Below are 144,179 nucleotides of genomic sequence, written 5' to 3' on the forward strand. Positions count from 1 at the left end.
TGCGGTGGCCCCTGTGTCGGTATGGCTGGGCTGCTTCAGGTCGGCACACCCTAACACTTTATTAACACTTATTATTTTTCCTATCACTTTGTATATATTATTTTAATCACATCACTTACTTAGCACTTCTGTGCTTCTTATTAACCCCTATTAATTTTCACCTGTGTGCTGACCTGGGGTGGCCGACCTGTGCCGACATCATGGGGTCCTGCACCCCAGGCCCATACCTAGTATTAGGGACCCCCAGTGACGGAGAAGCCTTGTCGATCGGCCTGGGGGCTTAACCCTATATCTGCAGATATACGCAACTAAGATCTCCGTATAATCTGACTATTATTATGTAGTAATATTATTCACTCGGTGTGCATTAGGGAACACAGTTTTTTTTCCTACACAGAATTACCCCTCCCCTTTTAGCACCTGAGTGACATTACAATCTGATTGAGCAGCTTTCCATTTTGTGTATTGTATATAGAGAGGCATAAATGGGTCAGCATTAGGAGGGATTGCTGACTCCAGAAGTGCCATAGGGGAAGCCAGGGGTATCCCCAGGTAAGCTGGCTCTCAGATGCTGTAGGTGCCATTACCATGTGGCCTTACACTGGGAATTCAACCCAGATATATTTGTAATTATTTATGGGGTGGGTGTGGGGTGCGGTGGCCCCTGTGTCGGTATGGCTGGGCTGCTTCAGGTCGGCACACCCTAACACTTTATTAACACTTATTATTTTTCCTATCACTTTGTATAGATTATTTTAATCACATCACTTACTTAGCACTTCTGTGCTTCTTATTAACCCCTATTAATTTTCACCTGTGTGCTGACCTGGGGTGGCCGACCTGTGCCGACATCATGGGGTCCTGCACCCCAGGCCCATACCTAGTATTAGGGACCCCCAGTGACGGAGAAGCCTTGTCGATCGGCCTGGGGGCTTAACCCTATATCTGCAGATATACGCAACTAAGATCTCCGTATAATCTGACTATTATTATGTAGTAATATTATTCACTCGGTGTGCATTAGGGAACACAGTTTTTTTTCCTACACAGAATTACCCCTCCCCTTTTAGCACCTGAGTGACATTACAATCTGATTGAGCAGCTTTCCATTTTGTGTATTATATTAGCCTTTAATCAAATATGGCATTATATTTATGTGATTTGAGATGGATAAATTCAATTATTGTTTAAAATGCCTGTCATGGCAGCCCATGTTGTTTATGAAGTGTCCTTCCATTTGGGGTGGATACAAGCAATATCTCTCAGGAAAAGAAGTAAAGAACAATGGGGCAGATGTATTAAGCCTGAAGAAGTGATAAAGCAGTGATAGGTGCAAGGTGATAAAGCACCAGCCAATCAGCTCCAATATGTAAATTTCCAGTTAGGAGCTGATTGGCTGGTGCATTATCACCTTGCACTTACCACTGCTTTAGCACTGCTTTATTACTTCTCCAGCCTTAATACATCTGCCCCATTATGTGAGATTTGATTAAAAATGTGATATTTGTATTTGGCTTTTTATTTTTTACCCAGCTTTGGTTCAACCCAGGTGCAAATATTTGTCTTTCTTTTCTGTTGTTTTTCAGTTCTTTTTTTTTATTGCTTTACGGTTAAAAATCAATAAAGTAACATAATAATAATAATAATAATAATAATAATAATAATAATAAAAACACATTTTTGAGTTTCAAATAAATGTTAATTGAATATCACATCTCCTCAAAACCCACTTTACAAAATAATTTTCTAGTTGTTTTTTGACACCCACTCATTTTAAATTATATACGCAAAATAGCTATAGGTGGGAGTGACATCATTCCCTTCTCTACATCGTTCAAGTAACCAATCACCAGCAGTTATGTAGGTATGAGAACTGCACCAAAGTATGCCCCACATAGTAATGCCACTTGTTATGCCCCACACAGTAATGCCCCTTGCACTAAAGTATGCCCCACACAGTAATGCCCCTTGTTATACCCAACACAGTAATGCCCCTTGTACCACAGTATGCCCCACACAGTAATACCCCTTGTTATGCCCCACACAGTAATGCCCCTTGTACCATGCCTCACTTAGCAATAATCACAATGCACACTGTACCTGGTCCTGCTTATTGTCAGGGGTTGTTCAATGCTGCTTCTGCAGTGCTGCCAGCCAGGCCTGCTCCCTCTACTACCACCACAGCCAACACCACATTCCCGGCACTTCTGTGCTGTTGCTTGTGTCCTCCCTCTGGGCCAGAGCCGGCCATAGGTATAGGCAAACTAGGCAATTGCCTAGGGCATTTGATATGCCTAGGGGCATCAGCAGATTCTGCTGATTAAAATGATATGCGGCATGCCTATATTCTGTGTGTGGCATTTCATATGCAGATACAGCCACAGTCTCACACCACAGTATATAGGCATGCTGCATATCATTTTAATCAGCAGAAGCTGCTTGTGCATCCTACCCACATAGCAATGCAAATAAGATGCATTTTCATTAAAAAAATGTGCCGACGTTCACATTGAGGCAAGATTTATGAGGACACATCTGTGTCCAAGCAGAGGCAGAGGTCACAGTGTTAGTGGCAGTGTGAGTGCTGTGTGCATGTGAGTGGGTTGGCTGTGCAGTAGTGTTCGGAATATGTGTAAGGAGCATTATGTGTGTCATGTACAAATGTATTAATAATGTGCAACATATGTGTAAGGGGCACTATGTGTGTCATTATGTGTATAAGGGCATTAATAATGTGTGGCATATGTGTACCAGGGTACTACTGTATGTGTGATTATGTGTATAGGGGCACTAATAACGTGCAGCAAATGTGTAGGGGGCACTATGTGTGTCATTATGTGTATAAGGGCATTAATAATGTGTGGCATATGTGTAAAGGACATTATGTGTAAATGGGCATTAATAAAGGTTGTCATAATGTGTAAGGCACATTACTGTATGTTTATAAGGACATTAATAATGTGTCTCATATGTCTTAGGGGCATTACTGTGTGGCATTATGTGTTTAAAGTGCTCTACTATGTGGCGTTGCGTATAGAAAGGGCACTACTGTGTCGTCTAATGTGAATAAAGAGCAATAGGGTGTGGTGAAATGTGAATAAGGAGCAATTCAGTGTGATGTAATGTGAATAAGGGGCACTACTGTGAGGAGTAACGTTTATAAGGTAAAGTGATACTACTGTGGGATGTAATATGAATTATGGACACTATCGCATGATCAAATGTGAATAAAGTGCAGTACTGTGTGGCGTAATTGGAATTGGGGTTTCTATTGTGTGGCCATGCCCCTTGCCAGCAAAAACACACTCCTTTTTGGGCTGTGCGCCAAATGTGCGAACTGTTCCTATTTAAAATATAGGGGGTACAAACACCAAAATAAGGACTGCTATGGATGAGGGGTGATGGTGCTGGGAAAGAGGCGGAACCAGCGGTGGTGCTAGGGGGCACCAGCCAAAATCTTGCCTAGGGCATCATATTGGTTAGGGCCGGTTCTGCTCTGGGCTCCATCTATATCCCTCCCAAAATGGCTGCCACCAACTTTAGTATCCATCAAAATTGTCCTCTCTTAAACGGTGGCCATTTTGGGAGTGACATTTTCACAGCATTCTATACAGTCGGCCAGACCGCATAGAATACTGCACACAGTAGCTTCGGCCTGGTATCCCGTGCGGTTACACGGCTGGCCCAGCCCTAAAAACGGCACTGTTTAAAGTATTGGGAAGAAAAATCAAAGGTACTACCGTCCCATTTCTCAGCTACCCAGTCCCTCCAAGCTACTTGAGAGACTTGCCTACACTCGCCTTACACACTTTCTTAACTCCCACAACTTATTGGACCCACTTCAGTCAGGCTTTCATGCCCAACACTCCACAGAGACGGCACTGACCAAAGTAGTGAATGATCTAGTCACTGCTAGATCAAAAGGCCGTTACACACTACTTATTCTTCTAGATCTCTCTGCTGCTTTTGACACTGTTGACCACTCTCTTCTCATACAAACACTACAATCCCTAGGTCTTCAGGACATAGCCCTTACTTGGTTCTCATCCTACCTATCTAATCGCTCTTTCAGTGTTCACTTCTCTGATTCTACCTCCTCTTCTCTACCTCTATCAGTTGGAGTACCGCAAGGCTCAGTCTTAGGTCCTCTGCCTTTCTCAATCTATACCTCCTCTCTTGGTAAACTAATCAGCTCCTTCGGATTTCAGTATAATTTGTATGCTGATGATACTCAAATCTACCTATCCTCCCCAGATTTCTCACCATCTGTATTGGCTCGTGTCACTGGATGCCTGTCTGCCATTTCATCTTGGATGTCATCTCGCCACCTCAAACTCAACATTTCCAAAACAGAATTAATTATTTTCCCACCAGCTAAGAGTAGTTACCAACCTGATATCTCCATAACTGTTGACAATGCAACTATCCACCCTACCCCACAAGCTCGTTGCCTAGGTGTCACCCTTGACTCTGAAATGTCCTTTGTTCCACACATTCAATCTGTCTCTAAATCATGTTACATGCACCTTAAAAACATTTCCAAAATACGCCCTTATCTTACACAAGACACTGCAAAAACTATAATCCATGCACTCATCATCTCCCGCATTGATTATTGTAATAGTCCCCTTACTGGTCTTCCCAAACATAGGCTCTCACCACTTCAATACATTTTAAATGCAACTGCGAGGCTAATCTTCCTCACCAGACGTTCTTCATCTGCTGATCCACTCTGTCAGTCCCTCCATTGGTTACCGGTATTCTACCGTGTCAAATATAAAATACTTTTACTTACATACAAGGCTATTAACCAAACTGCACCATCATACATCTCCTCACTCATCTCAAAATATCTCCCTACCAGACCTCTCCGCTCTGCACAAGATCTGCATCTCTCATCCACATATATTACCTGTTCCCACTCAAAATTACAGGACTTTACCCGAGCTTCACCCACTCTGTGGAATGCACTCCCACGCACAATAAGACTCTCCTCTAGTCTCCAAACCTTTAAATGTTCCCTGAAAACTCATCTCTTCAGACAAGCCTACCAAATTTCAGACCCACACACATAACCTTCAGTGCTTCCCTATCCAGTTACATCCCCTCTGTACAGTCCACATAACCTCACATTTTGTCTTCCAACATTGCTGGGTGATCATATCATACAACCCATTAAGAACCTAGCAATCTGGGGAACCATTATGTAACAGGTAGCATCTATCCTTGTGTATCAATGCCTATTTCCCTATAGATTGTAAGCTTGCAAGCAGGGCCTTCCTACCTCTGTCTGTCTGTCTGTCTGTCTGTCTGTCTGTCTTTGTCCAGTTTTGTTCTATAACTGTTGTTCTAATTGTAAAGCGCAACGGAATGTGCTGCGCTATATAAGAAACTGCTAATAAATAAATAAATAAAATCATTTGTGTGAGTTAAGACAAATCTTGCTTAGGGTCACGGACAGCTCTTCTGGTAGTGAGTTTCAACACATGAGAAAATAAATAATGCATCTGCTCAGTTTATTCTCACAGCTTAAAGAATGGATAAAAAAAAAAAAAAAACCTGCATCGCTTAAAGGCAAAATAATCATTCAATAGGGGAAATGACTCAAATTGTACTATTCAAAATCAACTATGTTTTTTTTTTGTAAAGTTGTCAAAATAAGTTAGACAATCAATTGTGAAAATTGATGAATATCACCCACTGAGATTGTTTTAGCATCTACTTTCTAATTTTTTAACCTCACAGCTTCCAAAAGTTCCAGATCTAAATGTTCCACTGCTTGCTTTTGCCGGTAAGAAAAGAACTGCATGATCAGTGTAAATGATTTAATCACTATAGGAAATCGTTAGTGTTTGTAGAACAAAGAAAATGCTAAAACAAGATATGAGAGAAAGGAAGGAGATCTTCAAGTGATTCAGTTATTTTTTATGTTTATAAGGATCAGGTTAATAAATGGACACAGTTATGTATTATGTATCCATGTATTATATTGTATTTAGAGGAAAAGAAAAATGTCATGTCTTTTCACAGTTTTTTTTTTTTATGGCAGGTGAATTAGTGCACTGAAAAAATATTGCACTTAATATTATTATTTTTTATTATTATTATTATTTTTATTATTATTATCATCATCATCATTTTTTCCCATAGCAATCCAAAAGCTGCACAGCACTGCGCAAATGGGTAAAACATACAAAAAGTACATACGTGCAAAATGGTACAGACAAGAACATACTTTACATTTACAGTATATAGGGGGTCATTCCAACCCGTTCGCACGCAGTGGTTTTTCGCTGCTGTGCGGACGGGTGCGGAATGCGCGGGCACGGCATTGCCTGGCGACAGGGGTCGCCGGGTTACGTTGCGGCTACCGACGGGAGCAACCGCAAGGAAGATTGACAGCAAGGAGGCATGGAGGGGCGGATCCGGACCGTTGGAGAGCGTTTTCGGGGAGTGGTGAGTATAACGCAGGCGTGTCCAGGACAACGGAGGGCGGAGGAGTGACGTCAAAGCCGGGCCCATCATTGCTGGATCCATCGCACAGGGTAAGTATGTCCAGGGCTACTCTTCTTCTGCTTGAATTTATTTTAGCTTAGCAGGGCTGCACAAGCGATCGCAGCCCTGCTAAGCTAAAATACACTCCCCCCATAGGCGTGGGCTATTGATCGCAGCAGCAGCTAAAAGTTGCTGGCTGCGATCAACTCGGAATGACCACCATAGTCAGCTAGAGATGTGCGCAGACCTTCATGTTTTGGTTTTGGATCACTTGGTTTTTTTAAATAAAATTTCTAAAAATAACTAAAATAACATAATTTGGGCCTTTTTTTGTTCCTAAAGTATTATTAACGTCAATAACATTAATTTCCAGTCATTTCTAGTCAATTTCCAGTCAATTTTGATCATCTCACAGCTCACAATGTTTTCATCCAGTTCAGGCCAAAAGATTGCATGAGGTAGCTGGCTGAGTAAGCTAAGTGACAGCAGTGGGCAGCACACACATGTGGTGGACAACTTCAAGTATGACACATCTGGGAAACAGAGTGGCACTGCTGTGGCAAATAGAATGGCAATTTAATAAACTATATGACTCCATAGAAAGTAACCAAGAATGTTTTCATTAATCAAGAAATAGATCAGAGGCCTGAGGGAGGTACAGGGAAATGGAGGTAATAAAAAAAGAAGAAAAAAAAAAGATTGATTGATTAATTGATTGATTGATTGTGGTAGGCAACTGTATGGTCAATTTAGGCGCAAACTGATTTGAATAACTAAATATTCTCTGTGAGGCCTACAGGCAAAAAGACAATAAAAGAAGAATAAAAAAATGATTGATTGGTTGTAGTGGGCATTGGCAACTATAGTCCATAGTCTCTTTTAGGTGAGGCCTAGTGGCAAAAAAGACAATGGTGATCATTCCGAGTTGTTCGCTCACTGCCGTTTTTTGCAGAATAGCGATCAGGCTAAAAATGGGTGATTCTGCACATGCGTAGGGTCCGCAGGGCGCACGCATTAAGTATTTTCACACAAAACTATGCAATTTTACACAGGTCCGAGCGACGCTTTTCTGACGCTCTGCTGATCGGTGTGTGTGTTTGACAGGAAGTTTTTGTTTCTGGGCGGAAACTGACCGATTTCCGGGACTGTGCTAAAAAAACGCAGGCATGTCAGGCTAAAAAGCAGGAGTGGCTGGAGAAACGGGGGAGTGGCTGGCCGAACGCAGGGCGTGTTTGTGACGTCAAACCAGGAACTAAACGGACTGAGGTGATCGCAATCTAGGAGTAGGTCTGGAGCTACTCAGAAACTGCAGGGAAATATTTAATAGCAGAACTGCTAATCTTTCGTTCGCACTTCTGCTAAGCTAAAATACACTCCCAGAGGGCGGCGGCTTAGTGTGTGCACTGCTGCTAAAAGCAGCTAGCGAGCGATTAACTCGGAATGAGGGCCAATAAAAGAATAAGATTGTCACTAATGTCCCCAAAAAATTCAGCCTAGAATGAAAATAAAAGTGGTGCAAGATGGAATTATCTTTGGGCCCTCTCTCCCACGTATTAGTTATTAAAAAGGACATGCACAGTTTAACAAACCAAGCACTTCAGACAGCGTGTTTTTTTTGTGTGGCCCCCACAAATCAAGCTACCAATGGGTTTAAGGCAGCTAAGCTAACAGCTCTACAGTGGCATAATTTCATTGTCACCCTCATCAATGTGTACATCATCCTCACACAATAATAATTAATCCCTGCTGAAATCTGAACTTTGATGTAATTGCCAGCAAAGGTTTTTCTCATGGATTTTCCAGTTCACTTTGATTAACATCATCTTTTCCACATTTTGAAGAAGTAGAATTCTACACTGTTCACTGACAAGGTTTCTGGCTGTGCTGAAAACTCTTTCTGAGTACATACTGGAGGGTGGGCAGCTCAAGTAATGCAAAGCGAGTTTATCCTCCACCATTCTTTGGATGTTGACCATATCAGATAGAAATACGGTAGAGGTGTCACTAATTTTGGGCAATTCTTTTAGAGCCAACCAGTTATCAGAATGTTGTGTTGACTCCTCTGTATCAACACTAGGCAGCAGCAGTTGGCGGAGAAACTGAAGGAGATGTTGTGTACCACCTAAGCCACCAACTTGCTTACCACAGTACTTGTTATATGTTATGTGAACACATTGGGGTATGGCCTGCAGAGTCACAGTACTAATATTTTATGTGAAAGCAGTGGGGTACAGCACCTACACCACACATCAGTGGTACAAAAAAAGCCATTTATAGTATTTTTGATGTCTATAAAGCTCCTTGAGACCTGTTGGAAAAAGAGCATCTATATACATAACATTATTATTATTATTATTATTTATTTTTAAAAATTTTTGCAAATGCCAACTCATACTGCAAACTGGCAGCACTTCTATTTATATAAATGCAGTGGGGGGGGGGGGGGTACAGCACACACAACAAGCTGTACAAAAAATATAAAAAAAAATAACTTTTTAAAAAACTTTTTGGGATGGACACTGGAAAGATAAGTTAGCAGCACTGAAGTGTATGAACACTGGGCCGATATGATAGCAGTACTGGAGTGTATGAACACTGGGCCGATATGTCAGCAGTACTGGAGTGTATGAACACTGGACAGAAACGTCAGCAGTACTGGAATGTATGGACAAATCTGTACCAACCTATCAGCTGCTAATTGTCATTTTATAGGCTGTGTTTGAAAAATGACAGGGGCTGAATGGTTGGTACTTTATATCTCTCCACTGAGGGCCAGTGCTAGGGTGTTTGGCGCCCTCCTGCGAACTATAAAATTGAGCCCTCCCTCCCATAACTCATAAAGGGTCAGCGTGCATCACAAAAGAGGGGGATTTCAGGGAGGGTGAGGGCAGGGACCCTGACGGGAAGTTACAGGGAGGGTGAAGGCAGGGAGTTACATGGAGGGTAAAGGCAGGGGCACTGACGGCAGTGGCGTAACTACTGCCCCCGCAGCCCTCGCGGTGGCTTGGGGACGAGGGGCTGCGGGGGCGCCACTGATTTACAGCAGACTGACATGCGGACGAGCGTCCGCATGTCAGTCTGCGGTCTCCTTCCCTCCGCCGCTTGTTGGAGGGACACGGAGGGCACAGCGCGCCTCCCTGTGTCCCTCCTGCATCATCTCCGGCGGCCGCGGGTCTAATAGGGGGAAGTGCCGTCCGTGAGCTCTAATTGGCTCACGAACCGGCACTTCCCCCTATTAGACCCGCGGCCGCCGGAGATGATGCAGCAGGAGGGACCACAGGAGAGGCGAGCTGTGCCCTCCGTGTCCCTCCAAAAAGCGGCGGGGGGGGGTGAGGGGGGGAAAGAAATATCTGGCACTGGGGCATATCTGGCAGTGGGGGGAATATCTGGCACTGGATATCTGGCGCTGGGGCATATATGGCACTGGTTGGGAATATCTGGCACTGGGGGCATATATGGCACTGGGGGGGAATATCTGGCACTGGGGGCATATATGGCACTGGGGGGGAATATCTGGCACTGAGGGCATATATGGCACTGGGGGGGAATATCTGGCACTGGGGGCATATATGGCACGGGGGGAATATCTGGCACTGGGGCATATATGGCACTGGGGGGAATATCTGGCACTGGGGGCATATATGGCACTGGGGGCATATTTGGCACTGGGGGGGAATATATGGCACTGGGGGCATATCTGGCACTGGGGGCATATGTGGCACTGGGGGGGAATATCTGGCACTGGGGGCATATGTGGCACTGGGGGGTATATGTGTACCTGGCACATGGGGGGGGGGGGGCTATATTTGGCACTGGGGCATATGAGTACCTGGCACCGTGGGGGAATATCTGGCACTGGGGACATATGTGGCACTGGGAGCACAGCCCTAGCAACAAGGACTACCTCCTAGCAACGAGCATGACACCCAGTGCATGAAACACCTGGCAACGAGCATGACACCCAGTGCATAAAACACCTGGCAACGAGCATGACACCCAGTGCATGAAACCCCTGGCAACGAGCATGACACCCTGAGCATGAAAACCCCTGGCACCGTGCATGGAACCAAGAGCATGAAACCCCTGGCAACGAGCATGACACCCAGTGCATGAAACCCCTGACAACGAGCAGGTAATTGAAAAGTAATTAGAAGCCTTACTGTAGGACTTAATGTGTAATGGGCATTACGGTGTGTGGCATAATGTATCACGGACATTGCGGTGTGTGTCATAATGTGTCACAGGCATTACGGTGTATGGTATACTATATCGCGGGCATTGTGATATGTGGTATAATGTCTCAGGGTCATTGCAGTGTGTGGCATAATGTATCACGGACATTGCGGTGTGTGTCATAATGTGTCAGGCATTACGGTGTGTGGTATACTATATCACGGGCATTGTGGTATGTGGTATAATGTCTCAGGGTCATTGCAGTGTGGCATAATACATAACGGGCATTGCGGTGTGTGGCATAGGGTATAACGGGCAGGGCATTGCGGTATGTGTCACAGGCATTACGGTGTATGGTATACTATATCACGGGCATTGTGGTATAATGTCTCAAGGTCATTGCAGTGTGTGGCATAATGTGTCACAGGCATTGTATGTGCTATAATGTATCGGGCATTGCAGTGTGTGGCATAATGTATCACGGACATTGCGGTGTGTGTCATAATGTGTCACAGACATTGTATGTGCTATAATGTATCAGGGGCATTGCAGTGTGTAGCATAATGTATAATGGGCATTGCGATTCCTGTCATAATGTGTCACAGGCATTACGGTGTGTGGCATAATGTGTCACAGGCATTACGGTGTGTGGCATAATGTGTCGGGGGCATTACAGTGTGTGCATATTGTGTCATGTGCATTATTGTGTGCGGCATAATGTCTAAGGGCCATTGCAGTATGTGGCATAATGTATACTGGGCATTACTATAAGGAGGAAAAATGACAAATAATGTAAGGGGCATGAATCAGGATTATTTTTCTTTCCTGTGGTGGCCAACGTCTGGGCGTGCAGGTTGCAAAACTGGGGTATAAGGTAGTCTTTTCCTGCAATGCCACGCCCCTTTATGCGAAACCACGCCCATTCCAACGAAACCACGCCCCCTTTTTGGCGGCGCGCGCATATTTATCCCTTTCTTGCTCCCAATTATGGAGCATGAAGGGGGGGGGGGGGGGGGGGGGGCGCCGAAGAATTTTTTGGCTTGGGGGAGAAAAATTTCTAGTTACGCCACTGACTGACGGAGTTACAGGGTGGGTGAGGGCAGGGAGTTACAGGGAGGGTGAGGGCAGGGGCACTGATGGGTAGTTAAAGGGAAGGTGAGGGCAGGGACGCTGACAGGGAGTTACAGAGAGGGTGAGGGCAGGGATGCTAAGGGGAGTTACAGTGAGGGCAGGGATGCTGAGGGGGAGTTACAGGGAGGGTGAGGGCAGGAACACTGGGGGAAGTTAAAGGAAAGGTGAAGGCAGGGACTCTGAGGGGTAGTTACAGGGAGGGTGAGGGTACGGACACTGAGGGGGAGTTACAGGGAGGGTGTAGGCAGGAACTCTGAGGGGGAGTTACAGGGAGGGTGAGGGCAAGGACACTGAGGGGGAGTTATAGGGAGGGAGAGGGCAGGGACTCTGAGGGGGAGTTACAGGGAGGGTGAGGGCAGGGTCACTGGGGGGAGTTAAAGGGACGGTGAAGGCAGGGATACTGAGGGAGAGTTACAGGGAGGATGAGGGCAGGTACTCTGAGGGAGAGTTACAGGGAGGGTGGGTGAGGGCATGGGCACTGGGGGGGAGTTACAGGGAGGGTGAGGGTAGGGGCACTGGGGGGGGAGTAAAGCATGGGTTAGGGCAGTGGTACTGAGGGTGGAGTTACAGGGAGAGTGAGGGCAGGGATGCTGACAGGGAGTTAGAAAGAGCATGCGGGGCATTGAGGGGGAGTTATAGGGAGGGTGAGGGCATGGGCACTGGGGGAGGAGTTACAGGGAGGGTGAGGGTAGGGGCACTGGGGGAGGAGTTACATGGTGGGTGAGGGCATTGGTACCGAGGGTGGAGTTACAGGGAGAGTGAGGGCAGGGGCCTAAAAAATTGCTTTATTAGAATAAATAAAATATTCTAAATCCATGTGGGGATTAAACATACTGTACATATACAAACTATATACTATGGAGAGTCCCCCAGATGTCACTTACCAGATATGTGCAGTATAAGCAGCGCCTCCTCTCTTGTTCAGAAAGAGGCAGCAGCCTGTCACACATGGGATTCTGCACGCCGTGGCTATCCCTTTGATTCAGAGCAGCGCACAGGGGAGGCGGAGCTCGGGACTCAGAGCTGTGCTAGTGTGCAGGGGCAAACGCAGGATTTTCATGGGGGGGTTGTGTTTCTATATGGGTGTGTGTGTGTATATTTTTATGTAAGTAGCTAGGTCCAGCGCTCAGTGCATCTCTCCATGTACACATGCTGGGTGCCCTCCCCAGATACCAGTAAGGTATCTGGTATCTGCGGGGACATGTAGCAGCAAATGTAAATGGTGACACTCCGGTCTATTACAAACCAACTCGAAACACAATGGTGTAACACAATCAACGTTTCAGCTCTGTAGTGCACTTTTTTCATGTTGTGTTAAACTTAAAAAAAAAAAGCTCATTAAAGAGTTGAAAATAAGAATTTACTTACCGATAATTCTATTTCTCATAGTCCGTAGTGGATGCTGGGAACTCCGTAAGGACCATGGGGAATAGCGGCTCCGCAGGAGACTGGGCACAAAAAGTAAAAGCTTTAGACTAGCTGGTGTTCACCGGCTCCTCCCCCTATGACCCTCCTCCAAGCCTCAGTTAAGATACTGTGCCCGGACGAGCGTACATAATAAGGAAGGATCTTGAATCCCGGGTAAGACTCATACCAGCCACACCAATCACACCGTACAACTCGTGATCTGAACCCAGTTAACAGTATGATAACCGTAGGAGCCTCTGAAAAGATGGCTTCCAACAATAAACAATCCGATTTGTTTGTAACAATAACTATATACAAGTATTGCAGACAATCCGCACTTGGGATGGGCGCCCAGCATCCACTACGGACTATGAGAAATAGAATTATCGGTAAGTAAATTCTTATTTTCTCTGACGTCCTAGTGGATGCTGGGAACTCCGTAAGGACCATGGGGATTATACCAAAGCTCCCAAACGGGCGGGAGAGTGCGGATGACTCTGCAGCACCGAATGAGAGAACTCCAGGTCCTCCTCAGCCAGGGTATCAAATTTGTAGAATTTAGCAAACGTGTTTGCCCCTGACCAAGTAGCTGCTCGGCAAAGTTGTAAAGCCGAGACCCCTCGGGCAGCCGCCCAAGATGAGCCCACCTTCCTTGTGGAATGGGCTTTTACAGATTTTGGCTGTGGCAGGCCTGCCACAGAATGTGCAAGTTGAATTGTACTACAAATCCAACGAGCAATCGTCTGCTTAGAAGCAGGAGCACCCAGCTTGTTGGGTGCATACAGTATAAACAGCGAGTCAGATTTTCTGACTCCAGCCGTCCTGGAAACATATATTTTCAGGGCCCTGACTACGTCCAGCAACTTGGAGTCCTCCAAGTCCCTAGTAGCCACAGGTACCACAATAGGTTGATTCATGTGAAACGCTGAAACCACCTTAGGGAGAAATTGAGGACGAGTCCTCAATTCCGCCCTATCCGAATGAAATATCAGGTAAGGGCTTTTATAGGATAAAGCCGCCAATTCTGATACGCGCCTGGCTGAAGCCAGGGCCAACAGCATTACCACTTTCCATGTGAGATATTTCAAATCCACCGTGGCAAGTGGTTCAAACCAATGTGATTTTAGGAACCCTAAAACTACATTGAGATCCCAAGGTGCCACTGGAGGCACAAAAGGAGGCTGTATATGCAGTACCCCTTTGACAAACGTCTGAACTTCAGGCACTGAAGCCAGTTCTTTCTGGAAGAAGATCGACAGGGCCGAAATTTGAACCTTAATGGATCCTAATTTTAGGCCCATAGACAATCCTGCTTGCAGGAAATGTAGGAAACGACCCAGTTGAAATTCCTCCGTAGGGGCCTTCTTGGCCTCACACCACGCAACATATTTTCGCCAAATGCGATGATAATGTTTTGCAGTTACATCCTTCCTGGCCTTGATCAGGGTAGGGATGACTTCATCTGGAATGCCTTTTTCCTTCAGGATCCAGCGTTCAACCGCCATGCCGTCAAACGCAGCCGCGGTAAGTCTTGGAACAGACAAGGTCCCTGCTGGAGCAGGTCCTTCCTTAGAGGTAGAGGCCACGGGTCCTCTGTGAGCATCTCTTGCAGCTCCGGGTACCAAGTTCTTTTTGGCCAATCCGGAGCCACGAGTATCGTTCTTACTCCTCTCCTTCTTATGATTCTCAGTACTTTTGGTATGAGAGGAAGAGGAGGGAACACATATACCGACTGGAACACCCACGGAGTTACCAGAGCGTCCACCGCTATTGCCTGAGGGTCCCTTGACCTGGCGCAATATCTGTCCAGTTTCTTGTTGAGACGGGACGCCATCATGTCCACCTTTGGTTTTTCCCAACGGTTTACAATCACTTGGAAGACTTCTGGATGAAGTCCCCACTCCCCCGGGTGGAGGTCGTGTCTGCTGAGGAAGTCTGCTTCCCAGTTGTCCACTCCCGGAATGAACACTGCTGACAGTGCTATCACATGATTTTCCGCCCAGCGGAGAATCCTTGCAGCTTCTGCCATTGCCCTCCTGCTTCTTGTGCCGCCCTGTCTGTTTACGTGGGCGACCACCGTGATGTTGTCCGACTGGATCAATACCGGTTGACCCTGAAGCAGAGGCCTTGCTTGACTTAGGGCATTGTTAATGGCCCTTAGCTCTAGGATATTTATGTGAAGAGACGTTTCCATGCTTGACCACAAGCCCTGGAAATTTCTTCCCTGTGTGACTGCTCCCCAGCCTCTCAGGCTGGCATCCGTGGTTACCAGCATCCAATCCTGAATGCCGAATCTGCGGCCCTCTAGAAGATGAGCCTTCTGTAACCACCACAGGAGAGATACCCTTGTCCTTGGAGATAGGGTTATCCGCTGATGCATCTGAAGATGCGATCCGGACCATTTGTCCAGCAGATCCCACTGAAAAGTTCTTGCATGGAATCTTCCGAATGGAATCGCTTCGTAAGAAGCCACCATTTTTCCCAGGACTCTCGTGCACTGATGCACTGACACTTGTCCTGGTTTTAGGAGGTTCCTGACTAGCTCGGATAACTCCCTGGCCTTCTCCTCCGGGAGAAACACCTTTTTCTGGACTGTGTCCAGAATCATCCCTAGGAACAGTAGACGTGTTGTTGGAATCAGCTGTGATTTTGGGATATTTAGAATCCACCCGTGCTGACGTAGCACTACCTGAGATAGTGCTACTCCGACCTCTAACTGTTCCCTGGACCTTGCCCTTATCAGGAGATCGTCCAAGTAAGGGATAATTAATACGCCTTTTCTTCAAAGAAGAATCATCATTTCGGCCATTACCTTGGTAAAGACCCGTGGTGCCGTGGACAATCCAAACGGCAGCGTCTGAAACTGATAATGACAGTTTTGTATCACAAACCTGAGGTACCCTTGGTGAGAAGGATAGATTGGGACATGGAGATAAGCATCCTTGATGTCTAGAGATACCATATAGTCCCCTTCTTCCAGGTTCGCTATCACTGCTCTGAGTGACTCCATCTTGAATTTGAACCTTTTTATGTAAGTGTTCAAAGATTTTAGATTTAAAATTGGTCTCACCGAGCCGTCCGGCTTCGGTACCACAAACAGTGTGGAATAATACCCCTTTCCCTGTTGTAGGAGGGGTACCTTGATTATCACCTGCTGGGAATACAGCTTGTGAATAGCTTCCAATACTGCCTCCCTGTCGGAGGGAGACGTTGGTAGAGCAGACTTCAGGAACCGGCGAGGGGGAGACGTCTCGAATTCCAATTTGTACCCCTGTGATAATACCTGCAGGATCCAGGGGTCCACTTGCGAGTGAGCCCACTGCGCGCTGAAATTCTTGAGACGGCCCCCCACCGTGCCCGAGTCTGCTTGCAGAGCCCCAGCGTCATGCTGAGGACTTGGCAGAAGCGGGGGAGGGCTTCTGCTCTTGGGAAGAGGCTGCATGGTGCAGTCTTTTTCCCCTTCCTCTGCCCCGGGGCAGGAACGAGCGGCCTTTTTCCCTCTTGCCCTTATAGGGACGAAAGGACTGGGTTAGAAAAGACGGTGTCTTTTTCTGCTGAGAGGTGACCTGGGCTAAAAAGGTGGATTTTCCAGCCGTTGCCGTGGCCACCAGGTCCGATAGACCGACCCCAAATAACTCCTCCCCTTTATACGGCAATACTTCCATATGTCGTTTGGAATCCGCATCACCTGACCACTGTCGCGTCCATAACGTTCTTCTGGCAGAAATGGACATCGCACTTACTCTAGATGCCAGGGTGCAAATATCCCTCTGTGCATCTTGCATATATAGTAATGCATCCTTTAAATGCTCTATAGTTAATAATATACTGTCCCTATCCAGGGTATCAATATTTTAAGTCAGGGAATCCGACCAAGCCACTCCAGCGCTGCACATCCAGGCTGAGGCGATCGCTGGTCGCAGTATAACACCGGTATGTGTGTATATACCTTTTAAGATATTTTCCAGCCTTCTATCAGCTGGTTCCTTGAGAGCGGCCGTATCAGGAGACGGTAACGCCACTTGTTTTAATAAGCGTGTGAGCGCCTTATCTACTAGAGATGAGCGGGTTCGGTTTCTCTGAATCCGAACCCGCCCGAACTTCATGGTTTTTTTCACGGGTCCGAGCAGACTCGGATCCTCCCGCCTTGCTCGGTTAACCCGAGCGCGCCCGAACGTCATCATGACGCTGTCGGATTCTCGCGAGACTCGGATTCTATATAAGGAGCCGCGCGTCGCCGCCATTTTCACACGTGCATTGAGATTGATAGGGAGAGGACGTGGCTGGCGTCCTCTCCATTTAGATTAGAAGAGAGAGAGAGAGAGATTGACCTGATTTACTGGAGCTTAGGAGTACTGTAGAAGTGTAGAGAGTGCAGAGTTTACTAGTGACTGACCACAGTGACCACCAGACAGTGCAGTTTTATTTAATATATCCGTTCTCTGCCTGAAAAAAACGATACACACAGTGACTCAGTCACATACCATATCTGTGTGCACTGCTCAGCCCAGTGTGCTGCATCATCTATGTATATATATCTGACTGTGCTCAGCTCACACAGCTTATAATTGTGGGGGAGACTGGGGAGTACTGCAGTGCCAGTTATAGGTTATAGCAGGAGCCAGGAGTACATATTATATTAAAATTAAACAGTGCACACTTTTGCTGCAGGAGTGCCACTGCCAGTGTGACTGACCAGTGACCTGACCACACTGACCACCAGTATAGTTAGTAGTATACTATATTGTGATTGCCTGAAAAAGTTAAACACTCGTCGTGTGACTTCACTTGTGTGGTGTTTTTTTTTTTATTCTATAAAAAACTCATTCTGCTGACAGACAGTGTCCAGCAGGTCCGTCATTATATAATATATACCTGTCCGGCTGCAGTAGTGATATATATATATTTTTTATATCATTATTTATCATCCAGTCGCAGCAGACACAGTACGGTAGTTCACGGCTGTAGCTACCTCTGTGTCGGCACTCGGCAGTCCATCCATAATTGTATACCACCTACCCGTGGTTTTTTTTTCTTTCTTCTTTATACATACATACTACTACATCTCTTTATCAACCAGTCTATATTAGCAGCAGACACAGTACAGTACGGTAGTCCACGGCTGTGGCTACCTCTGTGTCGGCACTCGGCAGTCCGTCCATAATTGTATACCACCTACCCGTGGTTTTTTTTTCTTTCTTCTTTATACATACATACTACTACATCTCTTTATCAACCAGTCTATATTAGCAGCAGACACAGTACAGTACGGTAGTTCACGGCTGTAGCTACCTCTGTGTCGGCACTCGGCAGTCCGTCCATAATTGTATACCACCTACCCGAGGTTTTTTTTTCTTTCTTCTTTATACATACATACTACTACATCTCTTTATCAACCAGTCTATATTAGCAGCAGACACAGTACAGTACGGTAGTCCACGGCTGTAGCTACCTCTGTGTCGGCACTCGGCAGTCCGTCCATAATTGTATACCACCTACCCGTGGTTTTTTTTTCTTTCTTCTTTATACATACATACTACTACATCTCTTTATCAACCAGTCTATATTAGCAGCAGACACAGTACAGTACGGTAGTCCACGGCTGTAGCTACCTCTGTGTCGGCACTCGGCAGTCCGTCCATAATTGTATACCACCTACCCGTGGTTTTTTTTTCTTTCTTCTTTATACATACATACTACTACATCTCTTTATCAACCAGTCTATATTAGCAGCAGACACAGTACAGTACGGTAGTTCATGGCTGTAGCTACCTCTGTGTCGGCACTCGGCAGTCCGTCCATAATTGTATACCACCTACCCGTGGTTTTTTTTTCTTTCTTCTTTATACATACATACTACTACATCTCTTTATCAACCAGTCTATATTAGCAGCAGACACAGTACAGTACGGTAGTCCACGGCTGTAGCTACCTCTGTGTCGGCACTCGGCAGTCCGTCCATAATTGTATACCACCTACCCGAGGTTTTTTTTTCTTTCTTCTTTATACATACATACTACTACATCTCTTTATCAACCAGTCTATATTAGCAGCAGACACAGTACAGTACGGTAGTCCACGGCTGTAGCTACCTCTGTGTCGGCACTCGGCAGTCCGTCCATAATTGTATACCACCTACCCGTGGGTTTTTTTTCTTTCTTCTTTATACATACATACATACTACTACATCTCTTTATCAACCAGTCTATATTAGCAGCAGACACAGTACAGTACGGTAGTTCACGGCTGTAGCTACCTCTGTGTCGGCACTCGGCAGTCCGTCCATAATTGTATACCACCTACCCGAGGTTTTTTTTTCTTTCTTCTTTATACATACATACTACTACATCTCTTTATCAACCAGTCTATATTAGCAGCAGACACAGTACAGTACGGTAGTTCACGGCTGTAGCTACCTCTGTGTCGGCACTCGGCAGTCCGTCCATAATTGTATACCACCTACCCGTGGTTTTTTTTTCTTTCTTCTTTATACATACATACTACTACATCTCTTTATCAACCAGTCTATATTAGCAGCAGACACAGTACAGTACGGTAGTTCACGGCTGTAGCTACCTCTGTGTCGGCACTCGGCAGTCCGTCCATAATTGTATACTAGTATCCATCCATCTCCATTGTTTACCTGAGGTGCCTTTTAGTTGTGCCTATTAAAATATGGAGAACAAAAATGTTGAGGTTCCAAAATTAGGGAAAGATCAAGATCCACTTCCACCTCGTGCTGAAGCTGCTGCCACTAGTCATGGCCGAGACGATGAAATGCCAGCAACGTCGTCTGCCAAGGCCGATGCCCAATGTCATAGTACAGAGCATGTCAAATCCAAAACACCAAATATCAGTAAAAAAAGGACTCCAAAACCTAAAATAAAATTGTCGGAGGAGAAGCGTAAACTTGCCAATATGCCATTTACCACACGGAGTGGCAAGGAACGGCTGAGGCCCTGGCCTATGTTCATGGCTAGTGGTTCAGCTTCACATGAGGATGGAGGCACTCAGCCTCTCGCTAGAAAAATGAAAAGACTCAAGCTGGCAAAAGCAGTAGCACCGCAAAGAACTGTGCGTTCTTCGAAATCCCAAATCCACAAGGAGAGTCCAATTGTGTCGGTTGCGATGCCTGACCTTCCCAACACTGGACGTGAAGAGCATGCACCTTCCACCATTTGCACGCCCCCTGCAAGTGCTGGAAGGAGCACCCGCAGTCCAGTTCCTGATAGTCAGATTGAAGATGTCAGTGTTGAAGTACACCAGGATGAGGAGGATATGGGTGTTGCTGGCGCTGGGGAGGAAATTGACCAGGAGGATTCTGATGGTGAGGTGGTTTGTTTAAGTCAGGCACCCGGGGAGACACCTGTTGTCCGTGGGAGGAATATGGCCGTTGACATGCCTGGTGAAAATACAAAAAAAATCAGCTCTTCGGTGTGGAGGTATTTCAACAGAAATGCGGACAACAGGTGTCAAGCCGTGTGTTCCCTTTGTCAAGCTGTAATAAGTAGGGGTAAGGACGTTAACCACCTCGGAACATCCTCCCTTATACGTCACCTGCAGCGCATTCATAATAAGTCAGTGACAAGTTCAAAAACTTTGGGTGACAGCGGAAGCAGTCCACTGACCAGTAAATCCCTTCCTCTTGTAACCAAGCTCACGCAAACCACCCCACCAACTCCCTCAGTGTCAATTTCCTCCTTCCCCAGGAATGCCAATAGTCCTGCAGGCCATGTCACTGGCAATTCTGACGATTCCTCTCCTGCCTGGGATTCCTCCGATGCATCCTTGCGTGTAACGCCTACTGCTGCTGGCGCTGCTGTTGTTGCTGCTGGGAGTCGATGGTCATCCCAGAGGGGAAGTCGGAAGACCACTTTTACTACTTCCACCAAGCAATTGACTGTCCAACAGTCCTTTGCGAGGAAGATGAAATATCACAGCAGTCATCCTACTGCAAAGCGGATAACTGAGGCCTTGGCATCCTGGGTGGTGAGAAACGTGGTTCCGGTATCCATCATTACTGCAGAGCCAACTAGAGACTTGTTGGAGGTACTGTGTCCCCGGTACCAAATACCATCTAGGTTCCATTTCTCTAGGCAGGCGATACCGAAAATGTACACAGACCTCAGAAAAAGAGTCACCAGTGTCCTAAAAAATGCAGCTGTACCCAATGTCCACTTAACCACGGACATGTGGACAAGTGGAGCAGGGCAGGGTCAGGACTATATGACTGTGACAGCCCACTGGGTAGATGTATGGACTCCCGCCGCAAGAACAGCAGCGGCGGCACCAGTAGCAGCATCTCGCAAACGCCAACTCTTTCCTAGGCAGGCTACGCTTTGTATCACCGCTTTCCAGAATACGCACACAGCTGAAAACCTCTTACGGCAACTGAGGAAGATCATCGCGGAATGGCTTACCCCAATTGGACTCTCCTGTGGATTTGTGGCATCGGACAACGCCAGCAATATTGTGTGTGCATTAAATATGGGCAAATTCCAGCACGTCCCATGTTTTGCACATACCTTGAATTTGGTGGTGCAGAATTATTTAAAAAACGACAGGGGCGTGCAAGAGATGCTGTCGGTGGCCAGAAGAATTGCGGGACACTTTCGGTGTACAGGCACCACGTACAGAAGACTGGAGCACCACCAAAAACTACTGAACCTGCCCTGCCATCATCTGAAGCAAGAAGTGGTAACGAGGTGGAATTCAACCCTCTATATGCTTCAGAGGTTGGAGGAGCAGCAAAAGGCCATTCAAGCCTATACAATTGAGCACGATATAGGAGGTGGAATGCACCTGTCTCAAGCACAGTGGAGAATGATTTCAACGTTGTGCAAGGTTCTGCTGCCCTTTGAACTTGCCACACGTGAAGTCAGTTCAGACACTGCCAGCCTGAGTCAGGTCATTCCCCTCATCAGGCTTTTGCAGAAGAAGCTGGAGACATTGAAGGAGGAGCTAACACGGAGCGATTCCGCTAGGCATGTGGGACTTGTGGATGGAGCCCTTAATTCGCATAACAAGGATTCACGGGTGGTCAATCTGTTGAAATCAGAGCACTACATTTTGGCCACCATGCTCGATCCTAGATTTAAAGCCTACCTTGGATCTCTCTTTCCGGCAGACACAAGTCTGCTGGGGTTGAAAGACCTGCTGGTGAGAAAATTGTCAAGTCAAGCGGAACGCGACCTGTCAACATCTCCTCCTTCACATTCTCCCGCAACTGGGGGTGCGAGGAAAAGGCTCAGAATTCCGAGCCCACCCGCTGGCGGTGATGCAGGGCAGTCTGGAGCGACTGCTGATGCTGACATCTGGTCCGGACTGAAGGACCTGACAACGATTACGGACATGTTGTCTACTGTCACTGCATATGATTCTCTCACCATTGAAAGAATGGTGGAGGATTATATGAGTGACCGCATCCAAGTAGGCACGTCACACAGTCCATACTTATACTGGCAGGAAAAAGAGGCAATTTGGAGGCCCTTGCACAAACTGGCTTTATTCTACCTAAGTTGCCCTCCCACAAGTGTGTACTCCGAAAGAGTGTTTAGTGCCGCCGCTCACCTTGTCAGCAATCGGCGTACGAGGTTACATCCAGAAAATGTGGAGAAGATGATGTTCATTAAAATGAATTATAATCAATTCCTCCGCGGAGACATTGACCAGCAGCAATTGCCTCCACAAAGTACACAGGGAGCTGAGATGGTGGATTCCAGTGGGGACGAATTGATAATCTGTGAGGAGGGGGATGTACACGGTGATATATCGGAGGATGATGATGAGGTGGACATCTTGCCTCTGTAGAGCCAGTTTGTGCAAGGAGAGATTAATTGCTTCTTTTTTGGGGGGGGTCCAAACCAACCCGTCATATCAGTCACAGTCGTGTGGCAGACCCTGTCACTGAAATGATGGGTTGGTTAAAGTGTGCATGTCCTGTTTTGTTTATACAACATAAGGGTGGGTGGGAGGGCCCAAGGACAATTCCATCTTGCACCTCTTTTTTCTTTTATTTTTCTTTGCGTCATGTGCTGTTTGGGGAGGGTTTTTTGGAAGGGACATCCTGCGTGACACTGCAGTGCCACTCCTAAATGGGCCCGGTGTTTGTGTCGGCCACTAGGGTCGCTTATCTTACTCACACAGTCAGCTACCTCATTGCGCCTCTTTTTTTCTTTGCGTCATGTGCTGTTTGGGGAGTGTTTTTTGGAAGGGCCATCCTGCGTGACACTGCAGTGCCACTCCTAGATGGGCCCGGTGTTTGTGTCGGCCACTACGGTCGCTAATCTTACTCACACAGCTACCTCATTGCGCCTCTTTTTTTCTTTGCGTCATGTGCTGTTTGGGGAGTGTTTTTTGGAAGGGCCATCCTGCGTGACACTGCAGTGCCACTCCTAGATGGGCCCGGTGTTTGTGCCGGCCACTACGGTCGCTAATCTTACTCACACAGCTACCTCATTGCGCCTCTTTTTTTCTTTGCGTCATGTGCTGTTTGGGGAGGGTTTTTTGGTAGGGACATCCTGCGTGACACTGCAGTGCCACTCCTAGATGGGCCCGGTGTTTGTGTCGGCCACTAGGGTCGCTAATCTTACTCACACAGCTACCTCATTGCGCCTCTTTTTTTCTTTGCGTCATGTGCTGTTTGGGGAGGGTTTTTTGGAAGGGACATCCTGCGTGACACTGCAGTGCCACTCCTAAATGGGCCCGGTGTTTGTGTCGGCCACTACGGTCGCTAATCTTACTCACACAGCTACCTCATTGCGCCTCTTTTTTTCTTTGCGTCATGTGCTGTTTGGGGAGGGTTTTTTGGAAGGGACATCCTGCGTGACACTGCAGTGCCACTCCTAGATGGGCCCGGTGTTTGTGTCGGCCACTAGGGTCGCTAATCTTACTCACACAGCTACCTCATTGCGCCTCTTTTTTTCTTTGCGTCATGTGCTGTTTGGGGAGGGTTTTTTGGAAGGGACATCCTGCGTGACACTGCAGTGCCACTCCTAAATGGGCCCGGTGTTTGTGTCGGCCACTACGGTCGCTAATCTTACTCACACAGCTACCTCATTGCGCCTCTTTTTTTCTTTGCGTCATGTGCTGTTTGGGGAGGGTTTTTTGGAAGGGACATCCTACGTGACACTGCAGTGCCACTCCTAGATGGGCCCGGTGTTTGTGTCGGCCACTAGGGTCGCTAATCTTACTCACACAGCTACCTCATTGCGCCTCTTTTTTTCTTTGCGTCATGTGCTGTTTGGGGAGGGTTTTTTGGAAGGGACATCCTGCGTGACACTGCAGTGCCACTCCTAAATGGGCCCGGTGTTTGTGTCGGCCACTACGGTCGCTAATCTTACTCACACAGCTACCTCATTGCGCCTCTTTTTTTCTTTGCGTCATGTGCTGTTTGGGGAGGGTTTTTTGGAAGGGACATCCTGCGTGACACTGCAGTGCCACTCCTAAATGGGCCCGGTGTTTGTGTCGGCCACTAGGGTCGCTTATCTTACTCACACAGTCAGCTACCTCATTGCGCCTCTTTTTTTCTTTGCGTCATGTGCTGTTTGGGGAGTGTTTTTTGGAAGGGCCATCCTGCGTGACACTGCAGTGCCACTCCTAGGTGGGCCCGGTGTTTGTGTCGGCCACTAGGGTCGCTAATCTTACTCACACAGCTACCTCATTGCGCCTCTTTTTTTCTTTGCGTCATGTGCTGTTTGGGGAGGGTTTTTTGGAAGGGATATCCTGCGTGACACTGCAGTGCCACTCCTAAATGGGCCCGGTGTTTGTGTCGGCCACTAGGATCGCTAATCTTACTCACACAGCTACCTCATTGCGCCTCTTTTTTTCTTTGCGTCATGTGCTGTTTGGGGAGGGTTTTTTGGAAGGGACATCCTGCGTGACACTGCAGTGCCACTCCTAGATGGGCCAGGTGTTTGTGTCGGCCACTAGGGTCGCTTAGCTTAGTCATCCAGCGACCTCGGTGCAAATTTTAGGACTAAAAATAATATTGTGAGGTGTGAGGTATTCAGAATAGACTGAAAATGAGTGGAAATTATGGTTTTTGAGGTTAATAATAATATGGGATCAAAATGACCCCCAAATTCTATGATTTAAGCTGTTTTTTAGGGTTTTTTGAAAAAAACACCCGAATCCAAAACACACCCGAATCCGACAAAAAAAATTCGGTGAGGTTTTGCCAAAACGCGGTCGAACCCAAAACACGGCCGCGGAACCGAACCCAAAACCAAAACACAAAACCCGAAAAATTTCAGGCGCTCATCACTATTATCTACCCTAGGGGGTGTTTCCCAACGTGCCCTAACCTCTGGCGGGAAAGGGTATAGTGCCAATAATTTATTAGAAATCAGCAGTTTTTTATCGGGGGAAACCCACGCTTTATCACACACCTCATTTAATTCATCTGACTCAGGAAAAACCACTGGTAGTTTTTTCACACCCCACATAATACCCTTTTTTGTGGTACTTGTAGTGTCAGAAATGTTCAATGCCTCCTTCATTGCCGTGATCATGTAACGTGTGGCCCTACTGGACATTACGTTTGTCTCGTCACCGTCGACACTGGATTCAGTATCCGTGTCAGGGTCTGTGTCGACCATCTGAGGTAACGGGCGTTTTAGCGCCCCTGACGGTGTCTGAGACGCCTGAACAGGCACTAATTGATTTGTCGGCTGTCTCATGTCGTCAACAGTTTTTTGCAAAGTGCTGACATTGTCACGTAATTCTTTAATTACTACCATCCAGTCAGGTGTCGACTCCCTAGGGGGTGACATCACTAACACAGGCAATTGCTCAGCTTCCACATCATTTTCCTCCTCATACATGTCGACACAATCGTACCGACACCCAGCACACACACAGGGAATGCTCTGATAGAGGACAGGACCCAACTAGCCCTTTGGGGAGACAGAGGGAGAGTTTGCCAGCACACACCAGAGCGCTATATATATACAGGGATAACCTTATATAAGTGTTACTCCCTGTTATAGCTGCTGTATTTATATATTAGCTGCCAATAGTGCCCCCCTCTCTGTTTTACCCTGTTTCTGTAGTGCAGGACTGCAGGGGAGAGTCAGGGAGCCGTCCTTCCAGCGGAGCTGTGAAAGAAAATGGCGCTCGTGTGCTGAGGAGAAAGGCTCCGCCCCCTTCACGGCGGCCTTTTCTCCCGCTTTTTTCAGGAAACTGGCAGGGGATAAATGCATCCATATAGCCCAGGAGCTATATGTGATGCATTTTTTTTAGCCATATAAGGTTTTTATATCGTTTTTATTGCGTCTCAGGGCGCTCCCCCCCAGCGCCCTGCACCCTCAGTGACCGGAGTGTCAAGTGTGCTGAGAGCAATGGCGCACAGCTGCAGTGCTGTGCGCTACCTTATTTAAAGACAGGAACGTCTTCTGCCGCCGCTTTCTCCGGACCTCTTCGCTCTTCTGGCTCTGTAAGGGGGCCGGCGGCGCGGCTCCGGGACCCATCCAGGCTGAACCTGTGATCGTCCCTCTGGAGCTAATGTCCAGTAGCCAAGAAGCCCAATCCACTCTGCAGTCAGGTGAGTTCGCTTCTTCTCCCCTTAGTCCCACGATGCAGTGAGCCTGTTGCCAGCAGGACTCACTGAAAATAAAAAACCTATTTAAACTTTTACTTCTAAGCAGCTCAGGAGAGCCACCTAGCTTGCACCCTTCTCGTTCGGGCACAAAAATCTAACTGAGGCTTGGAGGAGGGTCATAGGGGGAGGAGCCGGTGCACACCAGCTAGTCTAAAGCTTTTACTTTTTGTGCCCAGTCTCCTGCGGAGCCGCTATTCCCCATGGTCCTTACGGAGTTCCCAGCATCCACTAGGACGTCAGAGAAACATTGATTTAACACACCATTATATTCCAAGTTGGTTTGTAATAGTCCAGAGTCCCACCATTTGTTTTTGTTGTTGCTATTTATCTATACACACACACACACACACACACACACACACACACACACACACACACACACACACACAGTAAAAACACCATGTACACCCACCCACCCACCCCCATTCTACACTATGTATACTAGAGGTGTGCGGCGTTTTGTGTTTTGGTTTTGGTTCTGGTTCCATGCTCGTGTTTTGGATCTGGATTGGTTTTGCCAAAACCACCCTTTCGTGTTTTGGTTTTGTATTGGATGAGTTTTGAAAAAAAAACCATAACAACAGCTAAAATCACAGAATTTTGGGGTAATTTTGATCCTACGGTATTATTAACCTCAATAACATTAATTTCCACTCATTTCCAGTTTATTCTGGACACCTCGCACCTCACAATATTGTTTTTAGGCCAAAAGGTTGCACCGAGGTGGCTGTATGACTAAGCTAAGCGACACAAGTGTGCAGCACAAACACCTGGCCCATCTAGGAGTGACACTGCAGTGGCAGACAGGATGGCAGATTTAAAAAATAGGCCCCAAACAGCACATGATGCATAGAAGAAAAAGAGGTGCAATGAGGTAGCTGGATGGCTAAGTTAAGCGACACAAGTGTGCGGCACAAACTCCTGGCGCATCTAGGAGTGGCACTGCAATGGCAGACAGGATGGCACTTAAAAAAACTAGGCCCCAAACAGCACATCATGCAAAGACGAAAAAGAAATGCAATGAGGTAGCTGCATGGCTAAGCTAAGCAACACAAGTGTGCGGCACAAACAACATTTGTGGCACAGGAGAGCGTACCCAAAACCACACATACACATGGCAAAGCCTGTAAAATTAATTTGGGCAATAATAACCCTTTTATTTGGAGCTATTGTAATAATATGCAGCACAGACAAGCGTACCCCTACACCATACAGGGCAAACCCTTTAAAAATAATTTGGATAATAATATAAGTAATGTATATGACCCTTTTATTACGAGTAAATAATATACAGCACAAGACACCACCACTGGACTAATGTAGCACAAGACAGCACCACTGGACTGGACTTATACGGCAGTACCCCATGACTTATACGGCAGTACCACTGGACTGGATTTATGACATTAACACTGGACTTATATGCCAGTACCACTGGAATTATACGGCAGTATCACTGGAATTATACGGCATTACCACTGGACTTATACGGCAGTACCACTGGACTGGATTTATATGGCAGTATCACTGGAATTATACGCCAGTACCACTGGAATTATACGGCAGTATCACTGGAATTATACGGCAGTACCACTGGATTTATATGGCAGTACCACTGGACTGGATTTATATGGCAGTATCACTGGACTTATACGCCAGTACCACTGGAATTATACGGCAGTACCACTGGAGTGGATTTATACGGCAGTATCACTGGAATTATTCGGCAGTATCACTGGAATTATATGGCAGTACCACTGGTCTTATACGGCAGTACCACTGGACTGGATTTATACGGCAGTATCACTGGATACACCAGTACCACTGGAATTATACGGCAGTACCACTGGAATTATATTGCAGTATCACTGGAATTATATGGCAGTATCACTGGAATTATATGGCAGTACCACTGGATTTATACGGCAGTATCACTGGAATTATACGTCAGTTCCACTGGACTTATACGGCAGTACCACTGGACTGGATGTATATGGCATTATTACTGGACTCATATGCTAGTACCACTGGATTTATACTCACTGGACTCATACGCCAGTACCACTGGATTTATACGGCAGTATCACTGGAATTATACGGCAGTACCACTGGAATTATACTGCAGTATCACTGGAATTATACGGCAGTATCACTGGAATTATACGGCAGTACCACTGGACTTCTACGGCAGTACCACTCGACTGGATTTATATGGCAGTATCACTGGAATTATACGCCAGTACCACTGGATTTATATGCCAGTACCACTGGACTTATACGACAGTACCACTGGTCTTATACAGCAGTATCACTGGATTTATACGGCAGTACCGCTGGACATATACGGCAGTATCACTGGAATTATATGGCAGTACCACTGGATATATACGGCAGTATCAGTGGATTTATACGGCAGAACCGCTGGACATATACGGCAGCATCACTGGACATATACACCATTATCACTGGACTTATACGGCAGTACCACTGGACTTATACAGCAGCACTGGACTGATTCAGGACAATACAGCCGCACTGCAATGGACTGGACTTATACAGCAGCACTGGACATATGGCAGCAGAGGACATCGCCACTGTGACTGGACTGATGCAGCATGAGACACCACCACTTGACTGATGCAGCACAACACAGCACCACTGGACTGGACTTATACAACAGCACTGGATATATGGCAGCAGAGGATACCACCACTGTGACTGGACTGATGCAGCACAAGACACCACCACTGGACTGATGAAGCACAACACAGCACCACTGGACTGGACTTATACAGCAGCACTGGATATATGGCAGTAGAGGACAACACCACTGTGAATGGAGTGATGCAGCATAAGACACTACACTGGACTGAGCAGCACAAGACAGCACTGGAATCGCCACCCCACTATCCCTCCCTCACAGACACTGAGGATGCAGACACGTCCTCTTGTTACACTCTCCAGGACTGGAGTGAAAATGGCGGCAACACACGGCTCCTTATATGGAATCCAAAACCACGAGAATCCGACAGCGGGATGATGACGTTTTGCCTCGTTCTAGTTTCCGAGTCAGGCGGGAAAACCCGAGCCGGGCTCGGATCCGTGCTTGGGTAGTGAAGTCCGGTAGAGTTTGGTTCGCAGGGAACCGAACCCACTCATCTCTAATGTATACCCACCTTATCCCTCCCCCCTATTTTACACTGAATTTTACTTGTTGTTTCTTACTTACTCCCTGCTGTTGTGACAATAACACGTGGTGCAACGAATGCCCCCTTTCTTCCTTGCAGCCTGTGCAGGCTGCAGACAGATACAACTGAGGAGCTAATTTCCTCAGTAATCACTTTGTTGTGCTGTTGTGATGATTTTGAAGGTGGTCTGCGGCTCTGCGCAGCGGGACAGAGAACTGATTGGCAGTGGTGGTGGTGAGCTGCCCCTCCCCTCATTCGTGGCCGGACCTTACTCCTCAACTCGCGGTCGGACCCCACTTTCCCACTCGCGGGTGCCTCCTTCCCCCTCTCTCACCTTATACTAATTCCAATCCTGGCTGCCACGCATGTGCGGCAGCTCTGAAGACTGAACGGGTAGCGTGCGGCAAGTGCAGAGACCTCAGAAACCCCCCCTGCATGTGGCGGTCTTCCTGGGCAGGTCGGGCGGCGCATGTTATATTTTTTCGGCACATCTCTTCATGCTGGCAGCTGCCACTGCTGCCTGTGGTAAGTGTTACAGGCGCTGGCAGCAGCGGCAGCCGGCAGCAACAGACAGGACAGTGCAGCTACGTCAGTGGGGGAGATACTGTTCATGCTACTGGCACCACTGCTGCCTGTCAGAGTGACAGGCGCTGGCAGCCGGCAGCAACAGTGCACATCAGCAAGGTCACAGAGTGGGGAGAGCGCCTCTCCAACCCGGTGCCTCCCTGATTTCCAGAGCTTGCTGAGCAGGTAGCACCGGGCCTGTCTCCACTTTATCTATCTCAAAGCTTTGATACATGTCAACCTAAGTAACTTCATGAGCAAAAAAGGGATGGATGTCATTATTACAAAGATGGAATTTGCAGAATTGGGAGAGGGTCTGGATGTGTGTGTGTGGGGGAAGGGGAGCAGAATATATGACGAAGTTGAAAAAGAGTTTAGGGAACACTGGAGAAGGAGATATTAATAACAATGAGAGAAATGGGGGAGAAGAGAGGAGGTTTGCTATGGTAAAGATGGTCACTTCTGTTTTGGAGATGTTGAATTTCAGGAAGCATTGTGAAATCTGGGATGAGACCACCAACAGATCTGCTAGAGGATTGGAGGCAAGAGATCAGTGGAAGATTGGATATCATTGGCATAGAGGTGGCAGCAGAGACCAAAAGAGCTTATGAGTTTACTGAGGGAGGTGGTATAGGGGGAGAAGAGAAGGGGGTCAGGGACTAAACCTCATGGCACCCCACTGGAAGTGTAAGTAGAGGAGAGATAGAGGTGGGTGTAGAGACATTGATGGAGTAGTTGAACAAATAATAGGTGAAACAAGAGGGAACTGACTCATGAAGACTGTAGGAGTGGATAGTTTGCAGAAGGATTGGGCAGTTAGTGTTGAATACTGCTGTGAGGTTGAGGAGTATGGCAAAAGTGGCCTTTTGATTTGGCCTTCAAGTAAGTGACCTTGGTGATGGCAGTTTTGGTGGAATGAAAGAGACCAAAAGCCTGTTTGGAGTGGGTCTAGGAGGGAGTGACAGAGAAAGAGAGTGAGGCGGTTGTACTCTACCCACTCAAAAGAGCTTGGAGGGTTAGATGAGGAAAGAGATGGTACTGGTAATTAGAGGGGGAGGAGGCTGGAAGCCAGGGCATGTTTGAAGGATATGGAGATGGTACCTGATAAGAAGAATGTGGACAACAGGGGATCAGATATAGGGAGGCAAACACCAGAAGAGTTGGAAAGGGATGGTATGAAGGAGTCAGAGTTGGGGCGTTTCTAGAGAGGAGGAGGCCCGTGTGCAAGCTCTGGCTGGGCCTCCTCCTCTCTAGCCGGCAGTGCTGTGTAGACTCTGGGCACTAAGGTCCCTAGGGGACCCTAGCGCTGACCCAGAGTCTACAGCGCATGCGCAGATCTACGGTTAAATGGTGCGGTGGCCATTTTCCCAGTGATGTTCCTACTGTACATGCGCAAATCACCGGGAAAATGGCGGCACACCATTTTCCCAGTGATTTCTGCAGTGCTTCTGCTGCGCCGCAGGACTCCGAAGGATTTGCAATTAATGGGTACAGGGTGTACGGTGTATGCCCACCTTGACCCCAGGTGCCCATGTGCACATCAATCACTGCAACCATTATAAATACGCCAGTGAGTCAGATGGAGGGTGTAGATGAGGGTATACATTTCAAAACAGGAGATAGGGGTGAAATAACACAAGGTTGATAGTCCTGGCAGGATGATGGAGAGGTGCAGTATCCTGAAAGGAAGAGATGTCACAGATATTCTATACTGCAATACCGCACATCTACTGCGTATACATGGCCGAGTCCCATTATTATGACCACCAGCTAATAGTCAGAGTAACCACCTTGTGCAGCACGGACAGAAAATAGGAGAGCTGAACTGTCATTTTAGACTGGTAGCCCCCAGGTTTATTTTGATGGTGAGCCGCTCCACTGTAGAATGTCGGTCGGCCCTCATGCATCTTCGGTTTTTCGCAATGGTGTATTTGTCCAATCACGACACACCTTCACCACAGCAGCACAGGAACAATTCACAAACTGCGCTGTCTCAGAAATACTGCCACCCTTGGTCCGAAAGCCAATAATCATCCCTTTTTGCAACTCTGATAAATCGCCCCTTTTACCCATGACAGCAACGAGTGGTATGTGTGCATACGGCCTATCGCACACCTTATATACCCAGCAAGCCAGTGCATGGCACGTGACGTACTTCATGGGCTATGCGCTGCCGACGTAGGAGGTGGTCATAAAAATGTGACTCGACCGTGTAATTTTATATGGTCTGCCTGTCTTCTACATCCATACACTGTGGGGAACAGGCCGTGTGCCATCCTTCCAGCAGCTCACACTGCTAGGGCAAAAGGGCAGGAGTGGAGAACCTGCTGGCACTTCAGGAGGTGATTATGCAGTCCTGGGGGGCAGCGCAGCAGAGAGTGCTGCGGGACTGGGCGGAGGAAAGGCAGAGGGTGGGTGGAATGGAGCCGAGCAATGGGGGGAGGGGGGGCATGATGGTATTGATCAGGGATGGGACATGGCAGGGGATGACCATCATATTCTGGGTCATTTTACTAGCATTTATTACTTGGGCTGATTATAATTCTTCTTAGCAGTCCAAGGTTGAAAAGCTTAAAGCTGGGACACTGAGGGCCTGATTTCAAAAGCAGCCTCATCTGCAATAATTCACACTGCACACGTGTGCGATGGAACCAAGGCATATACAAATGCACCACGCAGCTCTGTGTATCAATTCAGAGTTGCAAGCAAGTCAGTCTGATCTCCACTTGTGCCTACATTTATATACGTGAGCACTCACATGTAGGGTAAGTGTTGCACCTTGCATCTGTGAGTTTGACGTTGAACAAGATTTTTGCATCTATTTGAAACTATTTAATTTATTGATCACTTGTTTTTATATGCTATAGGAGCTGCTTTCAGGAATGTATACAGATAAGTATAATGTAGGACAGTGGTTCTCAAACTGATGGTCAGAACCACAAACCGTTTATGTTTTCCAGGTCATCTGTGCATCTTTAAAATGTGACAGTTGGTCATATACCTGCGCCCCTGCAGGGTGACCTGTAAAATGAGAACCAGTAGGGGTGCTGAGGACTGAGTTTGAGAACCACTGATCTAGGAAAATATATACTGTCTCTGTATATAATGAATGAGAGGCAACACTCATTTGAATCCAATATAAAGTGCAGGGGCCATAAATCATACCGGATTGGATAGTCCGGATGGATGGGGTAAGTATTGTACAGTATATATATTATTTACAGAAGTTAAAATGGGGAAGAAAAGTCTTGGAAGGAAATACTTCCAGCATGTACAGTAGCTGTTATTAATCCCGGCAGAGCTGACTGCAGTGTCCTTCAGTGGGATTAGGAGACATACAATCTGCTGTGTAGGAAAATATCTCCTGTCACAACCAAATGTTTTTTTTAAGCAAAACATAATTTTTTAAACAACACAGGTGTCCTCCCTCTGAGAGAGGAGAGCTCAGTGATGGGACATAGAGGAGGCAGCCTCCACGTCCCATATTGCTAGCTGGGGGTATCCAGAGGTAACTCTGTTGTAGAACTTATGCAGTATACTAACCCTTCATAGGATGGAAGAATGCTGATCAGCCTGAAGAAGCAGATGTAGGCTCCAGAGGCGTCACCGGGTGTGGTGACACCCGCTGCGCACCCTTCATATGACAGCGTGCTAGAGGCACGCTCGTGGCAAAAAGGGGCGTGGTCGCAAAGAAATTAGGTGTGGCCTCACGGTTCATCACTCCGGGGGCGTGCCCAGCATCTCCGGAGATGCTGGGCTGTACTGGGCTGCCCCCGGAGACTGTCTGCAGCGCTGTCGGCTCCTCTGTTATGACAGGAGCCGGGTGCTGTAGCAGAATTTAACACTGCAGCACCTGGCTCCTGTCACTGCGGAGGAGCCCACAGATTGGTGTCGCCCCTTCTAGGCGTCGCACCCCCCGCACCCGCCTTATGACGCCACTGGTAGGCTCTGTGAAACGCCGCTGCTACAGCTATTTACTGGTATTATCTACCCATTCATTTATATGAGATACAGGTTGAGTATCCCTTATCCAAAATGCTTGGGACTAGAGTTATTTTGGATATGGGATTTTTCCGTATTTTGGAATAATTGCATACCATAGTGAGATATCATGGTGATGGGACCTAAATCTAAGCACAGAATGCATTTATGTTACATATACACCTTATACACACAGCCTGAAGGTCATTTTAGCCAATATTTTTTATAACTTTGTACATTAAACAAAGTGTGTCTACATTCACACAATTCATTTATGTTTCATATACACCTTATACACACAGCCTGAAGGTCATTTAATACAATATTTTTAATAACTTTGTGTATTAAACAAAGTTTGTGTACATTGAGTCATAAAAAAACAAAGGTTTCACTATCTCACTCTCACTCAAAAAAGTCCGTATTTCGGAATATTCCGTATTTCGGAATATTTGGATAAGGGATACTCAACCTGTATTTCCTTTTTATATATCTATTTGGTTTTTGTTTTAGCTATTTGTACTACCATATGTCAATAAAGTAGGTTTATAGAATTTTCCATTTTGGATCTTTTTGCGCCATTGGATCCCACCACAACATATCATACCAATAAACATCAGGTTTGTAAATGAATGTCCAAAGCATTCTTTCATCCTACTAAAGGTGAGTATACTACATAAGTTCTAAAACACAGTACCATTGATCTGCTCTATGGGGGTGATTCAGACTTGATCTCACGCTACGTTTATTTGCAGCGCTGTGGTCAGGTCAGAACTGCGCATGCGTATGCTCCGCAATGTGCAGGCATGCCACTCCCTGGCGACGGGGATCGTCGGACAGCGACAAGTTTAACATAGAAAGCGATCGCACGGGCGATCGCAAACAGATTGACAGGAAGAGGGCGTATGTGGGTGTCAACTGACCATTTCTAGGGAGTGTCCGGAAAAACGCAGGCGTGCTCAGCCCTTTGGAGGGAGGATTCTTGATGTAATCTCCTGGCCGGATCATCGCAGCGGCTGAGAAAGTCCTGAGCTGTGCAGAGACTGCACAACCTTTTTTTTGTTCAGCTCTCTGCACAAGCGTTCGCACCCCTGCACATCAACTACCCCCTCACCCTGTAGGAGGCAACTACCTGATCGCAGCACTGCAAAAAAACTGCCTGCATTCGATCAGGTCTGAATTACCCCCTATGTTGGCACTTTACTTATCTATCCTCAGAACCCCTACAAGATAAGAAAAAAATCAGCAAATAATTCCAAGTGACATCTACGTAGTTCACGCAACCGCCATAGGACAATGGTGAGAGTTTTTCCAATGCCTACCAGTTCTTGAAACAAGGTGAGTTTGTATGTCCTCTCTGTAAACTCAGGTACTAGTGTGTTACTCACTATTTTCTCAAATTTATCAAGCCTTGGAGAGTGATAAAAAGCACTGGGGGTAATTCCAAGTTGATCGCAGCAGGATTTTTGATAGCAATTGGGCAAAACCATGTGCACTGCAGGGGAGGCATATATAACATGTGCAGAAAGAGTTAGATTTGGGTGGGTTATTTTATTTCTGTGCAGGGTATATACTGGCTGCTTTATTTTTACACTGCAAATTAGATTGCAGATTGAACACACCACACCCAAATCTAACTCTCTCTGCACATGTTATATCTGCCTCCCCTGCAGTGCACATGGTTTTGCCCAATTGCTAACAATAATCCAGCTGCGATCAACTTGGAATTACCCCCTCTGTGATAAAGTACCAATCAATCCGCTCCTAAGTGTCATTTTTCGAACACAGGCTGTAACATGACAGGAGCTGATTGGCTGGTACTTTATCACCGAGATAAATGGGCCCCTATGATTGTACTTTTGTTATCCACATATTCTCTGGCTATTTGAGCACATTACTGGAAGAAGGTATCAGAAGGAATAAACACTTATTGATCAAAGATAGCACCAGAACCATCATATTAAATATAATAGCAATATACAATAACATTAGGTAAAAACATTTAGGCCAGTGTTTGTGACTGCCATTTTTATGTAGCTCATACAGATGTGCCATTTTAGATAGAACTGGCTCAAAAAAAAAAAAATTTACTCTCAAATCTATTACATAGAATTATTTATAACAGTCACAAATAATGGTCACCACTCTGTTACTGAATATTCAATTCAACAAGCTACATGAAATATTGCAAAACAATAATAAACAATTGAATAGCTTTTATTTCTTTTTGTGTAGACTATTTTGTGTATACTATATACAATAAATGTCACCAAATTGAATACGGAGTCTCTTGAAAATGAAGTTACAGTATAGAGCAGTGGCTCCAAACTTTTTTGAATCACGGCACCCCTAGGCCAAAAGTTTCTTACTGAGAAATTTAGAAAGAAATATTAAATTAAGTAAATTGTGTTTATATGTCCTCATTAGGTTCGGTTACATGGTGAGGTACAGGATTTGCTTCTGTTTGTCTACATATTTTATGAGTTGAAGCCAAGAGCCCTGGTTTTGCCTATTACATTGACCTTAAATAATTAAAATTGATCCTGGACCACACCAACCCAGGGCACCCCTGCAAGTGTCCCGAGGCTTCCCTGGGTACCACGGCACACAGTTTGAGAACCACTGGTATAGTGGTATATACACATGCGCCCTATACTTAAAGAGCCCCATATTGTATTTGCATGAGAGAAAAGCAAGATACAGTAAATAATTAACTGTTTTGTTTTATCTTATGTTTTAAAAGCATTTGGCCACTCTATGTACTGCAAGCTATTATGTACCTATATAAGTTCTGAAACTGGAACCTTTACAGAAGGTCATAATAATTAAAGAAAGGGGAAACCGTGGGGGAAATTTACTAAGATTCGTATTTTCCAGATTCAGGTCAAAGTTCAATCACGAATGACATCGAAAGTGTAAAACTGCAACTTTTTGAATTTATTACGACTAATTTACTAAGCTGTTGTATTCGGGTTTTTCTTTTGTTCCGATGTCGATGTCATTCGTGTTTTTTTATTGTTTTTTACGGCAGTGATTAGCAAAACACTGCCGACTTTTTTTACAATTAATCTCGGCCGGATCTGTGTGATCCGTGCTGGGGTTCTTTTTTTTTTTTTTTTATTATTAAACACTGTAAAATCTTTTTAAAAAATTGCGTGGGGTCCCCCCTCCTAAGCATAACCAGCCTCGGGCTCTTTGAGCCGATCCTGGTTGCAAAAATATGGGAAAAAAAATGACAGGGGTTCCCCCATATTTAAGCAACCAGCATCGGGCTCTGCGCCTGGTCCTGGTTCCAAAAATACGGGGGACAAAAAGAGTAGGGGTCCCCCGTATTTTTAAAACCAGCACCGGGCTCCACTAGCTGGACAGATAATGCCACAGCCGGGGGTCACTTTTATATAGTGCCCTGCGGCCGTGGCATCAAAAATCCAACTAGTCACCCCTGGCCGGGGTACCCTGGGGGAGTGGGGACCCCTTCAATCAAGGGGTCCCCCCAGCCACCCAAGGGCCAGGGGTGAAGCCCGAGGCTGTCCCCCCCCCATCCAATGGGCTGCGGATGGGGGGCTGATAGCCTTTGTTGTCAAAGAAAAGATATTGTTTTTAGTAGCAGTACTACAAGTCCCAGCAAGCCTCACCCGCATGCTGGTACTTGGAGAACCACAAGTACCAGCATGCGGCGGAAAAACGGGCCCGCTGGTACCTGTAGTACTACTACTAAAAAAATACCCAAAAAAACACAAGACACACACCGTGAAAGTATAATTTTATTACATACATACACACATACATACATACTTACCTTATGTTCCCACGCAGGTCGGTCCTCTTCTCCAGTAGAATCCAAGGGGTACCTGTTGAAGAAATTATACTCACGAGATCCAGGGGCCCAGGGTCCTCGGAGAAATCCTTTGTAATCCACGTACATGAAAAAAAAAAAAAAAACGCTTACCCGAGCCACGCACTAAAAGGGGACCCATGTTTTCACATGGATCCCCTTTTCCCGACTGCCAGAAAACCCACTCTGACTTCTGTCTAAGTGGGTTTCCTCAGCCAATCAGGGAGCGCAACGTTGTAGCACTCTCCTGATCGGCTGTGTGCTCCTGTACTGACTGACAGGCAGCACACGGCAGTGTTACAATGTAGCGCCTATGCGCTACATTGTAACCAATGCTGGGAACTTTCTGCCCTGCGGTTGACCTAAAGTGACGTCACCGCTGAGCAGAAAGTTCCCAGCATTGGTTACAATGTAGCGCATAGGCGCTACATTGTAACACTGCCGTGTGCTGCCTGTCAGTCAGTACAGGAGCACACAGCCGATCAGGAGAGTGCTACAACGTGGCGCTCCCTGATTGGCTGAGGAAACCCACTTAGACAGAAGTCAGAGTGGGTTTTCTGGCAGTCGGGAAAAGGGGATCCATGTGAAAACATGGGTGCCCTTTTAGTGCGTGGCTCGGGTAAGCGGTTTTTTTTTTTTTTCAAGTACGTGGATTACAAAGGATTTCTCCGAGGACCCTGGGCCCCTGGATCTCGTGAGTATAATTTCTTCAACAGGTACCCCTTGGATTCTACTGGAGAAGAGGACCGACCTGCGTGGGAACATAAGGTAAGTATGTATGTATGTGTGTATGTATGTAATAAAATTATACTTTCACGGTGTGTGTGTCTTGTGTTTTTTTGGGTATTTTTTTAGTAGTAGTACTACAGGTACCAGCGGGCCCGTTTTTCCGCCGCATGCTGGTACTTGTGGTTCTCCAAGTACCAGCATGCGGGGGAGGCTTGCTGGGACTTGTAGTACTGCTACTAAAAACAATATCTTTTCTTTGACAACAAAGGCTATCAGCCCCCCCATCCGCAGCCCATTGGATGGGGGGGGACAGCCTCGGGCTTCACCCCTGGCCCTTGGGTGGCTGGGGGGGGGGACCCCTTGATTGAAGGGGTCCCCACTCCCCCAGGGTACCCCGGCCAGGGGTGACTAGTTGGATTTTTGATGCCACGGCCGCAGGGCACTATATAAAAGTGACCCCCGGCTGTGGCATTATCTGTCCAGCTAGTGGAGCCCGGTGCTGGTTTTAAAAATACGGGGGACCCCTACTCTTTTTGTCCCCCGTATTTTTGGAACCAGGACCAGGCGCAGAGCCCGATGCTGGTTGCTTAAATATGGGGGAACCCCTGTCAATTTTTTCCCCATATTTCTGCAACCAGGATCGGCTCAAAGAGCCCGAGGCTGGTTATGCTTAGGAGGGGGGACCCCACGCAATTTTTTATGAAAAAATAAGCACTTTCCCACCCCTTCCCACTGATATACATGCACGGATCTCATGGATCCCTGCATGCCTATCTAATCACGGAAAAAAAAAGCAGGTCTGTTTTTTTTTAGCACTTTTTTACGAGTTGTAATTTTTCACGGCAGTGTTTGTTTTTTTTTTGCTTTGCACTTCTTAGTAAATTACCGAGATTCATACTTAAACAGCCGCGTTTTGACCGATGGTGTATTCATTCGTAATTTTTTTCTTGGACTTGCAAAAAATTACGAATGCCCTCATCACTGCCGTGATTTGAGTTTAGTAAATTACCGAGATGACACTTTGATGAAAAAACGGCATCTCGGTCAAAATCGGGAGCTTAGTAAATTTACCCCCGTGTGTTCCTCAATCCTTGCAAATCAACTTGGCAGGCTGCAGTAGGTAAAGCTCAGTCGTTCTCTCCCAAGTGTATCTCTACACGCTAGGAAGCACAGCAGATAGAAGTGCCGTGTATATTGAGGAGTGACATTTTAGTGACTAAGTTCCTGGAATCAGGACATCTGCAGTAATGTGATTTACACAGATGTCCAAAACATCTTCGAATGACCATCTGGGAATCATTCTGATTTCCCAGTCAATGAGCGTCACATCTAACTGACATTAGAAGACTGGGTTTATGGGCAGGGCCCTTGCAGTCTCTGGCAACAAAACATTTCAATGCTCAGTGTGAGTGCAGAACTCGAGTTATGAAAATGAAATAAAGTAATACAAGTCACAGTGTAATGTTTTGCAAGATATGATATCATCTACAGATATAAGGTGTTTCTGATTCACTTTGGAACCCAGAATGCATGAAGAGTAGTTTAGATTCAGCTCATTTCGACAGCGCATTCTGTTCACCAGCGGGGAGCATGCTTGCTTGTTAGGCCATGAAGTGAAGGCTTGTATAAGTCACAGGCATCTTGCATTTTGTCTTACTGAAGCATAAAATTATAAATGAGTAATCTACTCACAAACAGGCAAATGTGTTTTTCCTGCTACTGTGATTTAAGAGAAAATACATCAATAGGAGTAAACAAACGGTTCTCTAATTGAAATAGCAGCAGATTATATGCAGATATGACCTCCTGTAATTACACAGGCCTGCAATGGAAACATTGTCTGAAAACAAATAACTGATTTTTATAGGACTTTGGGTGTTGCTGGATTTTCAGAAAACATACTTAAAAAGTTCCATCACGTACTATTTTTCCGCAAACTCAAACTCAATTCATTCAGACCTGATTGGTAGCGTACAACTCCAATGGTGGGGACACTTCGCATGTGCAGGGTGGGTTCTGCATCTTCGCACCCAGTGTCCCCTAAGCCGCAGCCTGATTGACAGTCTGCCTGCGTTTCGGGGTGGGGAAGGGGTAGCGACTGGGTCTATTCATCAAATTGAATACGTGTCACCTCTGTTTTATAGGAGTATAGAGGTGTCTGCATTTAGCAATGCAGATTTATTGAGTAACTTGAAGGTTGAGATGACTGATGGTCACAGGATGTATTTATGTGACCGGCGGTCAGGAGACTGCCAGTCACGGGTGTAGTATGGCTGACCGGCGGTCTCCTGACCGCCGGTCAGCTTACCGACGCCGGGATCCCGGCAGCATACTGACGCCGGGATCCCGGCGGGGAGGGGCGAGTGCAGCAAGCCCCTTGCGGGCTCGCTGCGCTCGCCACGCACGAGTAGAAATAGTCCCTGTTGGTCGGCATGCCGACCATCGGGAAAGTGAGCCTCGTGGAGGAGGTCATGTGACTGTCGGTCAGCTGACCGGCGGTTACATGAATACCACCCCCAGTCACTATACCAATGCCGGGATTCTGACCGATTGCCAGCCCGACCACCAGCATGCCGACTAACAAGGACTGTTACCACTTGTGGGTGTCCACGACATCCATAGAGTGGGAATAGAACCTGTGGCAATCGTAACGAGCCCACAAGGGGCTTTGTTGCGCTCCCCCCCCCCTCCCCTCTTCCGCTGGCAATCTAAAGCTTGGGATCCTGGCAACAGTATGGTGACCAGCCACCCGAACCCAACACATGGTCACGCAGTGTGATCTGATGTTGTGTCTTGAGAGTAACCATCTGATCACGGAAGCAGCCAGAAGGTGTATACAGGTATATTCTCCAGATGCCTCCTGCTGCTTTTGCATATGAGCTGTACGGTATTGCACAGCCGCTTCCCTGCGACTGTGCAATAGTGTACAACTCTGAAACAGGCCCATAGCTTTAAAGCAAAAACTGTATTATAGTGCTTTGAGAACATTTTTTATACTATCATTTGATCAAGTTTTGAAGAAGGAGAATTCTGAGACCAAAGAGGGGCAATAGTAGAGCCACAAGCTGTCTACAAAAGAAAAAGTATCAAAAGGAGCTTTGAGGGGAAGTCGGAATGGATTTCTATTAGAGATGTGCGCTTCGCTTTTCCAGAAATCCTAATCCACCAAATTTTGTGGAGCGTAACCAAACCAATACCCAGTTCGGATCTACTTAGGAGATCTAAACCAAATCGAGTGCCGGTTCGAATCTTCCCGCGGTTAGGAATATGGATTTTTGCTTAAAATTTAGAGTTTTAGATTGCAAAAATTACATGCTTTCAGCTGTTTTTATAGATTTTTATAAATGATTTTCATAATTTTTTATCGATTTTTAACCGACCCAAAAAACCGAATCCAAACCAAAACAATTTAGGGTGGTTTTGCCTAAAGCAAAATCAAAACATGATGATGAATTACAACCAAAACATGGTGGCACGGACAAATCTCTAATTTCTATAAATAATTTTGTACATAAATCAATTTTTTTATGTTTTTTTTTTTTACAAATAAAAATACTTCAACAAGAATATGTATTAATATGCTATTTTCCCATATTTTTGCATTTACTTGGTGAAAAAAACTTGCATTGTAGAGAAATTTGGTGGACATATTTGAAATCAGCATGCCAAAAACTATAAGAATCAGTCATCAAATTGTAGGCAATTCATAAATTAGTATTTTTGGGGAGGACATGCAATACTGATCTTGGACAGCAGCTGACACTTATTAAAACCTGCACTATGTAGCTGTGTCCTCTATAGAACAGTAGAACAAATATTGTAAATGCCATATACTGTAGCTTAGGAACTACTTTGTGCAAACATCGGAGGTTGCACATGTGTTTTAAATAGCTTAGGTATATTTTGTCGACATTCATAATATCTACATGGTTGTAATATCAACATGCATAATTTTGACATGCTTAGCATGTCAACACTGGCCATGTAGTCATTTGTCATCATCGATAATGATGTAATGTCATCGTGATTATAAAGTAGACAGACCATTTTTGCTGGTTTTGGTTCTAATTCATTCAGTTTTGCCTAAACGCTGCGGTTTTGTATTTTTTTTAAATGAAAAAAGCTAAAATCACATAATTTGGGCTATTTTTTGTTCCTACAGCATTATTAACCTCAATAACATTAATTTTCAGTGACTTTTGGCCACCTCGCAGCTCTCAATATTGTTTCCATCCAGTTTAGGCCAAAGGCTGCAGTGAGCTGGTTGGTTACTAAGCGGCAGAGCAGTAGCACAAACACGTGGCAGTTTATAGCACATCTAAGAAACATTGCCACACAGCAGTGGCAGAAATTAAAAGTGGTGCAACATGGAATTGTCCTTGGGCCACCCATCCTTATGTTCGATATTTAAAAAGGGCATATACAGTTTAACAAACCAAGAATTTCTGCTACAGGGACTGCTACTTTTGTGGCTGAAGTGCTTGGTTTGTTTTGGATCCCACAATACAGGCTACCAATAGGATTAAGGCAGCTAAGCTAACAGCTCTGCAGTGGCAAGATAGCATCATCACACAAACAACATCCTCATCCTTAACATCCTCATTAGTGCCAGCATCAGCTATACAAATATCCCCCCACCCTCTTGCACTTCCTTGGTGGTTTTCCTCAATTTCTATATCATCAGCTTTACTTCTGCTGCTCAATTTCACATTTACAGAGGCAGCAGAAATGGTAGAAAGTGGCTCTCTGCTGTTCTTTGTGAATACATATTCAGAAAGGTCAGGATCACACATAGCACTCTAGGACACACTTTGAATCTCCTCAGGGATTTGTGACATTTCTGTTTCTGAACACACAGTTTGTTCTACTGCCTTAGTGGTTTTACATTTTTACACCTCTTCTAGACTCTGAGTGAAATGGTCTTGTATCATCATGAGAGGCAGAAGAAGATGCCTTACTGACAGTTGCAGAACCATCACTCATAAATAAAGGCCAAGTCCTGAGTCTTTCCTTGCTACTGCATGTAGTGAATGGCATGTTGGCATTTTTATGTTTCTCTGCACCTATCTTTCCCTTTAATAGACGTGTTTTTTCTTTACCACTGGGAAATATTGTTGTTGTTTTTAATTTCAGATGTTCTGACCTAAACTCCCTATGCCATTGGACATGGGCTTTAGTAAATGATGTTGAAGGACTAGTATCATCATGACTGGTTGCAGCAGCTGCAGTAATAGTATTGGGTTGCTGCTCCTGCTCTTGTGTAGAGACATTTAGATTTGTGTGGGGTGTGTTCAAACTGAAATCTAAATTGCAGTGTAAAAAATTCAGCAGCCAGTATATACCATGCACAGAAATAATATAACCGACCAAAATATAAATCCCTTCACACATGTTACATCTGCCCCACCTGCAGTGCAACATGGTTTTTCCCAAATTCTAACTTTTTTGCTAACAAACCTGAATAACCCCCATAATTTTTTACTGGCAGCTCAGCTCACACTACATGGAGTCAGACCACTTTTATATGTGTACGTGAGGTGAATAAAGCGCACTAAGGTACTAAGCATGTTCTGAATCATATTCACCAAAGAACGGTGTTGCACCCTTAATAAATGGTCACTAAGCACATTACCTGATTGGGTCAGCACAATCTTATGAACTTAATTTAATTTATATACAATATTACAGCACCTCTAGCACTTTACTGCACATATCTACCTTTTCTATTACGTCCTAGAGAATGCTGGGGACTCCGTAAGAACCATGGGGATAGACAGGCTCCGCTGGAGACATGGGCACTTTAAGAAAGACTTTAGGTATGGGTGTGCACTGGCTCCTCCCTCTATGCCCCTCCTCCAGACCTCAGTTTACTACTGTGCCCAGAGGTGCATTACAGGGAGCTCTCCTGAGTTTCCTGTCAGAAAGTATTTTGTTAGGTTTTTTATTTTCAGGGAGCCTGCTGGCAACAGACTCCCTGCATCGAGGGACTGAGGGGAGAGAAGCAGACCTACTTCTGTGAGTTTCAAGGCTCTGCTTCTTAGGCTACTGGACACCATTAGCTCCAGAGAGATCGGTACGCAGGTCTCACCCTCGCCGTCCATCCCAGAGCCGCGCCGCCGTCCTCCTCACAGAGCCGGAAGATAGAAGCCGGGTGAGTATGAGAAGAAAAGAAGCCTTCAAAGGCGGCAGAAGACTTCATGATCTTCACTGAGGTAACGCACAGCGGTAAAGCTGTGCGCCATTGCTCCCATACACCTCACACACGGCAGTCACTGTAAGGGTGCAGGGCGCAGGGGGGGCAAAAATAAGTATATATACAGTTGGGCACTGTATATATAATGAGCCCCCACCAGTTTTCAGTATATTTGAGCGGGACAGAAGCCCGCCGCCGAGGGGGCGGGGCTTCTCCCTCAGCACTCACCAGCGCCATTTTCTCCACTGCACAGCGCTGAGAGGAAGCTCCCCGGACTCTCCCCTGCTTAACCACTGTGAAAGAGGGTTTTGAAGAGGGGGCACATAATTTGGCGCATTTATATATGTACAAACAGCGCTACTGGGTAAACATATATTTATATAGTGTTTTTTCCTGGGTCATATAGCGCTTGGTGTGTGCTGGCATACTCTCTCTCTCTGTCTCTCCAAAGGGCCTTGTGGGGGAACTGTCTTCAGATAAGAGGATTCCCTGAGTGTGTGGTGTGTCGGTACGCGTGTGTCGACATGTCTGAGGTAGAAGGCTTTCAGGGGGAGGAGGAGGAGAGAATGAGTGTAACATAGTAACATAGTATCTGAGGTTGAAAAAAGAGAATTGTCCATCGAGTTCAACCTATTTGTGGTCTCCTATGCATGATGATTTGACTAAAATTTCTGACTGATGCTGCTGTCAGCCGTTGCATTTTATCCCTATTTATAGTAACTATAATGCATGACTATGCACCATACCCCTGGATATCCTTATCCATTAGGAATTTATCTAACCCATTCTTAAAGGTGTTGACAGATTCCGCCATTGCAACTCCCTCGGGCAGGGAATTCCAAACACGTATTGTCCTTACTGTGAAAAAGCCTTTACACCGTATTGTGCGGAATCTCCTCTCCTCTAACCTGAGCGAGTGTCCACGAGTCCTCTGTGTCGATCTAACCAAAAACAGGTCCCGCGCAAGCTCTGTGTATTGTCCCCTTATATATTTGTAGATGTTGATCATATCCCCTCCCCGACAATGCCGACACCTGACTGGATGGATATGTGGAAGGTTTTAACTGCTAATGTAAATTTATTGCACAAAAGATTAGACAAAGCTGAAGCTAGGGAACAGCCAGGGAGTCAACCCATGTCTGTCCCTATGTCGCAGGGACCTTCGGGGTCTCAAAAGCGCCCACTATCCCAAATTGTAGACACAGATACCGACACGGACTCTGACTCCAGTGTCGACTATGATGATGCAAAATTACAGCCAACAGTGGCTAAATGTATTCGATATATGATCATTGCAATAAAAGATGTTTTGCATATCACAGAGGAACCCCCTGTCCCTGACAGGGTACACATGTATAAAGGAAAGAAACCTGAGGTAACCTTTCCCCCCTCACATGAGTTGAACGAATTATGTGAAAAAGCAAGGGAATCTCCAGACAAAAAACTGCAGATTCCCAAAAGGATTCTTATGGCGTATCCTTTCCCGCCAACGGACAGGATACGGTGGGAATCCTCCCCTAGGGTGGACAAGGCATTAACACGCTTATCCAAAAAGGTAGCGCTGCCATCCCAAGATACGGCTACCCTCAGGGACCCTGCTGACCGCAAGCAGGAGGTTATCCTGAAGTCCATTTACACACATTCTGGTACCTTACTCAGACCGGCGATTGCGTCGGCCTGGGTTTGTAGCGCGGTAGCAGCATGGACAGATACCTTATCAGCGGATATTGAGACCCTATATAAGGATACCATTTTACTGACCCTAGGGCTTATAAAAGATGCGGTCTTGTATATGAGAGATGCTCAAAGAGACATTAGTCTACTGGGTTCTAGAATCAACGCGATGTCCATTTCTGCTAGACGAGTCCTATGGACCCGACAATGGACAGGTGATGCCGACTCAAAAAGGCATATGGAGGTTTTACCTTACAAGTTGAGGAATTGTTTGGGGAAGGTCTCTCGGACCTGGTCTCCACAGCCACAGCCTAAGAAAGCACCACATTATCAAATGCAGTCCTTTCGATCACAAAGAAACAAGAAAGTACGAGGTGCGTCCTTTCTTGCCAGAGGTAAGGGCAGAGGAAAAAAGCTGCACAACACAGCTAGTTCCCAGGAACAGAAGTCCTCCCCGGCCTCTACAAAATCCACCGCATGACGCTGGGGCTCCGCTACAGGAGTCCGCCCCAGTGGGGGCACGTCTTCGAATTTTCAGCCACATCTGGGTTCACTCACAGGTGGATCCCTGGGCAATAGAAATTGTTTCCCAGGGTTACAAGCTGGAATTCGAAGAGGTGCCTCCTCGCCGGTTTTTCAAATCGGCCCTGCCAGCTTCTCCCCCAGAAAGGGAGATAGTGTTAAATGCAATTCACAAATTGTATCTTCAACAGGTGGTGGTCAAGGTACCCCTGTTTCAACAAGGGAAGGGATATTACTCAACCCTATTTGTGGTCCCGAAACCGGACGGTTCGGTCTGACCCATTTTAAATTCAAAATCCCTGAACCTATACTTGAAGAGGTTCAAGTTCAAGATGGAATCACTCAGAGCGGTCATCGCCAGCCTGGAAGGGGGGGATTTTATGGTATCGCTGGACATAAAGGATGCATACCTGCATGTTCCCATTTATCCACCTCATCAGGCGTACCTGTGATTTGCGGTACAGGATTGTCATTACCAATTTCAGACGTTGCTGTTTGGGCTTTCCACGGCCCCGAGGATTTTCACCAAGGTAATGGCGGAAATGATGGTGCTCCTGCGCAAGCAAGGTGTCACAATTATCCCGTACTTGGACAATCTCCTCATTAAAGCGAGATCAAGAGAGCAGTTACTGAACAGCGTGTCACTTTCACTGAAGGTGTTACAGCAACACGGCTGGATTCTCAACATCACGAAGTCGCAGTTGGTTCCTACGACTCGTCTGACTTTCTTGGGCATGATTCTGGATACAGACCAGAAAAAGGTTTATCTTCCGATAGAAAAAGCTCAGGAACTCATGACTCTAGTCTAGAGATGAGCGCCTGAAATTTTTCGGGTTTTGTGTTTTGGTTTTGGGTTCGGTTCCGCGGCAGTGTTTTGGGTTCGAACGCGTTTTGGCAAAACCTCACCGAATTTTTTTTGTCGGATTCGGGTGTGTTTTGGATTCGGGTGTTTTTTTCCAAAAACACTAAAAAACAGCTTAAATCATAGAATTTGGGGGTCATTTTGATCCCAAAGTATTATTAACCTCAAAAACCATAATTTACACTCATTTTCAGTCTATTCTGAATACCTCACACCTCACAATATTATTTTTAGTCCTAAAATTTGCACCGAGGTCGCTGTGTGAGTAAGATAAGCGACCCTAGTGGCCGACACAAACACCGGGCCCATCTAGGAGTGGCACTGCAATGTCACGCAGGATGTCCCTTCCAAAAAACCCTCCCCAAACAGCACATGACGCAAAGAAAAAAAGAGGCGCAATGAGGTAGCTGTGTGAGTAAGATTAGCGACCCTAGTGGCCGACACAAACACCGGGCCCATCTAGGAGTGGCACTGCAGTGTCACGCAGGATGTCCCTTCCAAAAAACCCTCCCCAAACAGCACATGACGCAAAGAAAAAAAGAGGCGCAATGAGGTAGCTGTGTGAGTAAGATTAGCGACCCTAGTGGCCGACACAAACACCGGGCCCATCTAGGAGTGGCACTGCAGTGTCACGCAGGATGGCCCTTCCAAAAAACCCTCCCCAAACAGCACATGACGCAAAGAAAAAAAGAGGCGCAATGAGGTAGCTGTGTGAGTAAGATTAGCGACCCTAGTGGCCGACACAAACACCGGGCCCATCTAGGAGTGGCACTGCAGTGTCACGCAGGATGTCCCTTCCAAAAAACCCTCCCCGAACAGCACATGACGCAAAGAAAAAAAGAGGCTTTTTACTGATATTTGGTGTTTTGGATTTGACATGCTCTGTACTATGACATTGGGCATCGGCCTTGGCAGACGACGTTGCTGGCATTTCATCGTCTCGGCCATGACTAGTGGCAGCAGCTTCAGCACGAGGTGGAAGTGGATCTTGATCTTTCCCTAATTTTGGAACCTCAACATTTTTGTTCTCCATATTTTAATAGGCACAACTAAAAGGCACCTCAGGTAAACAATGGAGATGGATGGATTGGATACTAGTATACAATTATGGACGGGCTGCCGAGTGCCGACACAGAGGTAGCCACAGCCGTGAACTACCGCACTGTACTGTGTCTGCTGCTAATATATAGACTGGTTGATAAAGAGATAGTATACTCGTAACTAGTATGTATGTATAAAGAAAGAAAAAAAAACCACGGTTAGGTGGTATATACAATTATGGACGGGCTGCCGAGTGCCGACACAGAGGTAGCCACAGCCGTGAACTACCGCACTGTACTTAGAGATGAGCGCCTGAAATTTTTCGGGTTTTGTGTTTTGGTTTTGGGTTCGGTTCCGCGGCCGTGTTTTGGGTTCGAACGCGTTTTGGCAAAACCTCACCGAATTTTTTTTGTCGGATTCGGGTGTGTTTTGGATTTGGGTGTTTTTTTCCAAAAACACTAAAAAACAGCTTAAATCATAGAATTTGGGGGTCATTTTGATCCCAAAGTATTATTAACCTCAAAAACCATAATTTACACTCATTTTCAGTCTATTCTGAATACCTCACACCTCACAATATTATTTTTAGTCCTAAAATTTGCACCGAGGTCGCTGTGTGAGTAAGATAAGCGACCCTAGTGGCCGACACAAACACCGGGCCCATCTAGGAGTGGCACTGCAGTGTCACGCAGGATGTCCCTTCCAAAAAACCCTCCCCAAACAGCACATGACGCAAAGAAAAAAAGAGGCGCAATGAGGTAGCTGTGTGAGTAAGATTAGCGACCCTAGTGGCCGACACAAACACCGGGCCCATCTAGGAGTGGCACTGCAGTGTCACGCAGGATGGCCCTTCCAAAAAACCCTCCCCAAACAGCACATGACGCAAAGAAAAAAAGAGGCGCAATGAGGTAGCTGTGTGAGTAAGATTAGCGACCCTAGTGGCCGACACAAACACCGGGCCCATCTAGGAGTGGCACTGCAGTGTCACGCAGGATGTCCCTTCCAAAAAACCCTCCCCAAACAGCACATGACGCAAAGAAAAAAAGAGGCGCAATGAGGTAGCTGACTGTGTGAGTAAGATTAGCGACCCTAGTGGCCGTCACAAACACCGGGCCCATCTAGGAGTGGCACTGCAGTGTCACGCAGGATGTCCCTTCCAAAAAAACCCTCCCCAATCAGCACATGATGCAAAGAAAAAGAAAAGAAAAAAGAGGTGCAAGATGGAATTGTCCTTGGGCCCTCCCACCCACCCTTATGTTGTATAAACAAAACAGGACATGCACACTTTAACCAACCCATCATTTCAGTGACAGGGTCTGCCACATGACTGTGACTGATATGACGGGTTGGTTTGGACCCCCCCCAAAAAAGAAGCAATTAATCTCTCCTTGCACAAACTGGCTCTACAGAGGCAAGATGTCCACCTCATCTTCACCCTCCGATATATCACCGTGTACATCCCCCTCCTCACAGATTATCAATTCGTCCCCACTGGAATCCACCATCTCAGCTCCCTGTGTACTTTGTGGAGGCAATTGCTGCTGGTCAATGTCTCCGCGGAGGAATTGATTATAATTCATTTTAATGAACATCATCTTCTCCACATTTTCTGGATGTAACCTCGTACGCCGATTGCTGACAAGGTGAGCGGCGGCACTAAACACTCTTTCGGAGTACACACTTGTGGGAGGGCAACTTAGGTAGAATAAAGCCAGTTTGTGCAAGGGCCTCCAAATTGCCTCTTTTTCCTGCCAGTATAAGTACGGACTGTGTGACGTGCCTACTTGGATGCGGTCACTCATATAATCCTCCACCATTCTATCAATGTTGAGAGAATCATATGCAGTGACAGTAGACGACATGTCCGTAATCGTTGTCAGGTCCTTCAGTCCGGACCAGATGTCAGCATCAGCAGTCGCTCCAGACTGCCCTGCATCACCGCCAGCGGGTGGGCTCGGAATTCTGAGCCTTTTCCTCGCACCCCCAGTTGCGGGAGAATGTGAAGGAGGAGATGTTGACAGGTCGCGTTCCGCTTGACTTGACAATTTTGTCACCAGCAGGTCTTTCAACCCCAGCAGACCTGTGTCTGCCGGAAAGAGAGATCCAAGGTAGGCTTTAAATCTAGGATCGAGCACGGTGGCCAAAATGTAGTGCTCTGATTTCAACAGATTGACCACCCGTGAATCCTTGTTAAGCGAATTAAGGGCTGCATCCACAAGTCCCACATGCCTAGCGGAATCGCTCCCTTTTAGCTCCTTCTTCAATGCCTCCAGCTTCTTCTGCAAAAGCCTGATGAGGGGAATGACCTGACTCAGGCTGGCAGTGTCTGAACTGACTTCACGTGTGGCAAGTTCAAAGGGCATCAGAACCTTGCACAACGTTGAAATCATTCTCCACTGCACTTGAGACAGGTGCATTCCATCTCCTATATCGTGCTCAATTGTATAGGCTTGAATGGCCTTTTGCTGCTCCTCCAACCTCTGAAGCATATAGAGGGTTGAATTCCACCTCGTTACCACTTCTTGCTTCAGATGATGGCAGGGCAGGTTCAGTAGTTTTTGGTGGTGCTCCAGTCTTCTGTACGTGGTGCCTGTACGCCGAAAGTGTCCCGCAATTTTTCTGGCCTCCGACAGCATCTCTTGCACGCCCCTGTCGTTTTTTAAAAAATTCTGCACCACCAAATTCAAGGTATGTGCAAAACATGGGACGTGCTGGAATTTGCCCATATTTAATGCACACACAATATTGCTGGCGTTGTCCGATGCCACAAATCCACAGGAGAGTCCAATTGGGGTAAGCCATTCCGCGATGATCTTCCTCAGTTGCCGTAAGAGGTTTTCAGCTGTGTGCGTATTCTGGAAAGCGGTGATACAAAGCGTAGCCTGCCTAGGAAAGAGTTGGCGTTTGCGAGATGCTGCTACTGGTGCCGCCGCTGCTGTTCTTGCGGCGGGAGTCCATACATCTACCCAGTGGGCTGTCACAGTCATATAGTCCTGACCCTGCCCTGCTCCACTTGTCCACATGTCCGTGGTTAAGTGGACATTGGGTACAACTGCATTTTTTAGGAGACTGGTGAGTCTTTTTCTGACGTCCGTGTACATTCTCGGTATCGCCTGCCTAGAGAAGTGGAACCTAGATGGTATTTGGTAACGGGGGCACACTGCCTCAATAAATTGTCTAGTTCCCTGTGAACTAACGGCGGATACCGGACGCACGTCTAACACCAACATAGTTGTCAAGGACTCAGTTATCCGCTTTGCAGTAGGATGACTGCTGTGATATTTCATCTTCCTCGCAAAGGACTGTTGAACAGTCAATTGCTTACTGGAAGTAGTACAAGTGGGCTTACGACTTCCCCTCTGGGATGACCATCGACTCCCAGCGGCAACAACAGCAGCGCCAGCAGCAGTAGGCGTTACACGCAAGGATGCATCGGAGGAATCCCAGGCAGGAGAGGACTCGTCAGACTTGCCAGTGACATGGCCTGCAGGACTATTGGCATTCCTGGGGAAGGAGGAAATTGACACTGAGGGAGTTGGTGGGGTGGTTTGCGTGAGCTTGGTTACAAGAGGAAGGGATTTACTGGTCAGTGGACTGCTTCCGCTGTCACCCAAAGTTTTTGAACTTGTCACTGACTTATTATGAATGCGCTGCAGGTGACGTATAAGGGAGGATGTTCCGAGGTGGTTAACGTCCTTACCCCTACTTATTACAGCTTGACAAAGGGAACACACGGCTTGACACCTGTTGTCCGCATTTCTGGTGAAATACCTCCACACCGAAGAGCTGATTTTTTTGGTATTTTCACCTGGCATGTCAACGGCCATATTCCTCCCACGGACAACAGGTGTCTCCCCGGGTGCCTGACTTAAACAAACCACCTCACCATCAGAATCCTCCTGGTCAATTTCCTCCCCAGCACCAGCAACACCCATATCCTCCTCATCCTGGTGTACTTCAACACTGACATCTTCAATCTGACTATCAGGAACTGGACTGCGGGTGCTCCTTCCAGCACTTGCAGGGGGCGTGCAAATGGTGGAAGGCGCATGCTCTTCACGTCCAGTGTTGGGAAGGTCAGGCATCGCAACCGACACAATTGGACTCTCCTTGTGGATTTGGGATTTCAAAGAACGCACAGTTCTTAGCGGTGCTTTTGCCAGCTTGAGTCTTTTCAGTTTTCTAGCGAGAGGCTGAGTGCTTCCATCCTCATGTGAAGCTGAACCACTAGCCATGAACATAGGCCAGGGCCTCATCCGTTCCTTGCCACTCCGTGTGGTAAATGGCATATTGGCAAGTTTACGCTTCTCCTCCGACAATTTTATTTTAGGTTTTGGAGTCCTTTTTTTACTGATATTTGGTGTTTTGGTTTTGACATGCTCTGTACTATGCCATTGGGCATCGGCCTTGGCAGACGACGTTGCTGGCATTTCATCGTCTCGGCCATGACTAGTGGCAGCAGCTTCAGCACGAGGTGGAAGTGGATCTTGATCTTTCCCTAATTTTGGAACCTCAACATTTTTGTTCTCCATATTTTAATAGGCACAACTAAAAGGCACCTCAGGTAAACAATGGAGATGGATGGATTGGATACTAGTATACAATTATGGACGGGCTGCCGAGTGCCGACACAGAGGTAGCCACAGCCGTGAACTACCGCACTGTACTGTGTCTGCTGCTAATATATAGACTGGTTGATAAAGAGATAGTATACTCGTAACTAGTATGTATGTATAAAGAAAGAAAAAAAAACCACGGTTAGGTCACTGGTATATACAATTATGGACGGGCTGCCGAGTGCCGACACAGAGGTAGCCACAGCCGTGAACTACCGCACTGTACTGTGTCTGCTGCTAATATATAGACTGGTTGATAAAGAGATAGTATACTCGTAACTAGTATGTATGTATAAAGAAAGAAAAAAAAAACACGGTTAGGTGGTATATACAATTATGGACGGGCTGCCGAGTGCCGACACAGAGGTAGCCACAGCCGTGAACTACCGCACTGTACTGTGTCTGCTGCTAATATATAGACTGGTTGATAAAGAGATAGTATACTCGTAACTAGTATGTATGTATAAAGAAAGAAAAAAAAACCACGGTTAGGTGGTATATACAATTATGGACGGGCTGCCGAGTGCCGACACAGAGGTAGCCACAGCCGTGAACTACCGCACTGTACTGTGTCTGCTGCTAATATATAGACTGGTTGATAAAGAGATAGTATACTCGTAACTAGTATGTATGTATAAAGAAAGAAAAAAAAACCACGGTTAGGTGGTATATACAATTATGGACGGGCTGCCGAGTGCCGACACAGAGGTAGCCACAGCCGTGAACTACCGCACTGTACTGTGTCTGCTGCTAATATATAGACTGGTTGATAAAGAGATAGTATACTCGTAACTAGTATGTATGTATAAAGAAAGAAAAAAAAACCACGGTTAGGTGGTATATACAATTATGGACGGGCTGCCGAGTGCCGACACAGAGGTAGCCACAGCCGTGAACTACCGCACTGTACTGTGTCTGCTGCTAATATATAGACTGGTTGATAAAGAGATAGTATACTCGTAACTAGTATGTATGTATAAAGAAAGAAAAAAAAACCACGGTTAGGTCACTGGTATATACAATTATGGACGGGCTGCCGAGTGCCGACACAGAGGTAGCCACAGCCGTGAACTACCGCACTGTACTGTGTCTGCTGCTAATATATAGACTGGTTGATAAAGAGATAGTATACTCGTAACTAGTATGTATGTATAAAGAAAGAAAAAAAAACCACGGTTAGGTGGTATATACAATTATGGACGGGCTGCCGAGTGCCGACACAGAGGTAGCCACAGCCGTGAACTACCGCACTGTACTGTGTCTGCTGCTAATATATAGACTGGTTGATAAAGAGATAGTATACTCGTAACTAGTATGTATGTATAAAGAAAGAAAAAAAAAACACGGTTAGGTGGTATATACAATTATGGACGGGCTGCCGAGTGCCGACACAGAGGTAGCCACAGCCGTGAACTACCGCACTGTACTGTGTCTGCTGCTAATATATAGACTGGTTGATAAAGAGATAGTATACTCGTAACTAGTATGTATGTATAAAGAAAGAAAAAAAAACCACGGTTAGGTGGTATATACAATTATGGACGGGCTGCCGAGTGCCGACACAGAGGTAGCCACAGCCGTGAACTACCGCACTGTACTGTGTCTGCTGCTAATATATAGACTGGTTGATAAAGAGATAGTATACTCGTAACTAGTATGTATGTATAAAGAAAGAAAAAAAAACCACGGTTAGGTCACTGGTATATACAATTATGGACGGGCTGCCGAGTGCCGACACAGAGGTAGCCACAGCCGTGAACTACCGCACTGTACTGTGTCTGCTGCTAATATAGACTGGTTGATAAAGAGATAGTATACTACTAATATTATATACTGGTGGTCAGGTCACTGGTCACTAGTCACACTGGCAGTGGCACTCCTGCAGCAAAAGTGTGCACTGTTTAATTTTAATATAATATTATGTACTCCTGGCTCCTGCTATAACCTATAACTGGCACTGCAGTAGTGCTCCCCAGTCTCCCCCACAATTATAAGCTGTGTGAGCTGAGCAGTCAGACAGATATATAATATATATAGATGATGCAGCACACTGGCCTGAGCCTGAGCAGTGCACACAGATATGGTATGTGACTGAGTCACTGTGTGCTGTGTATCGCTTTTTTCAGGCAGAGAACGGATTATAAATAAAAGTGGTGGTCACTGGTCACTATCAGCAAAACTCTGCACTGTACACTACTGAGTACTCCTAATGCTCCCCAAAATGAGTAAATCAAGTGTCTAAACGGAGAGGACGCCAGCCACGTCCTCTCCCTATCAATCTCAATGCACGTGTGAAAATGGCGGCGACGCGCGGCTCCTTATATAGAATCCGAGTCTCGCGATAGAATCCGAGCCTCGCGAGAATCCGACAGCGTCATGATGACGTTCGGGCGCGCTCGGGTTAACCGAGCAAGGCGGGAAGATCCGAGTCGCTCGGACCCGTGAAAAAAAACATGAAGTTCTGGCGGGTTCGGATTCAGAGAAACCGAACCCGCTCATCTCTACTGTGTCTGCTGCTAATATATAGACTGGTTGATAAAGAGATAGTATACTCGTAACTAGTATGTATGTATAAAGAAAGAAAAAAAAACCACGGTTAGGTGGTATATACAATTATGGACGGGCTGCCGAGTGCCGACACAGAGGTAGCCACAGCCGTGAACTACCGCACTGTACTGTGTCTGCTGCTAATATATAGACTGGTTGATAAAGAGATAGTATACTCGTAACTAGTATGTATGTATAAAGAAAGAAAAAAAAACCACGGTTAGGTCACTGGTATATACAATTATGGACGGGCTGCCGAGTGCCGACACAGAGGTAGCCACAGCCGTGAACTACCGCACTGTACTGTGTCTGCTGCTAATATATAGACTGGTTGATAAAGAGATAGTATACTCGTAACTAGTATGTATGTATAAAGAAAGAAAAAAAAACCACGGTTAGGTGGTATATACAATTATGGACGGGCTGCCGAGTGCCGACACAGAGGTAGCCACAGCCGTGAACTACCGCACTGTACTGTGTCTGCTGCTAATATATAGACTGGTTGATAAAGAGATAGTATACTCGTAACTAGTATGTATGTATAAAGAAAGAAAAAAAAACCACGGTTAGGTGGTATATACAATTATGGACGGGCTGCCGAGTGCCGACACAGAGGTAGCCACAGCCGTGAACTACCGCACTGTACTGTGTCTGCTGCTAATATATAGACTGGTTGATAAAGAGATAGTATACTCGTAACTAGTATGTATGTATAAAGAAAGAAAAAAAAACCACGGTTAGGTGGTATATACAATTATGGACGGGCTGCCGAGTGCCGACACAGAGGTAGCCACAGCCGTGAACTACCGCACTGTACTGTGTCTGCTGCTAATATATAGACTGGTTGATAAAGAGATAGTATACTCGTAACTAGTATGTATGTATAAAGAAAGAAAAAAAAACCACGGTTAGGTCACTGGTATATACAATTATGGACGGGCTGCCGAGTGCCGACACAGAGGTAGCCACAGCCGTGAACTACCGCACTGTACTGTGTCTGCTGCTAATATAGACTGGTTGATAAAGAGATAGTATACTACTAATATTATATACTGGTGGTCAGGTCACTGGTCACTAGTCACACTGGCAGTGGCACTCCTGCAGCAAAAGTGTGCACTGTTTAATTTTAATATAATATTATGTACTCCTGGCTCCTGCTATAACCTATAACTGGCACTGCAGTAGTGCTCCCCAGTCTCCCCCACAATTATAAGCTGTGTGAGCTGAGCAGTCAGACAGATATATAATATATATAGATGATGCAGCACACTGGCCTGAGCCTGAGCAGTGCACACAGATATGGTATGTGACTGAGTCACTGTGTGCTGTGTATCGCTTTTTTCAGGCAGAGAACGGATTATAAATAAAAGTGGTGGTCACTGGTCACTATCAGCAAAACTCTGCACTGTACACTACTGAGTACTCCTAATGCTCCCCAAAATTAGTAAATCAAGTGTCTCTCTAATCTATTCTAATTCTAAACGGAGAGGACGCCAGCCACGTCCTCTCCCTATCAATCTCAATGCACGTGTGAAAATGGCGGCGACGCGCGGCTCCTTATATAGAATCCGAGTCTCGCGATAGAATCCGAGCCTCGCGAGAATCCGACAGCGTCATGATGACGTTCGGGCGCGCTCGGGTTAACCGAGCAAGGCGGGAAGATCCGAGTCGCTCGGACCCGTGAAAAAAAACATGAAGTTCTGGCGGGTTCGGATTCAGAGAAACCGAACCCGCTCATCTCTACTCTAGTCAGGAACTTATTGAAGCCAAAACAGGTGTCAGTGCATCACTGCACTCGAGTCCTGGGAAAGATGGTGGCATCATACGAAGCCATTCCCTTCGGCAGGTTCCATGCGAAGACTTTCCAATGGGACCTATTGGACAAATGGTCCGGGTCGCATCTACAAATGCATTGGTTGATCACCCTGTCCCCCAGAGCCAGGGTATCTCTCCTGTGGTGGCTGCAGAGTGCTCACCTTCTAGAAGGCCGCAGGTTCGGCATTCAGGACTGGATCCTGGTGACCACGGATGCGAGCCTCTGAGGTTGGGGAGCAGTCACACAGGGAAGAAACTTCCAAGGTCTTTGGTAAAGTCAAGAGACTTGTCTTCACATCAACATCCTGGAACTGAGGGCCATATACAACGCCCTACTTCAAGCGGAGACCGTACTGCGCGACCGACCAGTTCTGATCCAGTCAGACAACATCACCGCAGTGGCTCATGTAAACCGCCAAGGCGGCACAAGGAGCAGAGTGGCAATGGTGGAAGCCACCAGGATTCTTCGCTGGGCGGAAAATCATGTAAGCGCTCTGTCAGCAGTGTTCATTCCGGGAGTGGACAACTGGGAAGCAGACTTCCTCAGCAGACATGACCTGCATCCAGGAGAGCGGGGACTTCATCAGGAAGTCTTCGCACAGATTGCAAGTCAGTGGGGACTGCCCCAGATAGACATGATGGCGTCCCGCCTCAACAAAAAGCTACAGAGGTATTGCGCCAGATCAAAAGACCCTCAGGCGGTAGCTGTAGACGCCCTAGTGACACCGTTGGTGTTCCAGTCGGTCTATGTGTTTCCTCCTCTTCCTCTCATACCCAAGGTGTTGAGAATAATAAGAAAAAGAGGAGTGAGAACAATTCTCATTGTTCCAGATTGGCCACGAAGGACCTGGTATCCGTATCTGCTGGAAATGCTCACAGAAGATCCGTGGCCTCTTCCTCTACGACAGGACCTGTTGCAACAGGGGCCCTGTCTGTTCCAAGACTTACCGCGGCTGCGTTTGATGGCATGGTGGTTGAACGCAGGATCCTAGCAGAAAAAGGCATTCCGGATGAGGTCATTCCTACGCTGATAAAGGCTAGGAAGGACGTGACAGCTAAACATTATCACCGTATATGGCGAAAATATGTTTCTTGGTGTGAGGCCAGGAATGCTTCTACGGAAGAATTCAATCTGGGCCGTTTCCTTCACTTCCTACAGACTGGAGTGAATTTGAGCCTAAAATTAGGCTCTATTAAGGTTCAGATTTCGGCCTTATCCATTTTCTTTCAAAAAGAATTGGCTTCTCTCCCAGAAGTACAGACTTTTGTGAAGGGAGTGCTGCATATTCAGCCTCCTTTTATACCTCTGGTGGTGCCTTGGGACCTTAACGTGGTGTTGAGTTTCCTTAAGTCGCACGGGTTTGAACCACTTCAAACGGTAGAGTTAAAATATCTCACTTGGAAGGTGGTCATGTTATTAGCCTTGGCTTCGGCTAGGCGAGTGTCGGAATTGGCGGCTTTGTCTCATTAAAGCCCCTATCTGGTTTTCCATATGGATAGAGCGGAATTGCGGACCCGTCCTCAATTCTTGCCTAAGGTGCTGTCATCTTTTCATATGAACCAACCTATTGTGGTGCCTGTGGCTACGCGAGACTTGGAGGATTCCGAGTCCCTTGATGTAGTCAGGGCTTTGAAAATTTACGTGGCCAGAACGGCTAGAGTCAGAAAAACAGAAGCACTGTTTGTCCTATATTCAGCCAACAAGGTTGGCGCCCCAGCTTCAAAGCAGACTATTGCTCGCTGGATCTGTAACACGATTCAGCAGGCGCATTCTATGGCTAGATTGCCGTTACCAAAATCGGTCAAGGCCCATTCCACTAGGAAGGTGGGCTGGTCTTGGGCGGCTGCCCGAGGGGTCTCGGCACTACAACTATGCCGAGCTGCTACTTGGTCGGGTTCTTCAAACACCTTTGCAAAGTTCTATAAGTTTGATACCCTGGCTGAGGAGGACCTCTTGTTTGCTCAATCGGTGCTGCAGAGTCATCCGCACTCTCCCGCCCGTTTGGGAGCTTTGGTATAATCCCCATGGTCCTTACGGAGTCCCCAGCATCCTCTAGGACGTAAGAGAAAATAAGATTTTAAACCTACCGGTAAATCTTTTTCTCGTAGTCCGTAGAGGATGCTGGGCGCCCGTCCCAAGTGCGGACGACTTCTGCAAGACTTGTATATAGTTTTGCTTACATAAGGGTTATGTAATAGTTTTCATCGGTCTTGGACTGATGCTATGTTGTTTTCATACTGTTAACTGGTTAGTTTATCACAAGTTATACGGTGTGATTGGTGTGGCTGGTATGAATCTTGCCCTTGGATTAACAAAAATCCTTTCCTCGTACTGTCCGTCTCCTCTGGGCACAGTTTCTCTAACTGAGGTCTGGAGGAGGGGCATAGAGAGAGGAGCCAGTGCACACCCATACCTAAAGTCTTTCTTAAAGTGCCCATGTCTCCTGCGGAGCCCGTCTATCCCCATGGTCCTTACGGAGTCCCCAGCATCCTCTACGGACTACGAGAAAAAGATTTACCGGTAGGTTTAAAATCTTATTATTGCAAATATTGCACGAATTAGCACTAAGTCACTTTAAAGAGCAAATCACTGAATTAGTGTCTTGCATCTTTACACGTACAAACTCCACACCAATACCCAGACGGTTCTAAGAGGAGAAGTAGTACGAAGAAAGGGACACCTTGAGGCAAAGACACTTTATATAAGATGATCGCTTCACTTATGTCTGGTACGCACATTTGAATGATATTGAGGATATCTTGAACAAACTATTTTAACACTGAAGGTGTGACTGATTTACCACTAGAACATATATATACAGGGTCGGACTGGCCCACAGGGGTACCAGGGAAACCACCGGTAGGCCCCACTGCCTGAGGGCCCACTTCTTCCTCTAGGGATCAGATTCCAGACTGTGCACTTGTATTATACGTGGTAGATATGTTGCATTACACTGCATTAGACTATTGTGTATTTCAAGCCTATGTGGAGGCTGGCCACACCCCTAAGTATGGGCCCCTATCACTGCATTTCCCCGGTGGGCCCTTCATGCCCCAGTCCGACACTGTATATATATATATATATATATATATATATTTACCTCAGCGCCATAACTAGGTGTGGGCAGAAGGGGCATTGCCCACAGCGCACACCTAGTTAGAGCGCATATTCCCCCTGCGGCCCGCGCCGTCTCTTGACTCCTGTGTACTGTGCAGGCGACATGAGACCATGGGGAAGCAGGAGCGATCATACTCCTGAAACCACTGCCGCCGCCGCAAAAGAGCCGCTGCCTCCGTCTGGGTTATCCGCTTCTGCCCAGGGAGAGCCGATGCTGCCAGGAGAGTGCCGCTGCCGCCAGGTAAGAGACGCTTCCGCCAAGGGGAGAGTCACTGCCACCGGCGGGAGAGCCGTTGCCTCCAGGTGAGCCGCTTCCGCCGGGGGGAGAGCCGCTGCAACCGGGGGGGAGAGCCGTTGCCTCCAGGTGAGCAGCTTCCGCCGGGGGGGGGAGAGCCAGAAAGGACCTGCCTCTCCTGAAGAGCAGTGCCACCTGTCGCAGTCAGTGTAACGCAGGGTACCCACTCCTCCAGAAGTGTCGTCATTGTTGTCAGTACATGAGCAGGAATAATAACTTACTGTATACTGTATCTCTTACTGAGCAGGGGAATGTCAGTCTGTGCAGCTGGTATACATGGATGGAGGAGAGAGGGCTGACCTCTGGGGGACATCTCACTACCTGGTCGACTGTAGATGGTCAGCTCATATGGTCGCAGACCTCTATAGTCGTTATCTCAGTGTTACTTTACTATTACTACTATTTAGACTGGATAACAATGATAATAGATGGTCACCTGGTATTAGAGAATGATTAACAATAGTTATCAGAAGAGTAGCATTATATATATATATATATATATATATATATATATCTATATACACCAGACATGTACCATGCCAGACACATATACTATACCATACATATACTATACCAGGCATATATACTATACCATGCATATACTATACCAGACATATACTATACCAAGCATATACTATACCAGACACATACTATAGCAAGTATATATTATACCTCAGCGCCGTAACTAGGTGTGTGCAGAAGGGGAATTGCCCACAGCGCACACCTAGTTAGAGCGCATATTCCCCAGTGGCTCGCATCCTCTCTTCGCCCCTGTGTACTGTGCAGGCGACATGAGACCATGGGGAAGCAGGAACGATCATACTCTTGAAGCCGCCGCCGGAAAAGAGCCGCTGCCTCCGGGTTATCCGCTTGTGCCCAGGGAGAGCCGCTGCTGCCAGGAGAGTGCCGCTGCCGCCAGGGAAGAGCTGCTTCCGACGGGGGGAGAGCCGCTGCCACCAGGAGAGAACCGCTGCCGCTGGGAAAGAGCTGCTGCCGCCGGGAGGGAGCATAGCCGCTGCTGTGGGGGGAGAGCCACTTCCACCGGGTGAGAGAGCTCAGCCACTGCTAGGCTTGGGGTCTGGAGAGCTAAAGTATTGCTCCTTGCTGGCTAGGATATGGGGGGGAGGGGGGGAGAAAGAGAATGTGTAAGGGCATGTGTGGCATAAAGTGTAAGTGCGTAATGTATGGCTGGATATGTAAGGGGCATAGGCATGTGTGGCAGAAGTGTGAGGGGCAAAATGTGTTGCATAATGTTTAAGGCAGGGCTGTAACACAAATACTCACACACATGTAAAAAGGGGGACTCTGCTGCCTAATGTGTGATAGAGGGTCTACCTGGAGTAATGTGTGTAAGTGGCGCTACTGTGCGGCATAATTTGAATAATGGAGACTTCTGTACAGAATAATATGAATTGGTATTATTTTGTGGCCATGCCACTTCTCCATGAAGCCACGCCTCTATACTTTTGGCACCTGTTTTGTATATGTGTGTGGGTTTGGGGGGGCGATGCTGTTTCTTGCACACAGCGCTAAAATGTCTAGTTACGGCACTGATTTACCTATATATAAAAATAGATAAATATACATACTGTGGCCACAACCACTCCGGGGAGGGGGTCGGGAAGTTGTTGTACCGGGGCCCAGGATTTCTCTTGGCAGCCCTGATCACCCTACATTGTGTATTATAAATTGCAGCCCAATAGGGGTTTGCATGAAAATGCATAATGTAAGCCTGCACCATGTATAGGAATGGGATTTGTGCCCACTGCACATCATCCCCACATAGCACCGGAACAAGTAATTTTACCTCCTAATAAAATTAATTGACCCCTAAACGCTCAATATACTGATTAACATATTGCAAATCAAACCATTTGAAACTAAAGTACAGTAACTACAAACGTAACTTTTCTGTGTACAGCCAAAGCAAATAACTTTCCTAACACATAGATGTCCAAGGTTTCCGTATACTGTTTTTCCCTATACAGAAGACTGGTTCATCAGAAATGAAAGAATAAACACATCTCTGGATATATGGTACATGCTTAAAGCTAGTCCCGTTTCTTGTAAGCACAATTATAAATCTGTCGTTGACTACATGTTAGGACATCACCCAGATGTGCTGCTTGTTCTAAGCTGAGTCCAGGAGGAGCTGGAATATACTGATGGCTTTATCAGAATGAAATACATCAACTGCTTTCATAGGAGCGTAATTCTGACAATATATATAATACTAAAGTATTAGTTGACACACATCAGGGGTAGAGGCGTTCAGCTGTTAAACCTGTGAACAAATTAAGTTTTGGCTTATTGACACCGTGCAAAGATGGCAGGCCTACCCCGTCACCATGTAATGTACACAAGATTTACGGACTGCGACAATGATTTTTTATTTTTGGCAGTCTGGTATAAGCATTTGGAAAAGAATTGTACCTTTTGTAAAGGGTTTATGTTTGTACAGTAGCTTTTTTTTAATACTGATTTCTTTGTACATGAGGTAAATGCATCAAGGCAAAGATTTACAGCATTTATTTGAAGAGTGGACTTTTGGACAGTGTATAAAGAAAAGTCATATACTGTACAGCTGACGATAGGAATGAGAACCAACATCTTTCCTTACTTACTTACTTACTTGCAAAGGTCGCCAAGTGCTAGCGTTCAATTGCATTGTTCTAGTCAGCAAAAGCAAAACATCTCCTTCAGTAGATGTTTTGTGGGATTGGTAGCAATTTTTTTATTTAGTTTATCATTTTGGTCATTGTTTTATTTTTATAAACAGTGCCTCCTATATTTGAATTGATTTTTGTTTTAGTTACTAAACTTCACCAATTTAACTCCACCCTCTATGGGGGTAATTCAGAGTTGATCGTAGCAGCACATTTGTTAGCAGTTGGGCAAAACCATGGGGGTCATTCCGACCCGATCGCTTGCTGCAGTTTGTCGCAGCGCAGCGATCAGGACGGAACTGCGCATGCGCATGGCAGTCGTCGGTGCTCAGCGATTGCCTCTGAGACAGAGGCGGTCGCTGGGCGGGAGGGGGCTGAACGGCGGCATTAAGCCACCGTTTAGGGGGAGCGGCCAGCGGGAGCGTTGAGTAACTCCCGGCCATCGCCGCTGTGCGATGCTTTTGTATTTGTGCGGGGGGGGGCGGCACAGACATGCGGGGCGGGCTAGCCCTGTGCCGGGCGTGCCCCCGCATGTCTGAGTTTACGATCGTAGCTGTGCTAAATTTAGCACAGCTACGATCAACTCGGAATGACCCCCCATGTGCCCTGCAGGGGAGACAGATATAACATGTGCAGAGAGAGTTAGATTTGGGTGGAGTGTGTTCAAACTGAAATCTAAATTGCAATGTAAACATAAAGCAGCCAGTATTTACCCTGCACAGAAACAAAATAACCCACCCAGATCTAACTCTCTCTTTGCAAATGTTATATCTGCCCCACCTGCAGTGCACATGGTTTTACCCAACTGCTAACAAATTTGCTACTACGATCAGGTCTGAATTACCCCTTATGTTTTGTAGGACCAACAATGAGTCCCACTCACATATCTCACTTTGGCGTTTTAAATGACCTTTTAAGGGGACCTTTTCCATTTTATCCATTTACAGATCAGAATATTTTATAGATAAGGCGTTTGACAAACATCAGTCAAAACACTGACTTTCTTCAGGCCCTTCATGGGCTCTTTGCTTTAATGTATTTTGTTTCTCAATGTTAATATGATTATTTTGGTTATACATTATACAGAACTGCCCACCAAGTGGGTGTCTGCATGGGTACACATATTAATTCAGACAAAAAAATCTATATAGAAGGGCCCCCCGGGTGGATTGTCATGTGATTGTCTTTCATCCTACCGTTGGTTCACCCTTATGGCCAGATTTATCGCACAGATGACACATTCCTGACCAACTGTGATAATATTTGAGTTTCCTTTAAGAATACTGCCTGCTTGCAATCTTAAATACTCTGTGACCCAGTATACATAATGGAACCAAGCAGCCACAGTTTTTTGCTTATTTGAATACTGGGGCATTTATAAGTCACTTTTACATACACCTGGTTAATTACAGCTATGGATGAACGAACTGACTGGGATAGAAAAGAGGAACCTTGTAGTTCTTGACGCACAATTGGAGAGTATATATAAGTTTGAAAATCAACCTTTATTATTTAATAATTAAAATGATGTGAAAATAGCTCACAGATTATCCTAGACTACAGTGAAACATATTCAGTGAAACCAATGTTCACATGTAATACGTTGGTATTACATGTGAACATTGGTGATCATAAGTAGAGAGTGCAGCTACCCAACCCTTGTGCACCTATGGATGAACCAAGGTGCCCATTATTCTTTCTACTCAGTGCCGGCGACAGGCCACCTGCACCAAGTCCCAAGGATCAGAGGGGCCCCAAGGATATGCCACTTAGTGCCTGGCAGGGATGTGAGCAGTTTTCTCCAAATAGGGCAGCGAGCTGTAGGTGGTGTTGGCGCATCCTCAGAGTGACAGGAGCCTCTCACACACAGTGACTGTGCGGCGCGAGTGTGTGCCCGCTCTTCTGGGTCCAGTTCTGTTGCATGCAGTTACAGGACATGGCAGCAGCTCCTCTGCCCAGGATTCCCAAGCACTGAGCCGGCCTTTTCTGTAGAGATGAGCGGGTTCGGTTTCTCTGAATCCGAACCCGCCAGAACTTCATGTTTTTTTTCACGAGTCCGAGCGACTCGGATCTTCCCGCCTTGCTCGGTTAACCCGAGCGCGCCCGAACGTCATCATGACGCTGTCGGATTCTCGCGAGGCTCGGATTCTATCGTGAGACTCGGATTCTATATAAGGAGCCGCGCGTCGCCGCCATTTTCACACGTGCATTGAGATTGATAGGGAGAGGACGTGGCTGGCGTCCTCTCCGTTTAGACACTTGATTTACTAATTTTGGGGAGCATTAGGAGTACTCAGTAGTGTACAGTGCAGAGTTTTGCTGATAGTGACCAGTGACCACCACTTTTATTTATAATCCGTTCTCTGCCTGAAAAAAGCGATACACAGCACACAGTGACTCAGTCACATACATACCATATCTGTGTGCACTGCTCAGGCTCAGGCCAGTGTGCTGCATCATCTATATATATTATATATCTGTCTGACTGCTCAGCTCACACAGCTTATAATTGTGGGGGAGACTGGGGAGCACTACTGCAGTGCCAGTTATAGGTTATAGCAGGAGCCAGGAGTACATAATATTATATTAAAATTAAACAGTGCACACTTTTGCTGCAGGAGTGCCACTGCCAGTGTGACTAGTGACCAGTGACCTGACCACCAGTATATAATATTAGTAGTATACTATCTCTTTATCAACCAGTCTATATTAGCAGCAGACACAGTACAGTGCGGTAGTTCACGGCTGTGGCTACCTCTGTGTCGGCACTCGGCAGCCCGTCCATAATTGTATATACCAGTGACCTAACCGTGGTTTTTTTTTCTTTCTTTATACATACATACTAGTTACGAGTATACTATCTCTTTATCAACCAGTCTATATATTAGCAGCAGACACAGTACAGTGCGGTAGTTCACGGCTGTGGCTACCTCTGTGTCGGCACTCGGCAGCCCGTCCATAATTGTATATACCAGTGACCTAACCGTGGTTTTTTTTTCTTTCTTTATACATACATACTAGTTACGAGTATACTATCTTTTTATCAACCAGTCTATATATTAGCAGCAGACACAGTACAGTGCGGTAGTTCACGGCTGTGGCTACCTCTGTGTCGGCACTCGGCAGCCCGTCCATAATTGTATATACCACCTAACCGTGGTTTTTTTTTCTTTCTTTATACATACATACTAGTTACGAGTATACTATCTCTTTATCAACCAGTCTATATATTAGCAGCAGACACAGTACAGTGCGGTAGTTCACGGCTGTGGCTACCTCTGTGTCGGCACTCCGCAGCCCGTCCATAATTGTATATACCAGTGACCTAACCGTGTTTTTTTTTTCTTTCTTTATACATACATACTAGTTACGAGTATACTATCTCTTTATCAACCAGTCTATATATTAGCAGCAGACACAGTACAGTGCGGTAGTTCACGGCTGTGGCTACCTCTGTGTCGGCACTCGGCAGCCCGTCCATAATTGTATATACCACCTAACCGTGGTTTTTTTTTCTTTCTTTATACATACATACTAGTTACGAGTATACTATCTCTTTATCAACCAGTCTATATATTAGCAGCAGACACAGTACAGTGCGGTAGTTCACGGCTGTGGCTACCTCTGTGTCGGCACTCGGCAGCCCGTCCATAATTGTATATACCACCTAACCGTGGTTTTTTTTTCTTTCTTTATACATACATACTAGTTACGAGTATACTATCTCTTTATCAACCAGTCTATATATTAGCAGCAGACACAGTACAGTGCGGTAGTTCACGGCTGTGGCTACCTCTGTGTCGGCACTCGGCAGCCCGTCCATAATTGTATATACCACCTAACCGTGGTTTTTTTTTCTTTCTTTATACATACATACTAGTTACGAGTATACTATCTCTTTTTCTTTGCGTCATGTGCTGTTTGGGGAGGGTTTTTTGGAAGGGACATCCTACGTGACACTGCAGTGCCACTCCTAAATGGGCCCGGTGTTTGTGTCGGCCACTACGGTCGCTAATCTTACTCACACAGCTACCTCATTGCGCCTCTTTTTTTCTTTGCGTCATGTGCTGTTTGGGGAGGGTTTTTTGGAAGGGACATCCTACGTGACACTGCAGTGCCACTCCTAGATGGGCCCGGTGTTTGTGTCGGCCACTAGGGTCGCTAATCTTACTCACACAGCTACCTCATTGCGCCTCTTTTTTTCTTTGCGTCATGTGCTGTTTGGGGAGGGTTTTTTGGAAGGGACATCCTGCGTGACACTGCAGTGCCACTCCTAGATGGGCCCGGTGTTTGTGTCGGCCACTAGGGTCGCTTATCTTACTCACACAGCGACCTCGGTGCAAATTTTAGGACTAAAAATAATATTGTGAGGTGTGAGGTATTCAGAATAGACTGAAAATGAGTGTAAATTATGGTTTTTGAGGTTAATAATACTTTGGGATCAAAATGACCCCCAAATTCTATGATTTAAGCTGTTTTTTAGTGTTTTTGGAAAAAAACACCCGAATCCAAAACACACCCGAATCCGACAAAAATAATTCGGTGAGGTTTTGCCAAAACGCGTTCGAACCCAAAACACGGCCGCGGAACCGAACCCAAAACCAAAACACAAAACCCGAAAAATTTCAGGCGCTCATCTCTACTTTTCTGGTGGGGTCTGCTGTGCGGTATTCGAGTCTGGATACTGGGGTGTGCAGCGCAGGTGAGTCTGGTGTGTGTGGGGGAGGATGGAGAGATATACATATTTATATATGTGTATAAATAAATAAATATACACATATATATTTATTTATTAAAAGTTTCTTATATAGCACATCAAATTCCGTTGCACTTTAATATCTATCTATCTATCTATCTATCTATCTATCTATCTATCTATCTATCTATCTATCTATATATATATATATATATAGATCCCAGAAAAACGGCACTGGAGGCTTGTATATGCAAACGAGATTGTATTAAAGGTAGACGTTGACGTTTCTGACGCTTCTGTATTTGGTACTGAGGACGGGGCGTAAGCTCCGAAACGTCAACGTCTACCTTTAATACAATCTCGTTTGCATATACAAGCCTCCAGTGCCGTTTTTCTGGGATCTACATGCTGTTTGGTATCCAGGCACCGGATGAAGTTGTTTACTTGGATGGGAGTGCCGGCTGCTATGGATCATATGTATATATATATATATATATATATATATATATATATATATATGAGATAGCAGAGACCTAGGTGCTTAGTACAGACGTGTAATGATATACAGTGGCTAGAAAACACTCTTCATCCCTTGCATGAGTGGCAGCTCGTAATACAAATGTTTGGTTTGGTGTACACATGAACAAAGATAGGTAATAGAGAATACAAGCGCCCACGAGTGTGATAATAAAAGGAATTTTTAGGTGGGTGTGTCTATGGCCCAAAACACTTATCTGGTTAATAGAACTTCCAGCGAGTATCCATCATTTGAGATATCACATGTAAGAAAAAAACACAGCAAACATAGTGTGTACCGTTCTCAGACTTTTAGCAATTTATTTGTAATAAAAGGCAAAATTAGGGAACAAGCTTATTCTCAATAATGCATATTTAGTAGCCCAAACATTAAAAGGTTAAAAATACATAGATTTAATATAAAAAGACATACAATGGCTGGAAAACGCACGTACAAGATTTAAAACATATAAAGCTTATCTGTCCATCAAAGTAGATCAGCATCAAACTGCCCCATATACACAGATATACAATGGCTGTAAAACACACGTACAAGATGTAAAGCATGAAAAGCTTATCTGTCCATCAAAGGAGATCAGCAGCAAACTGTTCCAACGCGTTTTGTCCGTCAAAATCTGGACTTCATCAAGGGGATAAGTCTGGTGAGCCCAGAGGCTCTATTTATACCATAGAAATGGTGGGTGTACATGACTGTTAGTTCTGACATCACTTCCTGTGTTTGGGTCAATGTCAGTAAAAATTGGACAAAAAGACCATTTAAAATACTAAAAGAATGCCCAAGTAGTGGAAAGTAGCCAGATGTGAGTGTGGAAAAGAAACTAATTATTACAGAGTAGTTTAAATTGAAAAGACGGCGGTGGAGCGCAATTTGGAACGCACCGCCGTCTATGTGCCCGGTGGAACGCACCGCCATTTTACGATGTGTCACTTCCACCGCCTGAGGGGTGCCCAGTGGAACGCACCGCTATTTTGTGAAAACATTACTTCCGCCGCAAATGAAGTAGCTGGCGGAGGTAATCGGAGTTAAAAAATCAAGGGGATTTAAAGGGATAGAAAAGAGAAAAAGAATGTGACAATAAATGTAGAAGACTCTATAATTATAAAGGCTGATAAACCTTAGTGAGAGGATGAATATAGGTGAAATGCACCGCCATTAAATATAATAACGGCGGTGGAACGCACCGCCATTATGTGGCATGTCACTTCCGCCGCACTAAAAGTGACTGGCGGAGGTGTACTCGAGACCCATAATTAAAAGAAACGTGACGAGAGACCATAGGGAGAGTTGGTATAGATGGCTCTCACATTATACATATATATATATATATATACTAGGTGATTCATCGCGCCCTACGGGCGCTCTTCACACCGTCGTTAGGGGCTACGCCCCGTTAACCTCTGCACGCCTTTGAACATACGCAGGGCGGTAGATAACAGAACCAGAAACGCAGGGCAGTGTAGAGGGCATACAGAAATGGTGTCCAGTTGAGATAAGATAGAGATGCGTAAGGGGGGAGAAAGGGAATGTACAGAAACGCTGTGCGATTGGTAAAGGATAGGGAGAGTCAGGGTGGTAAGGAGAGGATAAAGAGAGGGAAGGTGTTAGACAGAAAATACCGTTGCAAGAGGCTACGACCCGTTATCCCCTGCACGGGCTTCAGCTGTGCTATAATTGTTATTAGATGGAGTATTACCTGATTTTTTTTTATGGCAGTGGGTAAATATTGTAAGGGGGCGTAGGCCTTTGTGAGGGCGTGCAGAGTGGCCGCAGGGCACAATGAATAACATAGTGTAGAGTGTAGTATATATTGCTAGTGTCTGCATTATGAAGTACCAGATGAGTAACAGCAATGCACTGTAGATAAGATACCAAGGTGCTGTGGCCACAGGTAGCAGAGCCGCTTATACACACAATGGCCACAGGTAGCAGAGCCGCTTATACACTCAATACCCACAGGTAGCAGAACCGCTTATACACACAATACCCACAGGTAGCAGCGCAGCTTATACACACAGTGGCCACAGGTATCAGAGCCACATATCCACACAGCGGCCAGAGGTAGCAGGGCAGCATATACACACAATACCCAATGGTAGCAGAGCCGCTTATACACACAGCGCCCACAGGTAGCAGAACCGCTTATACACACAATGGCCACAGGTAGCAGAGCCGCTTATACACACAGTGCCCACAGGGGGCAGAGGCGCTTATACACACAGTGCCCACAGATAGCAGAGCCGCTTATACACACAATACCCACAGGTAGCAGAACCGCTAATACACACAATACCCACAGGTAGCAGAACCACTTATACACACAATACCCACAGGGGGCAGAGGCGCTTATACACACAGTGCCCACAGGTAGCAGAGCCGCTTATACACACAATACCCACAGGGGGCAGAGGCGCTTATACACACAGTGCCCACAGGTAGCAGAGGGGCTTATACACACAGTGCCCACAGGTAGCAGAGGCGCTTATACACACAATACCCACAGGTAGCAGAGCCGCTTATACACACAATGGCCACAGGTAGCAGAGCCGCTTATACACACAATACCCACAGGTAGCAGAGGCGCTTATACACACAGTGGCCCACAGGTAGCAGAACCGCTTATACACTCATTACCCACAGGTAGCAGAACCGCTTATACACACAATACCCACAGGGGCAGAGGCGCTTATACACACAGTGCCCACATGTAGCAGAGGGGCTTATACACACAATGGGCACAGGTAGCAGAGCCACATGTACACACATTACCCACAGGTAGCAGAACCGCTTATACACACAATACCCACAGGGGGCAGAGACGCTTATACACACAGTGCCCACAGCTAGCAGAGCCGCTTATACACACAATAACCCGCAGGTAGCAGAGGCGCTTATACACAGTGCCCACAGGTAGCAGAGGTGCTTATACACACAATGGGCACAGGTAGCAGAGCCACGTGTACACACAATACCCACAGGTAGCAGAGCGGCGTATACACACAATACCCACTGGTAGCAAAGCCGCTTATACACACAGTGCCCACAGGTAGCAGAGCCGCTTATACACACAGTGTGCACAGGTAGCAGCGCCACTTATACACAATGGGCACAGGTAGCAGTGTTGTTTATACACATAATGGCCACAGTATTAGTGTTTCTAATTAACCCAATGTCCATTGGTAGCAACTATACTCACAAAAGTTTGGGGGGTTTGGAAAGGGGGTGGGTTCAGTGAGGTTCCTATCCGTGCGGCTGATCAGCCCGATTCAGGGAATCACTTGTAGCGGCTGTGTATGGTGTCCGAGGTGCTACGTGTGGTGGAGGGGTGGGTGTGGGAGGGGGTCCAGAGGTGTTGTGGGTGGCGGAGGGGTGGGTGCAGGGGCACGGATGGCGTAAAGGGTGCAGAGGTGCTGTGGGTGGGGGAGGGGTAGGTGTAGAGGGGGCGCGGATGGGGAGTGTAGTTGCTGTTGGTGGGGGAGGGGTGGGTGCGGGGGACTGTGGATGAAGGAGGGGGTATGGAGGTGATGTGTGTGTGGGAGGGGCGATGTAGGGGTGTGCGTTTGGAGGTGCAGGGGGGGTGAGCTTAGGTGATGGGTTTCAGAAGTGCTGTGGGTGGGGGAGGTGTGGGATGGCACGGATGGGGGATGTAGATGTTGTGGATGGGGGAGGGGTGGATGCGGGGGAGCTGTGGATGGGGGAGGGAGTCCGGAAGGTGGTTCGGGTGGTGGTCCAGAGGTGTTGCGGGTGGGGGAGGGGCAGGTGTGGGAGGTCCACAGATGTGGAGGGTGTCTGTAGATAATGCGGGCGGGTAGGTGCTGTGGTTGTGGGAGTGGCGGGGGTGTTGCGGGTGGGGTACGTGATCTGGATTGGGGTAGGTGATGTGGATGTGCGGTAGCCAGGGGAGGGGCGGGTGCGGGGATGGCACGGATGGGGGAGGGGGTCCGTGGGCGCTGTGGATGAGTGAGGGGTGGGTGCGGGGTTACGGCGGTTGTGGTGGGCCAGGTGTGCTGCTGCGGTGGTTGGGGGAGGGTGCTGGGCAGGGATACCGCAGTTGGGGTAGGGCGGTTGGTGCAGCTGCGGCGGGTAGGGGAGGGGCAGGGGAGGGGGTGCGGCGGTGGGGAAGGGGCGGGGGTGAGGATGCTGCGGGTGGGGTGCCAGGGGTGGGGGGGCGTGAGGGGGTGTGGATGGGGTCTGTAGATGCTGCTGGTGGTGGAGGGGCAGGTGCAGGAGGCTGTGGATGAAGGAGGGGGTCTGGAGGTGCTGTGTGTGGGGAGGGGCGATGTAGGGGCAGGTGGGGTTGCAGAGGGGGAGGTTGGGTGATGGTTTGTAGAAGTGCTGGGGGTGGGGGAGGTGTCTGTAGATGATGGGGGTGGGGGAGGGGCCGGAGGTGCTGTGGGTGGGGGAGTGGTGGCTGTGGGGGTGTGGTGGTGATCCGGATGTGCCGCGGGCAGGGGAGAGGCGGGTGCGGGGATGGGGCGGATGGGGGAGGGGATCAGAGGGCGCTGTGGGTGGGTGAGGGGCTGGTGCGGGGTTAACGCAGTTGGGGAGGGCCGGCTGTGGTGGTGGAGGGGGCCATTTGGCGGGGTGGTGCGGTTGGGTGGGAGGTGGGTGTGAGGGTGCCACGGTTGCGGGGGCGGGTGGTGCTGCAGGAAGGGGAGGGGTGGGGGTGCGGGAGCAGGGGTCCTGTGCGTAGGGGAGGGGCGGGGTGCCATGGGTGGAGGGTTGGGAGCAGGGGTGATATGGGTGTGGGAGGGGTTGTGGGAGAAGCTGGTGTGGGAGTGCAGTGGGTGGGGGAGGGGGGGCTGCGGGTGGGAGTGTGGTGGCATGGGTGTGGGCACAGGTGCGGGGGGCAGGGACGGGTGCAGTAGTGCTGCAGTTGGGGTTTGGGAAGCGGCTGCGGGGGTTTCCGAGGGTTGGCGCGGGTGGGGGAGGGGGTGCGGGAGCAGGGGTGTTGCGGATGGGGGAGGGGCGGGTGCAGGAGGGGCAGATGCGGTGGTGGTGGTGCGGGTGGGGTGGAGGGGTGTAGCGGGGGAGAGGTGGGTATGGGGTGGAGTGGGGGAGGGGCGGGGGTGCCGCGGGTGGGGGAGGGGGCAGTTTGTCGGGGTGGTGCGGTTGGGGGTGGGTGTGAGGGTGCTATGGTTGCAGGGGCGGGTGGGTGGTGCTGCAGGTAGGGGAGGGGTGGGGGTGCGGGAGCAGGGGTACTGTGCGTAGTGGAGGGTCGGGGCGCCATGGGTGGGGAGTTGGGTGCAGGGGTGATGTGGGTTTGGGAGGGTTGGGGGGGCTGTTGGAGAAGCTGGTGTGGGAGTGCCGTGGGTAGGGGAGGGGGTGGGTTCTGGGCGTGGGGGCGTTGTGCCATGGGTGGGGGACAGGTGTGGGGGGGCAGTGGCGGGTGCAGTGGTGGTGCGGATGGGGGGTGTAAGGCGGCTGCGGGGGTTCCGAGGGTTGGGGTGTGGCGTGGGTGGGGGAGGGGGTGCAGGAGCAGGGGTGTTGTGGATGGGGGAGGGGTGGGTGCAGGAGGGGCAGATGCGGTGGTGGTGCGGGTGGAGTGGAGGATGCAGGGGTGTAGCGGGGGGAGAGGTGGGTATGGTGGTGGAGTGGGGGGTGTGCCACGGGTAGGGGAGGGGGCGGTTTGCCGGTGTGGTGCATTTTTGGGGGGGGGTTTTGAGGGTGCCACGGTTGCAGGGGTGGGTGCTACAGGTAGGGGGGGGGTGGGGGTGCGGGAGCAGGGGTGCTGTGCGTAGGAGAGGGGCAGGAGTGCCATCGGCGGGGGGTTGGGAGCGGGGGTGATGTGGCTGTGGGAGGGCTGTTGGAGAAGCTGGTGTGGGAGTGCCGTGGATGGGGGAGGGGGGGTGCTGGGGTTAGGGGCGTGGTGCCATGGGTGGGGGGACAGGTGCGGAAGGGGGGCAGGGGCTGGAGCAGTGGTGGTGCAGTTGGGTGGTGGGAGGCAGCTGCTGGGGTTCCGAGGGTTGGGGCGGTGGTGCGGGTGGGGGAGGGGTGGGTGCAGGAGGGGCAGATGCGGTGGTGGTGCGGGTTGGGTGAAGAGTGCAGCGGGGGGGAGAGGTGGGTATGGGGGAGGGGCAGGGTTGCAGTGGGTGGGGGAGGGGCGGGGGGTGCTGCAGGTGTGGGAGCTACGGGTGGGGGCGTGAGTGCCGCGGGTGGGAGCGGATGTGGGGGATGCGTTGGGTGCCGCAGGGGGGGCAGCGGGTGCTGGTGCTGTGGGTGGGGGAGGGGGCAGAGTGCCACGGGTGGTGGGTGGATGCGGTGGGTACCGCGGGTAGGTGGTGCGGGTGTTGGTGCTGCGGGTGGGGGATAGGGTGGGAGTGCCGCGTGTGGTGGGCAAATGCGGTTGGTATCCGCGGGTGTTGGTGCTACGGGTGGGGGCGGGGGCGGGAGTTTCGTGGGTGGGTGGCGCGGGTGTTTGTGCTCTGGGTGGGGGAGGGGACGGGAGTGCCGAGGGTGGTGGGTGGATGCGGCGGGTGTTTGTGCTACTGGTGGGGGAGGGGACGGGAGCAGTGGCGCCACAACGTGGGTGCGGGGGGTGCGGGCCGCACCCGGGTGTTACCCTCTGAGTGGTGACACCAAAGTGCCGGCTCCTGTCACAGTGCAGAAGCCAGCACTGCAGATTCAGCAGTGTCCGGGTGAAGGCCGTATCCCCCGACCCACAATGTGCCGAAAACGGGGGGTCGGGACGCGAAGCCACGCCCCCTTTTTACCCGCGACCGCACCGGGTCTTATAAAAGTTGACGGGTGGATGCTGCGGATGTTGGTGCTGCGGGAGGGGGAGAGGGCGGGAGTGCCGCGGGTGTGGGACAGATGCGGGTGGTTGCCGCGGGTGGGAGGGGGGGCGAGTGCGGCTGCAAGTGCTCAGCATGTCCCCCTGACTCAGCGGCAGCCGCAGGACTGTGAGGCGGGTAGTGTGAGTTCCGCTCACAGTCAGCGGCTGCGATGTCACCAGGGGCAGAGAGTGTACAGGGAGAAGGGAGACAGGGGACTGGGCGGAGATGGGGAGGGGACTGGGCGGAGAAAGGGAGGGGACTGTTCCTGCCCAGATCTGTGCCTGTGACTCCGCCCAGCGTTACGGCCAGGCACAGAATCACAGAGTTGGGCTAATATATAGGAGATATATATATATTAAATCTGAGGGGGCCCCAGAGTTATCGCTGTACCAGGCCCCAAGATTTCTGTTGCCGGCCCTGTTCCTACTTGCTGTGTCTCATGTGCTGTTTTCTATATGATAAAAGGCTAACGCTGCTCCTCATTTCTATGGGGGAAGTCAAGTGCTTTGCATGGCGGTGGCCATTAGATGGTGCTCAATGGAGCAATTCAAGTATTGTCGTCAGCGCTGACATTATTGTTATGTTGTTCAGTCATTTTCCTGGCGCCACATGCTCTTCTCCCTCAATGGGTGTCCACAACACCCATAGAGGGAGAATATAACCCGTACGAGCCACCGTGCCCGCAGAGTGGCGAGCACAGCAAGCCTACAAGGGCTTTCTAGCGCTCACTACACTGCCAGCATGCTGACGGCCGGGATCCCAGCCGACGGTTTTTCATACTGATCCCATCTGTACATGAGGAAGTATATTTTAAAACTGTCTGTGCTGTTCGCAGGAGTGTTTTGCATACAGGGGAGATGTACTAAAGCCATTGAAAGGTCAGAAATTGGAGAGTAATGAAGTATCAGCCATTCAGCTCCTAACTGCCATGTTAAAGGCTGTGGGCTAGATGTATCATCGCTTGGAGAGTGATAAAATAGAAAGTGATAAATTACCAGCCAACCAGCTTCTAATTGTCTTTTTTCAAACAGGGCCTGTGACATGGCAGTTAGGAGCTGATTGGCTGGTGATTTTTTCTCTCTCCATTTTTTCACTCTCCAAGCGATGATGCATCTAGCCCTCTGTTTGAAAAATGACAGTTAGGAGCTGATTGGCTTGTAGTTTATCACTCACCACTTTCACTTTTTAAGGCTTAGTATATATGGCCCTTAATGTTATTGCCGTTTTAAATTGTGCGTCCAGAACTACCGACTTGTCGCTTATAAATATATTGGATATCATTTTGTGTTTGTGTGTGACTGCGTGCATGTTTCTGTTTATCACTCTTTGGTTGATAAATAATACTATGGCAAAAACTATACATTTCTAGAAACAGGAAAAACGTGATTTTACCCATTTCAGGTGAAAAGTCTACAAAATTAGAAAGCAAAATCATTTTCTCCTACAGTGGGAATGAAGTAACAAGTAGTGCTGGTTCTATTCCGAGACATGGAATTGGAAAGGAGACAGATGTTTGAGCCCTGAGGAGAATTTTTAATATTCAGACAGTAAAAATTCCCTTTACTATTAATCCTATTTCATTAGCATTTGACTCTTGCTCTCTGCTCTTTATCCGGCTTTTTATCACTATTGTATTCTCAGTATAGTTTACCAACCTAGAACATAAATCAGCTTATATTGATTATTTTCTATAATGAATGAACAATTTATTTTTCTGAAGGCTGCCCTGGCACAGCCATGTGTTAATATATGCAATCCTGTGTATCTCCTTTCATAGAAGCTGTTGAATTAGCCGAGACTGTGGCTGACGATTTCAATGTCACACACAAACCGTATAAGCATTATTCTATTGCTGCGTTCTGGAGGATTTATTTTGAGGAAATCCACTGAACGTCACGAACCAATGTCTACAGCAGGGGTGGCGAACCAGGCAGAGACAAAGAGACAAAAAATCTTGTTAGGTACGTCAAAGAGCTGACAGCGAGCCGAAGGCGCGTGTGCAAAAATGGGGTGTGACCTTGTGCCTGTTAGGCCACACCCCTGGTATAAAACACATTGAAAAAGACAGATCCAGCATATGAAACATTTTAAAGCCAGATCCAACATAAAATACATTGAAATAGTCACTTTCACATAAAATAATTGAAAATGCCAAATCCATATAAAATATATTGAAAAAGCCAGATTCACATAATACACTTCAGCTCCCCCATGTGTCACTCCAACCAGCTCTAACATATGTCACCCCAGCCAGCACCCTCCTACAGTATGTCACTACAGTCAGCTCCCTGTCTCTCCTGCCAGAACACTCCTGTGTCACTCAGCCAGCCCCGACTTGTGTCACTCCAGTCCACCCTCATATGTCACTGCAGTTCCCCCAACTTGTGCCCAGGGGCTGGCTGGGAAGGGGGGGTAAGGTGCCATTTGACCACTGGGCCAGTGCAATATAAGTGTTCCAGGACCACTTGACTGCAGATTCCCTATAAAAAACGGGGCCGGTTGCTTGAGTCTGCCCCCAAGGCTAAAGGTTGCCACCAAGCCCCTGATTGCAGCAGCCCCTTATGTGTCCTCTATTTGCCAGTGGATGTCTCACCTATAGTATTTGGCTCCCTCCAGTCCCTGTAGTGTTGCTGCGTGTCTGGCTGGAGTGCAGCGGTTTCTGTATCTGTTGTGGTCACGTGACTTTGAGTGTTGGGAGCCACATTTGAGTAAAGAAAGAGCCACATGTGGCTCAAGAGCCACGGGTTGGCCACCGCTGGTCTACAGTATAGCACCGTTAGGAGTCAGGGATGCAGCCCTTTGTAGGTTCACCACAAGGGCAAACACAGAATGCTTCATAAGGGACAAAGTGACAGAAAAAAAAACACTTGACATAATATTATAAATAATAATGATAATAATAATAATAATTATTATTATTATTATTATTATTATTATTATTATTATTTTATGTTAAATAAAAAAATATAAAAATAAGACATCAAACAATTTGATCGTGATTAATTTTACCTCCCCTGAATAAGTCCATCTTGACCATCCTACCAAATGAATATCATACCTTGTAAATGGCTACAACTCCACAATATAAAATCAAATCTCTGCTCACATCCAATGAAATAAATAAAAGATAAATAATAATACAGTACAGTTACTTACCCAGTGTTTCACGTCACTCTTGGCAGTTAAGAAACTGCAGATTAGCACAGGTACAGTAACTTACTTGTACTGTATTTGATTTTCCTACGGTCACACTAGAGCCAAGACTTACTTAAAAATCATATACTAGAGCCAAATTATATAGGTAAGAACAATAATGTTGCCCATTTTTGTTGAAGCTAGAGTCCAATAAAACCTAGACACATATCCATTAATTGAGTGTAATTATCTACATGGTTATTCAATAGCTGGCAATGTCCACAAGGTGTCATGAGGATAGCTGGAACGGCCGCACTTCACAAATACCAAATGGCAATTTTCTCTCTTAAGAGGTGCACAGGAAAATCAGTGATCCTGGGCTACAGCAATTATATGGAATGTGAGCAAATGAACTTTGCGGCAACACATTAACCATAACTGAATGCTCCTGTTAGACTACAGACAAATTGTTTATATTTTCTTAACGCATTTAATGACTACTAAATCAGGGGTGGGGAACCTTTTTTCTACCAAGGGCCATTTGGATATTTATAAAATCCTTCGGGGGCCATACAAAAATTATCAATTTAAAAATTAGCCTGCCCCCAGTAGTTATGCCCCCATTAGATATGCCCCCTAGTAGCACTGCTTACACACACACATTAAAAGAAAAAAAAACACAATACTCACCAGCCCTGCTCCTGCTTCCAGACCCTTGCCCTCTGCCTGGCTGCCCGCTCCTCAGAACTATGGGAGACACGTCATGACATCTCTCCCATAGAACACACGCACACTGCTAGAGGCGGATGCAGGAGCTCAGGCGTGAGCTCCTGCCTCCGGCTGCTGCTGAGGGGAAGAAGCCAGGCGCCCGCTAGTAACAAAATCTCAGAGGGCGCCCGGCATCTCCCTTGGTTAGGTGAGCCTGGGCGGGCCGGATCAAGTGGCTTTGCGGGCCTGAGGTTCCCCACCCCTGTTCTAAATCATCAGAACTGTTATAATCTGAGTTGGGAGTAGGGGTTTTGGGGCAACAGGAACCTCCTTAAGTGCATCCCTGCATCATTTCAGGGTAAGTAAACCAAAGAGTGGGTATCATGATATGGTGATACAGTATCAGTCATTCGGCTAAGTGCTACTGTTACAGATACAAAGGGAAGAGGCACATATTTTCGGACCGGTGAATATTTAAATTGAGCAATTGGCATAAGTGAGGCATGAGAAAAAAGTACCTCATACCTCACTTACTCGTTATAATGGTTGCCTTTTGCAAACTGGTTGCCTTTTAGTGAATTTATAGTCTAAAAACATAGCTGAGATGATGACTGTAAATTAGAATTGGGCCATTTAATTTTTCTGGTGCAAAAACAACAACAACAACAACAACAACAACGGGGGCAGCATTTGGCCATGTTGGAGTGCAAATGAATGTGGGAAGGACACAAATGTAGTTTTTCACAATTGGAATCCTGTTCATTCCTACCCAATTGAAATGAAAGATGTGTACCTGGGGATGTATCTGTGAATTATGGGGCATACAATGTACTAGGGCACTACTATGGGGCATAAGATGAACTAGGGCACTACTATGGGGCATACAACTGTGATAGCCGAGCAGCGGCCGGGCCATCAGTGATTTTAAAAAGCATTGCACGCCAGGCCGTCTCATCACATAAGCAAGCAATTTATTCACAGTTCAGTCAGAGTTATCACGACAATAACATTTAACTCCTTGTTCTCCTCTCCAGCGCAATATTCAGATGGGTTACATCAAGTTACATCTCCTTTTATTTGCTTCACTGGCAATAACAGCATTTACAGTCATCTGACAGCATTACAGTACAGTACATACCAGCGCAGTCTCTGGGAATCAGTAGTGCGGCGACTGCAAACTGAGATTAATTTCAGTGTGCTCTCCCCCATTCGCTAGGGGCTCTATCTAAACGGGATCTCTCATGGACACGTTACTGGGGGCCTTCCGCCAAACGTGATTTCCTATCACTCACCCAGCTCGTCCTCTTCTGGGGTACCCCTGAAGGGGAAGATCCCCTTTATTTCTTCCACTGATTGTTCATGCTGTAACTTCTCTCACACTGCAAATCTGGATATCTCTTGCTCTTCCTAGAGGCACCTACATGCTGTTCCATAATGCCAGGGACTGTGGAGTTATAGATGCTTGTTCCACAGTCCCCAGACTGCGTTTCTCCTGGACACTAGCCTGTGCCCTCCATCTCAGTCCTCAGCTCACACTGCACTGTCCTGTGCTTTGTTCCTTTTTCTAAAATCCCCCTGCACTTCCTGTCCTAACCCCCTACATGTGGCAGGGTCTGCCAGAACTGGTTTTGGGGCCATAAAACTCCTGTGCACATGTGCACGGCATCTATTCACAATGAGGGGAATGCTTGGGGGTAGCCCAGCATGTCTGTAAGTGCTGGGCAAACACCCAAGAGTGATGATGACTGGGCCATGCCTCCCTCCTGGGCCGGTCACACCCACTTTTTAGGCGTGTGTACAAATAACTTCCTGCACCACAGCACCATGCCCTTCCTTAATGCTAATGGGAACACTGTGGGCCTAATTCAAGGATGATTACAAATGCAAAATCTTCCTCTAATGGGCAAAACCATGTTGCACTGAAGGTGGAGCAGATATAGCATGTGCAGAGAGAGTTAGATTTGGTGGGGGGTGTTCAAACTGAAAATCTAAATTTCAGTGTAAAACTAAAGCAGACGGTATTTACCCTGCACAGAAACAAAATAACCCACCCAAATCTAACTCTCTCTACACATGTTATATCTGCCCCACCTGCAGTGCACATAGTTTTGTCCATTAGAGGAAGATTTTGCTTTTGCAATCAACCTTGAATTAGGCCCGTTATATGCATATGTCCGCTCTATTCTGAGTATTCTGTAAAATTTGGTAATTTCGGGGTCGTGAGAAAGAAAGCTCATAGAACCGCCCTAACTTGTGGGCGTGTCAAAGGATTGTAGTGGGCGTGTATCTAAAGCTCTGTGCGTACAGGGAAGGGAAGCCTGTTACTGATGGATCTCATGCACTCAGCACAGGCATGTTGCATGACACTCAGAGACAGGCCCTATTGGGCACAAATCATTAGCAACTACTTTATGTAGACAATGTTATTGGACACTGAGAGCAAATAGATCAATGCAATTTTATTACGGCCGTATTTTGTAGGGCCACCACAGTGGCAAACGCAGGATTTGCATGGGGGGGTTTCCAGAACTGGGTGGAGCCAATCACGGGGGTAGGGACTGAGGTGACCCAGTATATGCTGGGTCCGTAAAACTAGCGTGTCTGTGTATATATATATATATATATATATACATATACACATATCTACACATATATATATATACCGTATATACACCTATATATATATATATACACACATGCAGATATACATAGCATATTAAACATGCATATATATATATATATATATATATATACAGTACACGTATATATACACATGTATATATATATATATATATATATATATATCATATGTGTGTGTGTTTATATGTATGTATATACATGTGTATATATATGCATGCACATGGATATATACTGTATGTACTATAATTAAAATAAAGTAAACTTTTATTAAGCACTTACAAGTGCCACCAGGAAGACAGCAGACTGCAGAGGACGCTAGACAGCCATTAATAATACTCATGCAGCCAAAAAAAAAAAAAAAAAAAAAAACATTTTGGTGGAGGGGGGTTTCTGGGTGCTCGGAAACCCCCCCTGGGTGCGCCACTGCACCACGTGCAGTGATTACTGCAGACACCCTTCTTGGAAAACTGTCCATAAGTTCCTGGACTACAGCAGGCGGTATGTTTTGCCACTCTGCCTTAAGCACAATGACCAACTGTGACACTGAAGAAGGTCGAGTCGGTCCAGAATGCACCCGTTGGTTCAATTTGGCCCAAAGGTTCTCAGTGAGGTTAAGATCTGGACTCTGAGCTGACCAGTCCATCCCGCAGCCTACGATGATCCCCTTTCAAACTCGGTTAGCTCCTTCCGACAAGCCATTTCATTAGTAAAATGAACATGTGTCTGCTGCAGGAGCACACCCCTTCGCCGGCGTGGGGTGGGGGGATCCAATCACTTATGTCTGCATAGTGTACACTTCTAAGGCCTTTGTACTATAATTTACATTCTGCAAAATGTCTACATATATATACGCCATCATTTTATACAGTTTATGCATTAATCTCTCAGGTTTAAAAACGTATAAAGTGAACTTTTTCTTGACTTTCCTTTTTTATTAGTTTTTTTTACATTTGCATTAGCTACAAACTCCTTATATGCAGAACATATTGATAGATATATTAATAATGTCAATTAAATAATCCTCATAAGGGTTAGAGATTAATGAAACTCCAGAAAATGATATTCTAGAGCAGAAGATATTGTAAGACAATCAAACTCATTCCACTAAGATGTTAAAAGTATACGAACACAAATTCCAAATATTGGAATTTATTTTGGACCTTTTACCTAATTGAGGGGCAGATTTATTAAGCCTGGTGAAGGGATAAAGTGGAAGGTGATAAAGCACCAGCCAATCAGCTCCTACCTGCCATGTCACAGGCTGGGTTTGAAAAATGACAGTTAGGACCTGACTGGCTGTTGTATTATCACCTTCCACTTTATCACTTCACCAGGCTTAATAAATCTGTCCCAGTGTAGATAAACCAAGTTGGACAATTTATTAATGTGTCATTGTTGGCAAACAAATAATATTTTGTTGCTGTGAAAAGTGTATTTTTTAATATTTGTTTTTATTTTAGATACCTACTAATGCAAAAAGTATTACAGAGTGTCAAACATTTAATATCCCCTGAGTTCCAAAGATAGAAAGCCTTTGAAATGACGCTTCCATTTGTCACTATCCAAAACTGGAAGCACCAATGCCCCAATGGCCGCAAATGATTCTCTGTGCTGCTCCACTACTCTCACGCAGCAAATTCATACAAACACAATATTCTAGCACTGGATAAAATATCCCTTTAATATTGAGTTATTTATTGCACTCTCTAAACCTCTGATACTGCTTATGAAGCCTGAACGCAAAAGGTCCCCAAAGAGAAAATCCCAAATCTAAGCCATCAGAGCAACACTGAGAAGTAGTGATTAAATATTGATATAATAAGAGAGCAATACTCATCACTTAGCAATTTAACAAGGAATAAAAAACAAAAACAAATACATCAGATTATATGTACAGTAAACAATCAATACACATTACAACTCGAGCATCTAAAAATTCCTGGAGAACCAGGACCAATGGAGCAGAATTTAAGTTTTCCCCTATTTGAATTTGAAGTGCTCAAAGAAGTGAAAAGGCACATTGGGGGTATCTCTGATCCCATGTGTTTTCGCACGATTGCAGTCCAATTTCAGCCGTTCAAAATGGCCACTTATTGTATACGGTGATAATGACCATCGGTCATTAATCACGATACCCGGCTGTTTTTATCGGTGGAAAGGCATTAGGGGTAATTGGATACCCCGCATTGTAGATTTGTAGTACAGGTTGAGTATCCCTTATCCAAAATGCTTGGGACCAGAGTTATTTTGGATATCGGATTTTTCCGTATTTTGGAATAATTGCATACCATAATGAGATATCATGGTGATGGGACCTAAATCTAAGCACAGAATGCATTTATGTTACATATACACCTTATACACACAGCCTGAAGGTAATTTTAGCTAATATTTTTTTATAACTTTGTGCATTAAACAAAGTGTGTGTACAGTCACACAATTCATTTATGTTTCACATACACCTTATACACACAGCCTGAAGGTCATTTAATACAATATTTTTAATAACTTTGTGTATTAAACAAAGTTTATGTACATTGAGCCATCAGAAAACAAAGGTTTCACTATCTCACTCTCACACAAAAAAGTCAGTATTTCGGAATATTCCGTATTTCGGAATATTTGGAAATGGGATACTCAACCTGTATATAGAATCATTCAAGATGGAACACAGGATCCCTTGTGATGTCTACAGTTGATAAACATTTTCACTAGCCGTCAAGCACCGCATTGCACAAATACTGTGGTGGAAATAGAAAAAGAAACGGGGGTTCTGTATGTTAAAACAAAGGTGTGGGTGTGAAACAGTAAAAAGCTTATAAAATATATATGTATACAGGTTGAGTATCCCATATCCAAAATGCTTGGGACTAGAAGTATTTTGGATATCGGATTTTTCCATATTTTGGAATAATTGCATACCATAATGAGATAAGATGGTGATGGGACCCAAGTCTAAGCAGAAAATGCACTTATGTTTCATATACACCTTATACACACAGCCTGGAAGTAATTTTAGCTAATATTTTTAATAACTTTGTACATTAAACAAAGTTTGTGTACATACACACAATTAATTTATGTTTCATATACACCTTATACACACACAGTCTGAAGGTCATTTAATACAATATTTTGAATAACTTTGTATATTAAACAAAGTTTGTGTACATTGAGCCATCAGAAAACAAAGGTCTCACTATTTGAGTCTCACTCCGTATTTTGGAATATTTGGATATGGGATACTCAACCTGTATTACAACAAAAGGAATAATGCAGCTGTGTGACACAGTACAGTCACCTGTTCTAGGAATTCATAAAATGTAGATAAGACAGGGCACTTGTGCTGTGCCCTCCCTCATCTACAATACTGATGTGTTTTCTGACACGTTTCGTCATGTGTGTTTTCTCAAGAAGTGATTACTGAACAGAAAGCAAACACAGTACACAAAACAATTAAAATAATACAATTCAATTAATAGTAAATATATGTGAATCATAAAAATAGTTATATATACTATTGTAAACTATAAAATATATTCTAATATTTCCACTATAATAACAATTTTATTAAAAGCTAATCAAAATTATGAAAGGAGCAGAGACTAGGTTTATGCAGGACTGTAACTTTAAAATCACCATTGTTCAGCTACAGTACTATGAATTTATTTAAAATGTAAAATTATGTTCTGTGCTTTTCTAAAAGCTTTTAAAATTGAAATAAATAATGTATTACTTCTTTGTTTCAGAAAATAAACTAAAAGTCTTTCTAGTAAGTTTTTATGTTCATTGATTCATCTGGCTTTTTACTCGCAAATCACCATTTTTTCAAAGTGCTCAGAGACTTTAAAGTAAACAGACAAGACAAAGCCTTTCTACGGAATTAAACTAAAAATCTATAACTTGCCCTTACTTATGTAGTTCCATACACACACTATAGAGAATACATATTTCTCAGAGCCTAGACTTATTATTTATAAAAGTTTTATGGCAAACATTTAACTTTAATAATTGCAGACATTTAACTTTATTAATTTTAGAACATTTTTTAAAAATTCAATTTTATGTAATTTTTTATGGCAATACTATACATAATAATCATGCTTTAAAACATACAATTTTAATTTAATGATTTTTTTTATTGGTAAAGAAGCACTAAACCTAAAATACATATGTATATATGACTTAGAAAAATGTTTTACAAACATGTACTGTATGTACGTACGTACGTACGTACGTACGTACGTACGTACGTATGTACGTACGTAAGTACGTACGTACATACGAGAACTTGAAATATTTTATATGGAGGAGAATGGGGGGGCAGGGTGGGGGCTGGAAGAGGCCATGAGGGGACTATAGAGGATCGAGGCGGAGTGTGGTGATCCTGGGTCCCTTTGGATAAAGAAAGTGGTTTGATGGTGAGGCTGACCATCCTGGAGATTCATTGTCCCAGCGGTCTTTCTGTTGAAAATGACTTATTGTTGATGAATAATGTATATTTACTGTAATTCTCAGAATCGAAGGGAGTGTTTTATGATAGTTGTCTTTATCTTTTTCATTTATGTATCATGCTGAGTTTTATTGATCCTATGGTTGTGGTAGGTGGTAACAGTGTGTGCAATAGAGGTAAGTCCACACACGGTACATTAACTTAAATAGGGAATGGTTTATTAACTGGTAGAATCAGCTGCTTGTTGTTCCCATACCTATATGTCAAAGAATGGACAGTGCGCGCCGAAGGCGCGCAGCAAAAATTAAGGGGAGTTACTTCGTGGGGAAGGTACGTGGCCACATAATAGTGGCAATTTGCATTACACCACACAGTAGTGCAGCTAATACACACTGCACCAGGTAGAACCTCCTATACACTTTGCGCCAGGCAGAGCACTGAGACACATTGCCTAGCCACAGATGCCTAGCGGGGAACACTACATGACACGCCCCCCAGCAGTGCCAGCTACACGTGACATGCCCCCCAGCAGTGCCAGCTACACGTGACAAGCCCCCCAGCAGTGCCAGCTACACGCGACATGCCCCCCAGCAGTGCCAGCTACACGCGACATGCCCCCCAGCAGTGCCAGCTACACGCGACATGCCCCCCAGCAGTGCCAGCTACACGCGACATGCCCCCCAGCAGTGCCAGCTACACGCGACATGCCCCCCAGCAGTGCCAGCTACACGCGACATGCCCCCCAGCAGTGCCAGCTACACGCGACATGCCCCCCAGCAGTGCCAGCTACACGCGACATGCTCCCCCCCCCCAGCAGTGCCAGCTACATAAATGGCCACAGAGTGCCAGATACATAAGTGCCCACACAGTGCCATATATAAAATTGCCCCCACAGTGCCAGATACATAAATGCCCCCAGTGCCAGATACATAAATGCCCACACATTGCCAGATGCATAAGTGCCCACACAGTGACAGATGCATTATTGCCCCCCACAGTGTCAGATACATTAATGCCCCCAGTGCCAGATATACCCCCACAGTGCCAGATATGCCCCCACAGTGCCAGATATGCCCCCAGTGCCAGATATGCCCCAGTGCCAGATATGCCCCCACAGTGCCAGATATGCCCCAGTGCCAGATATGCCCCAGTGCCAGATATGCCCCCACAGTGCCAGATAAATAAATGCCCCCCACAGTGCCAGATAAATAAGTGCCCCCACAGTGCAGATATACCCCCACAGTGCCAGATACATAAATACCCCCACAGTGCCGATATGCCCCCCCCCCCAGTGCCAGATACAGAAATGCCCCCACAGTGCCAGATACATACATGCCCCCACAGTGCTAGATACATACATGCTCCCACAGTGCAGATACATACATGCCCCCACAGCGCAGATATGCCCCCACAGTGCCAGATACATTAATGCCCCCTCACAGTGCACAGATAAATGCCCCCCCCCCCCCCGCAGTGCCAGATAAATGAATGCCCCCCACAGTGCCAGATAAATGCCCCCACAGTGCCAGATACATAAATGCCCCCACAGTGCAAGATTCATAAATGCCCCCACAGTGCAGATATGACCCCACAGTGACAGATATGCCCCCACACAGTGCCAGTGCCCCCACAGTGCAGATATGTCCCCACACAGTGCCAGTGCCCCCACAGTGCAGATATGCCCCCACACAGTGCCAATGCCCCCACATAGTGCCAATGCCCCCACACAGTGCCAGTGCCCCCACAGTGACAGATATGCCCCCACACACAGTGCCAGTGCCCGGCCCCGACGATCCCAACATACCTGCGGCGGCGCTGGGAGGGGACGTGCTGCTGTTGAGCCTGAGGGCCACCGACTGTTCCCGGCCGCTTGGTGCGCGCTGCGCGGCGCCGGCGTCTGACGTCAGACGTCGGCGCCGCGCAGCGCAGCGCAGCGCACAGCTTTGAAAGGCCGGGGACGGCGGGGAGAGCTGCCTGCAGTGTACAGGGCCGGCTCCAGGTAAGACTATGGCGGCGCCAGCGCGCGGCGCCCATTAAGGGTAGCGCCCCGCGCGGCCGCTCTAGTCGAACGTGCCTAGAGCCGGCCCTGCCTGGATTTATATGGCAGTACCCCCGGACTTATATGGCAGCACCACTGGACTGGACTTATACGGGATTACCACTGGACTGGAGTTTTAGGGCAGTACCACTGGACTAATATGGCAGTACCACTGGACTTATACGGCAGTACCTCTGGACTTATATGGCAGTACTACTGGACTTATACTGCAGTACCACTGGACTGGACTTATACGGCAGTGCCACTGGATTTATATGGCAGTACCAATGGAATGGAGTTATACGACAGTACCACTGGACTTATACAGCAGTACCACTGAAATTACATGGCAGTACCTCTGGACTTATATGGCAGTACCCCTGGACTTATATGGCAGTACCACTGAACTTATACAGCAGTACCACTGGACTGGACTTATATGGCAGTACCACTGAACTTATACAGCAGTACCACTGGACTGGACTTTTACGGTAGTACCACTGGACTTATACAGCAGTACCATTAGACTTATACACCAGTACCACTGGACTAATACGCCAGTACCCCTGAACTTATATGGCTGCACCACTGGATTGAACTTATACGGCAGTACAACTGGACTAATACGGCAGTACCCTCGGACTTATACGGCAGCAGCACTGGACTTATGGCAGCACAGGACACCACCACTGGACTTATGGCAGCCCAGGACACCACCACTGGACTGATGCAGCACAACACAGCATCACTGTGCTGTACTTATACAGCAGCAGTACTGGACTTAAGGCAGCACAGGACGCCACCACTGGACTTATGGCAGCACAGGACACCACCACTGGACTGATGCAGCACAAGACAGCACCACGTGACTGGACTTATACAGCAGCACTGGACTTATGTCAGCACAGGACACCACCACTGTGACTGGACTGATGCAGCACAAGACACCACCACTGGACTGATGCAGCACAAGACAGCACTTGAATAACACAAAAGAGCAGGTCGCCACCCCACGCGCCACATCACTTTCCCGCCCAAACACTGAAGAGACACGTCCTCTCGCTACATTCTCCAGGACTGGAGTGAAAATGGCTGTGACGCATGTCTCCTTATATGGAATCCAAAACCCGTGAGAATCCTACAGCGGGATGATGACTACCTCGTTCTGGTTTCTGAGTCTGGTGGGAAAACCTGAGCCGGACTCAGATCCGGGCTCAGGACGTGGTGTTTGGTAGGGTTTGGTTCTCAGAGAAATGAACCTGCTCATCTCTACCACATACTGACGGCACCTACCTTGCTTAAACAGCCTTTGCTCCTTTTTGGTCACTAAAGACATCGTTCCATTAGCAGGTAGGGGTTTGTGAAGTGACCACATGAGAACAAGCCCAGGATGGCGTAATTATTATTATTTTTTTTGCATATGTATAAATTATTATTTGCATATCATAAACATTTACCATAGTCTCAATTAGGGTTGAATAATTTCAGTGAAGCTATTTTAACTATATGAGGTGTAGTGAATGGTGAAACACTGAGAGTTATTGGGTGGTGGGAATGTGGGTAAGGATGTTACAGTGGCCCAATGCCCAAGAGAGCAAAGAATACATATTCAGAATTGTCCAGCCTATGGATAATACATGATGTATTACTGTCCCTGTAACCCACCCCTCATGCCACAACCAGAACCAGTGCACGGTTTCTCGGTACCCTAGGCAAAATTTCTGCCTACTGCCCCTTCCCCCTACCCACCCTTCAGATGAAAGGTATGCTGCTCTCACCCCCCTCCCCCCTACTCTGTTAAATGCCTGCTGTTCAATCCCCCCCACCATCTGTGTGCATGGTGCTGATCATCCCCCCAGACTGTGTGCATGCCTGCTCCTCATCACGCTGCTGCTCTCGCCCTCTTTCCTTATCAATGCAAAGAATGCACTGTGCAGCCACCTTACCTGCAGGCTGCAGTGCAGAGTTGGAACTGAGTAGTCTGTGAAAGTGCCTGGAATGAAGAGCAGTGCTTCATGTCACCCCCATCCAGGACTCCAGGAGCTGTCAAAGTTACTGCCTGTGCCGGATGGAGGTGGAGCTGGAGGCTGCAATATGGGAGCTTAGCAGTCGCGTCTACTGTAAGATACAAGTTCTGGGGGATTGCAGCGGCTGTGAAAGGTAGGACCATGCAACCGTTTTCAGGCAGCTGTAGCAGGCCGCCCCCTCAGGTCCCGGCGCCCTAGGCAGATGCCTAAAGTTGCCTAGTGGAAGCTCCGGCCCTGGCCACAACTAGAGTCCCTTGCACTACTTGCAGCCATTAGCCATATGGTACTCCTTCCTATGCCCACTTCTCTCTAGTGCTCTGTCCTGCCCCATCTCCTCTCTGCTGCTCTCCAGCCCCCATTTCTGTCACCTAAACTCCACTCCCACCATTATGCACCCAGACTGATGCTCCCTTCCACATATTTACCCCCAGTTCCCGGTGACTCCTCTTCTTCTCCAGCGCTGGTCAGAATGATAAAGATGTGTGGCCAGCTTTAGTCCCAGCAGATTGCAGAACACCTATGTATCCCTGTCACTAAGCAGTTCTCTTTTTTTCATGAAGATAGAGACCAATACCTGTGTATCCGTATGTAAGAGGATTAGGCTGTGTGCTCAGAGTTGCCTCTATTACAGTATCGGGGCCGATTCTGGCGCTCTGAGCGCCCCGGGCGGCAATAGGGGGTGTGTCTTTGTACAGGGGGCGTGGTCATTTACGCCCCCTGTACAGACTGAAATGATGTGCGGTGCGCGATGACGTCATCGCGCACCGCACAGCAAAGGTCCTCTCCACGAAGGGAAACTAGACGCGTAGCGTCTGGTTCCCTTCGTGGAGAGGACCTTTGCTGTGCGGTGCGCGATGATGTCATCGCGCACCGCACAGTAAAGGACCTCTCCACGAAGGGAAACTAGATGCGTACGCGTCTAGTTTCCCTTCACAGCGGCAGCGGCCAGCGGCAGCAGGCGGGCAGCGGGGGGCACACAGCAGCAGCGGATCTTGCCCTGGTGCGGCGCCCTCCGGATGGCGCCCTGCGCTCTCCGGAAGGCGGCGCCTCGGGCAAAAGTCCTGCTTGCCCGTGGCAAGATCCGCTACTGTACAGTATGTTTGTGCTGCGCAAAGTTACTGTTGTCTAATTACTAAATTACAACAAATCCCTTAATGACTGTTCTACACACCTGGGCCCAATTACTCAGTTTATTTTCTGTAAGCCTTAATTCCAGGATTGTTACCTGCGTGAGACACAGTAAAATAATGCTATATTATGGTATATTGGGGTCTATATTTGAAAAGTCCTATGGAAGGCATAAATAAATGTTTTTTTTTTTTTATAGAGCTTTGACATTCTTAGCAATAAACAGCAAATTAAACTGGTTGTTGTATAGTAATAAATAGACATGATTGTTCTTTAAAGTATACAGTGTACAGCTTTATCATCTACAGCTCATTAGGATCTGTGTGTTATTTCCTTTACCAATATTTCATTTTATAATATTTTACATGCGTGTTGCTTTTGGTGATTGTTAGTCTGGGAGCATACAGTCGTCTCCATCACATTGCATACACAGGATAGTGGTTTAGCAAAACCTCTGTAAGGGTAAATGGGAAACTGAGTGGGAAAGATTTTTCCTATGTCCAAACAAAACAGTACCATATAACCAACAGCAGGTCTCTGATCCAGACTCTTGACAGACAATTCTCAATCTCTATATCTTTCTCGTTATAGTAGAACCATATCCATAGCACAGATATATTCAACATTTCTTCCTTACTTTTTATTTAATTCGGTGTACAGTACTTCTGGTTTTCTTAATCTCCCCTGTAGTGATTTCTCATCCACCAGAATATATGTAAAGGGAGACAAGAAATCTCAATATTGAAACATCGTTTCTTAAAGATAATTGGATTAAACAGAAACAGAACCAGTAGGGCCAGATATTCAGGTGTGTAGTGCACACCAACACAAGCTCAAAACAATAACCAGGTACCTCCCAGGAACAGAAGTTCACCATAGGTGTCCAGGTCTGGGTTAGCTGTGCTCCTTTTGTTCTCCACGATTGCATTTTGGCTCCTTTGAGACTTTTCAAGGTGCAATGGGCTTAGTGTCTTGTGGTTCTACTTGTACCCCCAACTGGTCTCCTATTGGTGCATCCATTCAGGGAAGTGACCTTTTTCTATTAGCAATAAAAAAAACCTGTTATAAACGCTATAATTTATATACAACACATTTTTCAGACATCCTTACTACTACAATACATCATGACCCTTATATAGTGTGATTGCACTGTTTATTATCACGGAGATCCATGCATTCCATGATCGCTCTAAGTATCATGCTATTTCTGGTTTAAAAAACAGAAGTGCATCAGCGGTAACTACAAAGACATTTCCTTTAAACAGTACTGCCTGCTTGAAGATGTTTCCCCATGGCTACCCGTGCGTTCCTCACCGTGGAACGCATCCTTGTCTTAAACTATTGTGCCGGAGGTTAAAAAAATGGAAGAACATCACTCTATTACCCATCTTGCGTTCCATAAGGTGGATAACTCCTCTGTTATCCCCTTTTGGTTCCCCAATAGAAGGATGTATACACAAGGCAGTGCAATCAATCAATCAATATATATATATATATATATATATATACTAGGTGCTTCATCGCGCCCTACGGGCGCTCTTCACACCGTCGGAAGGGGCTACGCCCCCTTAACCCCTGCACGCCTTTCTGGGGTTCAATATATGTATTATATGGAGTGTTACCTGCATTCCTAGTTTTGTTAGTGTTTAAATATTGCACAATGAAAGGGCGTCCGATGGTGAAGAGGGCATAGTCCCTTGCAACGGGGAGGGGTTTGGGGAGTGGGGACCGCGGATGGGGAAGGGGGTATGAAGGCGCTGTGTGTGGGGTAGGAGCGGGGGTGTCGCAGGTGGGGGATGGCAGGTGCGGGGCTGTTGCGGATGGAGGAGGGGTTCCGAAGGCGCTGCAGCTTGGGAAGGGGTGGGTGCGGGTGTGCAGTGGATGGGGGAGGTGTCCAGGGGGCGCGGCGGGTGGGGGAGGGGTGGGTGCGGGGGTGCCGTGGGTGGGGGAGTGGCGGGTGTGGGGCTGTTGCGAATGGTGGAGGCGATGCGGATGGGGAAGGGCCTGCTGCGTGGGTGGGCTAGGGGATCCAAAGGTGCAGCGGGCGGGGGAGAGCCAGATGTGGGGTGTGGCGGATGAGGGAGGGGGTCCGGAGGTGCTGCAGGTGGTGGAGGGCGGGTGGCGTAGGGGGTCTGGAGGCGCCGCGGGTGGGGGAGGGGTGGGTGCCGGGGGAGGGGGCCGGGGGGGGGCGTTGTGTGTGGGGGAGGGGCAGGTGGGGGAGGGGCAGATGCTGGGCTGGATGAGGGAGGGGTTCCAGAGGTACTGCGGGTGGGGGAGGGTGTGGCGGGTGGGTAGGAGGTGTGGAGGCGTTGCGGGTGGGGGAGGGGGGGTGCAGTGAATGGGGTTAGGGGTCCAGAGGAGTGAGGGTCCATGTGTGTGGAGGTGTGGGGTCCGTAGATGCAGTGGGTGGGGGTGCCACGTGTGGTGGAGGGACAGGTGCTCGGATTTGCGGCGGATGGGGGAGGGGGTCTGGAGGTGGTGGAGGGGTGTGTGCGCGGGTGGGATAGGGGGTGCAGCGGATGGTGGAGGTGGTCTGGGAGTGTGGGAGAGGTGAGGTGCTGTGGGTGGGGGAGAGGCGGGTGAGGGGCTGTATCGGATGGGGGAGGGGTTCCGGAGGCGCTGCAGGTGGGGAAGGGTGCAGGTGTTGCGGGTGAGGTAGGGGGCCTGGAGGCGCTGCGGGTGGGGGTGCGGTGGATGGGGAGGGGCTGCAGGTGGTGGAGGAGCGGGTGGTGTAGGGGGTCCGGAGGTGCAGTGGGTGGTGGAGGGGTGGGTGCTGAGGGTGGGGTAGTGGGTCCGAAGGTGTTGCGGTTGCTGGAGGGGTGGGGGTGTAGGGGATGGGTCCGTGGGTGCAGCGGATGGGGGAGGGGTGGGTGCGGGGTTTCAGCGGATGGGGAGGGGGTCAGGGGATGCGGGAGGGGTGGGGGTGCTGTGGGTGAGGGGCTGTTGCGGATGGGGGAGGGGTTCCGGAGATGCTGCTGGTGGAGAAGGGTGCGGGTGTTGCGGGTGAGGTAGGGGGCCTGGAGGCGGTGCGGGTGGGGGAGGGAGGGGGACGAGGGTGCGGTGGATCGGGAGGGGCTGTAGGTGGTGGAGGAGCAGGTGGTGTAGGGGGTCCGCAGGTGGAGTGGGTGGTGGTGGGGTGGGTGCTGCGGGTGGGGTAGTGGGTCCGAAGGTGTTGCGGTTGCTGGAGGGGTGGGGGTGCAGGGGATGGGTCCGGGGATGCTGCGGATGGGGGAGGGGCTGCTGCAGATGGGGGGAGGGGTTTGGGAGGCACTGCGGGTGGGGTAGGAGGTCCGAAGGCGCAGTGGGTGGGGGTGCCACGGGTGGTGGAGGGGCAGGTGCAGGGGTTTGCGGGGGATGGGGAGGGGTCCAGGGGCGCTGCAGGTGGTGGAGGGGCGGGTGTCGCTGTAGGTTTTACAGCAGATATCAGTACACATATTCTCTGTGGTAGTTAGTGAGGGTTGCTGATGGTGTAAGAGGGGTGAGGGCCAGTACACAGACAGGCAGTTAGAGAGCAGGATGAGGGTGACAGGGCATAGTGATAGGGAGTACTTAGCAGATATAGGGGTGGGGTACAGGTGTGATGTCAGTGTGTGTACCTTTGCTCTCATGTGTAACATAAGGATGTGCGGGTCGTGGTGGCCACTAACCTCCTGGCTGCTGCTGTGAGATGGTGATTGCAGAGGGAGGGAGCTCCGACCCAGCAGCAATGGGTCGTGGTCAGCATTCCTTCCTGGCGCCGTTCCACCGCACACTGTCCGCCCCGTCTGACGGGCGTCATTCTTCCATCCTGCCTGGCAGCGTCTGCTGCTGTGATCGCGGAGCATGGGTAAACGTCCGGAGTCCTGTGGGCGGGCAGGCATGGTGTTTCCCCGGAGAGGTGCGGCGTGCGGCCTTAGGTTGCAGACGGAGGGAGCTCCGGGCCAGCAGCAATGTTAATCAGTGCGGGTCCCGTCCTGGCGCTGTTCTGCTGCACATGCTCCGCACCGCTTGCCGCTGAGCATGGCAGCCCTTGTCTGTATGCTGCCGATGCTGATATAGCGGTGCCTGAGCTAGCGGCCTCTCCCTGGGGTGTGGATGTCAGGCAGCAGGTATGGTGTGTAGGCGGGAGAGGAGCTGCGGGCGGCGACTCGCTGCCTGCAAGTACCCTCCACATCAGCGCTGTTCCCCTCCCTGCAGGTGTCAGTGGCCGTGGTGTACTTTTGCTACTGGTGGCCATCCTCACCTCCCTAGGCCTATACTGTAAGGTAGGGTCTTGTACCTGACTGCTGCTGGCACTGGGTATGGGGTAGCTCCCTGTATCAGATGCAGTTGACTCCGCCCAGCTCTGTGACTCCGCCCAGCGTTACGGCCAGGCACAGAATCACAGATCTGGGCTATTATATAGGAGATTCTTAAAAAATGCATAAATATATATATATATATATATATATTGTCTTCCTTATATTCCCCACACCCAGAAAGAATTCAATAGGTGTGTTGGTTCAAAACTATAAGAATGATAATATAAAAGCATTGGCATAACTAAAAAAAATATATTCTGAGAGCTGTTGGGATTCCGACGCCAGTCTGCCGACTGGCAAAATCCCGAATGCCGAGATCCCAACTACATCCCAATTGAAGAGTGGTAACAGGTAACAGGCATTAAAAATAAATATCTAAAGTGCATGAGGCATTTACACTAGATGATAAAAATGACTAATGGTTTCTAAAGAGGGAGGTCAGTATAACTTTAGGGATCAGTATGATTTGCCGACAGCGGCATCCCGTCCATCAGAATCCCGACAGCCCTCCATTAACGCCCCTATCCCTCACCTTTTCCCTACCCTTACCCTCCCTTGGGGATGCCTAACCCTAAGCCTCCCCGGTGGTGCCTAACCCTAACCCTCCCTGTTTTGTTCCTAACCCTAACCCTCCTTTCCCTGCTGCCTAAACATAATCCTCCCCGCGTGATGCCTAACCCTAACCTCCCCCTCTAAGTGCCTAAACCTAACCCTCCATCCAGATGCCTATCCCTAACCTTTCCGTCCCTGCTCCCTAACGCTAACCCCCATTCTCCTGCCGGAACCTAACCTCCCCTTCCCCCTCTGCCGCAGCGGGACCCCAGCTGTGAGGACGATCGGGATGCTGAGAGTCGGTAATGTGACACTGGCATCCCGAGCGGCGTCGGTATGTAGACACCGGCATTGCGTCCTCCTTCGGGATCCCGCGTTGGTATATTGAACTCCGGGATCCCATCTGTAAGGAGGGTAACTGCTTCCCTTATTTTATTGCAAACCACGCTCCGGAGCGATATACAAATAATGCATTATAGCATAGGAAGTCTGGAACCAGCAATGGAAAGTGTGGGACCAGCACATCTTAGAACAGGTCCATCATATTCAGTATCAGACACACTACACCTCTGTGGGATGAGAATGTGTGTGTGTGACTGGAAGACTGCGTGTGTGTGTGCGTGTTTCTGTGTGGCTACACACTAGCTGTGTGTTATTGTGAGGCCCCACACTTTGTCTGCATCTGCTGAAATAATATAATAACCAGCCAGTATCTGTAAAAAGTAGTATTAATGATATATTCCCTAACCAAATGAGGGGCATATTTTATTAAAATATTTTATTTTATCATCTATATTACATTGCATTGAACATTCCCATTCCCAAGAGCTGAAAGAAACCTCTGATACAAATTGCTAAGCACTTCAAACTGTTACCATTGTTTAATGAGAAATTGTTACAGAGCTTTGAACCTTCACATGAAACTCAGATTGTTTGCCAGAAGCATTGAATGAATAACAAAGGTAGCGGAGGAAAAAAAAAAAAACATTCCTAATTATTGTTTGTGAACGTAATTTGCATTTTCAAAGCGGTTACATTATTAACGGAGCAGACAGCATTTTTCATTTCAAACTTAACTCCCGAATATGCGGAAAAAGGTTTGGAAATTACAATCACTCTCTATAGCGCCCCCCAAAAAAGCATACTGATTTAAAGACAAAAAAAATAAAATACAAATGATCTAATTCACACTGGGGGCCAGATGCCGGCCAAATTCGATGGCCGTGCGGGATGGTGGCCGAACTCGGATGTTTCTTTAAAGGGGCAATCACTTACGAGGCAAAGCCATGCTTTGTAATTGATTACCCCTTAAATATTACAAATTGAAATTATTATAAATTACATTATCTCTATAATAACAAAAATACCCTGCAACCATTTTTTTAAATACTTAATCTCCAGAGTCTCGTGTCGTCAGCAGCATAGCTGCAGAAATCACCAGGAAAGTGGCATGGCGGCCAAACTCCCGGAATTTCACATATGAGCACTATGGAAATCACTGTAAAAATTTCCCGGAGATCTGTGCATGTCCACTAGATTCTGGGAACAGGCTAGGGTCCCCTAGTGACCCTAGTGCCCAGAGTATACAGCACTGCTAGTAAGAGAGGAGGGGGTCCAAATAGAGGACGGGATGTACTAGGCGGAAAATGCAGTAAACCCTTGTTTATTGCATTTTCCTAATGTACAAAGTTCCGGCCGCCAGGTCAGCGCTGCGGAGGGGTTCGCCAGCTTTTGCTGGAAATACCCCTTAGAAGCATATAGGCTTTTCTCTGCAGCGCTGGTGTGAGGAATCCAATCAGATCCCTCCCAGCATGCCCCGCGGCCGGTCCTGACTCTGTGTCCGAAACCCGGAAGTCAAGGAGCTGCTGGGGATCGCGAAGGACAGCTCTTATTGAGAGAGCTGTCCTTCGCAATGCTAATCGCATGTTAGTATGTATGCGATTAGCAGGGCCGGTTCTAGCCCTTGTGGCGCCCCGGGTGAAAATAGGGTCTTGGCTTCATACAGGGGCGTGGTCAGTTATGCCCCCTGTAGAGTTTTGCCCCCATTTGTGCCTCCTGTAGAGTTGTGCCCCCATATGTGCCCCCTGTAGAGTAGCGCCGCTTACAAAAAACAAACAAGAAAAAATTAATACTTACAATCCCCACTCCTGATTCCCGACCACTGCTGACCTCTGCTGCTGACATCCGCCGGCGCCGCTCCTCGGATCTATGGGAGAGACGTCATGATGTCTCTCCCATAGCACAGCATAGACACTAGAGGTCAATTATGACCCGTAGCGTCTATGTGCCAGTCCCACAATGCTTCCCACAGCGAAGGTTCTCTACACGAACGGAAACTAGACGGGTAGCGTCTAGTTTCCGTCATGGCACCGGGGGCACTGACCAACAGCAGCGGATCTTGCCATGGCGGCGGCGCCCTCCGGATGGTGCCGGCGCCCTCCGGAAGGCGGCGCCTCGGGTAAAAATCATGTGTGCCCGTGGAAAGATCCGCTACTGACGATTAGCATCATGTCTATTAGTACATCCTGCCCAGAATATGCACACAAGCCTCCTTCTCTCTAGATGCACCTCTGATTAATACAGTACTTTTTGTTGGCAAACAGAACTGGTAAATTCATTGAAGTATCCCCCTATAAAAAGTGGCGGATGAATGTGTGTGAGCAGGTGGACCAATCACAATTTGCCATTTTTTGATAGGATCTTTTGATTGGACTTCCTGATCACCAGCTCCATTTGGATTTTTAGCTAAGGGGAGTGGGCACCTTGGGAAAATATTTTCCTAGATGGAAGTGCAGCTTTAAAATATATTATTTATATAGTCATTGGCCCTCATTCCGAGTTGCTAGCTCGCAAGCTGCTTTTAGCAGCTTTGCACACGCTAACCCGCCGCCTACTGGGAGTGAATCTTAGCTTATCAAAATTGCGAACGAAAGATTAGCAAAATTGCGAATAGACACTTCTTAGCAGTTTCTGAGTAGCTCCAGACTTACTCGGCAACTGCGATCAGTTCAGTCAGTTTCGTTCCTGGTTTGACGTCACAAACACTCCCAGCGTTCGGCCAGACACTCCTCCGTTTCTCCAGCCACTCCCGCGTTTTTCCCAGAAACGGTAGTGTTTTTTCGCACACACCCATAAAACGGCCAGTTTCCGCCCAGAAACACCCACTTCCTGTCAATCACATTACGATCACCAGAACAAAGAAAAAACCTTGTAATGCCGTGAGTAAAATACCTAACTGCATAGCAAATTTACTTGGCGCAGTCGCACTGCGGACATTGCGCATGCGCATTAGCGACTAATCGCTCCATTGCGAGAAAAATATAACGAGCGAACAACTCGGAATGACCCCCCTTGTGTTTTTCGCTACCAAACTGAGCCTGAAATATCAAGCTTTCACTTTTACAGTTGCTATAAAAACAATATTCATGTGGTACCTCAACAAGTACCTAACTCCGTCTGCAAATTTATTTAAGATTTCTGTATGTTTTATGTCTGAATCCAAACTTGTTATGTTACACTACGCGCTGGTACACTGTAGATCAATACAATTTTCGCTGAGGCTGTCGTTTGTTTGTACTAACACTAAAGAATCTTATTGTTCAAGAAATTGCTAAAAATATTATTTTATTGCATTTATGATCATCGGAACATATGAACTTCAGCGGCGTTTAAATACTAACATCCTCTGTGAAAATTAGATTCAGCAATCTCATGATTATTTTAACGTAAAACTGTTGCATGGCTGAGAGAACCAATAGGAATGTATTGTGTCACAACAGGACAAAACAATTTGGAACAGCGCTTAGCATTTAATAAAAGCTTTTTTTATTTTATTGTCTATAAAATTAAATCAAAATAAAAGATAAAAAATATATATATAAAAATACGGGAATTATATAATTATACAATTACCGGCCGGATTTCTTATATTATACAATCAGTCCATAAAACAATTAATATGTATATAATACACAACTGTTGCACACAGCACGAATTTCTCTAAAGTGATTATATATTTAAGCACAGCAGGATATACTCCACTAATTAAGAAAAACTTCTTATAATGACAATTATAACTTCGCAGGCGTCCCTGCGCTGTAAAATGTCTCTTATACTATCCGTTTGGTTTAGGGAAAAAAAATATGTGATGAATTTATATCTTAATTGCTGAATGATTCCAAGCCGTCCTAAAACCGTAGATGACAACACAATAATTGGACAGATCTTAAATGATTTATCCTTCCTTTAAGCAGCGGAATGAAGCAACAGTCTCTATGTGAAATGTGAGGGAGTTCTGATGTGAAAATGTCCATGTATCAGCACAGCGGCATAAATCACAGCTGTTATGTGAATCTGATATTATGAAACTCCCTTTATCCCCAGGTGCCGCACCAACCTCTATATTACGATGTTATATATCTCAGATGAAGGAGAGCCCTCCTTATTCCCCCTTAGCACTGGGGTCCGGAAAACCGGGTACTGAGATGTACGGTGTTTTAGAGGCAGCAAGCGTCTCCTGGAATGAATGAATGAGCCGGCCGGCTATAACTCACTTGTCATCACATACGCGTTTCTCCGCCTTCATGTATCCTCGGCGGCTTCCTCAGTGTGTATGGAGCCTCTCAGTCATTACCCGGCTTATAAGCCGGGTCTGTCTCTCCGTCTTCCTGTTTCATTAATACACGCGTGATACGTTGCGTGTCAGACCTCTTTATGATTCCACATTATGTGCCACAGATCCCAGCATGGGATCCCGTCCAGAACCAAAGTTCTTATACAGGTCAACCAATTACTCTATCATTGTATTGCATAGTGATGTCGCATAACAATACAGAGATTATCCTTAATTAGTGGAGTTACCTGCATACTTGTAATCCTCTATATGTATGCACAATTAAACACATAATTCTAAAAAGCAATTTATCAATTGAAATGTAACTTCTACACATATCTCCACATATTTAATATTCCCATTATGCTTTATACATCAACAATACATAATTTTCATCAATTTAAATTTCTAAAATTTCCTAATAATGTTGATCAATAATTGTACATATTAATTAGAATCCTCGATATTTAGTGCATATGACTTATGCTATTCTTTTTAGAATAAATTATACTTATGAATTATAGATTGAATTTTGAACTTATGAAATTCAATATAACAAACTCAATTAATTGTTGCTATACTGAATACTAAACACGGTGAACACACATCCTTCATACCTCATATCCTATGTTCCTCTTTTAGCTTGGAACTCTATACAGTAAGTTGGGACTAATATACCATAATTAGCTAATGCATACTAATTTCCACTAAACCCCATTTAATTCAACAGTGTCATTTAGTCCATTTGGCATCATTGTGTCTAATTGAAAAATCCAGTATGCTTCACGTCTACATAATGACCCATACCTATTACCCCCCCGTTTAGTTGCGATTTGTTCTATAGCTACCATTGTGACACCTTCAAATTTACCTTTACAACACCGAGTTATATGGTTCGATACTGGGTGTTGTATGTTTTTTCTTATATTTCGCCTATGTTCCATGAAACGTACATGCATAGTTCGTGTAGTGCGACCTACATATTGTCTGCCACACATACACGTTAATAGATAAATAACGTATGTAGATAGGCAATTAATGAATTCTTTTATTTGGAATTTTTCTTTGGTCACAAATGACTGAAATTCTGTACTTTTGCGAGGAAGGTAGTTACACGATAAACAATCTAATTTACCACACCTATGAAATCCACTGGGTTTTTGTGGCAGCCAAGTTGTATCCATACTTAGAGCCTTTTTACCTTCATAATGGCTAGTCACCAATTTTGATTTTAAATTGTCAGCCCGTCTAAAGATAACTGTGCCCCTGGGGTCTACATCTGTTTTTATTAATTCATCAGAAAGTAACATATGTGTATTCCTTTTGATGATACGTCCAATTTGGTGTGCACAGCAGTTATATTTTGTAGAGAAGAGACAACTTTTTTCTTTGTTCTTATTCTCCTCTTGGTTTCTTACCTCTATGGTTCTAGGTTCTAATAATCTTTCCCTATCCATTTTAGTCACATCCTTATAGGCTTTTTCTAACAGTTCGCAGGGATAACCCTGTTCACGGAACGAATCCATCAATTTACTTGCCTGTGCCTGAAAAGTGGACAGTTCCGTACAATTTCTTCGCAACCTTACAAGTTGACCCCTTGGGATATTTGTTTTCCAAGTGCGTTTATGTGCACTTTTGTAATTTAGATATCTATTCTGATCCACTGGTTTAATGAAAGTTTTGGTAACCAGTTTATTACCCTCGGCGGACAGGTCTATATCCAAAAAATTTAAAGAAGTATTACTATACTTATACGTGAATTTTAGTCCAAATTCATTGATATTAAGTGTGTCTGTGAAATTAACAAGTGATTGTAAATCCCCTGCCCAAATAATAAATAAATCATCTATATAACGACCATAGTAAACCAGATCCGCGCCGAGCCCGCCACCCCACACATGGGCATCCTCAAAGACGCCCATATATAGGTTCGCAAAACTCGGCGCGAATCTGGCCCCCATAGCTAATTATGGTATATTAGTCCCAACTTACTGTATAGAGTTCCAAGCTAAAAGAGGAACATAGGATATGAGGTATGAAGGATGTGTGTTCACCGTGTTTAGTATTCAGTATAGCAACAATTAATTGAGTTTGTTATATTGAATTTCATAAGTTCAAAATTCAATCTATAATTCATAAGTATAATTTATTCTAAAAAGAATAGCATAAGTCATATGCACTAAATATCGAGGATTCTAATTAATATGTACAATTATTGATCAACATTATTAGGAAATTTTAGAAATTTAAATTGATGAAAATTATGTATTGTTGATGTATAAAGCATAATGGGAATATTAAATATGTGGAGATATGTGTAGAAGTTACATTTCAATTGATAAATTGCTTTTTAGAATTATGTGTTTAATTGTGCATACATATAGAGGATTACAAGTATGCAGGTAACTCCACTAATTAAGGATAATCTCTGTATTGTTATGCGACATCACTATGCAATACAATGATAGAGTAATTGGTTGACCTGTATAAGAACTTTGGTTCTGGACGGGATCCCATGCTGGGATCTGTGGCACATAATGTGGAATCATAAAGAGGTCTGACACGCAACGTATCACGCGTGTATTAATGAAACAGGAAGACGGAGAGACAGACCCGGCTTATAAGCCGGGTAATGACCGAGAGGCTCCATACACACTGAGGAAGCCGCCGAGGATACATGAAGGCGGAGAAACGCGTATGTGATGACAAGTGAGTTATAGCCGGCCGGCTCATTCATTCATTCCAGGAGATGCTTGCTGCCTCTAAAACACCGTACATCTCAGTACCCGGTTTTCCGGACCCCAGTGCTAAGGGGGAATAAGGAGGGCTCTCCTTCATCTGAGATATATAACATCGTAATATAGAGGTTGGTGCGGCACCTGGGGATAAAGGGAGTTTCATAATATCAGATTCACATAACAGCTGTGATTTATGCCGCTGTGCTGATACATGGACATTTTCACTAGAGATGAGCGGATTCGGTTTTACTCGGTTTTACTCGGTTCTCAAAACCGAATCTTATTGGCTATCCAAAACACGTGACATCCGTGAGCCAATAAGATTCGGTTTTGAGAACCGAGTAAAACCGAGTAAAACCGAATCCGCTCATCTCTAATTTTCACATCAGAACTCCCTCACATTTCACATAGAGACTGTTGCTTCATTCCGCTGCTTAAAGGAAGGATAAATCATTTAAGATCTGTCCAATTATTGTGTTGTCATCTACGGTTTTAGGACGGCTTGGAATCATTCAGCAATTAAGATATAAATTCATCACATATTTTTTTTCCCTAAACCAAACGGATAGTATAAGACATTTTACAGCGCAGGGACGCCTGCGAAGTTATAATTGTCATTATAAGAAGTTTTTCTTAATTAGTGGAGTATATCCTGCTGTGCTTAAATATATAATCACTTTAGAGAAATTCGTGCTGTGTGCAACAGTTGTGTATTATATACATATTAATTGTTTTATGGACTGATTGTATAATATAAGAAATCCGGCCGGCAATTGTATAATTATATAATTCCCGTATTTTTATATATATATTTTTTATCTTTTATTTTGATTTAATTTTATAGACAATAAAATAAAAAAAGCTTTTATTAAATGCTAAGCGCTGTTCCAAATTGTTTTGTCTTGTTTTAAATTAATTGGAGGCTCTCAAACCAGGCCCCAGGAATGTGCGGCTAGCGTTTAATTTAAACATCAGCGCCCAATTTCGTTTTTGTTCTGTGTCACAACAGGGACTCATGCATATTTGGTCATTCAGGGATGTCACCGGTTCTTAGCGAATTAATAGGCTGCATTCTTGTGAGCATAGGATCAGTTTTCACTAGGACTAATTTCCTAACAATGGCGCTTAATTACAGTTAGATATACATCTGTTTATTTAATGTGCATCAAATGTGCATTTCCATACACCAAGGCGGAGATTCAATTAAACACAAGTTGTTCCGAGCAGCCTCTGCTCCCAGATAAAGTCCCAGGGGCGATTGAATTAAAGGCAAGTGTGGGTGCAACCAGAAACCACTGCCTTGGGGGCCAGTTGCGGGTTGATCATTGGCCTCTAATTGACTAACCCCCAGCACTTTACCGAGAGCAGACACCACGCAGACCTTCAGCAGCCAATTGAATCTACCCCAAGAATGAAACACAAATATCTAAATGCAATTTTGTTGCATGTTACATCGAGATGCAATGAAGATGATTCAGCAGAAATTATCTAGCCGCTTTTGATTGGTTGATTGCAGTAGCTGATAGCGCTTTATTCATTAATGTGGTCAGGGCCGGTGCAAGGTTTCTCAGCACAAAAGGCAAATCTTCAGCCTACTGCCCCAACCACCACCACTTCCCAGCCCTTCATAGGAAAGTGTGACTTATAAGTTCCACAGCCACCACTTACATTAAGTACAACAAGGATGTTTCTTTCAAAGACATCTTTAATTTTGTGATAGGCAGACTCAGTAGCAAACCCCTCAGATCCCGGGCACCCTGGGCAGCTGCCTAAAGTTGCCTAATGGTAAAGCCAGCCCTGAGTGTGGTTGCTCTTTTTTATGAAGTGGTGATCTATTTGCATTATTTCATAGATATTTCCATTTGAAATATTGCCAAGAAGAAGATTCCCAATTTACTTTTATATACTGTACGTCATTTGTATTTGTATTTTGTTTTTGTGTTTGACTGTAATTGTATTTTATATGGAACAAATGACTTTCACAGTTATCATTTTTGCTATCAAGACATGGGGATATATTTACTAAAATGGGAGTTCTATTTAAGATGGGATGTTGCCAATAGCAACCAATCAGATTCCAGGTATTATCTTCTAGAAGGTGCTAGATAAATGAGAAGTGAAATCTGATTGGTTGCTATGGGCAACATCTCATCTTAAATAGAACTCCCATCTTAGTAAATTTACCCCATGGTGCTATCTTGTGTGCATGATACTCTCATAAATTATTTTATGGTGGAGATTTACGTGACACATTTATAGCTTACATTGTCAAGTTACATATGTATGCTATCCCTATGCTTTTCTTATGCTACTGTGGTGTTTAGGTATGCACACTTGTTACTCCTAATAGAGGGCGGGATGTACTAAGAAAAAATGCGGTACAACCCCCGTTTTTATGGCGATACCCTATAGGGTATATGGGCTTCTTACCGCATTCCGTGGCCGCATCCCACCGACGCCCCGCTCACACTGCCCCAGTCTTCCCCGGCATACCTGTGTGCAGGCAGCCCTGGTCCCAGAACCCAAACCCCTTCTCCCCTAGCAACAAAGCCGAAGGTCCTTCCGGCTGCAGGGAGGAGGAGGAGGAGGAGCCTGGGACTGACTGCTGACGTCACCTCCCTGGGCGAAGAGGTGACCGAGACCCCTGGGAGGTGATGGATACCCCCCGCACACCTTCTCACAGGTATCGCGGGGGGCCTCTGTTAATGCATTGTGATGGGCAGCGAAGGGTGGCAATGAATTTTAATACATCCCGCCCACAAATTTGTACCATATTTTAGTGTTGTGAAATGATGTACACCTTGAGATGAGTCTGACTAAATAGATGCACATATATGTCCTTTTTCATGTATGCTTCTTTTCCTGTTTACATTTAGAATGTAAATGTGGGTGTGGTTCATCAAATCGACAGTATCTAGGTCGACAATGTTTAGGTTGACCACTATAGGTCGACAGTCACTAGGTCGACATGGATGGAAAGTCGACAGGGTTTCTAGATCGACATGTGCTAGGTCGACAGGTCTAAAGGTCGACATGAGGTTTAATTTTTTTTTTGGTGTCGTTTTCTTCGTAGAGTGACCGGGATCCCAAATTAGTGCACCGCGTCCCCTTGCATGGCTCGCCATGCTTCGGGCATGGTGCCTTCGCTCCGCTACCGCTTCGCTCGGCACAGATTACCGTTCCAATCGTAGTCCACGTGGATCGTTAAGTATGAAAAAATTCAAAAAAAGAAAAAAAATGTGAAAAACTTATGTCGACCTTTAGACCTGTCGACCTAGCACACGTCGACCTAGAAACCCTGTCGACCTTCCATCCATGTCGACCTAGTGACTGTCGACCTATAGTGGTCGACCTAAACATTGTCGACCTAGACAGTATCGACCTTCAGACCGGATCCCGTAAATGTGCCCATCTATGGGGGTCATTCCAAGTTGATCTTAGCTGTGCTAAATTTAGCACAGCTACGATCATTCACACTGACATGCGGGGGAACGCCCAGCATAGGGCTAGTCCGCCCCGCATGTCAGTGCCGCCCCCCCGGCAGAAGTGCGAAGGCATCGCACAGTGGCAATGTATTTGCACTTCAAGAGTAGCTCCCTACCAGCGCAGCTTTAGCGTGCTGGCTGGGAGCTACTCATCGCTCCCCAGTCCGGCCAAACGCCGCCGTTCCGCCCCCACCCGCCCAGCGACCGCCTCTGCCTGTCAATCAGGCAGAGGCGATCGTAGCGGCCCGACCGCCGATCGCACCGCTGCGATAAACTGCAGCGTGCGATCAAGTCACAATGACCCCCTATATACGTGAGAGCCACTGCACTTACATGCAAACAAATAATGGAACGCCGCAGTAAGCGCGATGGTCTATAAACTTTGAGGCTGTGACAGAAAAATTTAATTACTTTGGTTTCTATTTTGGGCTTGTTCTAGGGGTGTCAGATGGCTCAGCCTACAGTGGGGTATATTTACTAAGGTCCCGATTTTGACCGAGATGCCATTTTTTCATCAAAGTGTCATCTCGGTAATTTACTAAGCAAAAATCACGGCAGTGATGAGGGCATTCGTAATATTTTGGAAGTCCTAGGAAAAAATCACGAATCAATACACCATCGGTCAAATACGCCTGCAATTTGCTAGAAATCGGGAATTTACTAAAAAGTGCAAAACACAAACACTGCCGACAATAGCCAAACACTGCCGTGATAAAATACAAATCGTGAAAAAGTGCTAAAAAAAAACAGACCTGCTTTTTTATCCCGTGTTTGTATAGGCATGCACGGATCCATGAGATCCGTGCATGTTTTTCAGTGTGAAGGGGGGGGGAATGTTATAAATTTTCAGAAAAAAAATTGCGTGGGGTCCCCCCTCCTAAGGCAAACCAGCCTCGGGCTCTTTGAGCCGATCCTGGTTGCAGAAATATGGGAAACAAATGGACAGGGGTTCCCCCATATTTAAGCAACCAGCATCGGGCTCTGCGCCTGGTCCTGTTTCTAAAAATACGGGGGACAAAAAGAGTAGGGGTCCCCCGTATTTTTGAAACCAGCACCGGGCTCCACTAGCTGGACAGATAATGCCACAGCCGGGGGTCACTTTTATAAATATATCAAATATCCAACTAGTCACCCCTGGCCGGGGTACCCTGGGGGAGTGGGGACCCCTTCAATCAAGGGGTCCCCCCCCCCCAGCCACCCAAGGGCCAGGGGTGAAGCCCGAGGCTGTCCCCCCCATCCAATGGGCTGCGGATGGGGGGCTGATAGCCTTTGTGATAAGTGTTTGATATTGTTTTTTGTAGCAGTACTACAAGGCCCAGCAAGCCTCCCCCGCAAGCTGGTACTTGGAGAACCACAAGTACCAGCATGCGCCGAAAAAATGGCCCGCTGGTACCTGTAGTACTACTACTAAAAAAATACCACAATAAAGACATCACACACACACCTTGACAGTATAACTTTAATACATCCATCCACACCTCCATATACACATACTTACCTTATGTTCACACGCAGGTCGGTCCTCTTCTCCAGTAGAATCCATGGTGTACCTGTAGAAAAAATTATACTCACATAATCCAGTGTTTTCGGCTCCTCTGTAAATCCTTTTGTAATCCACGTACTTGAAAAAATAAAAAAACGAATACCCGACCACGAACTGAAAGGGGACCCATGTTTTCACATGGGCCCCCTTTCCCCGAATGCCAGAAACCCACTCTGACTGATGTCTAAGTGGGTTTCCTCAGCCAATCAGGGAGCGCCACGTTGTAGCACCCTCCTGATCGGCTGTGTGCTCCTGTACTGTATGACAGGCGGCACACGGCAGTGTTACAATGTAGCGCCTATGCGCTCCATTGTAACCAATGGTGGGAACTGTCAGGTCAGCGGTTGACCGAAAGTGACCTCACCACTGACCTGAAAGTTCCCACCATTGGTTACAATGGAGCGCATAGGCGCTACATTGTAACACTGCCGTGTGCCGCCTGTCATACAGTACAGGAGCACACAGCCGATCAGGAGGGTGCTACAACGTGGCGCTCCCTGATTGGCTGAGGAAACCCACTTAGACATCAGTCAGAGTGGGTTTCTGGCATTCGGGGAAAGGGGGCCCATGTGAAACATGGGTCCCCTTTCAGTTCGTGGTCGGGTATTCGTTTTTTTATTTTTTCAAGTACGTGGATTACAAAAGGATTTACCGAGGAGCCGAAAACACTGGATTATGTGAGTATAATTTTTTCTACAGGTACACCATGGATTCTACTGGAGAAGAGGACTGACCCTCGTGTGAACATAAGGTAAGTATGTGTATATGGAGGTGTGGATGGATGTATTAAAGTTATACTTTCAAGGTGTGTGTGTGATGTCTTTATTGGGGTATTTTTTTAGTAGTAGTACTACAGGTACCAGCGGGCCCGTTTTTCCGCCGCATGCTGGTACTTGTGGTTCTCCAAGTACCAGCTTGCGGGGGAGGCTTGCTGGGACTTGTAGTACTGCTACTAAAAACAATATCAAACACTTTTCACAAAGGCTATCAGCCCCCCATTCGCAGCCCATTGGATGGGGGGGACAGCCTCGGGCTTCACCCCTGGCCCTTGGGTGGCTGGGGGGGACCCCTTGATTGAAGGGGTCCCCACTCCCCCAGGGTACCCCGGCCAGGGGTGACTAGTTGGATATTTGATGCCACGGCCGCAAGGCACTGTATAAAAGTGACCCCCGGCTGTGGCATTATCTGTCCAGCTAGTGGAGCCCGGTGCTGGTTTCAAAAATACGGGGGACCCCTACTCTTTTTGTCCCCCGTATTTTTGGAACCAGGACCAGGCGCAGAGCCCGATGCTGGTTGCTTAAATTTGGGGGAACCCCTGTCCATTTGTTTCCCATATTTCTGCAACCAGGATCGGCTCAAAGAGCCCGAGGCTGGTTTGCCTTAGGAGGGGGGACCCCACGCAATTTTTTTTTTACATTTAAACTTTATTTATTTTTTAAACAAAGTGCACAATGAAGCCCAGCACGGATCTCTCAGATCCGGCCGAGATTCATTGTATTAAAGTCGGCAGTGTTTTACAAGTCACTCACGTAAAACACTGCCTAAAAAAAACGAATGACATCGACATCGGAAAACCCGAAAATGCAGAATACGGCAGCTTAGTAAATTAGTCGTAATCAATTCAAAAAGTTGCATATTTACACTTTCGATGTCATTCGTGATTGAACTTTGACCTCAAACGGGAAAACACGAATCTTAGTAAATTTACCCCAGTATATCTGTTTGAAGGTGGAGTTTGGGGCTTGTCTTCAGGTTTTTAGGGTATGATCTGTATGGGATTTTCCTCTTTTTCCTGAATTTCCCTCCCTCCCATAGATTCTATTTGGTATGTTTTTTGGGGTAACCGTCCAGATGGTCGACAATGTTAAGGTCGACAATCATCAGGTCAACCACTATTGGTCGACATTGACATGGTCGACATGGACAAATGGTTGACACATGAAAATGGTTGACACATGAAAGGTTGACACATGAAAAGGTCGACATGAGTTTTTCACATTTTTTTTTCTTTTTTGGAACTTTTTCATACTTTACGATCCACGTGGACTACAATTGGGAACGATAACCTGTGCTGAGCGCAGCGGTAGCAGAGCGAGGCACCGTGCCCGAAGCATGGCGAGCGAAGCGAGCCATGTGAGGGGACGCGGTGCACTAACTGGAGTTCCCCATCACTTTACGCAGAAAACGACACGAAAAAAAACAACTCATTAGTCCATGTCGACCATGTCAATGTCGACCAATAGTGGTCGACCTAATGAGTGTCGACCTTAGCATTGTCGATAATTCATACCGGAACCGGTTTTTTGTCAGCTTGGTCAGAACTCGGTGAGAAAGACAGGCAGTTCAAGAGTCATCTTGCTGCACTGCAAGGTGCACTCCCCTTCAGTACACTGGCTAGGATGATTTCACCCTATGGCGTCAGCTGTTTCCAGAGGCGTAACAAGGGTAGGGCAAGTGGGGCACGTGCCCTGGGCGCCTTGGCAGGCCCAGGAGAGGGGGGGTGCCGGCGGCGGCCAGGGCATCATGCCCCACTCGCCCCCATGATGCCGAAATGTGAGGGGAGGAGAGCGCAGCGTCTCTCCCTCCCCTCACCGCCGCCAGCACTAGCAGTGCTGCCAGCAGCGCTGCGTGTGTCCGGTCTCTAGCGTTAGTCAATCAGAGCTTGCGGACAGGCTCCTGATTGGCTGCCGGTCCGCGAGCTCTGATTGGCTGGCGAACCGGTGCCACACAGCCGCCGGAGACCTGGAGCGGTGAGGGGAAGGAGAGGCGAGGTGCTGCGCTCTCCTCCCCTCACATACACAACAGGCGCTGGTGAGTGACCGGGGGGGGGGGACTCGGGGGAGCACAGTGGGGCATGTATCTGGCACTTGGGGGAGCACAGTGGGGCATGTATCTGGCACTGTAAGGCATGTATCTAGCACAGTGGGGCATGTAACTGGCACAGTGGGGCATGTATCTGGCACAGTGAGGCAATGTATCTGGCACTGTGGGGCAATGTATCTGGCACAGTGGGGCATGTATCTGGCGCTGACGTCATCGCGCACCGCTCAGCAAAGTTACTCTCCACGAAGGGAAACTAGACGCATAGCGTCTAGTTCCCTTCACAGGAGGCGGACGGGGACGGCAGCGGGCAGCGGAGGCGGACGGGGGACACAGCGGGCAGCAGTGGCGGATCTTGCCACGGTGCGGCGCCCTCCGGATGGCGCCAGCGCCCTCCGGAAGGCGGCTCCCCGGGCAAAAGTCCTGCTTGCCCGTGGCAAGATCCGCTACTGTCAGTCACATTGTCCTTTATTACATTTCAAGATGTTGACATACCTGAGATTTGAACCCATTGCCTTTGGCATTGCTGTCAGACAATCTATTCATTAAGCTATCTGCCCTTGCATAGAAAGGTAGATAATTCTAAGCTAGAGAACTGTAACTACTGTATTTGAAGCTTATCTTGTACTTCATCATTGCAGGTGAGCAGATCTATGTAGTGTGTGGCTGCAAGGGATTGGATGTGTGACTGCACACTACATAGGTCTGCTCAAATAACTCAATGAGTAGGGTGTTTGATTAGAATTCAGGTTATAGGTTTGAATCCTGGGTATGGCAGTTTATTGAAATGTGTTATTTAATAAAGGGTATTGTAACAGAATAACAATGAGCTCTCAAGTTAAGTGTTGGAATGTGGTATAAAGAGGATTTGTGTCCAAATCCATTTTCTTGCAGTGGTCTATAAATGTGTGTGTGTGTGTGTGTGTGTGTGTGTGTGTGTGTGTGTGTGTGTGTGTGTGTGTGTGTGTGTGTATATATGTATATATATGTATATATATATATATATACTAGAGATGAGTATGTTCGGGTCTCAGAGAACCAAACCGTACCGAACTTCATGCTCTGAACCCGGTTCTGAGCCCGGCTCCGGCTTTCCCGCCTGACTCAGAAACCCGAACGAGGCAAAACGTCATCATCCTGCTGTTGGATTCTCGCGGGATTTGGATTCCATATAAGGAGCCACACGTCGCGGCCATTTTCACTCCAGTCTCGGAGAGTATAGTGAGAGGACGTGTCTCTGTCCTCAGTGTCTGTGTGGGGGAGGGAAAGTGGGGTGGCGAGTCTTGTGCTGTGTTGTGCTGCTCAGTCCAATCCAGTGTAGTCAGTGTATTGTGCTGCATCAGTCCAGCCAGTCACAGTGTTGGTGTCCTCTGCTGCTATATGTCCTTAGGGCTGTTGGCTCTGTATAAGTCCCTTGCATTTTTGCTGTGTTGTCTTGCATCAGACCAGGGGTAGTGTCTTGTGCAGCATGAGTCCAGTGACCAGTCACAGTGGTGGTGTCCTCTGCTGCCATATATCCAGCATAGCTGTATAAGTCCCTTATAGTGGTGCTGTGTTGTCCTGCGTTAGACCAGGGGTAGTGTCTTGTGCAGCATCAGTCCAGTGACCAGTCACAGTGGTGGTGTCCTCTGCTGCCATATATCCAGTGTAGCTGTATAAGTCCCTTTCAGTGGTGCTGTGTTGTGCTTTATCAGACCAGTAGCAGTGTCCTGGCCATCAGTCACTCCAGTAACCAGGCAGTCACAGTGGTATACGCTGCTGCTATATGTCCACTGCTGATGTATAATAATAATAATAACAACAACAACAACAACAAGTCTCTCACAGTGTTGTTGTGTTGTGCTGCATCAGACCAGTCATTCCTGTGCCACATATTGTGTTACATAACTACAGAAACATAATGGAGAACAAAAATTTGGAGGATAAAATAGGGAAAGATCAAGAACCACTTCCTCCTAGGGCTGAAGCTGCTGCCACTAGCCATGACATAGCCGATGAAATGCGATCAACGTCGTCTGCCAAGGCCGATGCCCATTGTGATAGTAGAGGGCATGAGAAATCCAAAAAGCCAAAGTTCAGTAAAAAGACCCAAAACATTTAATCTAAATGGTCTGAGGAGAAACGTAAACTTGCCAATATGACATTTACGACACGGAGTAGCAAGAAACGGCTGAGGCCCTGACCTATGTTCATGACTAGTGGTTCAGCTTCACATGACGATGGAAGCCCTCATAACTGAGGCCTTGACACTTATGTTAGTGTTAGGTGTATGTCCAGTATCCGCCATTAGTGCAGTGAGATTTAGACAATTGATGTAGGTATTGTGTCCCCGGTACCAAATCCAATCTAGAGTCCACTTCACTAGGCAGGCGATAGCGAGATTTTGCCAATTAATTCCAGTGATTTGGACGTATAATTTTTAATTACAGTGATTTTGCCAATTAACTCCAGTGATTTGGACGAATAATTACAGTGATCTTACATTTAATTCCAGTGATTTGGACGTGTAATTATTAATTACAGTGATTTTGCCAATTAATTCCAGTGATTTGGACGTATAATTACAGTGATCTTGCCAATTAATTCCAGTGATTTGGACATATAATTCCAGTGATTTGGATGTATAATTCCAGTTGGAATTGTTTGTGTCGCTTGGCTTAGTCATACAGCTGCCTCATTGCACTTCTTCGACATCTTTGCATGAGGTGCTGTTTGGGGCCTAGTTTTTGATTTGGACGTATAATTACAGTGATCTTGCCAATTAATTCCAATGATTTGGACGTATAATTCCAGTTATTTGGACGTATAATTCCAGTTGGAATTGTTTGTGTCGCTTGGCTTAGTCATACAGCTGCCTCATTGCACCTCTTCGACATCTTTGCATGAGGTGCTGTTTAGGGCGTAGTTTTTGAAAAGTGCCATCCTGTGTGACACTGCCGTATGAGTCCAGGGGTACTGCTGTATTAGTCCTGGGGTACTGCTGTATAAGTCCACCAATTGCAGATTTTTTTTAAAGTTAGTGGAGCGTGCTAGAGATGCTGTCAGTGGACTGAACAATTGCGGCCCACTCTCGACATTCAGCCACTGCTTGACACTACTATATGGGCCAGGCTGTAGTGTCACTTAGCTTAGTCATACAGCAACCTCGGTGCACCTTTTTTTCTTCTTTGCATCATGTGCTGTTAGGGGCCTTTTTTGATATCTGCCCTCCTGTCTGCCACTGCAGTGCCACGCCTAGATGGGCCAATTGTTTGTGTCGCTTGGCTTAGTCATACAACTACCTCATTGCAATTCTTTTTCTTCTTTGCATGATGTGCTGTTTGGGGCCTTTTTTTTTATATCTGCCCTCCTGTCTGACACTGCAGTGCCACTCCTAGATGGGCCAGGTGTTTGTGCCGCACACTTGTGTCGCTTAGCTTAGTCATCCAGCAACCTCGGTGCAACCTTTTGGCCTAAAAACAATATTGTGAGGTGTGAGGTGTTCAGAATAGACTGGAAATGAGTGGAAATGATTGTTATTGAGGTTAATAATACCGTAGGAGCAAAATTACCTCCAAATTCTGTGATTTTAGCTGTTTTTATGTTTTTTTTCAAAAATCATCCAGATCCAAAACCAAAACCCGAAAGGGTGGTTTTGGCAAAACCAAGTCAAAACCAAAACACGAAAGTGTAATTAGAACCAAAACTAAAACACAAAAAGTGCCAGCCGCACATCTCTAATATATATACACATATATAGAGGAAAGGTCATCATTACATGGGCTTTCTCTGGGACCAATTTTGTCATGACCCTTCCCCATAAAGCATACGCCTTATGTACCTATCAGAAAAATGGAGGGAGGGGGGGCGCCAATTCTCTCTGGCACAGGGCACTAAAATGTCTAGTTACATCTCTGCCATGCCACCTTCTCCTATCCCCTCTTACTCCTCTTTACCCGGCTACTGTCTCCTCATGGCCCTGGCTCCCCTCAACCTCTAATACAAGGGATGGTACCCGACTTCCTTCTGTGTCCTGTCCCAGACTACTACTCTTGTCCCTGGGTCCCTCCTCCTTGTGTCTCTGGCTCTCCTCTAATACCCAGCACCCTTTACTGCTCCTCCTATCCCAGCCTGCTTCTCCTGTCCCCGGCTCTCCTCTAATACCCAGCACCCCTTACTGCTCCTCCTATCCCAGCCTGCTTCTCCTGTCCCCGATTCTCCTTTGATGCCTATTACCCAGCACCCCTTACTCCTCCTCCTATCCTAGCTTACTTCTCCTGTCTCCAACTCTCCTCTTATGCCTACTAATCAGCACCCCTTACTCCAACACCTATCCCAGGCTACTTCTCCTGTCCCCAACTCTCCTCTGCTGCCTATTACCCAGCACCCCTTACTCATCTTCCTATCCCAGCCAAATTATCCTGTCCCCAACTCTCCTCTGATGCCTATTACCCAGCACCCCTTACTCCTCCTCCTAGCCCAGACTACTTCTCCTGTCTCCAACGCTCCTCTTATGCCTACTACTCAGCACCCCTTACTCCAACACCTATCCCAGCCTACTTCTCCTGTCCCCAACTCTCCTCTGATGCCTATTACCCAGCATTCCTTACTCATCCTTCTATCTCAGCCTACTTCTCCAGTCCCCAACTCTCCTCTGATGCCTACTACCCAGCACCTCTTACTCCTTCTCCTATCCCAGCCTACTTCTCCTGTCCCCAACTCTCCTCTGATGCCTATTACCCAGCACTCCTTACTCCTCCTCCTAGCCCAGCCTACTTCTCCTGTCCCCAACTCTCCTCTGATGCCTACTACCCAGCACCTCTTACTCCTCCTCCTATCCCAGCCTACTTCTCCTGTCCCCAACTCTCCTCTGATGCCTATTACCCAGCACCTCTTACTCCTCCTCCTATCCCAGCCTACTTCTCCTGTCCCCAACTCTCCTCTGATGCCTATTACCCAGCACCCCTTACTCCTCCTCCTAGCCCAGCCTACTTCTCCTGTCTCCAACTCTCCTCTGATGCCTACTACCCAGCACCCCTTACTTCAACACCTATCCCAGCCTACTTCTCCTGTCCCCAACTCTCCTCTGGTGCCTATTACCCAGCACCCCTTACTCCTCCTCCTATCCCAGCCTACTTCTCCTGTCCCCAACTCTCCTCTGATGCCTATTACCCAGCACCTCTTACTCCTCCTCCTATCCCAGCCTACTTCTCCTGTCCCCAACTCTCCTCTGATGCCTATTACCCAGCACCTCTTACTCCTCCTCCTATCCCAGCCTACTTCTCCTGTCCCCAACTCTCCTCTGGTGCCTATTACCCAGCACCCCTTACTCCTCCTCCTATCCCAGCCTACTTCTCCTGTCCCCAACTCTCCTCTGATGCCTATTACCCAGCACCTCTTACTCCTCCTCCTATCCCAGCCTACTTCTCCTGTCCCCAACTCTCCTCTGATGCCTATTACCCAGCACCCCTTACTCCTCCTCCTAGCCCAGCCTACTTCTCCTGTCTCCAACTCTCCTCTGATGCCTACTACCCAGCACCCCTTACTTCAACACCTATCCCAGCCTACTTCTCCTGTCCCCAACTCTCCTCTGGTGCCTATTACCCAGCACCCCTTACTCCTCCTCCTATCCCAGCCTACTTCTCCTGTCCCCAACTCTCCTCTGATGCCTATTACCCAGCACCTCTTACTCCTCCTCCTATCCCAGCCTACTTCTCCTGTCCCCAACTCTCCTCTGATGCCTATTACCCAACACCCCTTACTCCTCCTCCTAGCCCAGCCTACTTCTCCTGTCTCCAACTCTCCTCTGATGCCTACTACTCAGCACCCCTTACTTCAACACCTATCCCAGCCTACTTCTCCTGTCCCCAACTCTCCTCTGGTGCCTATTACCCAGCACCCCTTACTCCTCCTCCTATCCCTGCCTACTTCTCCTGTCCCCAACTCTCCTCTGATGCCTACTACCCAGCACCTCTTACTCCTCCTCCTATCCCAGCCTACTTCTCCTGTCCCCAACTCTCCTCTGATGCCTATTACCCAGCACCCATTACTCATCCTCCTATCCCAGCCTACTTCTCCTGTCCCCAACTCTCCTCTGATGCCTATTACCCAGCAGCACTCACTCCTCCTCCTATCCCCGCCTACTTTTCCTGTCCCCGACTCTCCAGTTTGTCATTTAGTTACATTATCCTTTTTTGTAAATCACACATTTCTTAGCAGTCATACCCAGGACCTTCAGTCACATCCTTCTTTATTTAACTGCAGTCACACACCTTACTCATGGAGCCTATTTGCTCCTGTATGGGAAGTATGAGAGCATTTTAAAATCTGTACCTTAAATAAAGGCGTGCGTGACTGAAGGCATTTAGGGATGTGAGGGCGAGATGGGGCGACCAGGTGATGCTGGGGATTAAAGAGGAGGAAGTTGCAAGCGAGAATGAGTAAAACAGAAAAATGACAGTCGCTGTAGAGCAGTGCCCCCTGCCTGGCACATGTCGCACCACCCTAGTTACAGAACTGCCAGCACGGGTGGTCGTCAGGTTGCCGACTGTCAGGATCCCGGCGCACAGTATACCGGCGCCGGAATCCCGACAGCCAGCATACCGACCGTTTTTCTCCCTCGTGGGGGTCCACGACCACCCTGGAGGGAGAATAAATAGCATGGCACATGTAGCGCGCCACCGTGCCCGCAAGGGGCTCATTTGCGCTCGCCACGCTGTCGGTATGCCGGTGGTTGGGCTTCCGGCGCTGGTATGCTGGTCGCCGGGAGCCCGGCCGCCGGCATACCATACCACACCCACCAGCACACACCCAGCAGTTTTGAGTGGGACCAAAGAAAAAGGATCAATAAAATGACAGGGGGGTGCCACCTGATCTGAGGCCATCTCATTCCGATACTGGCCAGGACCCCTTCAAAGCTAAGGGCCTGGTACATGTGTCCCCCTTATAGCCCCCCTATTGCTGGACCTACTTCTATGTGTCTTTTCTAAAGTCCTTTTTTTGTGCTAAAAAAAAAACTCTGTACTTGAATAATTTTTACTGGCACATTTATTGCCTACAAAAAAAACACTTCAGATTGTAATGCCTTTAAAATTATAGTCTGCTCGTGTGAGCGCAGAGGTTACCTGTGGGTATTTTAAACTCAACTTTACTTTAACTCCTCTGTAGAATTATTTTCACATGTTTAATATTCCCATTAAATATGTCTCTGTTTTATGTAGCAAGTTCAGAGGTTTTTGGAGGTAAAGTGCCTAATTCTCTAACTCAGCTCTAAGCCAGCATAAACCTCATGACAAACAGTTTATAAAACTGAATTTTAGAATTTCCAATTATTGTACACAGCAGTGTCAGCTCAGACGCCACAGGTAAGTAGACGCTCTCCTTATCGTCATGTGTTGTTGTGGAAAGTGCCTAATTAATGATTCTCAACAAATGAAACTTGACTGCAGATATAACTCATATAAGGTATTTCACTGTACTTTAATTTATAATTAACCTTAGTGTTTTAATTATGTTTGTGGATGAGTTCTAACACCTGGTGGTATATAATTTGCTGCACAGTTTGCAAGTAACTGATGTTAATCTCTTCAACAACTTCATAATTCGATTTTTGATTTACATTTGTCAGTGAGATTCTCTATTGGTTTGAAAACAATTGAAACTGCCTCAATTACATTTATCATTATTCATCAGTTATAAGAAATCTATGAGGTGTTCTGTTCTGACTCTAGGCAGATTTATCGAAGCTTGGAGAGTGTAAAGTTGTGAGAGCTAACGTACCAGCCAATCAGCTCCTTACTGCCATGTTACAGGCTGTGTTTGAAAAATGACAGTAAGGAGCTGGTTGGTTGGTAGTTTATCTCTCTCTGCATTATCACGTTCCAAGGTTTAGTATTTCTGCCCTAAAGACTGTATGAAGAATTTCTGACACCTACAGTAACAACAAAAGAGTCAGCCTCTTTTGGGTTGAGTCTACTCTAATTGACTTAACCACTGCCACTTCACTGTAATTCAACAAATCAGGCCAGTCATACAGTCTCGGTATTACTGGAGTGTATGTTATGGAACTAATGTGCCTCAATGATGTTAAAATGGCCACACATGCTGAAACTGTGCATTTGAGCCCAAAAGATGAGTGACAGGATACAGTAAGTGCTCAAATTTGTCACATACTTCCTGCTCCAGGAGACATGCTGGTACTGCTTCGTCACACACTTCCTGCTCCAGGAGACATGCTGGTACTGCTTCATCACACACTTCGTGCTCCAGGAGACATGCTGGTACTGCTTTGTCACACACTTCGTGCTCCAGGAGACATGCTGGTACTGCTTTGTCACACACTTCCTGCTCCGGGAGACATGCTCGCACTGCTTCGTCACATACTTCCTGCTTCAGGAGACATGCTGGTACTGCTTCGTCACATACTTCCTGCTTCAGGAGACATGCTGGTACTGCTTCATCACATACTTCCTGCTCCGGGAGACATGCTGGTACTGCTTTGTCACACACTTCCTGCTCCAGGAGACATGCTTGTACTGCTTCGTCACATACTTCCTGCTTCAGGAGACATGCTGGTACTGCTTCATCACATACTTCCTGCTCCGGGAGACATGCTCGCACTGCTTCGTCACATACTTCCTGCTTCAGGAGACATGCTGGTACTGTTTGATCACATACTTCCTGCTCCGGGAGACATGCTGGTACTGCTTTGTCACACACTTCCTGCTCCAGGAGATATGCTTGTACTGCTTCGTCACACACTTCCTGCTCCAGGAGACATGCTTGTACTGCTTCGTCACATACTTCCTGCTTCAGGAGACATGCTGGTACTGCTTCATCACATACTTCCTGCTCCGGGAGACATGCTCGCACTGCTTCGTCACATACTTCCTGCTTCAGGAGACATGCTGGTACTGTTTGATCACATACTTCCTGCTCCGGGAGACATGCTGGTACTGCTTTGTCACACACTTCCTGCTCCAGGAGATATGCTTGTACTGCTTCGTCACACACTTCCTGCTCCAGGAGACATGCTGGTACTGCTTTGTCACACACTTCCTCCTCCAGGAGACATGCTGATATTGCTCAAGATGACCAAATACGCAGGCCAATAGAGGTCACCTGCCAACTGCATTTACTGACATCCCCATTAATGATCCTATCGATTTCATCTTCAGGCTGTATATGAGCATTTTATTGGGCATTGCAGCTCTTTTGTTTAGGGTTCATAGATGACATCAGGTCAACTGCCCAATAACTCCTGTGACATAGTACTATAACTGGCCAGCGTCACTGGCTCCTAGTGAACTACATATACTTAGTCACTAAAGTTCATTAAATAAAGACAGTAGTATTAAAGGGCCTGACTCTCATTTTGCATGTGCGCAATGGTGTTACACGGCGGTCGCAGAGAGAATTTATTTGCAAAGTGACTGACAGTCTGCGACTGTTTGGGGGAGCTCATGGGGAGTGGTGGCACAGGCATGTCATGACCAATTTGGGGCGTGTCTCAGCCTGCGACTGTGATCCTGTTCGGAGCATCAATGAATCCGGTGTCCATTCAGGAATCTCTGACCGACGCTGCATCTTTGACTGTCTATGTACACAGGGACCCACAAAGCCCCATGTGGGTGCCTCAATACAAGTTCACGTGGCTGCAGCATTTGCATATTTTTGCAAAGTAGCTACATACGCACCTGCAGCAACATTAGCGCATATCTATGAATCAGGCCCGAAGTCCCCACATACTGTATGTAGGTTTGTGTAATTTGTTCTCAGTGTTTGATGTGGAATTTATATTCTTATTTTACCTGTGAATGTGGGCAGTCTTCTGTATCAGAGCCATTTAGGGTGGGATATACTGTATCACGCATTGCATTTCGAATGTAATACATTCCAATACTGATCGCATGCATAGCAGCATTTAATAATGCCATATGCATGTGCAATTGCTCCTCCGATAACAGCTATCCTCTGCGATGAGAGGACTTCCGGGTTTATGAACCGTGAATCCTTCTGCTCATGCGCGGCTGTTGGTGGCCACTAGGAGTGATCCTATTGGATCCCTCTTGTGGAATTACGTGAAATAAAGCCCATAGGCTTCTATTAGACCACACATTGCCTGTCGTAAAAAGACCAAAAAAAGAAACAATACTGGTCGCTTTCCAGAGATTTGTACATATAGGAAATGCAATCAAACCTTAGAAAATGCCAGTTTTCTGAGTTTTGACTGCATTTTGCCGTTAGTACATCCAGCTTTCAGTGAGACACTCTACAAAGCATCCTCACATACATTGCTATGTACAAATGGAGCTTGTTTCTAGTCTAGACTGATGGCACGAGCCCCAAAGCATGATAGGCTTGCTATATTGTGCCTAAATTATCCTGATCCATCAGTCTGTATCAATATCATCAGGGCGGGGTTCGGCACCATAGGCGCAGAGTGCGACTAGTACTTAATTTCACTGTTCATCTAAAATAATCGTGTTCCATCTGTTTGCCAATGTAAATTATGTGCACAATCTGCTGGGAGGGGGTGCCAGATTGCCCATGTAAATTCAGACCCGTATGAATTATGGGTGGTCTTCTGTTTGCCGGCGGTCGGGCTCCCGGCGCTCAGTATACCGGCGCCGGGAGCCCGACCGCCGGCTTACCGACACTTATTTTCCCTCGTGGGGGTCCACGACCCCCATAGAGGGAGAATAAAATAGTGTGGCGCGCGTAGCGCGCCACCGTGCCCGTAGCGTGGCGAGCGCAGCGAGCCCGCAAGGGGCTCATTTGCGCTCGCCAAGCTGTCGGTAAGCCGGCGGTCGGGCTCCCGGCGCCGGGATGCTGGTCGCCGGGAGCCCGACCGCCGGCCACCCGTAGTGAACCCATGAATTATGCATGCCGCATTAGTTCATAGGGCTGAATGCCTGAAAACTTCAAGCATGCAGTAAGCATGTGAATTACTTGCAGTGCAGTCAGGCAGCGTGTGTAATTCCTATGCGTCCATATTTACTTGGCCAGTCTGTTAACTCTAGGACTGCTTGATTTTATAATACAGGTTGAGTATCCCATATCCAAATATTCCGAAATACGGATTATTTTTTTAGTGAGAGTGAAATAGTGAAACCTATGTTTTCTGATGGTTCAATGTATACAAACTTTGTTTAGTACACAAAATTATAAAAAATATTGTATTAAATGACCTTCAGGCTGTGTGTGTATAATGGCCCTCATTCCGAGTTGTTCGCTCGCTAGCTACTTTTAGCAGCATTGCAGACGCTAAGCCGCCACCCGCTGGGAGTGTATCTTAGCTTAGCAGAATTGCGAACGAAAGATTCGCAGAATTGCGAATAGAAATTTCTTAGCAGTTTCTGAGTAGCTCCAGACTTACTCAGCCATTGCGATCAGTTCAGTCAGTTTCGTTCCTGGTTTGACGTCACGAACACACCCAGCATTCGCCCAGACACTCCCCCGTTTCTGCAGACACTCCCGCGTTTTTCCCAGAAACGCCAGCGTTTTTTCGCACACGCCCAGAAAACGGCACGTTTCCGCCCAGAAACACCCACTTCCTGTCAATCACAGTACGATCACCAGAACGATGAAAAATCCTCGTTATGCCGTGAGTAAAATACCTAACTTTTGTGTAAAATAACTAAGCGCATGCGCTCTGTGAACCTTGCGCTTGCGCAGTAAGCGACTAATCGCAATATAGCGAAAATCGGCAACAAGCGAACAACTCGGAATGAGGGCCAATGTGTATATGAAACATAAATGCATTCAGTGCTTAGACATAGGTCCCATCGCCATGTTATCTCATTATGGAATGCAATTATTCCAAAATACGGAAAAATCCGATACCCAAAATACCAAGGAATTTTTTTATCAAGTGATAAAAAAGGATCAGGCGCTAGTAGGTGTTGTTTCTATTGCTGCTGCTACAAATTTGGGGTAGTCACACCCAAAATTACATACAAATACAAAAAACACAAGTAGCAGCGCTATCGGATTAATTAAACTAAAATAGGAAGGATTGAGTGAAATAAAATTAATCACAATTTGAGGTTACTTTCGGTCAACCGCTGACCGCAAAGTTCCCACCATTGGCTACAATGGAGCGCATACGCGCTACATTGTATCTCTGCCGTGTGCTGCCTCACAGACACTACAGGAGCACACAGCCAATCAGGAGAGTGCCATGACGTGGCGCTCCCTGATTGGCTGAAGGGACCCTCTTTGACAGGAGTTAGGGTGGGTCCTGGCAGTCGGGGAAAGGGGTCCCATGTGTAAACATGGGACCCCTTTCAGTGCGTGGTCGGGTTTCTGTTTTATTATTTTGCCAAGTACGTGGATTATACAAAGGTCTGATTCTACACTGGATTATGTGAGTATAATTTTTTTCACAGGTACCCCAAGGATTCTACATGGAGAAGAGGACCGAGCCTCGTGGGAACATAGGTAAGTATGTATGTATGGAGGTGTGCATGTATGTAATAAACTTATACTTTCACGGTGTGTGTGTCCTGTTTTTTTGGGGGTATTTTTTTAGTAGTAGTACTACAGGTACCAGCGGGCCCGGTTTTCCTCCGCATGCTGGTACTTGTGGTTCTCCAAGTACCAGCTTGCGGGGGAGGCTTGCTGGGACTTGTAGTACTGTTACAAAAAACAATATTCACATTATTTCACAAGGCTATCAGCCCCCCATCCGCCGCCCTTGGATGGGGGGGACAGCCTCGGGCTTCACCCATGGCCCTTGGGTGGCTGGAGGGGGGGGACCCCTTGATTTAAGGGGTTCCCACTCCTCTAGGGTACCCCGGCCAGTGGTGACTAGTTGGGTATGTAGTGCCAGGGCCGCAGGGACCAGTATAAAAGTGTCCCCCGGCTGTGGCATTATGTACCTGGCTAGTGGAGCCCGGTGCTGGTTTCAAAAATACGGGGGACCCCTACGCTTTTTGTCCCCCGTATTTTTGGAACCAGGACCAGGCGCAGAGCCCGGTGCTGGTTGATTAAATATGGGGGAACCCCTGTAATTTTTTTCCCCATATTTTTTCAACCAGGACCGGCTCAAAGAGCCCGAGGCTGGTTGTGCTTAGGAGGGGGGACCCCACGCAATTTTTTTTTTAATTTTTAAGACTTTAAACAACTTTTTAAGGTACACAATGAAGCCCTGCACGGATCTCACAGATCCGGACGGGATTCCTTGTGTTTTGTCAGGCAGTGTTTTACTCATCACTCCCGTAAAACAGTGCCTGATATTACGAATCACATCGACATCGGAAAAAACGATTGTGCAAAACTCGGCAGCTTAGTGAATGATCGTATCAGGATTCAAAAAGTTGCAGTAAAATGCACCCGATACCATTCGAGTTCAAACACCCTTCAAAACAGCCAAAACACGAATCTTTGTAAATATACCCCCAGGTCGGGGTTTCCATATCTGGAGACCCGAAAACCAGAATTTTCTGTCCCTGTAGTGACGTCATGATGTGACCAGATGTCATGACGTCACTCGTGTCAGGGATTAATGACAGCTTGGGGGGAGTGGCTTTGCAGCCATTCCCTCACCGCTAGCCCTTACTGGATCTACCGCTGCCCCCCTGCATACTGCCGAGCCCTCCTCAGCAAATGCCAGACCCGCCGCTGACCTGCCAATGACACACCGGACCCACTGTCAACCCTCCTGCTGACACGCTGGACCTGCCACCGATAGGTTTTGCAAAATCCTGAAAAAAATTCCATATGGGGAATGCTCCTGCTCCCAAGCATTCTGGATGTGGGGAAGAAGAAGAAGAAGAAGAAGAAGAAGAAGGGGAGGAGGAAGAAGAAGAAGAAGACGACACACCACAGAATTATTTCAGTAGCTATAGAGATGCTTATATATGTATAGTCAGAGTCATAAGGCCTAAACCTCAAAGATGTAAAAAATAAACAAATTAAAATCACAATTGACTGCTCATCTTATGAGGATGCTAATGGCTTGGTATTAAGGGCATACAAAAACAATGTTTTTTACTAAATATTATCCCTGTTTGGTCTGACTGGATGCGAGAATAAAGATGACAGACAGCAATCCCGATCGCAAGTCCATTTACTATTCCATGTGGACAGTCATTTCGGTTGCTTTACAAGTACTGTACTATGGTGGTTCTCTAGACTCTTTAAGAAGAAGACAGCCAGAGTTGTTCTGACTGGTGGCAAAATGGTGCAATTGCTCAAAGGTTCTGGGGTCTAGTCCTAGCCACAGCCAAGGAGAAGGGCAAACCCCCAATGGGTTTCAGAAAGGATTATAAGGGCATATAGGAGTTTTTTTTCTGGGGCTGAAAACTAAGGAGTTTTTATACTGTAGCATGCACCACAAAGCTTAGGAAATTACCTGAAATTTAGAAGCCCTAAATGATTCTGGGCTCAGCCTCTAATATTGGTCTGTGAAGGTGAAGCAACACTAGTAAAATTAGGTTGGGAATGTAGGTTAATGTTGAACATTTGATGTACAACTCACAGGTCCATTTCCACTGCCTAAGGATGTAGACCTGGATGCCGGGAAACGGCATCACATTTTTTACAAGTGAGGTTTTTTTTTATTATGAGTTATTTTAGTTTTTGTATACACTTTTACAGCTTATCTATGCTAATGTATTTATTGTGTACTGCTGGTACTGCCAATGATGCAAAAATAATTTTAGGTATCTATAGCAAAATTTGGGTGAGGTGCCACTACATCACCAGTGGTGTAACTATAGAGGGTGCAGTGGATGCAGCTGCTATGGGGCCCTGTGGCTGGGGAGGCCCAAAGGCAATTCCACTGCATCCTCCAAAAAACATTTTTTGCTTCATTTTTTTATTTTTAATTACTGTTGCCGCACCAGGTTCAGAACCCAGCAGTGTACTTACTGGTAGGGATACGGAGTCGCTTGTTCTACAGAATACGGAAGAGTGGCTGCGTCTGCAGTAGTGGCGCCAGGACAGTGCACCTGTCAGACATGCATTGATTGTGCTTATAGAGTGCCACACCCATAAGCCGTGCACTGTCCACGCCGGTACTGCAGGCACAATCATGCTTCCGGATTCTCTCGAACAAGTGGCGTCGCCTTCCATCCGTCTATATCCCCATATGGTGCTCTATCCGTCCATTTGTCTGTGTATGTCCCCTCCTGTCCATCTGTCTATAACCCCATATGGTGCTCTGTCTATCTATACCCCCTCTCATCTGTCCGCCAATACCCCCATATGGTGCTCTGTCTGTTTATCTTTAACCACTCCCATCCGTCCATGCCCCCATATTGTGCTCTGTCTGTCCCTCCGTGATGCCCAATATCTGATCCCCAAACCCCTGCTGGGGCAACCTACTGGGTAACGGACCCTCCGGTTGCTAGGCAACCACAGCGGCAGAACTTATTACCAGGAGGACGCTAGGACCCAGTACAATAAAACAGCTGGAGATCCAGGGGATAGGCTGGCTGCGGAGTGGGAGAAAGAGAGGCGGGATCGGCACGTTTTTTGGCGGAGAAAGGAGGAAGTAAGCAGCCACGGGTGGGATCTGGAGAGCGGTGTGTGCACTACCGCCAGAGCCGCCGGCGCTGTGCTGCACAGAGAGGTGAAGAGGAGAAGTGCAGCAGGACTGTGCCGCTGATCAGTAGAAAGAACCGCCTGTGGGAGACGGAGCCCAGCGCCGCTGACCGCCGCTACAGTGTTCAGGAGAGCCACTGGCGAAAGACAGAGTCCAGCGCCGCTTACCGCCGCGGTGAAAGTGAGAAGCCGACAGGAGGGGAGCGCGTCCTGCCACTGCACAGACAGGGGTACACGCTGCCACTGACCACCGAGAGGGGAGAAAGAGAGCCTCAGGACAGAGGAGCTGTGTCGACCAGAAGAGAGAGAGGACCAGAGTACAGGTAGCCACCACGTGGCCAGTCCTTTTAACTCCCCCCTTCCTTTCACTCCTGCTGAATAAGGGACACACTGCCTATGCACCCCCCGTGCTACTGTATAACTGTCCGCGATAAAGCAGGAGCTGCACATCCATGAACACTATACCTCTTCTGCAGCTGTGGAGACTGTTAAATAGACAGGACCTTGAGCCACCACAGTGCCCTGGCCATTCTAGTCCGGGGTCACTATATCACTCCCCGTAGTTACATACGCACCCAGTTAGATAAACGTGGGGACATACTGACCATACCGTAGCAGCCCTACGCAGCTACCCACCAAAGTTGGGAAAACCGCTAAACTGCAGGAATAATTTCTTTATACCTTACTGGTGCATTGATCACTCACCAGACTTTTCGTTCAGTGTTATTTACAAGGACACATATTTGAACTTCTCCAGATTGTGTATATGGTCAGAGACCCCTTTAATAAGTTTGTAGCGCCACCCAGTGGTGTGTTAGCATACTGCCTGCGTATTCATGAAACCTTCCTTGCTAAAGGCCCTTTTGGATGCTGAAGTTATGAAATGCATTTATGTCATTATTATGCCATGTCCATGTTACCTTTGTGAATGATATGTGAGAAATAGTAATGCTCTTGATTGAAATTTGCTAGACTTACTAACCCGCAAATCCAGTTTTCTTAAACGGGGACTAGTCCCTTTTACAATAAATCTTTGTTACCGTGTCCCACCGTAGTGGTCCTTACATGCTTTGGGGTTGTTGTCCGTACAGGGATATCTCCTTCCTTCTGCCCAGATTCTATACAGGTGCCCTATGCAGATTTCGACAGGCGTCACGACCAGAGAAAATTGGACGACAGGACAAGCCGCAAGAGGAAAGAACTGGACAGACGCGAGACTTCAGGTACGATGACTGATCACATTTGGCGTCCGCCAACAGGATACAAACAAGATGACAGATCCACGGGTTCCCGCTACTCCCACATCAGCATCCGGCAGGAGGATGCTACCAGCGTCACCCGGGCAAAGAAACACGACCACCATGGCGGCATCACCGTTGACTATGCCATACTATTTTGGAGCACCATGGTTACCAACATATGCAGGAAAACAAGTTCCGGGTTCGAGTACATTCAAAGAATTTAAAGACAAGATGTATTCCATGTTCCGCTTGTTCCCACTAACCAAAGAACAGAAAGTAGAGATCGTGATGGGTCAATTGACGGATTCGGCACTATGGGAAGTGAAGGCCTGGGAGAACAGAGAAAAGAAGAATGTCGAATGCATCTTCAAGAAGCTGGTGACCATATTCGACTGCCAGACCATAGCGGAATTAAAGAGCCGCCTTTATGCAAGGAAACAATGACCCGACGTATCACTGCGAGACTTTGCGCTGGCCCTACAAGAAGCTGCAAAGTGTTGTGCACACCAGTGCCTGCAGGAATGTACTGGTGTTTGAACTGTTATACACACCAGTGCCTGCAGGAATGTACTGGTGTCTGAACAGAGAGGGATGCAAAACAAATGAACTCACAGACAGACTGGGAAATATGACATAACGTACACAGAAGGTGATAGGGTAACAAAACCAACACAGAGTGAACAGAGAAGCCCAGAGGCTAAGAAACTGGGTGTCTCCCTAGTATTAGAAATGCTCAGATGGAAAAAGCAAGATGTTGTGTTTTAATACGTAGAGAACCCGAAATGCTGTTGCTAAGGGCAACAGCAAAACCCTAAAGGGTTACCAACGGGTGTGGAAGTAAACTCCTTGGTCAGAGATGGAATAATAGACACAAGGAGAGTCTCCACAATCCTAATTCTCACTTGCAGGGCCCAGGTTCAGCTTACTGCCACTAAACTGACACATGGACGCCCTGCACAGTGAGAGAGGATTATGCAGGCAGGTCTGAAAGTACAGCCACAAACCTGCTGGGTTCACAGAATAGCAAAAGAACCTCAGCAGGCTAAACGACTGACTCCAGTCTTACTGCTAGGTCTGGATTGGCAGAGTGTAGTACCAAATGCCCAGGCCTATTTGCAGTAAGCAACAACAAAATACAAAGCTACACAGTACTGGCTAACTTTCAGGAACTGACTAACCAACAAAGATTCAGCAGCATCTGCTTAACCTGAGAAGAGGCCTTATAAAGCAGGTGCTGTCCACGCCCCCCTCAGACCTCACAGACTGTGAGCACAAAAACCAGCACCGGATCCCATGCCTGTAACCACTGCACAGCAAAAGACCCGAACCGGAGTATCAGCTGCGCTCAGGTTACTCCGCTAGCACTTGTCTCCCGGTTGCCATGACGACGTGGCAGCACAGGGCAGGAGACCCTAACAGTACCCCCCCTCTGACGAGGGGTCAAAGAACCCCTACCACCAGGTTTATCGGGGAACTGCGAGAAGAAAGAGCGTATCAGTCTGGGGGCATGAAGATCACAACTGCGCACCCACGACCGCTCCTCCGGGCCATACCCCTTCCAGTGCACCAAAAATGACAGCCGACCCCGAACCATCTTGTAGTCAAGAATCCTTTCAACAACAAACTCCCTCTGGCCACGTATCAGAAGAGGGGAAGGTCTTCCTCTGGAAGAAGGATTACTAATCGCCCGTTTTAAAAGGGAACAATGAAATGTTTTATTGATACCCAAAGAACGGGGCAGATCTAACTGAAATGCCACCGGATTGATAACCCTGGTGATCTTATAAGGGCCGATGAACCGGGGGCCTAACTTATGAGATGGCTGTTTCAACTTCAAATTCTTGGTAGACAACCAGACGAAGTCTCCTAATTTGAAGCTGCAGGGTCTTTTCCGCTTATCAAAAACCCTTTTGGTCACTAATGACACAGACACAAGGGCTTTCTTCACTTTCCTCCAAATACCTCTAAGGACCGAAACGACAGAGGAACCACCAGGCGTGGAGTCCAGGGGGTCAAAAGAATTGGCCTTAGGATGATGCCCATACACACAAAGGAAGGGAGAGATCCCTGTAGCAGAGTGAGCCGCGTTGTTATAGGCAAACTCCGCCATTGACAGATGAGCAACCCAGTCAGTCTGACACTTGGAGACATAACACCTGAGGAACTGCTCCAAGGTCTGGTTCACCCTTTCAGTCTGCCCATTAGACTGCGGATGGTAGCCTGACGACAAGCTGACAGAAATCTGGAGATCGGAACAAAATGCCCTCCAGAATTTGGCCACAAACTGGGATCCGCGGTCAGAGACCACATCAAGTGGCAACCCGTGAAGGCGCACAACATGCAGCATAAATAATTCAGACAGGCGTCTGGCCGATGGCAGCCCAACCAGTGGAACGAAGTGCGCCATCTTCGAAAACCTGTCAACGACAACCCAGATGGCTGTCATCCCAGAGGATTTGGGCAAGTCCACAACAAAATCCATTGAAATGTGGGTCCATGGCTTAGATGGAATAGAGAGTGGATGTAATGGGCCAACAGGAACCCCTCTAGGAGTCTTATTTCGGGCACAGATGTCACATGCCCGAACCCACTGATCCACATCCTTAGCCACCGAGGGCCACCACACCGCCCTAGATAGCAACTCCCGAGTTCTGGCAATACCCGGGTGACCTGCCGACTTCTTGGCATGGAATTCCAGGAACACTCGCTGTCTTAACCTAGGAGGCACAAACAAAAGACCTACCGGAAGGTCTGGAGGAGCCTGCTCCTGTGCTCTAAGGACTAATGACAAGAGGTCCTGGGTAATGCCCACTTTAATACATGATGGGGACACAATGGGCAACGGCTCCTCGGTGGTCTCCTGGATTGGAGCAAAACTCTGCGAGAGCGCATCAGCCTTGATGTTTTTTGACCCAGGGCGATATGTTATCAAAAAATTAAAGCGAGCAAAAAACAAAGCCCATCGTGCCTGCCTGGCATTGAGACGCTTCGCTGACTCTAAATATGCCAAATTCTTATGGTCGGTGAGAATTGAGACCACAAACTTAGCCCCCTCAAGCCAGTGTCTCCACTCCTCGAGTGCATCCTTAATAGCCAACAATTCCCGGTTACCCACGTCATAATTCATCTCGGCAGGCGAAAATTTACGGGAAAAGTAAGCACAGGGATGAAGGCGATTATCAGACACTCCCATCTGAGAGAGCACTGCCCCAATACCCATCTCAGAGGCATCCACCTCCACCACAAAAGGGCGCTCTGGATCTGGGTGTCGCAGCACCTTGGCCGAGACAAATGCCCTTTTGAGACGGGCAAAAGCCGCTTTGGCCTCACGAGACCAGTGAGCAACATCCGCCCCTTTCTTAGTGAGTGCCACCAAGGGCGCCACTATAGACGAAAATCCAGCGATAAATCGTCTATAAAAATTTGCAAAGCCCAGGAAACGCTGAAGCGCCTTCAAACTAGTGGGCTGCACCCAATCCAGGACTGCCTGTACCTTGGAACCCTCCATTTGGAAACCTTCTGGGGAGATAATATATCCTAGAAATGCGATTTGCTGAACTTCAAATTCGCACTTCTCCAGCTACGCCCCAAGCCGGTGGTCTCTGAGTTTCTGGAGGACTAAGCGTACATGCTTCCGATGTTCCTCCAGGGAATGGGAGAAGATTAGGATGTCATCTAAGTATACAACTAAGAATCTATCCAAATATTCCCTGAGCACATCGTTCATGAAATCCTGGAAGACTGCCGGGGCATTACAGAGCCCAAAAGGCATCACCAAATATTCATAATGCCCTGAGTGGGTATTAAAGGCAGTCTTCCATTCATCCCCCTCTCTTATTCGGATTAGATTGTACGCACCGCGTAGGTCAATCTTAGAAAAAATGGTGGCAGTACGAAGCTGGTCAAACAAGACCGAAATGAGAGGCAGTGGGTATGAGTTTTTAATCGTGATACGGTTCAATTCCCTGAAGTCGATGCAGGGTCGCAATGAACCGTCCTTTTTACCCACGAAGAAGAACCCCGACCCAACTGGAGACTGTGAAGGTCTGATAAATCCTTTAGCCAAGTTCTCCTTAATGTACTCTGCCATAGCCTGAGTCTCAGGACGTGACAGGGAGTACAACCTGCTCTTGGGAAGCTTAGCATTCGGCAACAAATCAATGGCACAGTCATAGGGGCGATGGGGAGGTAGTACCTCTGCAACTTTTTTGGAGAACACGTCCGCAAAATCTGCATAACACCCTGGCAATCCTGGCAAACTTAGCTGCGAGAGCCTGACTGGAAGGCTCAAGCAACTCCTGAAACAATCAGTACCCCAACTAAGAATCTCCCCAGAGACCCAGTCAAATTGAGGATTGTGGGCCATTAACCAGGGTAACCCCAACACCAATGGGGCAAAAGTACAGACAGTCACATAAAAGGACAATTTTTCAGAGTGTGTGGCTCCAATAAACAAAGAAATCTGGCTAGTGCAAGAGGTAATTTTACCCTGGGATAATGGTTCCCCGTTTAACCCACAAATCTCAATTTCCGACGCCAAGGGTACTAAGGAAACAGAGTGTTTCAGGGCGAATTGGCGGTCCATAAAAACCCCGTCGGCCCCACTGTCCACAAAGGCCTCAGTCTTGACAGTTTGACTGAGGATCTTCAAGGTCACCGGAATGATAAAAGTCTTCTTGGGAAATTCTGACTTCTGGCCTGACAGGATATTTCCCATCACCCTCAGGCCCTGAAGTTTTCCGGCTTTTCTGGGCATGATACTACCACATGACCCTTATTCCCACAGTACAAACACAACCCCTGCTGTCTCCTCCGCGTCTTCTCACGCGAGGAGAGGCGGGTAGCCCCAATCTGCATAGGCTCCTCGGAAAATTCCTCAGAGTCTGAGGTTCCCTTGGGAAAGAAGGAAACCTCGGTCTCCCTTTCAAGCCTACGCTCTCTCAGCCGTCTATCCACCCGGATGGATAACTGCATGAGCTGATCCAAGCTATCAGGCAAGGGATATTGTACCAGTTGGTCTTTTATCTGGTTAGAAAGACCTCTTCGGTACTGGTGTCTCAGGGCTGGGTCATTCCACTGGGTATCATGGGCCAACCTCCGAAACTCCGTACAGTAAACCTCAACTGGCCTTCGCCCTTGCTTAAGGATCGAAATCTGAGCCTCGGCTGAGGCCGTCTTGTCAGGGTCATCATACAACATGCCCAGTGCCGTAAAAAAAGCATCAACACTTTTAAGCGACGGACAGTCAGGCTGCAACCCATATGCCCAGACCTGTGGGTCTCCTTGTAGCAAGGAAATCACTATGCCCACCCGCTGAATCTCTGACCCAGAAGACTGAGGCCTAAGCTGGAAATATAACTTGCAGCTCTCCTTGAAACAAAAGAACTGCGAGCGATCTCCAGAAAAACGATCCGGAAGATTTACTTTCGGCTCCTTAACCCCTGAAGGTGCTGCTGCTGCGGGAGCTCCGCCAGCGGCCTGGGAGGTGTGCATTTTAATGGACAAATCATTAAATTGACGAGTCAGGACCTGCACCTGATCGACTACCTGTTGCAACGTATTTTGAGGGGTATGCTCCATATTCCCACAAAATTTCAACAGGAGTATTGGGCTGCTGAATATGTTATGCACACCAGTGCCTGCAGGAATGTACTGGTGTTTGAACTGTTATACACACCAGTGCCTGCAGGAATGTACTGGTGTCTGAACAGAGAGGGATGCAAAACAAATGAACTCACAGACAGACTGGGAAATATGACATAACGTACACAGAAGGTGATAGGGTAACAAAACCAACACAGAGTGAACAGAGAAGCCCAGAGGCTAAGAAACTGGGTGTCTCCCTAGTATTAGAAATGCTCAGATGGAAAAAGCAAGATGTTGTGTTTTAATACGTAGAGAACCCGAAATGCTGTTGCTAAGGGCAACAGCAAAACCCTAAAGGGTTACCAACGGGTGTGGCAGTAAACTCCTTGGTCAGAGATGGAATAATAGACACAAGGAGAGTCTCCACAATCCTAATTCTCACTTGCAGGGCCCAGGTTCAGCTTACTGCCACTAAACTGATACATGGACGCCCTGCACAGTGAGAGAGGATTATGCAGGCAGGTCTGAAAGTACAGCCACAAACCTGCTGGGTTCACAGAATAGCAAAAGAACCTCAGCAGGCTAAACGACTGACTCCAGTCTTACTGCTAGGTCTGGATTGGCAGAGTGTAGTACCAAATGCCCAGGCCTATTTGCAGTAAGCAACAACAAAATACAAAGCTACACAGTACTGGCTAACTTTCAGGAACTGACTAACCAACAAAGATTCAGCAGCATCTGCTTAACCTGAGAAGAGGCCTTATAAAGCAGGTGCTGTCCACGCCCCTCTCAGACCTCACAGACTGTGAGCACAAAAACCAGCACCGGATCCCATGCCTGTAACCACTGCACAGCAAAAGACCCGAACCGGAGTATCAGCTGCGCTCAGGTTACTCCGCTAGCACTTGTCTCCCGGTTGCCATGACGACGTGGCAGCACAGGGCAGGAGACCCTAACACAAAGTCTATACGGGCCTTGGATGAATGAGAAGTTGAAGGGATAGACAGAACGTTAACAGACCTGTTTGTGGAAGGGGCAAAGAGGAGAGATGATTCGCTCTCAAATGTGCATGGAGAGACGACAGCAGCCAGGGAGCGCCTTTTCTGAATTCAAAGAGACGGTGCTGCAGATCCTTGGGAAAAATCAGAGTAATAATGTTGAGAAAGACGCGTCTTCGGAGTGGAGTGAAGAGGACAGCTACAGAGAAACAGCGCCGCTCAGGAAGCCAGACGGACTAGCCCAAGTAGGAGTGGTCCTCGAGCAAGCGCAAGCCTCACCGGGACCAAATTCTAGGGAAACGCTCAAACAGAAGCTGGCGGAAATGACAATGAATCTCTCCCGAATGAGCCGAAGGATGGATGAGCTCGACAGGGATCAAGATAGGAATAGACGCCGAGAATGGCGTCAAGAACGAGGTAGGTGGAGTCGTCCTCGCTGGGACGTGGTAAAAGAATCTGGCCGAAGACCCACCGACCAGTTCGACTCTCAGGGGAGCCCGATATGCAGAAGGTGTCAACAGAGTGGCCATATCAAAAGGAACTGCCCTGCGGCTGCTTTAAACAAGGAACTCCCGAGGCAATGGACCGACCTTCGGGAGAGGAAACAGTAAGTGGTCCACTGCCCCAAGAATGGTCCAGGTACGTCAGAGAGTGCCCACACCTGAAGATTTGTATCAATGGAATCGAAATGCCAGCTCTGTTGGCAGCTGGGTCGCAAGTCTCCACCATCCGGATCACCGAGTTCCTTCAGCACTGGGACGAAGCCACCATTGTGTCCCCACCAACCACCCGGCTCCATCTGCTGGCCAGCAACGGGCAACCCATAACGTATCAGGGTTACTGGGAAGCAGACACAAAAATTGTAAATGCGACATTACCCCGGCAAGGGTATCTCGTCACCACTGCTCCTAACGCTCACCTACCTCCCGTCATCCTGGGCATGAATGTCTTGAAGAACTTCCCTGATGAGCTAGTGGAAGCCCTTCGGCAGGAGATGTAGATAGCAGCCCCGGTGGAGCGGAGAGCCTTGCAACAGACGGTGCACCTGCTGGAGAGGGAGAAGAAATTCACCAACCATCGAGGGGAGGTTGGGAATGCCAGAATCGCCGACCACCGTTCTATCCTCTTGAGGCCGAACTCTGAACATGTAATTTGGTGTAGGGCGAGAATCGGTCCAGGAGGACGAGATTATGAAGCCTTGGTGGAACCTTGTGACTCGGAGGGCCAACGACCCTTCACGGTGGCGAGAACGCTAGCAAAGGTGGAACACGGAAGAGTGGCAGTACGCATATTGAACCCGCATCCCTATGCTATTAGACTACACAAGTGCTGCCTGGTGGCGAAAATAAGCTCAATTGACTTCCAAGACATTGTGGGCCAGGATGTGACCACAGCTGCCCAAGAGACGGCAACCGTGGGGCCGTCAACAACGGGTCAAGAACCCCCATGGTGGGCTGATATTCAGGTCGGCGACGCAGATACCCCCAACAAACAGAAAGCGGGAGTATTAAGAGTGGTGCGGCGGAATGCAGCAGCTTTTAGCCAATACCCTTCTGATTTCGGAAGAGCCGACAAAGTGTACCATCATATTCCTACAGGGCGACCCCTCCTATCAAGGAGAGACACCGACCCCTTTCCCCAGCCTTGTACCAGCCTGTGAGGAAAATGATAGTGGAGAGGAAAGATGCAGGAGTTATCAAGGAAAGTCACAGCCCATGGGCAGCCCCGCCAGTGATTGTTAAGAAGAAGGACTGCAACCTTCGCTTCTGCGTTGATTACCGCAAGCTCAATGCGGCTACCCATAAGGACGCCTACCTGCTTCCTCGGATCGAAGAGTCCTTGACGGCCCTGTAGACTGCCACTTACTTTTCGACCCTTGACCTCACCAGTGGATACTGGCAGATTCAGATGGCCCCCGAGGACATGGAAAAAAACAGCCTTCACAATGCCGATGGGTCTGTTTGAGTTTGAAAGGATGCCTTTCGGGCTTTGTAACGCGCCCGCCACATTCCAACGCGTCATTGAACACTGTCTTGGACAGCACAACTTCGAGATGGTCCTGCTATACTTAATTTTCTCGAAGAGTTACGAGGACCACTTGCAACATCTAGAAGAAGTGTTCCAACAACTGACAAAATGTGGTCTGAAATTTAAGCCAACAAAATGTCACCTGCTCAAACCAGAGGTCCAGTACTTAGGCCACATCGTCACGCGGAAGGCCTGATGCCCGACCCTGAGAAGGTCCGAGTTGCTCAGGACTGGCCGGTGCTGATGACCGTCAGGGATGTCCGAAGCTACCTCGGGTTCGTGGGCTACTACAGATGTTTCGTGGAGCACTTTGCCAAAGTGGCAGCCCCATTGCATGAATTGCTGAGGCCAGTCTGGCCGCAAAAGGAGGGTATCGTCACCGGTGCAGTGGGGCGAGGAACAGCAACAGGCCTTCCACCAGTTAAAGACCTCCTTGACGGAAGCCCCGCTATTGGTTTATCCCGATTACGAGCAACCGTTCCAAGTCTGCACAGATGCCAGCCATCGTGGATTGGGAGCTGTGTTGTCCCAGATGCAGAATGGGCGCGAGACAGTAATCGCATATGCCAGCAGAGGATTACGCAAAACAGAATGGAATTGCGAGAATTACAGTGCTTTTAAATTGGAACTGCTTGCCCTAGTCTGGGCCGTCACAGAAAAATTTAAACACTATCTCGCTGCTACACCATTTATCATCATGATGGACAACAACCCATTGGCTCACCTGTCCACTGCCCGGCACGGCGCCCTTGAACAGCGATGGGTATCACGGCTCACCAATTTCCAATACACTGTGTCCTACTGGAGTGGGAATGACTCTCTGTCCCGGTTACCCACTACCGATGTGGTGGAGGAAGGAAGAGACGTTGAGGAAGAAATAGAAGCCCCAGTCTTCAAGGCCTCGAGATAAAGATGGACAGTCACCTCAGATCTATTAGCCGTCATGGACCGACAGCGATCAGATTTGTCTGAAGCCCCTGCTGTAGACTGGATGGAACCACCAGCTGACCCAGGCACAATGTGCCAAAGCGGATCCGGAGCTTGTAAAGTTACTGCGACATCGAAGACAAATTCACCTGAAACAAGGCATCCTAGTAGGTACCAGTATTGACCCCGGTACTCACCAGACAGTGGACCAAGTGGTTGTTCCCAGGAAACAAGCAAACTTTCTACTTACCGCCTACCACAACAAATCAGGGCATTTTGGTTTTTGGTACACAAAAAACGGAAGCTATCTTGCGTACACGGTACTTCTGGATAGGTCTACATGATGACGTAGAGCGATGGTGCCGGGACTGTGTCCCCTGCAACCTGAAGAGGCACCCAGATGCACATCAGAAGGACCATTTGCACCCCATCAAGAGTCACCGTCCACTGCAAATTGTTGCTTTCGACCACGTGAAACTAGAGCCCAACACCAGCGGACACAACTATGCCTTAACCATGACCGACCACTATAGCAAGCTTTTAGTGGCGGTCCCTGCGAAAGACTTGACTGCTAAGACTACGGCTGAACTATTCCTGAAACACTTCGCCAGGCCCTACGGGTATCCAGAGTGTATACTGACTAACCAAGGGCCTGCCTTTGAGTCGCAGCTATTCTATGAACTGTGCTCCTACTATGGCTGCCAGAAAGCGAGAACGACAGCGTACCACCCACAGGGGAATGGTTTGTGCGAGAGAGCTAACCAAACCCTCATTGGGATGCTCAGAAGCCTACAAGCTGGAGACCGGGCCCGTTGGCCGACCTTGTTGCCCGAACTCGTCTACCTCTACAATAATGCGGAACATTCTTCCACCGGTTTCACACCATACTACCTTATGTTTGGTCGACAAGGTAAACTGCCTCAAGACCTAGAGCTTGCTCCCGCGCTAACGTCTCCTGCCACTCCACAAACCGACTGGGTCCGGGAGCATCAGCGGAGAATTAAAGAGGCCAGAGAGCTGGTGGAGATGCGGATGGGAACCGTCCGACACTGCCAAGAAAAGAATTACAATGCAACCATCCGTCCTACGCCTCTATATGTGGGTGACCTTGTTTGGAGGAAACAGAATCACCGCACCAGTAAGTTGGACACCATGTGGGAAAACGCACCCTAAGTCGTTGTCCGCGTCCTGGAGGGAGAACGGTTCACCTATGAGATCCGCCGAGGTCAAGATGGGCCCGTCAGTGTTGTGTCCAGAGAGCAACTCAAGCCATACACCTCCGAAGTATCACCAGAAACAGCAAACTCACCTGCGGCAGAAGGGCAGGGATCCCCGGGGGGCATACCCTTACTCGACCCCATGGAGCTCTTACTCTTTACCTTCAGGTACAGGGAATAAGCTAATATTTGATCAGTAAATACGTTTGTTCAGAAATGTATATGTATGTTGGTACCAAACTTGGTTATGGCATTGACTTTTGGCATGTTGCCTAATGCGTGAGTACACGCAATCTTCCACAGGGGGAATATGTGATGCCCAATATCTGCTCCCCAAACCCCTGCTGGGGCAACCTACTGGGTAACTGACGTCCGGTTGCTAGACAACCACAATGGCAGGATGATTACCAGGAGGATGCTAGGACCCAGTACAATAAAACAGCTGGAGATCCAGGAGATTGGCTGGCTGCGGAGCGGGAGAAAGAGAGGCAGGATCAGTGTGTTTTTTGGCGGAGAAGGGAGGAAGTAAGCAGCCGCGGGCGGGAGCTGGAGAGCGGTGTGTGCACTACCACCAGAGCCGTCGGCGCCGGGCCGCACAGAGAGTTGAAGAGGAGAAGTGCAGCGGAACTGTGCCGCTGATCAGCAGAAAGAGCCGCCTGCAGGAGATGGAGCCCAGCGCCGCTGACCGCCGCTACAGTGTTCAGGAGAGCCGCTGGCGGAAGACAGAGTCCAATGCCGCTTACCGCCGTGGTGAAAGTGAGAAGCCGACAGGAGGGGAGCGCGGGATGCACAGACAGGGGGACACGCTGCCACTGACCACCGAGAGGGGAGAGAGTGAGCCTCAGGACAGCGGAGCTGTGCCGACCAGAAGAGAGAGAGGACCAGAGTACAGGTAGCCACCACGTGGCCAGTTCTTTTAACTCCCCCCCCCTTCCTTTCACTCCTGCTGTATAAGGGCACACTGCCTATGCACCCCCCTGCTACTGTATAACTGTCCGCGATAAAGCAGGAGCTGCGCATCCATGAACACTATACCTCCTCTGCAGCTGTGGAGACTGTAAAATAGGCAGGACTCTGAGCCACCACAGTGCCCTGGCCATTCTAGCCCGGGGTCACTATCTCACTCCCCATAGTTACATGCACACCCAGTTAGATAAACGTGGGGACATATTGACCATACCTCAGCAGCCCTACGCAGCTACCCACCAAAGTTGGGAAAACCGCTAAACTGCAGGAACCATTTCTTTTTACCTTACTTGTGCATTGATCACTCACCAGACTTTTCGTTCAGTGTTATTTACAAGGACACATATTTGAACTTCTCCGGATTGTGTATAGGGTCAGAGACCCCCTTTAATAAGTTTGTAGCGCCACCCAGTGGTGTGTTAGCATACTGCCTGCGTATTCATGAAACCTTCCTTGCTAAAGGCCTTTTGGACGCTGAAGTTCTGAAATGCATTTATGTCATTATTATGCCATGTCCATGTTACCTTTGTGAATGATATGTGAGAAATAGTAATGTTCTTGATTGAAATGTGCTAGACTTACTAACCCGCAAATCCAGTTTTCTTAAACAGGGACTAGTCACTTTTACAATAAATCTTTGTTACCGTGTCCCACCATAGTGGTCCTTACACGCTTTGGGGTTGTTGTCCGTACTGGGATATCTCCGTCCTTCTGCCCAGATTCCATACAGGTGCCCTACGCAGATTTCGACAGGCGTCATGACCAGAGAAAATTGGACGACAGGACAAGCCGCAAGAGGAAAGAACTAGACAGACGCGAGACTTCAGGTATGCTGACTGATCACACCTCTTTCTGTCAATGCTGCCCCAACATCCATCTATGTCCCTATATGGAGCTCTGTCTACCCATGCCCCAGTCAGTCCATCCCCCCGTCCATCCGTCTGTCTATGCCTTCACTCCCGTCCTCTGCTGTAGTCAAGTAGTGTCTCTCCTGTTCACTCATTCTCCCTCTCTCTCTCTCTCTCCCCCTCACCATCCTTAACACTATCTCTCTCTCTCTCTCTCTCCCTCCCTGACACTGTCTCTTTCTCTCATTTCCTCTTTTTCCATGAAAACCCTCTCTCTTTTTCACTCTCCCTCTCTAACTTGCTCCTCTTTCTTTCTCTCTCTCTCTCTCTCTCTCTCTCACGGGTTCGTGGGCTACTACAGATGTTTCGTGGAGCACTTTGCCAAAGTGGCAGCCCCATTGCATGAATTGCTGAGGCCAGTCGTAGATAGAATGTAGCTGTTTAAATCAACATTTTTCCTGAAGGTTTTAGTATGTAATTGTCCCCCTTCTGCAAAGATGCTGAGGTCTAAGAATTCCATGCTATTTTTACTGTATTTGATTGTGAAGTTGAGGTTGTTATTATTGTTGTTCATGTACTGTAAGGATTCAATGAGTGTTTGTTCCTCACCTCGCCATATGAAAAATATGTCATCTATGTACCTTGTCCAGAGCAGGAGATTCTCCCCAAGCATTAGATATGTCCAAATGAACTCATCCTCCCACCAGCTCATGAAGAGGTTTGCGTAGCTTTGGGCGAATCTCATGCCCATCGCTGTCCCTGTGGTCTGTAAGTAGTAGGTACCTTTGAACCAAGCATATTTGTGTTTCAGTATGAATTTTATGCTGTCAATAATGAATTTTCTTTGAAGGTCTTCCAAATTCCTGCCATTTTCTAGATGGTATTTCATGCTGGTTATCCCTTGGTTGAGGTCTATTACTGAATATAAAGAGGTGACATCCGAAGTGACCAGCCATAGTTCTTCACCCCATTGGATTTCTTGTATCTTATTGAGTATGTGTGTAGTGTCATGTAAATATGACTTCTGTTGTTGTACATAGGGTTGCAAAAACACATCCAGATATTCTGAGAGGTGGGATGTTAGTGAACCTATTCCGGATATGATTGGTCTACCTGGTGGGTTGAGCGGATCTTTGTGAATTTTGGGTAGGTAATAGAACACCAGAATCATTGGATGTTGTGTTTGTATGTATTAATGTTCTTGTTCACTTAGGATTCCTAAGTCTACTCCCTTCTGTGTAAATAGTTCAAGTTCTCTCTGAAATGTATTGGTAGGATCCTGGTGTAATTTCTGGTATGTCTGTGTGTCATCTAAAATACGGTGTGCCTCTTTGATGTAATCAGCTTTGTTCAATAACACTGTTCCTCCCCCATTATCTGCTGGTTTTATAATCAAGGAATTGTTATCCTGTAATTCTTGCAGTACAGTTTTCTCTTTTCTGGTCAGGTTGCATGAGAGTCTGTTTGTATTTAACACTTCAATATCTTTCTCTACCATCTTAACAAATGCCTCTACTTGGGAGCCTCTTAGGTGGCTCGGATTGAAACTGGATGGTGGTTTCAGTGTACTGTGTTTAAATGCATCTGCGTCTCTATTGTGTCTTACTGGGGCTGGTGTTGTTGTTGCTAAATATTTCTTGAGTGTCAGTTTCCATGTGAATTTGTGTAGGTAAGGGTAAGTATTGAATTTGTCACGTTTGCTCGTAGGTGCAAATTTGAGCTCTTTATCAAGAAGTCTTAAATGGTCTTCTGTTAGTGTTGCATCACTTAAATTGAAGATTCCCTTTCCTAGTTCTTCTGTTGTGAGAGGTGACCTGTTTTTGTTCATTTCTCCCCCTCCCCCCGCATCCCCTTCTTGTTCCTCTAGTTTTCTTTTTCCCATCTTGATGGGTGTGCTGTTGATACGAATGCTTAGTAGTGTTCACTCTAGGAGTGAAAAGGGGCAGGGCGCCGGACTCAGGGGGGCACATGTGCGCGCGCAGCGAAGTCACGCGTGCACCCGAAATGGGGGCACGGAACGCAAATTAGGGGGCGTGGCCACGCCTCCGTCATTTTAGGGGGCGGTGCGGCCCACAGACGCTACTATAGAGAGCGTCTGTGGCTGCCGACGTCACTGTTGGGGGCGTGCCCAGCACCTCCGTCGGTGCTGGGCTTCCCCCAGCCCTCTCCCAATGCGTGAATGGATGCCGCGCGCATGCGCACGGCATCTATACACGCCTGGAGGG

The 144,179-nt window shown here is 47.2% G+C and overlaps 1 protein-coding gene across 1 annotated transcript; it reads left to right on the top strand.

Moving 5' to 3' along the window:
• The first annotated feature begins 31,331 nt into the window (after positions 1-31,331).
• On the top strand, positions 31,332-120,423 carry LOC134979920 (uncharacterized). Its single transcript, XM_063946535.1, has 5 exons — positions 31,332-31,440; positions 117,222-118,760; positions 119,815-119,835; positions 119,936-119,958; positions 120,325-120,423. The coding sequence occupies exons 1-5, from the start codon at positions 31,332-31,334 to the stop codon at positions 120,421-120,423; spliced, it is 1,791 nt and encodes a 596-aa protein (XP_063802605.1).
• The last annotated feature ends 23,756 nt before the right edge of the window (positions 120,424-144,179 follow it).

The sequence above is a fragment of the Pseudophryne corroboree genome, chromosome 12, assembly GCF_028390025.1.
Source record: "Pseudophryne corroboree isolate aPseCor3 chromosome 12, aPseCor3.hap2, whole genome shotgun sequence".
NCBI classification, from domain to species: Eukaryota; Metazoa; Chordata; class Amphibia; order Anura; family Myobatrachidae; genus Pseudophryne; species Pseudophryne corroboree.

What these genes read in the sequence shown, in the direction of transcription:
- LOC134979920 (XM_063946535.1), top strand. Translation starts at nt 31,332, where the DNA reads ATGAAGACTGTAGGAGTGGATAGTTTGCAGAAGGATTGGGCAGTTAGT. An exon ending in AAGTTCAGAGGTTTTTGGAG is followed by an intron (nt 119,836 to 119,935) that starts GTAAAGTGCCTA and finishes TATTGTACACAG; the next exon opens with CAGTGTCAGCTCAGACGCCA. An exon ending in TGTCAGCTCAGACGCCACAG is followed by an intron (nt 119,959 to 120,324) that starts GTAAGTAGACGC and finishes TTCTGACTCTAG; the next exon opens with GCAGATTTATCGAAGCTTGG.